This window comes from Oncorhynchus mykiss, chromosome 5 (assembly GCF_057628025.1).
Source record: "Oncorhynchus mykiss isolate SJ-2025 chromosome 5, ASM5762802v1, whole genome shotgun sequence".
In the NCBI taxonomy this organism is placed as follows: domain Eukaryota; kingdom Metazoa; phylum Chordata; class Actinopteri; order Salmoniformes; family Salmonidae; genus Oncorhynchus; species Oncorhynchus mykiss.
In genome coordinates this window covers 76166960-76297789 of record NC_143026.1, presented here as the reverse complement: position 1 = coordinate 76297789, position 130830 = coordinate 76166960, and the positions used below count along the sequence as shown (strand labels likewise).

Here is a 130830-nt window from a genome sequence, read left to right as displayed (position 1 = left end):
GAGATGAATGCAAATCAATCCCAGAACAACAGCAAAGGACCTTGTGAAGAGACTGGAGGAAGCAGGTACAAAAATATCTAATTCCACAGTAAAACAAGTCCAATGTCAACATAACCTGAAAGGCCACTCAGCAAGGAAGAAGCCACTACTCCAAAACCACCATAAAAGCCAGACTACAGTTTACAACTGCACATGGGGACAAAGATCATACTTTTTGGAGAAATGTCCTCTGGTCTGATGAAACAAAAATAGAACTGTTTGGCCATAATGACCATCGTTATGTTTGGAGGGAAAAGGGGGAGTCTTGCAAGCTGAAGAACACGATCCCAACCGTGAAGCACGGGGGTGGTAGTATCATGTCATGGGGGTGCTTTGCTGCAGGAGGGACTCTTGTATTTCACAAAATAGATAACATAATGAGGATGGAAAATTATTATGGATATATTGAAGCAACATCTCAAGACATGAGTCAGGAAGTTAAATCTTGGTCGCAAATGGGTCTTCCAAATGGACAATGACCCCAAGCATACTTCCAAAGTTGTGGTAAAATGGCTGGTATTGGAGTGGCCATCACAAAGCCCTGACCTCAAGCCTATAAATTATTTTGGGCAGAACTGAAAGCGTATGCGTATGCGAGCAAGGAGGCCTACAAACATGACTCAGTTACACCAGCTCTGTCAGGAGGAATGGGCCAAATTTCAACTTATTGTGGGAAGCTTGTGAAATGCTTCCCGAAACATTTGACCCAAGTTAAACAATTTAAAGGAATTGCTACCAAATACTAATACGGAAAAGGACTGTTGCTTCTTCACTGATAAAGTTTTATCATAAAATGATTGGTCCCCCCCCATCAAATACGGATAGGTGGATAGGGATCACCCTAACTGTAATTTTAATAGACCAACTGTAATTTTAATAGACCAATGATAACATGATATTCTCTTACTTCATTTAAGTAATTTAAATAGGTACTGCCTTGTAATCCAAATCGGCGAAGGAGTGTTTGCTCTGTTTGCCAACGTGTCAGCAAATACTATTCATCTATGGCAAAGTAACTGACAGTTTAAAAAAAAAAAAAATACCCCTTTTTCGTGGGATCCAATTGTTGTGGTAGCTACTATCTTGTCTCATCGCTACAACTCCCGTACGGGCTCGGGAGAGACGAAGGTTGAAAGTCATGCGTCCTCCGATACACAACCCAACCAAGCTGCACTGCTTCTTAACACAGCGCTCATCCAACCCGGAAGCCAGCAGCACAAATGTGTCGGAGGAAACACTGTGCACTGCACCCAGCCCACCACAGGAGTCACTGGTGCACAATGAGACAAGGACATCCCTACCAACCAATCCCTCCCTAACCTGGACGACGCTAGGCCAATTGTGCGTCGCCCCACGGACCTCCGGGTCGCGGCCGGTTATGTCAGAGCCTGGGCGCGTACCCAGGGACTCTGATAGCACAGCTGGCGCTGCAGTACAGCGCCCTTAACCACTGCGCCACCCGGGAGGCCGTAACTGACAGCTGAAGTCGGAAGTTTACATACACCTTCGCCAAATACATTTAAACTTAGTTTTCACAATTCCTGACAAAATTCCCTGTCTTAGGTCAGTTAGGATCACCACTTTATTTTAAGAATGTGGCATGTCAGAATAATAGTAGAGAGAATGATTTATTTCATCACATTCCCAGTGGGTCAGAAGTTTACATACACTCAATTAGTATTTGGTAGCATTGTCTTTAAATTGTTTAACTTGGGTTAAACGTTTCGGGTAGCATTCCACAAGTTTCCCACAATAAATCCGGTGAAATTTGGCCCATTCCTCCTGACAGAGCTGGTGTAACTGAGTCAGGTTTGTAGGCCTCCTTGCTCGCACATGCTTTTTCAGTTCTGCCCATAAATTTTATATAGGATTGAGATCAGGGATTGTCCTTACGCCATTTTGCCACAACTTTGGAAGTATGCCTGGGGTCATTGTCCATTTGGAAGACCCATTTGCGACCAAGCTTTAACTTCCTGACTGATGCCTTGAGATGTTGCTTCAATATATCCACATAGTTTCATCCACATCATGCCATCTATTTTGTGAAGTGCACCAGTCCCTCCTGCAGCAAAGCACCCCCACAACATTATGCTGCCACCCCCGTGCTTCATGGTTGGGATGGTGTTCTTTGGCTTGCAAGACTCCCCCTTTGTCCTTCAAACATACAGTGAGGCAAAAAAGTATTTAGTCAGCCACCAATTGTGCAAGTTCTCCCACTTAAAAAGATGAGAGAGGCCTGTAATGTTCATCATAGGTACACTTCAACTATGACAGACAAAATGAGAAAAAAAATCCAGAAAATCACATTGTAGGATTTTTAATGCATTTATTTGCAAATTATGGTGGAAAATAAGTATTCTTAGATCTTGGATTATTTATTTTGATTTTCCTATGATGTCAAGCAAAAAAAGGCACTGAGTTTAAAGGTAGACCTTGAAATACATCCACAGGTAAACCTCCAATTGACTCAAATGATGTCAATTAGCCTATCAGAAGCTTCTAAAGCCATGACCTAATTTTCTGGAATTTTCTAAGCTGTTTAAAAGGCACAGTCAACTTAGTGTATGTAAACTTCTAACCCACTGGAATTGTAATACAATGAATTATAAGTGAAATAATCTGTCTGTAAACAGTTGTTGGAAAAATTACTTGTGTCATGCACAAAGTAGATGTCCTAACCAACTTGCCTGTATCCAAATTTCTTGACATAGGCGTTTCAGAGAGCTGTCAATCAAGGCAAGCTTAATAATATAAGCTCCCCACCATTCAGCCTGTCTTTTCAAACTTCCTAGTGTTTTTTCCCCCCAAAATTGAGTTTCCATTCCCAAACAATGTTATGGGTGATATTTTAGTCACTCAAAAGTTTATTTTACATGGGAATCAAAATGACTGTTCGGGACCTTTTATGGGGTGGTTAATATAGTATGTCAGGTAAATGCAGAGGGGAAGGGAGGGATGTTTTATCAGTGTCATTGGCTGGAGGTCTATCTGGTTGGTTGGTCAGGATCCCTCCTCTCGAATTCAGATGACATAAAAAGAGAACTGTACAAAAGGAGGGGACCATGTGTGAGAGGTAGTAGATGGATTCATCCAGCCCAAGGTGATGGAGGTTCAGAGAATCACCACTGACAGACAGAGAGAAAGTGGATATCGCTGTGACAAAAAAAGAGGACTGAACCATGGGCACCACTATCCCAGTATGAACCATTCAGAGGGTAGAGCAGAGCCCAGTCTCATTAGTTCTATGTTCCATTTCCAGCCACAAGCTAACTATGGTAACAGCATCCCTTGAGACTCTATATCATCTACTGCATCTTTAAGTAATACATGTATCACTAGCCACTTTAAACTATGCCACTTTTGTTTACATACCCTATATCATATGTATATACTGCACTCGATACCATATACTGCATCTTGCCTATGCCGTTCTGTACCATCACTCATTCATATATCTTTATGTACATATTCTTTATCCATTTACACTTGTGTGTATAAGGTAGTAGTTTTGGAATTGTTAGGTTAGATTACTCGTTTGTTATTACTGCATTGTCGGAACTAGAAGCACAAGCATTTCGCTACACTCACATTAACATCCGCTAACCATGTGTATGTGACAAATCAATTGGATTTGATTTGATTTGACCTTATAACTGCAAAATGAGGGACTATTACGATTTCTGTTTACAAGGTGCCACTGCAACAGGGAGGATTGTGTGCCGGCATTTCCTCTGGTTTTATAGACCCCACATGACCCCGTCCACATCTTTACACAACAGAATGAAGTGTTTGTGATCTGTCGTAAACCTGTCAGCATGGGCCTGATGAGCAGTAATTAACACGTCTGACTGCCATGAGAGAGGGGAAGTAAGTAGGAGTGAGGTCTGCCTCTATAGAACTGTACTCTGGACCATGGTGAACTTCTGATGGATTATATCATACAGGGGTCATAGCTTGAGTTTCCCAGGCAGGTCCTTTTTAGCTGGGATGAAAAGGTGTTTATGGTGATGTGATTGAAAAAGGTTGACATTGAAAGGGGAAGAAGTTTTATGTTGTTGGTGCTTTCACACTACTCAGCACTAACTGGAAGTTGGTGGTGATGTCATGAGAAGGATGAGCTGGTTAAAAGTTTAAATCCTAGTCATTGTTGTAAGTAAGAACCTATCCTAGTCATTGTTGTAAATAAGAATATGTAAGCAAAAATAAACTAAGAAAGCATGAAATCTGCCCTGAAGGAACCCCCACAGGCACCCTCCCTCTGGCCATACCTTTGTTGATACACAAATGTATGTTTTTGTTACCTAAATCCTAGTCATTGTGGAGATGGTCAGAAGCTTCAGGTTGCATGGTGTGCACAGAGGACCTGACATTGACAAATCACACAGACACCATGGTGAAGAAGATGCAACAGGTGCCTCTTCAACATCAGGCAACTGAAAACATTTGTCATGGGCCCTCAGATCCTCAAAAAGTTATACAGCTGAACCATCGAGAGCATCGTGACTGGATACATCACTGCCTGGTACGGCAACTGCACTGCCCTCAACCACAAGGCTCTACTGAGGGTGGTGCGTGCGGCCCAATACATCATTGAGGGGAGCTCCCAGGTGGTGTTTGAGGAAGGCCTGGAAAATCGTGAAGGACTCCAGTCACTCGAGCCACGGACTGTTCACTCGGTTACCATCTGGCATGCGGCATTGGACCACCAGGTCTCGGACCAACAGGCTCCAAGACAGCTTCTACCACCAGGCCATCAGTGCTGAACTGCTAACCCTAGCTGTCTCTCTCCACAGACCTGCACCTTAGTAACTATTTGCACATTAGAGATTATCTGGACCTTAGAGATTATTTGCTCTGACTACTCATCCAACCCTTACACACAAGCACACACACAACCACCCATAAACAAACACACACAAGCACACAGTCTGCCCTGCTATTCTATTATATACTATTTATTCAACTGCGCGACCAAGACACTACTCACTTTATATTTGTAAATACAGTTATACTTGACATAGCACATTAATTATCTATATTGTATATCCCACACTCTTAGAAAAAAATGTGCTATCTAGAACTTGAAAGGGTTCTTCGGCTGTCCCCACAGAAGAACCCTTTGAAGAAACCTTTTTGGTTCAAGGTAGAACCCTTTAGGTACTAGGTAGAACCCGTTTGAGATCCATGTAGAACCCCTTTCCACAGAGGGTTCTACATGGAACCCAAAAGAGTTCTACCTGGAACGAAAAAGGGTTCTACCTCAAACCAGAAAGGGTTCTACTATGTGGACAGCCGAAGAAACCCTTTGGGACCCATTTTTACAAGAGTGTACTGTGTACATATCAGACTATTACTAGGCATACTGCCTCCTCTCCTCTCTCTTTGACTCTATTATTAATATTGATTATTGAACTGCAATGTTGAGGGAGCTAGCACACAAGCATTTCACTGTACATTTTATACCTGCTGTAAACTGTGTATATGACAAATATGATTAGATTTGATGTAAATGAGAATGTGTAAGCAAAAATAAATCTGACCTGGAGGGTTATTTTTGCTTCAGCAATCTCTTGGGTCATACCTTTGTTGACACCAGACCTGGGTTCAAATGCTATCTCAAATACCTCAATTACTTTCACATACCTTTTCATGTAAGAATTTCAATATGTTTTATTTGGAAATACATTTGTATTGTCATGTACTTGAAAATACTCCAATACACTGACTCAAATACACACCCATGCATTTAATCCAGGTATTTCAAAATAGTATTTGAAATAAGTATTTGAAAATACTTTAAAATAGTAGGCTATTTATAGGAAATTATTTTAAAATACTTTCAAGTACTTCCAATAGAAGTAGTCTATTCGGGCCACATTTTCTGAAAATACTCAAATACACAGAAAATAAGTATTTCAATAATAAATAATCAAATACACATGTATTTGAACCCAGGTCTGGTTGACACATTGTAGTTTAAACTTGGATCAAATTACAGTACGAAAATAAAAACACACTAAATCGTGTGGCTTGACTGAAATAAATCTGAAACAGCGATAAACCAAGAGATTTGTTCTCAGAATCAAATGATGAACACACAATCTGTGGACATGGTGAATCTTTCATGGCAACAGTTTCACTGTAACTGATACCAACATCAGCCTAACATCTGAAACAGAAGGGGAATCTATTAGTCTCTGCTCAGTAGGATCCTCTGCTTTATCACGGTATCAAATCATTATCCACACAAATACACTTCTATAAAAGTCTACATTATACAACTCAACGTCCTACATTTATACAGACTATAAATTACTGAACCATCTAACATTACTGTATAATAACAGTCAGATCATGTCACAGAATACAATTAAAACTACATAAGCTTTAGGTAACTCCCTTGGGATATATCATATTGGTTTATTGGTTGTGCAGAGAAGGTGTTTGGCAAGATCAGTACAGTATAGTGACTTGGTGCTTGGAGAACAGCAAGCGGAGCAGGGCCGAACTACAGCATTTGGACGATTGTGTTTGCCTATGGTAATCAACATGTGGAGCACAAAGAGATCAAGACCTGCTTGGTTGGTTGCAGGGATCCATGCTGAAAAGCTGCCTACTCACGGATCCAATAGTCAGCCAAACCGGATGAACGCCAGAAAAACACCAACACACAGGCTCATACACAATCCCAACACACACCCTCTCTCGCTCTCCTTCTATCAATACCTCTCTCTCACTGCAATTATCTCTAACTCTTTATCTTCCTCTCTCACTACACTTATCTCCCTCTCTTCCAAATTAAAACTCTCAAACTTTGACTTTGGAGAAAGAATAGGTGTTATCTTACCCTAGAACCATATGTTAGCCTGTTGACAGCCGCAGAGTCTGTGTTAGTGTTCACTTATTGCCTGGATTTCCCTCAAACTGATGCATTTCATCCATTTATTCACAATGTGAATCATTGTCTGTGATTGTGACTAACCTCACGTGACAGAAAAGTACATTTTCACATTATTTCACCAGCCTTTCAAATGTCAATACAATATGTGATTGTACTTTAGAGCAGTATTAAAATGGAAGATAGAGTGAAAGTATGCATGAAGTTTAAATAGCAAGTGCCATTTCCCTGCATTGTATATGCCCCTGCACAATAACATGTCTCATTTCACAGTTATACCTCTCTGTATAGTGGTACCACAGTTCTCACAGTAAAACAAAAACAGACAGCAGGTTTGTAGTAGTAAAACTGTCATTGTGCTCTGTAAAGAGAATGGACACAATCCATTACAGCTTACAATGGCTCATATTCCATCCTTCATTTAATTGTACATTGTGTATATTTAAGCTCTGGTCTATTGGTAAAAAGTTTAAAAGCAGCACCAACTATTTCCTCCTTAATGTATGAGAATAATTCATCTTTGAATAATTCCCATTCATCACATACAATGACTTGCCTAGTTTTGGTATTTGCTAGCAAACAAGTCTAGACTAGGTTTAGTAACATTTTCTTTTGTTAAGCATGACAGGAGGGAAGAACAGGTTGATGTGTTTGTCTGAATGTTTTCTGTACTGTGACTACACAGTCACAGTGTTTGATACACACACACTACTGTTCTGCTCCACGGTGTCAGAGAGAAGAGAAATTGTCAGGCCTGAAAGGACTACCAGGACCAATGGGTTTTACTGTCAGGTAATGGTAGCCATGTTGTTTCTCTGAGGGTTGAGAAGAAGGCAGTGGACCTGGAAGGAACTGAAAAGAGAGATAGTTTGACATTTGTATCCTCGGGGGATGAGAAGAAAGGATGTGGATGAGAGGAGCACCTGGCCCAAGCACAGCTTATTCTCAGCCTGTGGCTGGCCCAGAGCTAGATCACTAAGCTGCTGCATGGCTGGCACTGCTGCCCAGATCAAGGTGCCAGATCAGGGCAAAGGATTAAACCTCATCTTCAGAACCAAGTTTGGTTTGTGTGAACAATCCCTTTTCCCTTTAACCAAACCCTGTGCTAGAAGGACACAGAATGCATGGGTTTTGGGTTTCAATGGCTTTCCATACACATCAATACATTTCCTAGAAATAAAAATCGATTCCCTAGAAATAAATATTTAGAATATGTTTGAGCAGGCATCTAAGTTTGCACGGTATAGAAAGCTTCTTTCAGCGCATCTGAGTTGCAAGAGGAGCAAGCATCCACCCTCAACCTTCAACCCTCAGGCTTTCCTCACCCTCGCTAATCACATGAGCAAAGGAGTGGCATCTACGGGCTACAGCTCAACTCAGAGAGAGCACATGACTATGGCGTGCGAGCACACGCACCCACCCTGGGAAAAAATCTGTCACGCTCCCAGCAAACATGGGGGAATAGTATGCAACGATGAGATATACTACTGTTCCTTAACAAACTGCAACATGCGCAGCAGTGACACAGATGAAAGGAACAGTCCAGACTCCGTTGAGAAGCTCCCAGGATGCCTACACCCCTTCTGGGGTGAGCAGTTTGCCAGTTATGCCCTCAGGGGTCCCATCCCCCCAGTTAAACTAGAGAATGGTTTCAGTGCAAATCTTTTAAAAATAGAGCTCTGCATGGCCAAGCATGTGTGTCAGTGACTGATGAGTGACCATCTGCCTGTATTTGTCATTTTATGTCAGTAAGAAACTCACTGACTGTTATCTGTGCAGTTTAGCATCAGCGGTGAACTAGACTGGAAGACCTGGGGGAAAGAGGGAAACATGGAGGCAATTCCACGCCAAAAAGACCGGAAATATTTTTGGTATCTCAGATTGTTTTGGCAATTCTCAGATACAAACTTCATTGGGAGGAATGGTGTTTGACATGCTTTTTCCATTTGTTTTATTTTTACATCATGATGAAAGTGGCAATTTTAGATCCTTTTTAGACCTATACAAGACACTATGATACTTGAACCATACCTGATACAGATAACATATTGGTGTCATTATACTCTGTATAGTGTGCTCTAAAATATGGAGTATGTCTAGATTCAGAAATGTTTAAAAAAAACATGTTAATTTATTCAACATAAAAAATATGAATATCTCAAAAGCATATTTTTTCTTTAGCTTATTTTTAGACATATTGTTTGAATCAATATACTCATCAAACATGTCAAATTTGGGCTCTGTAGTACTTTTGAAGATATGACCCAATTTATACATAGAAATGTACATTATAGGATGGTTATTAACCAATCATAGCCCTCCTTTAGGATTGCGCATTCAGCAAATCACCAGCAAAGGGAGTTACCTATGAATCCATTTTCCCATTCACTGTGTTGGTGGTGCTCATCAAATGTATTATAACTTCAAAATGAGCAGAGAGCCTACTCTGGAAATTGGATGTACTTGTAGAGTACATTGTTTCAAACAATATGTCCTTGTTCGAAACAACATATCTTTGTTCCAACAGTTTAATGTTCTAAACAATATGTATTTTAGGGCTATCCTGGCATGGAATCGCCCATGGATAGCAGTATGCCATCTGCATAGAGGCTTAGTTTGACCATCTCTTTATCAATCTTAATTCCTTGTATCCTTTTATCATCTCTAAGTAAGCAGGCTAAGGGTTCTAAAGACAGAATGAAGCACAAAGGTGAGAGAACGCACCCTCTGCGTGTTCCTCTGTGGAGGGTGAAGGCATCTGACATCAGACCATTAGCGCAGATTTTGGCTGTTGGTGACTTGTATAAAAGTTATATATTCTTAATAAAGTTTGCCCCTAAACCAAACTCGTTTTATTTAACTAGGCAAGTCAGTTAAGAACAAATTCTTATTTACAATAACGGACTACCCTGGCCAAACCCGGACAAGGCTGGGCCAATTGTGCACCGCCCTATGGGCGTGGATTAGAATCGGGGACTGTAGTGACACCTCTTGCACTGAGTTGCAGTTCCTTAGACCACTGCGACACTCGGGAGCCCAAACTCTGAGAGTGTTCGAAACAAATATGACCATTCTATGCAGTTGAATGCCTTCTCCACATCCAAGGAAACTGCCTCTGGCGTAAAAAAAGACTGTGCATGAGTTTCCTCATGTTGTCTGCTACTTGTCTATTTTTTTACAAAGACAGTTTGGTGTTTGTGGATTGGTTTGTGTAACATTTTATCATCTATTATCTTCCAGCTAATATCTTCCCAAATATTTGATTATTCACATTTAAAAGTTGAATTGGTCCTGGTTTTGGTCTCTCTTTCGCCTCAAGGTATACCTTGAGTAGTTGATCTGGAAGTATCTCAATAAGAATTTTATTAAAGTCTTTATAAAACATAGAAGACTTCATCACATGGGGATTTATTACTAGTAAGTGATTGAATTGCTTCGGTAATCCCCTCAATGCATATATCTCCCTATAATGTGTCTGTCATCTAATGTCAGTTTGGACAAAATAATCCACATTTATAGGTGGTGGACTGTATTCAGCTTGAGTTGCACTTTATTTTGCGCTCAGAACAGCCTCAATTCGTCGGGGCATGGACTTCAAGGTGTTGAAAGCGCTCCACAGGGTGCTGGCCCAAGATTATTCCAATGGTTCCAACAGTTGTGTCAAGTTGGCTGGATGTCCTTTGGGTGGTGGACCATTCTTGATACACACGGGAAACTGTTGAGCATGAAAAACCCAGCAGTGCTGGAATTCTTGATACACTCAAACCGTTGTCATGTCCGTTCACCCTCTGAATGGCACACATACATAATCCATGTCTCAACTGTCACAAGGCTTAAATATCATTCTTAAATATCAACAAGTGACATCAATAAGGGATCATAGCTTTCCCCTGGATTCACCTAGCCAGTCTATGTCATGGAAAGAGCAGGTGTTCCTAATGTTTTATATACTGTGTAGGTGTGCATAGTAGTCCTTAAATCTACTGTTGATCCCACTTGGATCTGTGAATATATTCTTATTAGTGGATGAAATAGCAGCGATGAGATGTGAGGTTGCTTGTTTTTTTTTATATCTATGAGCTAGTATTTTAACAGCTTTGTCTCCTAAATCATAGTTCCAGGAGTATACATTTTTTTTAAACGTTTTTTTGTTCAGTAAGTCCCCCAGTTCCATTTAAGCTTTAATGAGATTAGAATAGATTTCTCTATTATTAGGATTGGCTTGATGTTGCCTTTCAATAACAGTCAAAAGCTCTGTTAATTATTCAATTATTTTTAACCTTAGTTTTTTCTGTTGAGTGGCATGACTGATGATCCAGCCCCTGACAGGTTGCTTTATAGGCCTCCCAGACAGTAGGACATGAGTTAATATTTGCTGCATTTGTTTTGAAAAATGATTCAGTCTTATCATTGAGTTCAATGAATTTAGATTTAATCTCAATCAATTTAGCTTCAATCTACTACTTCTGGGAAGGTTGTTAGAGTAGGTAAAAGAGAGCGATGAGAGCATGATCAGAGAGTAAGACGTATCTTAGCCTCGGAGGTGTTACTTAAAATATCTTGAGGACCAAAAGGAATCAATTCGAGAGTAGCTCTGATGGGGGTTGGAATAAAATGTATAATCCCTCTCCCCAGTGTGTCAGTCTCCACACATCAGATAGATCCCACTGACCCGTAGCACATCTGTTAAAACTTTTGATATTCATATCTGTGGGAGAGGATCCATTTGACATGTAATAGGGGTTGGGGACAGCATTCAAGTCTTCTCCTAATAATATAGGAAGACCCGAAAATGTGTCAATGCACAGATCTCGGGAATGGTACCAACAAATGTATGCAGCATTGAAGGTCCCCAAGAACACAGTGGACTCCACCATTCTTAACATGCAAGAAACCAAGGCTTTTACAGTTACAGAAGTCAACAAATGAGAGCACCTGGGGAGTGGGAGTGGAGCTAGGCACTGCAGGACCTGGATTAACCTCCACATCACCAGAGGAACATAGGAGAAGTAGGATAAGGGTACGGCTAAAGGCTATACGAACTGGCCGTCTAGCACGTTTCTGAACAATGAGTAAAATTAGTAGGTTTCTGGGCACAATAGCACAGATTCAAGGCATAGTGTACAGACAAAGGTAAGGTAGGATGTGAGTACAATGGAGGTAAACCTAGGCATTGAGTAATGAAGAGAGAGATATAGTCTCTAGAGATGTTTAAATCAGGTGATGTCATCGCATATGTAGGAGGCGGAACAACATGGTTGGTTAAGGCATATTGAGCAGGGCTAGAGGCCCTAGCAGTTAGCTAGAGGCCCTAGCAGTTAGCAGAACGGGCAGGCAAGCTAGCAGTTAGCAGACCGGGTTAGCAAGCAAGCAGTTAGCAGGGGCTAGCAAGTTAGCCTTTGGGGGATGGGGGTAAGTCTGTTTTTGCCTCTTCGTGCAGTGACGTTGATAGACCAGTCGTGGAGTTAGTAGGGTTCCAAGTAGCTCTAGGTAGCTAGCAGGCCTAGCAGGTTAGAAGAATGGGCCTTCAGCGGGCGTCGAGCCTGAGGGGCCTGTTGGAATCCCCGGGCAAATTATGTCGGTATTCCAGTCGTAGAGGATCGGCGGGGTTCCGTGCCCCATACCGGCAGTAGAAGGGGTCCGGATATTGTAGCCCAGGAGTAGGCTTCGGTGGTAGCACAGGAGCCCTGGCCGGGCTAGCTTCAGGCTAATTGGTGCTTGCTCCGGGATGGAAACGCTATCCAGAAGTAGTCACCCGGGATTGCGGTTAGCTAGTTGCAAAGATCCAGATGAAAATGTGCAGTTTGTGGTAGGAATCCGGGGATATGGGGGGGGAAATCCAATAAATAAATAAATAAATAATAGGTCCGTTATGCTCTGGTTAGAGTCCTGTTGTTCGAACTGGTGAGAGCTTTCCGAGCTAAAGGTTCGCTGATGACCGCTAGCAATGGTTTGCTGACTGATAGCTGGGAGCTAGTTAGGTAGCTAGCTTCAGTTGAGGTATTCCAGATCCGAAGTAAATATAAATACTTTTGAGGAAAAAACAGATCCACGCCACATTGGGTGAGGCGGGATGCAGGAGAGTATTTAGAAGTTGAGGTTTAGCAAAATATTTTTACAAGATATGCAAAGAAAAAGTTGTAAAACGATATATACAACGGACACGACAGGACAAAGACGTCTGACTGCTACGCCATTATGGATTGGAAGGGGGGTGAGTGTAACCGGTGTGAAATGGTTAGCTAGTTAGCGGGGTGCTCGCTAATAGCATTTTAATCGGTGACGTCACTCGCTCTGAGACCTTGAAGTAGTTGTTTCCCTTGCTCTGCAAGGGCCGTGGATTTTGGGGAGCGTTTTGGGTAACGTTGCTTCGTGGGAGGCACAGAAGCAACACTGTTACACAAGCCTGGTAGACTATACTCCAGTTGTAAAGAGAAGCAATGTGCTTAATATTAGTGAAGTTGTAAAATGAAAATAGTAGGCCTAACTTATAGAAAGTGTTGGGATCCTTCTCTTTTAGATAGAGGCCATCACTCTGTTTCTCACACAATTGCATATCGTCTAGAAATGTTGCACAACATGAGCTTATGGGTTCTCATTAAATGTTTGATTAGATTTTTGATTTCATTTGCTTTGATGTCAAAGTGATTAGAGGGACAATAGAGTATGACGTACCAGGCAGTTAGCAAGTTTGGTAGGCTACTAATGACCATCAGCAGCATCAGAGCATGGAGAGGCCTAAAAACGGTGACTAAACGGTCAAATGGAATTTGACTGCCTTCATGACTCGCAACCGATGGTGTGGCGGTAGTACGGTCACCGTAAAAGCCCTAGTTGTACAAAACAAATTTATCAGCGATTGGATCGTCTCTCTTTAGCAAATCTAAACAATCAGGGTATCAAAATTGGAAACGTCATCAGATAGGCCAGCTCTGGCCCAACCCACCCAACCCATCGGTTTCTGGGGCCAATCAGAACGGTACAAATGTGTTAGAATTCTAGAAATCGAAAGGGAGGGAGGCAAATCCAGACTCATCATGAAGAAGAAACGTCAGTTTGGCCGGAGCGATGCAAAAGATATTAGGCTATTTGTTATGGTAAAGATGAGGGTCTTGTATTTAGTTTCAAACTTTAGGCCATGCAAATGCATTGTGGGAGATGATTTTCAGGTCTCTCCAGACATGTTAGATCGAGTTCAAGTCCGTGCTCTGGCTGGACCACTCAAGGAAATTCAGAGGCTTGTCCTGAAGCCACTCCTGCTCTGTTTTGGCTGAGAGCATAGGGTCGTTGTCCTGTTGGAAGGTGAACCTTTGCCCCAGTCTAATGTCCTGATCGCTCTGGAGCAGGTTTACATCAAGTATCTCTCTGTATTTTGCTTCGTTCATCTTTCCCTTGATCCTGACTAGTCTCCCATTCCCTGCCGTTGAAAACCTTCCCCACTGCATGATGCTGCCACCACCATGCTTTACCATATGGATGGTGCCAGGTTTCCTCTAGACGTGACGCTTGGCCTTCAGGCCAAAGAGTTCAAACTTGGTTTCATCAGATCAGAGAGTCCTTTAGGTGCCTTTTGGCAAACTCCAAGCAGGCTGTCATGTGCCTTATACTGAAGAGTGGCTTCCATCTAGCAACTCTACCATAAAGGCCTGATTGGTGGAGTGCTGCAGAGATGGTTGTCCCTCTGCAAAGTTCTCCCATCTCCACAAAGGCACTCTGGAGCTATGTCAGAGTGACCATTGGGTTCTTGGTGACCTCACTGACCAAGGCCCTTCTCCCGTGATTGTTCAATTTTGCTGGGTGACTAGCTCTAGAAGGAGTCTTGGTGGTTCCAAACGTCTTCCATTTAACATTAGAATCCTACTCCCTAAGTTTGTTTTACTAACTGCTTTGGCACGCTCTGCCAACTCAGATGTCTTAGCCGTGTCTGAATCCTGGCTTAGGAAAACCACCAAAAACCCTGAAATCTCCATCGCTAACTATAACATTTCCCGCCAAGATAGAACTGCCAAAGGGGGCAATCTACTGCAAAGATAGCCTGCAGAGTTCTGTATTACTATCCAAGTCTGTACCCAAACAATTCGAGCTTCTACTTCTAAAAATTCACCTTTCCAGAAACAAGTCTCTCACTGGTGCCGCTTGCTATAGACCTACAGTACCTCTGCCCCCAGCTGTGCCCTCGATACCATATGTGAATTGATTTCCCCCATCTATCTTCTGAGCTCGTGCTACTAGGTGACCTAAACTGGGACATGCTTAACACCCCGGCCATCCTACAATCTAAGCTTGATGCCCTCAATCTCACACAAATTATAAATGAACCTACCAGGTACAACCCCAAATCAGTAAACACGGGCACCCTCATAGATGTCATCCTAACTAACTCGCCCTCCAAATACACCACTGCTGATCTCAGCGATCACTGCCTCATTGCCTGCATTCGTAATGGGTCTGCGACCAAACGACCACCCCTCATCACTGTCGAACGCTCCCTAAAACACTTCTGCGAGCAGGCCTTTCTCATCGACCTGGCCGGGGTATCCTGGAATGACATTGACCTCATCCCGTCAGTAGATGATGCCTGGCTATTCTTTAAAAAGTACCTTCCTTACCATCTTAAATAAGTTTGCCCCACTCAAAAAATGTAGAACTAGGAATAGATATAGTCCTTGGTTCACTCCAGACCTGTCTGCCCTTGACCAGCACAAAAACATCCTGTGGCGTTCTGCATTAGCATCGAATAGCCCTTGTGATATGCAACTTTTCAGGGAAGTTAGGAACAAATATACACAGGCAGTTAGAAAAGCTAAGGCTAGCTTTTTCAAACAGAAATTGGCATCCTGTAGTACTAACTCCAAAAAGTTCTGGGACACTGTAAAATCCATGGAGAATAAGAGCACCTCTTCCCAGCTGCCCACTGCTCTGAGGCTATGAAACACTGTTACCACCAATAAATCCACTATAATTGAGAATGTCAATAAGCATTTCTCTACGGCTGGCCATGCTTTCCACCTGGCTACCCCTACACTGGTCAAGTACCCGTCACCCTCCACAGCAACCCGCCAAAGCCCCCACCATTTCTTCTTCACCCAAATCCAGACAGCTGATGTTCTGAAAGAGCTGCATAATCTGGACCCATACAAATCAGCTGGGCTAGACAATCTGGACCCTCTTTTTCTAAAATTATCTGCCAAAATTGTTGCAACCCCTATTACTAGCCTGTTCAACCTTATCTTGCTCCTTTGCACACCAGTATTTCTACTTGCACATTCATCTTCTGCCGATCTACCATTCCAGTGTTTAATTGCTATATTGGAATTACTTCGCCACCATGGCCTATTTATTTCCTTAATTTACCTCATTTGCACTCACTGTATATAGACTTTTTATTTTCTTTTGTTCTACTGTATTATTGATTGTATGTTTTGTTTATTCCATGTGTAACTCTGTGTTGTTGTTTGTGTCGAATTGCTATGCTTTATCTTGGCCAGGTTGCAGTTGTAAATGAGAACTTGTTCTCAACTAGCCTACCTGGTTAATATAAAGGTGAAATAAAAAATAAATAAAAAATAAAAAAACGTATCCTTTTCCGCAGCAACCAGTGATCCGGGTCAACATCAGCAATGTAACAGTGTTGCTTCCGTCCCTCTGTTCGCCCCAACCTGGGTTCAAACCTCTGCACCTCTGCACACATCAACAATTGTCTCCCACGAGGCATTGTTACCTATTGCTCCACAAAAGCTGCGGACCTTGCAGAGCAAGGGAAACAACTACCTCAAGGTCTCAGAGCGAGTGACGTCACCGATTGAAACGCTATTAGCGCGCACCCTGCTAACTAGCTAGCCATTTAACACCAGTTACACTGCCATGAAAATTAACCACGGGAAATGTGTCCTCCATTCGCTATTTAAGTGCATAGATGACATGCAATGGTGCATGATAATGGTCCAATCTAAATCAAAACAAATTTCACACATACATGTATATTATTTAGTATATGTAAAGACAAGATTATATCAAGAATAGTGTGATGGGGGAATGATATATTATCACTTTTGAATGATTCCCAGCTTAAGGCAAACAGCGCATTTAGTTTTTTTGCAGACTTTTGCAAATCATAGACACACACTTCCTGTAGCCTAGCTCATAGGCCTGTACATTGGTGACCTGTCAGTCAGGGCATAGCCTCACCTGTGTAGCTAAAAAAAATCACAATAATTGAATACTATGACTTAGAAATGCCCTTGTTTTTGAAAGAAAAGCTTTTTTTATCCATTAAAATAACTTTGTTAATGTTGTAAATGACTACTGTAGCTGGAAACAGTGTCACGGTCATCATGGGAAGTAGACCAAAGTGGTGAGCATACATTTCTTTTTATTTAAGATAAATGTTGCCAACAAATAACAAAATGACCATGAAGCTTAATAGGGCATTAGTGCCACTAACAAAGATAACTTCCCACAAAACCAACAGGGAAAAAGGCTGCCTATGTATGATTCCCAATCAGGGACAACGATAGACAGCTGTCCCTGATTGAGAACTCGGCCAAACACAAAGAAATAGAAAACATAGAAAATCAGAACATAGAATACCCACCCAAATCACACCCTGACCAAACCAAAATAGAGACATAAAAAGGCTCTCTCAGGTCAGGGCGTGACAAACGTCTGATTTTTTATGGAATATCTACATAGGCGTACAGAGGCCCATTATCAGCAACCATCACTCCTGTGTTCCAATGGCACGTCGTGTTAGCTATTCCAAGTTTATCGTTTTTAAAGGCTCATTGATCATTAGAAAACCCTTTTGCAATGATGTTAGCACAGCTGAAAACTGTTGTTCTGATTAAAGAAGCAATATAATAAAGCAATAATTAAAGAAGCAATTGGAGCGGCAGGTAGCCTAGTGGTTAGAGCATTGGGTCAGTAACGGAAAGGTTGCTAGATCGAATCCCTGAGCTGACAAGGTAAAAATATGTTGTTCTGCCCCTGAACAAGGCAATTAACCCACTGTTACTAGGCCATCATTGTAACTAAGAATTTGTTCTTAACTTACTTGCCAAGATAAATAAAGGTTACAAAATATATATAACTGTAACGGACATCATCAGCGGAAGAAGGTGAGGACCAAAGCGCAGCGTGGTAAATGTTCATGTTTTTAATAAAATAAGTGAACACTGAACAAAACGACAAACGAACAGTCCCGTAAGGTGAATGAAAAAACACTAAACAGGAAATAAACACCCACGAAACACAGGTGGAAAAAGGCTACCTAAGTATGATTCTCAAACAGAGACAAGTAACGACACCTGCCTCTGATTGAGAACCATACCAGGCCAAACTAAAATACCAACATAGAAAAACAAAACAGACTGCCCACCCCAACTCACGCCCTGACCATACTAAAACAAAGACAAAACAAAGGAACTAAGGTCAGAACGTGATGACAATAAAACTGGCCTTCTTGAGACTAGTTGGGTATCTGGAGCATCAGCATTTGTGGGTTTGATTACAGGCTCAAAATGTCCAGAAACAAAGTACTTTCTTCTGATTCTTGTCAGTCTATTCTTGTTCTGAGAAATGAAGGCTATTCCATGTGAGAAATTGCCAACAAACTGAAGATCTCGAACAACGCTGTGTCTCTTACCAGAATAGAAAGAGTTTGAGGCCCCAGTGCACAACTGAGCAAGAGGAAAAGTACATTAGAGTGTCTATTTTGAGAAACAGACACATTACAAGTCCTTAACTGGCAGCTTCCTTAAGTAGTGTCAGCAAAAGACAAGTCCCAACGTCAACAGTGAAGAGGCGACTCTGGGATGCTGGCCTATCAAATGTGCTTTTCTTTCAAAAACAAGGACATTTCTAAGTGACCCCAAACTTTTGAACGGTAGTGTGTATATAATATTTATTTATTTGTTTATTTGTTTTGTTTGTTTATTTATTTGTTTTGCAGTCATTTTGGCATTAATACCTGTCACATCAGTTTGCAACCAATGTAAAAAATGTAATCATTGAGTTAAAAAAGCCGCATACAAACATTTTTTTTGCCGAGCCAAAATGCAGGTGTTTCATCCATAGCTCAGTGTTTTCTGTGGTGGTGGGGCAGCCAGTGGAAAATACAGAGTATAGAGGTTGGTAATATTCTCTAGTTGACCTGTGATTGGCTCAGTGTTCTGACACTCATGGGGACACCATCACTGTAAAATCTACAGAGAAGAGCTAGAAAATTCAAGCCCCTTGGGTGCTGCCAGAAGTGCCCATCAAAGAAGGCTCAAGGTCATTGGCCACAGACAAAATGACATCAAATCAAGTTATATCTACCGTAGCTTTGATTGGACTGATCATATCAATATCATACTTTCAAAATCTTAGCTAGCAAGCTAGACAAGCAGTCACCTTCATGAATCATGGCGAAAATCTACTGGCAAATCCTTTTCAATCCTTGTCATATGAAGAGAAATTATAAATAAAATGTGTCGGTGCTCATCGGCCATCAGACATAAACATTATACAACAAGTTGTAAATCGCAAATTCAACAATGAGTGGTTTGGAAGGAATCAGTGGCTAACTGTAAGTGTTGCAAAGCAATCACTAGCCTGCTATTCAGTGATGTGGGTGTGTGGTCCAAGTCTGGGTTTAAGGGTCTCTTTTCCAAGCATAAAAGGACAAACATTCAACACAATAGGCCAGAATGCAGTGGCCATCCTGTCAATCTAACGACTTCTGCCGTGTTCAAAATAACTGAAAACTCGGAACTGGGAAATCTCAGACTTCAGTGAGTTCAAGACAACTGGGAACTTGGGGGAAAATGAGCTCCGACTGGGAAAATACATTTTGAACTCTCATCCAACTTTGAATTCCAAGTCAGTAACTCTTGCCTCTTTCTAGAGCTCCGACCTGAAGATCACTGAAGTCATGATTCGACCTTGTTTTTTCACAGTTCCCAGTTGTCTTGAAAGCACCATAAATCCAGAAAATGCTAGAATTTGATGACAAAACTTGCCCACAAGGAGCACCACACAACCTTCCTGTTCAAGTTAGTACAGCACAACAAGGTGAGTCCAACATTTATGCAGCAGCATACAATACATTTATATAATATGCCAGGGAGATATGTATACTGTATCTAAGAAAGTAATACTAAGTGTATGTTGTGTAGTAAGCTGTCAGAAGCTCATATGCCTCACTCTAATTATTTGGTCCCTTTCCCCCTCATAACTTAACCTACTGTTCTGACTTGGTGGTGCACATGTAGCCTATAGCCTGTTTTAGAGAAATGTAATCACTGAATATTGTAAGAGCTTTCATTGTCTGCTTTATATGCCCCCTTTATTTATTATACGGTTCTGACATGGTGTACAGGGAAAATACTGTAAGAACAGCCCATGTTCTGAATTCTGTTGCTGTACATTTCAAAACTGCTGAACAAATAGTTATATTGACTACATGCTATGGCGCCGGAGAAGAAGGCTGGCAAAGAAGAAGGCAGAGAAGAAGGTTTCTATCCAATTGTGTTTTTTTGTTTGTTTCATTGCATTGTTTGTAACTTATTTTTGAAAACGTATTTTGTTCACAATGTTACTGCTACCGTCTCTTATGACCAAAAATGACGAGTCCGACGAGCCCGACGTGAATGACATTGTCAGCGTTGTTGTGTACAGGTGGCAGGGAAGTCAGGCGCAGGAGAGTCAAAATGGAGTGTAAATGGAGTCTTTTAATAACTGACCACGTAACATGCTCCATAACACTAAAATGTACAGACATAAACAAACATGGGTACGAGGACCCGGCGCGCACCTATACAACATAAAACTACACTGACAATAAAACAATCTCTGACAAAGACATGAGGGGAAACAGAGGGTTAAATACACAACAGGTAATGAGTTGGATTGAAAACAGGTGTGTGGGAAGACAAGACAAAAACCCATGGAAAATGAAAAATGGATCAATGTTGGCTAGAAGACCGGTGACGTCGACCGCCAAGCACCGCCCGAATAAGGAGAGGCAACGACTTCGGCAGAAGTCATGACAGACATACTGCTTTCCTGGGAAGAGGCCCAGATCCCCGTCATTTGCGTGAAGAAAAGGCAGAGAAAAAGGGGCCGGCGGGCGGGCTGCATTCTGAGAATTCGTAGGCGATCGAATAAACCCCGATTGCCATCCATTCTGCTAGCAAACATGCAATCTTTGGAAATAAAATCGATGACCTACGCGGAAGATTAAACTACCAATGGGACATTCAAAATTGTAATATCTTATGCTTCAAGGAATTGTGGCTGAACAATGATATTATCAACATACAGCTGGCTGGTTATACTCTGTATCGGCAGAATAGAATATTGGCGTCTGGTAAGACGAGGGGCGGAGGACTATGTATATTGGTAAATAACAGCTGGTGCACGATATCTAAGGAAATCTCGAGGTTTTGCTCACAAAAAAAAATTTGGGACCACCTTTACTCCACACACTCAGCAACACCATACTGCCATCAAAGCTCATCAATAAGCTATGGACCCTGGGACTAAACGCCTCCCGCTGCAAATGGTTTGTCACCATTATAGTGCAATTAATAATATGATGGAATGTGTTGTGTTGGGTATAAAAAAAAAATTCAAAATCTGTTTGTCCCCACCAAGATTTACATGCTAAAATCGCCACTGGGCCTAAATGTTTCGATAACGTTTGTATCACATCTAAAGTGGCCAAATAACTTATTCTTAAAATGAAGCACATTAATCCACTTTACAATGGGTGTAGAGCCTAACTGACATACATAAGCAGCGCGTGAGTTGGGGAAGATGATATACACCATAAAAATGCACCTTTATAATAAAAGCATTACATGCATAATCACATTTGTGGTCACTTTTGAGAATTATGTTTTCCTGCTAATGGAACATTCACCTAATAGTTTATCCACATTTTAAGCTAAACGTTCTCATCTGTTGCATCAGGCTCATTGCTTAAAACAGGTTTTTTGATGCTAGTGGTTATATTAATTTGGGATCTATCACATCCCACAACTGTCCCAGACTATGTTTGGAATATTTATTTCTCGTACAGAATAGAATAGGTAAGCTGTTTTACTATGGGGGATAGTAGATTGACATAGGCTAGTGCTTTTGCTGTTCATATTGCTGGCTGACGAAAAGTAAATGTGGACAGTTCTTCCAATATCTTCAATATGCGCCTCGGAATTGGATAAGGACGCGCTCAGTTGAGTCCCGATGTGTCTGTCTTCACTTTGAGAAAGACCACGTGACAGAGCCATGTGAGCGAGAGGTGCTTCAGCACACAGTGAAGAAAGAGGGAATTATAATAATTATATTCAGCCCAGGGGCTTACATTGGTTTTGTTAGACTTTTTAAAATGTAGATGTTCCAAAGGTCTGCATCAGTGGCTTCGGAACATAGGCTATGTATGGAAGCCAGGAGATGCTAAATGTGTTTTTATAATTAAAAGTCAATTACCATGAGACCGGCAGTTATTTGCTTGACAATCACCAGCTGACCAAATGTCATGACCGCCACAGCCCTGTGTACAACGGCCCTTATTTTAAAGTCACACAAAAAAACTTATAGGATGGCAGATTCAGACCTAATGTATGTAGCGATCGAAAGAGCAGCGTAATTAAATTCAAGGTGAGTCGTCAGGTAATCAGCCGTTGGCAAGTTCAGACAGAGCCAGGGATGGAGGAGTAGAGATGGTAGTGGCCTGATCCTGCCCATCCTCCTCACTGAGAGGATAGTCAGAGTGGGAATCAGAGAGGGGGGCCTGGGGCCTGGTGTGTTACTGAATTTTAGGGTGTGTTATTGATAACAGTTACTGGGAATGTACTGTCTGTACCTCTGTGATAGGGTGGAATCGCCTAATCCTGTTATGTGTGGGCATGACTGTGTATGTCAGCAATTATTCCTGGATAAACACACCCTGTAGAAATGAGTTGGTTCTTAAGAGGTAAGTTTTGCATTGCCTTGCCTTACCTCAAGCAGAGCACTTTGCAGACTCCATGAGAAAAAAACAGACACCTCATTCTCCTGCTGAACAGTTCATCAAAATGGCTATCGGACTATTGCATTGACTCGCTTACACTGACTATGCACACTCACTGGATTCTACCCACACACATAGAGTACTTACACTGACACTTACACCACAAACACAATACATACGCTCACACAAAAAACAGACACACACACTACATGCGCTCACACACATGAAACACACATGCATATTTACACTACACACACACACACACATATTGTACATACATACACTTTCACACTCTCCAAATACATGGTGCTACTCTGTTTATCTATCCTGATGTTACATTCCCCAGCAAGAAAACCGAAAATGTCGCTCAAACAAAAGGGGAACCAACAAAGAGTCATGAAGACAACCAAAGCCAAACAGGTGGGGTTATAGGAGGGGTTCTACAAGACACTCAAGGGGATGTCCACTGAAAGTTGCATAGTAACAACAACTGGGACCTAAAAGACATCCACCATGAGTGGCTACTACATTTACCCACTACGAGGCAAACAAAAGAAAACCCACACCAAACTTAAATAGGGATAGTCAACGGGACAATTGTAAATCATGCAGCACCTTGTTTCACGATCGCAGATTTTAGAGAAACAACAAATGTCGGTACATATACAGTTGAAGTCGGAAGTTCGCATACACCTGAGCCAAATACATTTAAACTCAGTTTTTTACAATTCCTGAAATTTGATCCTAGTAAAAATTCCCTGTCTTATGTCAGTTAAGATCACCATTTTATTTTGAGAATGTGAAATTTCTGAATAATAATAACTTTAAATTGTTTAACTTGGGTCAAATGTTTTGGGTAGCTTTCCACAAGCTTCCCACAATAAGTTGGGTGAAATTTGGCCCATTCCTCATGACAGAGCTGGTGTAACTGAGTCAGGTTTGTAGGCCTCCTTGCTCGCACACGCTTTTTCAGTTCTGCCCCACAAATGTTATATGGGATTGAGGTCAGGACTTTGTGATGGCCACTCCAATACCATGATGTTGTTGTCCTTGAGCCATTTTGCCACAACTTTGGAAGTATGCCTGGGGTCATTGTCCATTTGGAAGACCCATTTGCGACCAAGCTTTAACTGATGTCTTGAGATGTTGCTTCAATATATCCACATAATTTTCCTACTTCATGATGTCATCTATTTTGTGAAGTGCACCAGTCCCTCCTGCAGCAAAGCACCCCCACACCATGATGATGCCACCCCTGTGCTTCACGGTTGGGATGGTGTTCTTCGGCTTGCAAGCCTCCCCTTTTTTCCTCCAAACATAACAATGGGAATTATGGCCAAACAGTTCTATTTTATTTCATCAGACTAGAGGACATTTCTCCAAAAAAGTTAGATCTTTGTCCACATGTTCAGTTGCAAACTGTAGTTGATATTATGTTAATATAGGACTCGTTTTACTGTGGATTTAGATACCTTTGTACCTGTTTCCTCCAACATCTTCACAAGGTCCTTTGCTGTTGTTCTGGGATTGATTTGTACTTCTCGCACCAAAGTATGTTCATCTCTAGGAGACAGGACACGTCTCCTTCAATAGCGGTATGATGGCTGCGTGGTCCAATGGTGTTTATACTTATGTACTATTATTTGTACAGATGAACGTGGTACCTTCAGTCATTTGGAATGGGATGAAAGGATGAACCAGACTTGTGGAGGTCTACATTTTTTTTCTGAGATCTTGGCTGATTTCTTTTGATTTTCCCATGATGTCAAGTTAAGAGGCACTGAATTTGGAGGTAGGCCTTGAAATACATCTGTAACGGTTATCTTCTTCCTCTTAAGAAGAGGTGTAGCAGGGATCGGACCAAGACGCAGCGTGGTTATAATTCATGGTTCTTTTAATAACGAAACTATACAAGAAATAGACTACAAAACATGAAAACCCGAAACAGTCCCGTGTGGTACAAACACTGACACAGGAGACAACCACCCACAAAACCCAACACAAAACAGGCTACCTAAATATGGTTCCCAATCAGAGACAATGACTAACACCTGCCTCTGATTGAGAACCACATCAGGCCAAACATAGAAATAGACAAACCAGACACCCAGCTCACGTCCTGACCAACACTAAAACAAGGAAAACACACAAGAACGATGGTCAGAACGTGACAGTACCCCCCCCCCCCAAGGTGCGGACTCCGACCGCTCAACCTAAACCTATAGGGGAGGGTCTGGGTGGGCATCTGTCCGCGGTGGCGGCTCTGGCGCTGGACGTGGACCCCACTCCATAATTGTCTTAGTCCACCTCCTTAGCGTCCCTTGAGTGGAGACCCTCGCTGCTGACCTTGGCCTAGGAACCCTAACAACGGGCCCCACTGGACTGAGGGGCAGCTCGGGACTGAGGGGCAGCTCGGGACTGAGGTAGCTCAGGACTGAGGGGTAGCTCGGGACTGAGAGGAAGCTCAGGACTGAGAGGAAGCTCAGGACTGAGAGGAAGCTCAAGCAGTTTGATGGCTCTGGCAGATCCTGGCTGGCTGGTGGTTCTGGCAGATCCTGGCTGACTGGCGGTTCCGGCAGATCCTGGCTGACTGGCGGCTCTGGCAGATCCTGGCTGACTGGCGGATCCTGGCTGAATGGCGGATCCTGGCTGAATGGCGGATCCTGGCTGACTGGCGGATCCTGGCAGACTGACGGCTCTGGCAGATCCTGGCTGACTGGCGGTTCTGGCAGATCCTGGCTGACTGGCAGTTCTGGCAGATCCTGGGTGACTGGCAGTTCTGGCAGATCCTGGCTGACTGGCGGATCCTGGCTGAATGGCGGATCCTGGTTGACTGGCGGATCTGACGGATCCTGGCAGACTGGCGGCTCTGGTGGATCCTGGCTGACTGACGGCGCTGGAGGCTCCTGGCTGACCGGCGGCACTGGCGGCTCCTTGCAGACCGGCGGCACATGCGGCTCCTTGCAGACCGGCGGCACTGGCGGCTCCTTGCAGACTGGCGGCACTGGTGGCTCCTTGCAGACTGGCGGCACTGGCGGCTCCTTGCAGACTGGCGGCACTGGCGGCGCTGGGCAGACTGGCGGCACTGGCGGCGCTGGGCAGATGGGTGGCTCAGGCGGCGCTGGGCAGACTGGCGACTCTGATGGCACTGGGCAGACGGGTAGCTCAGGCGGCGCTGGGCAGACTGGCGACTCTGATTGCGCTGGGCAGACGGGAAGCCCCTGCAACGCTGGAGAGGAAGGCTCTGGCAGCGCTGGACTGAGGAGTTCTGGCGCCTCTGGAATGAGGGGCTCTGGCAACTCTGGACTGAAGGGCGGGAGCTCTGGCAGCGCCGGACAGGCGGGAGACTCCGGCAGCGCTGAAGAGGAGGAAGGCTCTGGCAGCGCTGGACTGAGGAGCTCTGGCGCCTCTGGAATGAGGGGCGGGAGCTCTGGCAGCGCCGGACAGGTGGGAGACTCCGGCTGCGCTGGAGAGGAGGAAGGCTCTAGCAGCGCTGGACAGGCGAGACGCACTATAGGCCTGATACGTGGTGCCGGCACTGGTGGTACTGGGCCGAGGACACGCACCTCAGGGCGAGTGCGGGGAGGAGAAACAGGGAGTACTGGGCTCTGGACACGCATAGGAAGCCTGGTGTGGGGGGCTGCCACCGGAGGGCTGGTGCGTGTAGGTGGCACTGGATAGACCGGACCGTGCAGGTGCACTGGAGCTCTTGAGCATCGAGCCTGCCCAACCTTACCTGGCTCGATGCCCACTCTAGCCCGGCCGATAAGAGGAGCTGGTATGTACCGTACCGGGCTATGCACCCGCACTGGACACACCGTGCGCTCCACAGCATAACACGGTGCCTGCCCGGTCTCTCTCGCTCTCCGGTAAGCACAGGAAGTTTTCGCAGGTCTCCTACCTGACTTCGCCATACTCCCTGTGTGCCCCCCCAATACATTTTTGGGGCTGACTCTCGGGCTTCCTACCGCGCCGCCGTGCTCGCTTCGCCAACCTCATTCTCCTGTAACCTTCCTCGCACTGCTCCATCGAATCCCAGGCGGGCTCCAGCACTCTCCCTGGGTCGACCGCCCACCTGTCTATCTCTTCCCAAGTAGTGTAGTCCAGATTCTGCTCCCATGTCCCGAAATCCTGACATCGCTGCCTCTCCTGCTCCTCGTAATGCCGCCTCTCTGTTTTCGCTGCCTCCAGCTCTGCTTTGGGGAGGCAATATTCCCCAACCTGTGCCCAGGGTCCCTCTCCGTTCAATATCTCCTCCCAAGTCCATGAGTCTTGTGATGCTGGCTGCTTGTCACCATGCTGCTTGGTCCTGTTGTGGTGGGTGGTTCTGTAACGGTTCTCTTCTTCCTCTTCCTCTGAAGAAGAGGTGTAGCAGGGATCGGACCAAGACGCAGCGTGGTTATAATTCATGGTTATTTTAATAACGAAACTATACACGAAATAGACTACAAAACATGAAAACCCGAAACAGTCCTGTGTGGTACAAACACTGACACAGGAGACAACCACCCACAAAACCCAACACAAAACAGGCTACCTAAATATGGTTCCCAATCAGAGACAATAACTAACACCTGCCTCTGATTGAGAACCATATCAGGCCAAACATAGAAATAGACAAACCAGACACACAACATAGAATACCCACCCAACTCACGTCCTGACCAACACTAAAACAAGGAAAACACACAAGAACGATGGTCAGAACGTGACAACATCCACAGGTACACCTCCAATTGACTCAAATTATGTTATCTAGCCTATCAGAAGCTTCCAAAGCCATGACTTAATTTTTGGGAATTTTCCAAGCTGTTTGAAGGCCCAGTCAACTTAGTGTATGTAAACTTCTGACCCACTGGAATTGTGATACAGTGAGTTATAAGTGGAAATAATCTGTTTGAAAACAATTGTTGGAAAAATTACTTGTCTCATGCACAAAGTAGATGTCCTAACGGACTTGTCAAAACTATAGTTTGTTAACGAGAAATTTATGGAGTGGTTGAAAAACGACTTTTAATGATTCCAACCTAAGTGTATGTAAACTTCCGATTTCAACTGTAAGTGTCTTATGTCGGCTGAAAGCTTAAATACTTATTAATATATCTGCACTGTCCAATTTACAGTAGCTATTACTGTGAAAAAATGGCATGCTATTGTTTGAGGAGAGAGAGGTTTGATAAATTCACAGCTGAAGGTGAAATGTGTACCTACATTCTGAATTCTTGCTCTGATTTATAATCCAAAGTGTCCCAGAGATAACACAAAGTGTTGTTTTGTTATATAAAATCCTTTAACATATCCTAAATCGGTCCATATAACATGCACGATCAATTTTGTATTTCCACTCGTTCAAATAGCAAAGGAATCTGTGAAAATCTAACCCTAAACGTTGTTTCAACCTGGTCAAATCACATTCGTATGTATTCCTCAGAGATCCTAGAATGTAACCAGACTTCACTATATCTTTAGGGGTGTAGTATATCCTATAGGATGCCAAATTTGGTCAGAGAGCGAAGCCTTCATGGCACGCTTCATGGCAAGCCGTCTTCACTTGAATGACTCTAACCAATCGGGGTCAAACAAAGCTAGCTAGATAGCCAATGACCTGAGCTTTACTGGAGTATCCGGAAACCCTGTATCTGTCATAAAATGTAGCTACTAACCTTGTGCGACAGCATGCCTTTTCCTTGTGGACAAAGCTAAATAAAAGTCCAAGTACACAGATTGACGATATTCTTGCAGAAAAATGTAACATGAATGCAAATGTCTCCTTTACGATTTGCCCAAATGTACCTAGGTGACTTCACACTAAATGTCATGTAGTTCGCTCATACTTCAAATTATCCGTCTGCAACTTTTCACATACACTGCTGCCATCTGTGGACACCATCGGAATTACAACCAGAGAGATGGCTAGAACTGGGACCTTTCTGTTGCATTTAAAAAATTGTGGTTGAAAAAAAACGGTTGTTTTTTTCTTTGTATTTTCTTCTACCAGATCTATTGTGTTATATTCTCCTACATTCAATTCACATTTCCACAAACGTCAAAGTGTTTCCTTTCAAATGGTACCAAGACCTTGTAGTCCTAGCAGATAATATTCACATTTTTGTTGATTTTAATATTCACATGGAAAAGTCCACAGACCCACTCCAAAAGGCTTTCGGAGCTATCATTTTGTCCAACATGTCTCTGGACCCACTCACTGCCACAGTCATACTCTGGACCTAGTTTTGTCCCATGGAATAAATGTTGTGGATCTTAATGTTTTTCCTCATAATCCTGGACTATCGGACCACCATTTTATTACGTTTGCAATCGCAACAAATAATCTGCTCAGACCCCAACCAAGGAGCATCAAAAGTCGTGCTATAAATTTTCAGACAACCCAAGGACGTCAGAGGACAAAAATCAGTTAACCACCTAACTGAGGAAGTCAATTTAACCTTGCGCAATACCCTAGATGCAGTTGCACCCCTAAAAACTAAAACAAATTATCATAAGAAACTAGCTCCCTGGTATACAGAAAATACCTTGGCTTTCACTTCAGCAGTAATAAATTAATGAACGTCTTTGAGGAAAGGATCATGATCATTAGAAAGCAAATTACCGACTCCTCTTTAAATCTGCGTATTCCTCCAAAGCTCAGTTGTCCTGAGTCTGAACATCTCTGCCAGGACCTAGGATCAAGGAAGACACTCAAGTGTTTTAGTACTATATCTCTGGACACAATGATGAAAATAATCACGGCCTCTAAACTTTCAAGCTGCATACTGGACCCTATTTCAACTAAACTACTGAAAGAGCTGCTTCCTGTGCTTGGCCCTCCTATGTTGAACATAATAAACGGCTCTCCATCCACCGGATGTGTACCAAACTCACTAAAAGTGGCAGTAATGAAGCCTCTCTTGAAAAAGCCAAACCTTCTTTCTTTCTTTCCCTCTTTCTTTCTTTCTTTCTTTCTTTCTTTCTTTCTTTCTTTCTTTCTTTCTTTCTTTCTTTCTTTCTTTCTTTCTTTCTTTCTTTCTTTCTTTCTTTCTTTCTTTCTTTCTCTCGGAGGACCTGAGCCCTAGGACCATGCCTCAGGACTACCTGGCATGATGACTCCTTGCTGTCCCCAGTCCACCTGGCTGTGCTGCTGCTCCAGTTTCAACTGTTCTGCCTGCGGCTATGGAACCCTGACCTGTTCACCAGACGTGCTACCTGTACCAGACCTGCTGTTTTCAACTCTCTAGAGACAGCAGGAGCGGTAGATATACTCTGAATGATCAGCTACGAAAAGACAACTGACATTTACTCCTGAGGTGCTGACTTGTTGCACCCTCGACAACTACTGTGATTATTATTATTATTTGATCATGCTGGTCATTTATGAACAGTTGAACATCTTGGCCATGTTCTGTTATAATCACCACACGGCACAGCCAGAAGAGGACTGGCCACCCCTCAGCCTGGTTCCTCTCTAGGTTTCTTCCTAGGTTATGGCCTTTCTAGGGAGTTTTTCCTAGCCACCGTGCTTCTACACCTGCATTGCTTGCTGTTTGGGGTTTTGGGCTGGGTTTCTGTACAGCACTTTGATATATCAGCTGACGTAAGAAGGGCTATATAAATACATTTGATTTGATTTGAATATGCATATCCTTGCTTCAGGGCCTGAGCTACAGGCAGTTAGATTTGGGTATGTCATTATAGGCGAAACTTGAAAAAAAGGGGCTATCCCTATCCCTTTAAAAAGGGGGCTATCCCTTTCAAGACAGGAAGCAAACCAAAGTGGTGGAGCAAAACGAAAACAGAGAAGATCAGGTAAAGTATTGTTTGTCAAGAAATCAAATAGGGAGAGTCAACTAAAGGTGTTAACCCTCCACATCTCTCCAGTCAACTGGAGCACTGGGCCAGCACAGATGACTAACGAGATGACAAACCAACAAAGGTGTAGCATACTGACTAACGAGGTGACACCAATCGATTTGCCCCACATGCTAATGTCCAACCTCGAAATACAAATGGAAAAGCCTGTAACACTGATTCTTTAGTCACTTTTACCTCTACCTACATGCACATATTAATTTAAATACCCTTGCATATTGACTCAGGAACCGGTACTTCTTATATATAGCCACATTATATATATGCATTGTTGTGAAAGGACTCACAAGTAAGAATGTCATGGTCAAGTCTACGCATGTTGTATTCGGTGCATGTGACAAATACAATTTTGAGAAAATCAAGATATCATTTTTAGGCCATATCGCCGAGCCCTAGAGGTGAGTTTTGCGTTGCTTGGCCTTACCTCGAGCAAAGCACTTTGCAGACTCCATGAGAAAAACACAGACACCTCACTCTCCGGAATCTACCGGCCCAGACAACTTATCAATCAATCAATCAATCAAATTTATTTTATATAGCCCTTCGTACATCAGCTGATATCTCAAAGTGCTGTACAGAAACCCAGCCTAAAACCCCAAACAGCAAGCAATGCAGGTAAAGAAGCACGGTGGCTAGGAAAAACTCCCTAGAAAGGCCAAAACCTAGGAAGAAACCTAGAGAGGAACCAGGCTATGTGGGGTGGCCAGTCCTCTTCTGGCTGTGCCGGGTGGAGATTATAACAAAACATGGTCAAGATGTTCAAATGTTCATAAATGACCAGCATGGTCGAATAATAATAAGGCAGAATAGTTGAAACTGGAGCAGCAGCACAGTCAGGTGGACTGGGGACAGCAAGGAGTCATCATGTCAGGTATTCCTGGGGCATGGTCCTAGGGCTCAGGTCCTCCGAGAGAGAGAAAGAAAGAGAGAATTAGAGAGAGCATATGTGGGATGGCCAGTCCTCTTCTGGCTGTGCCGGGTGGAGATTATAACAAAACATGGTCAAGATGTTCAAATGTTCATAAATGACCAGCATGGTCGAATAATAATAAGGCAGAATAGTTGAAACTGGAGCAGCAGCACAGTCAGGTGGACTGGGGACAGCAAGGAGTCATCATGTCAGGTAGTCCTGGGGCATGGTCCTAGGGCTCAGGTCCTCCGAGAGAGAGAAAGAGAGAAGGAGAGAATTAGAGAACGCACACTTAGATTCACACAGGACACCGAATAGGACAGGAGAAGTACTCCAGATATAACAAACTGACCCTAGCCCCCCGACACATAAACTACTGCAGCATAAATACTGGAGGCTGAGACAACTTATCTCTCTGGACCCATTCCCGGAAACTTAGCATTCAGTCTTTTTCACATTGACCCAGATATTCACTGATAAATGGATGCCTAACAAACTGATAGCTGTGCTTGTGAACAATGGACTATTAGTGAACCTCACAACCAGGGCCAGCACCAGAACTAATCAGGTGGATGGGCCTCCGACGGGATTTTCTACAAGGAATATGCCTCCCGAAAAAAGCTTCTCCCAAGTGGGTGTGACACCTACTCCCGTTGCCTGCTGCACTGCTGCTTGGATTCCACCTTGCGACCTGTTCATCGTCTGTCCTGGCCTTTCTCCCCGTCTGGTATAGGTACCCCCGCCACACTCCCCCTCTCTCCCGAGCTTCGCTCGCCGCCAGTACACATGCACTGTTGAGGCGAGTGACTGAACTTACAATGGCTAGCCCCAGGTTGTTATATTTTTCGCTTGTTCTTTATGCAATTTGCCTCATGACTCCTAAAGTGCTTTGTTGACTATGAACTTGCTTGTTTACCCAATCGTGGGACAGTCTATGTTTGTTAACAAAATCGGGACTCTGGTTACATGGACTCTTGGCCTCCCATCCTATTCTAACCATCTCTTTACCGGTTTGTATTCATGTTACCTGAAAAAATTGCTGTACAATATGATCTTGTTGCCATCTAATGCACATTCAAATGTTGTAAATCAACTCTGCAGAGCTCTCCCTGTCCTCTGCCGTGCCCTGATTGTATTACTGCTGATTATATCTGGAAATGTGTGTGTACACTCTGGCCCATCTACTGTTGCTAGCCCTAATTCTGATTTGTGCTCTGATATCTGCATCACTGATTTCTACTCTTGTAAAAGCCTGGGTTTTCTGCACGTTAACATCAGAAGCTTATTACCTAAAATTGATCAATTGAAAGTGTGGGTTCACAGCTACAATCCATATGTGTTGGTCATTACTGAGGCATGAAGAGTGTTTTGAACACTGATGTTAGCCTTTCTGGTGTCATGACGTTGGCCTAGGTGTAGGTTTATGACAGTCATAAATACCTCTCCCCCCTTTTTCCTCTCTCTACCCTACTGATGTGACATTTGAAAATCCCTTGGTTAATATAGAGATTCTGGGAACATCCGAAGTTGGGGGGAAATGAACCATATTCTGGTAATCCGACCAGTTGAACATATGGGGTGGTACTTAATGAATATGATGTCAGTTCGGTTGTCATCTGAGACATTCTCATCAATGATAGGATGACAAACTCTACAGTGGAAAGTCTGCACATTGTAGTTATTGGATTCACATGGAATTGTTGTTCAATTTAAATGTTTGAATATAAAATTATTGGTGAAAAGATTAAATGTAATTTTAGCTTCCAAATGAGAGATTTGGGTTTTCATAATGTTAGGGCTCTGCACAAACAGTGACCGGCCCCTGTGAAGAGACATGGGCTGTAAACTATATAAACTATATAAAGCCTTGACAAAAATGTAACCTCCTGTTCTGAGGATGTGAGGACGACGGTCCATACATTTAAAGGACTAACATGTCAACTGTTCCGGGTACATTAGGATGACGATCCGATGTCACAATGGTTCAGATAATAACTACAGAACAAAGCCAACCTCAGCGTGAGCTTTGTTTGCGAATGGTATGAACTTTGAACTCTTATTCACTACAGAAGTGATAGCTCCTAGCCGTTGAGTTAGCAACAGCAGCTAAAAACGTGGGCTAGGAAAGGACAGACAGAGTATCCCGTCTACCACACAACGACGACACTACAACGTATCCCGTTCACCACCAGAGACACTTTTCAAAGGACAAAGGACTCTGTTGGGCAACATGGCCTTCCATCTACCACCAACCTATTGAAACGCAGCTCAGAGTAAATATTTATTGCATTTTCCTTTTCCAAATGGGCGGTAATTTAGAATGCATAAGATACTGTATTTACAATAGAGGCATCGCTTCTCCCTTTGTTCTTCAGTCTTCCCACTCTTTCACTCAAGCCCAACCCCCTTTTCTTTGGGTAACCAGCTGTCATATCTGTTCCGTCCGGAAGGGACGATTTCCTTTATGACATAATTTGTCATCAAGGTATGATTCATTCTGTGTATATATAATTCTGTGTGATTAGTTAGGTATCTAGTAAATAAATAATTAAACCCATTTTTGTATTGCTGATTCAACTTGTTAGCCATCGTTCTTGAAGATAACCAATAATTTCAACTTTCAGATGAGACTGAAATAAGGTGACGATTAATATTGATTGCTATTGATGTAAAATATTACTAGGTCTTTAAGAGTTTAGTCGGAAGATAACAGCTCTATAAATATTATTTTGTGGTGCCCCGACTTTCTAGTTAATTACATTTACATGATTAGCTCAATCAGGTGATATTAATTACAGAGAAAGTATTTTATAGAATAGCATGTCATATCACTTAATCCGGCATAGCCAAAGACATGACACTGGTTATAACCTTTTTCGGCAAGCCAGATCTTCCAAAGGTGGTGGAGGGGCAATCTTTACCAAGGAAAACCTTCAGTGCTCGGTTGTCTCCACCAAGTCTGTCCCCAAACAATTTGATTTGCTGGTTTTACGCATAACATTTTCAAATAACTCTTTGTTGACTGTTGTTGGGTGTTATCGGCCACCATCAGCACCAGCCTGTGCCCTAAATGCCCTAAGCTCTCTCCTGGCCCCTTACACTAAGTCTGAATTTGTCCTGCTAGGTAACCCGAAACTGAGACATGATTAAACCACCTGACCAAATCCTAAAGCAATGGGACTCCCCTCCCTATCTTTACAAATAATCCTGATAGGTATCAGTCTGTTGTTTTCTGTAATGACCTTAGTGATCACTGTTTTACAGCCTGTGTTCGTAATGGCTACTCAGTGAAACAACCTTTCCTGACTTGTCATAGACGCTTGCTAAAAAACTTGAATGAGCAAGCCTTCCTTCATGATCTGGCCTCTGTAAATTGGTATAGAATAAGCTTGAGCCCCTCTGTCGAAGACTCTTGGATCTTCTTATTGATATTTTCAGTGGTATCGTTAACAAATACCCGCCCATAAATTAAACGAATATTAACAACAGGTTCAGCCCCTGGTTCGATCATGATCTGGCAGAGGTACTCCACCTCAATAATTCCATCTGGAAAATTGCTCGGCAGACGCATACTCAGACTGACTTGCTCTCGTTCAGGCAAATTAAAAATAAGTGCACTGACAAGGAGCACAAGACTGAGTACTTTAGTCAAGATTCCTATTTGACTCTGCCATGCCTCCTTGCCCGTCCAATATTTCCTCATCTTCCATCCTAATGTGACTATCCCTGATGCTCCCCCCTCTTTTTCCCATGGCCTGCCACAAAGTTTCTCCCTGCAGGTGGTCACTGAGTCCGAGGTGCTAAATGAGCTCCTTAAACTTGACCCCAAAAAAGCATCTGGTTCAGATGGTTTAGACCCTTTCTTCTTTAAGGTTGCTGCCCCTATCATCACCAAGCGTATCTCTGACCTTTTTAACCTGTCTCTCCTCTCTGTGGAGGTTTTCATTGCTTGGAAGGCAGCCATGGTGAGTCCTTTATTTCAAGGGGGAGATCAAGCTGATCCTAACTGTTGTAGGACAATTGCTATTTTGCCCTGTTAATCAAAAGTGTTGGAAAAACGTGTCAATAATCAACTGGTTTCCGCTCAGGTTATGGATGTGTCACCTCAACCTTAATGATGATGATGTCATCATTGCCGTTGATTCAAAGCAATGTTGTGCTGCTATTTTATTGACTTGGCCAAAGCTTTTGATACGTTAGACCATTCCATTCTTGTAGGCCGGCTGAGGAGTATTTGTGTCTCTAAGGGGTCTTTGGCCTGGTTTGCTAATTACCTCTCTCAAAGAGCGCAGTCTATAAAGTCAGAACATCTGCTGTCTCAGCCACTGCCTGTCACCAAGGGAGTACCCCAAGGCTTGATCCTAGGCCCCACGCTCTTCTCAATTTAAATCAATAGCATAGCTCAAGCAGTGGGAATCTCTCTCATCTATTTATATGCAGATGATACAGCCTTATACACAGCTGGCCCCTCCCTGAAACGCTCTACAACAAAGCTTTCTTAGTGTCCAACAAGCTTTCTCTGCCCTTAACCTTGTTCTGAACACCTCCAAAACAAAGGTTGTGGTTTGGTAAGAAGAATGCCCCTCTCCCCACCGGTGTGATTACTACCTCTGAGGGTTTAGAGCTTGAGGTAGTCACCTCATACAAGTACTTGGGAGTATGGCTAGACAGTACACTGTCCTTCTCTCAGCACATATCAAAGCTGCAGGCTAAGGTTAAATCTAGACATGGTTTCCTCTATCGTAATCGCTCCTCTGTAACCACAGCTGCCAAACTAACCCTGATTCAGATGACCATCCTACCCATGCTAAATTACGGAGACGTAATCTATAGATCGGCAGGTAAGGGTGCTCTCGAGCGGCTAGATGGTCTTTTCCATTCGGCCATCAGATTTGCCACTGATGCTCCTTATAGGACACATCACTGCACTCTATACTCTTCTGTAAACTGTACTTAGGTAGCCTGTTCCCACCTGTGTTTGTGGGTAGTTGTTTTCTGTTTTTGTGTGTCTGCACCAGACATAACTGTTTCGGTTGTTCTATTTGTTGATTTTTGTATTCAGTGTTCAGTTCCAAATAAAAAGATGAACATGTACCACGCTGCATCTTGGTCCTCACCTTCTTCCACCAACGGCCGTTACACTTGCCTAGTTAAAGGTTAAATAAAAATATATATTTTCAGGACAGAGAAACCAGACATGCTCATTGCTCACATTGAGCACTCCAAACAAAAGACAATTAAAACATGTACAAAACTTGTAAATGATAGTTATGACTTATTTCTAACAAGTGTAGCAGGTTGTTAACTTTGCAAACAATGTTTCCACTCTGCGAATGAGTATGGTAAATTACTGTAATTAATACATGCATTAAAATAAATTAATGTAACTAAAAAAGGGGAATACTGGTACATTTACTAGGCCTACTGGTGACAAACTATGAAATGGGGAACTGATGAAAATAAACAAAGGTCAAGCAATTCACACAATGAAGTAACAAATGCGTAAGAATGCTGAGCGCATTCTGGAGTTATACTCAAGAGACATTATCTTTCTACATATTTTTTAAGCTTTAAGCAACTCAATAGTCAGCTAGGCCTATTGCCACGCATGCTGCCCAAATTGTGGGCTTCCCAATGAAATAGGCATGGGCCTACACACTTGTAATTTTAAACAATCCACAAATGTTTTCCTCTGCGGCTAAGTCATGTTCTGTGGTGAAGTATTTAGATTTATTTGATTTAGACAGGGGTAATTCTATAATTTTGTCAAAACATCAATTTACTTTAGGGGAAGCCAGCATCAGAACAGTGCACTGTGCACAAGCCAAGATTTTTTTTACAATTCGCATGTGCACTGAAACCAGAGATCTGTATATAATGACGAGATGTTCATGTATCCGCCCTAACAATGGGAGTTGTTGTCCCAAATGCGGGAAGGCAAGCGACAAGTTTAGGTCTGCATATTTTGGTGAGAATGATCCCTCTCAATTCGTCTCTTCCTCTCTTCTGAAACTATTCAATTCAATTCAAGGGCTTTATTGACATGGGAAACATATGTTAACATTGCCAAAGCAAGTAAAGTAGATAATAAACAAAAGTGAAATAAACAATCAAAATGAACAGTAAACATTACACTCACAGAAGTTCCAAAAGAACAAAGACATTTCAAATATCATATTATGTCTATATAGAGGGTTTTAACAATGTGATAGTAGTTAAAATACAAAAGAGAAAATAAATAAACATAAATATGGGTTGAATTTACAATGGTGTTAGTTCTTCACTGGTTGCCCTTTTCTTGTGGCAACAGTTCAAATCGTGCTGCTGTTATGTCGCACTGGTATTTCACCCAGTAGATATGGGAGTTCATCAATTTTGGGTTTGTTTTCGAATTCTTTGTGGATCTGTGTAATCTGATGGAAATATGCGTCTCTAATATGGTCATACATTTGGCAGGAGGTTAGGAAGTGCAGCTCAGTTTCCACCTAATTTTTGGTCACTATTGGTTAGAGCCTGTAAGTAAGCATTTCACTGTAAGGTCTACTACATCTGTTGTATTCGGCGCACGTGAGAAATAAACTTAGGTTTGATTTGATGAAGCATCAGAGCGAGGAAAACAGCGCCCCTCTGTCTTACTATATGTAACCCATGTATCTGATGCTGTCTGGACAGAAATAGTATGACATGCCACACTATTTTTGTCCAGACAGATCAGACACATCGTCTGTCTACCCATACGGAGACAGAGGGGCACTGTTTTCCTCGCTCTGATACTTTATCTGAGATTGATGCGTCTTTCTGTCTTTCTATCACGTCTCGGTCAAACAAATTATCAATATTTCAATATTTTATTTGGACGGGCAAGGAGGTACGCTAGGGGGGGGCCAGACCCCTAACTCCCACAGATAATTCCAGCCATGCTCACAACTATTGCTCCAAAGCTTTAGCACCTGAGACTTCACAACATGTAAACATTATGGAGTAAAGTACATTTGGGCAAAGTATATTTCAGATGTTCAAAAGTTAACCAAAAATACATTTTTTTAACATTTATTTTTTGGGGTAAACAATGTGTACCACACACACATTAAACACACAACAAACATATGTGTGACTTAAAGTCATTTTATGAATTGTAGGTTTAAAAACTGAGCAAATATATAAAAGATCCCCGTTTCTCAAGCATAAAACTGGAAGTGCTTTTTGTATCTAAGAATGACTTATGTAATACCGCCCTCTGGTGGATTTACTTGTTATTCACACATTCTAAAAAAAAACAATTCATGCCGATTGTTGAAAATATCATTTTGGCAGCTAAACAATAATGAAAATTAAAAATGTGCATTTATAATGACAGATACATCATCTGAATGAACTTACCTACTGGATGTTATCCTTGTATGGGGAAACTATCATGCTCCCTAGATGCCTTATCTGAGACTGTATTCAGTGTATTCTGTTTATGAAATTGTGTCATGGCGGTTATATGAAGTGGAGTGACAACACTACATCAATAACCAATGTCAGATACACCAGCATTATGTTCTAAGATTTGAGACTTGGTTGTACAAAGTGAATAGGGGTATTTTTTATTTTGATGTTTTGCGGCAAGGTTCATGTAGTATGGTTTGGTAGGTCGTAGTATGGTTTGGTTGGTCGTCATGTTGTGTAAGCTGGTCTGTAGTTTGTTTTTTTGTAGTCCACTGAATTTGTAAACTATAGGGCACTGTTGTGTCATGAGTCACTGGTCATTTGTACAAGGCAGACAGGTAAGATGGAAGCGAACCACTCTATTTCGTCCCTTTGTTAAATCAGCATCGAGGGGGTGACCTTGACAATGTATTGTTAAAATGAGAGGCTGCCTGGATCTCGAATTTAAAGACCCTTGCTGCCTTCGGTCTAAACATAGCAGTGTTTGTCATTATATCCTGATGAAGACAGCTTGTCTGTCGAAACGTTGGTTATTAGGTTATTCAATAATTACCTCTGAGCTCCTAGAATGTGCGGCTCTCCTTCTTCTTTTTCAAGTGTTCTACTCAGCTAGCCAGCATCTCGCCTAAACATGTGTGTGTTACTTTCGCCTCCAGACAGGTGAGGTGACCAGGAAGTAGCATGCACAGGTATGGAGAGCATCATAGAGATAGATAGAGGACTCATCTTTATATCTGTGCCATTATAGCATCTGTGACAGCATGGGCAGCGTCATTGAGGCTTCAACCCATAGGAATCCCCACCCAGGCGACTATGTTTACTACTTTAAAATGGTGTTGCCCATGCTAAAACAGACTTTAGGCCACTAGAGACATCTATCATTCTCTATTGGAAAGCATACAGTTCTTACTTTTGTAGTCGCTAACCATATACCTCAATGTGGCTAACCTAGTCAAAAGTTTCTGATAGCCATCCTAGCACAGTTGGGATTGCAAATGTTCATAAATGTGTGTAAACGCTTATTAGCAGCAAAGATTAAAACATAGCAATAATTCCATACCGGCAGCTGTAGGCCTAATTACCGCTGCAGGAAAATGGTTCCATCCAATGTCCATGTTCTAATGATCCAATCTCCTCGAGTGGTAAGATCTTACACTACATGTAAGAGTATGTGGACACCTGCTCATCGAACATCTCATTACGAAATCATGGGCATTAATATGGAGTTGGTCCCCCCTTTGTTTTTCTAACAGCCTCCACTCTTCTGGGAAGGCTTTCCACAAGATGTTGGAACATTTGGACTTGCATTAGTGAGGTTGGGCTCTGATGTTGGGCGAGTAGGCCTGGCTCACAGTCGGTGTTCCATTTCATCCTGAAGGTGTTCGATGGCGTTGAGGTCAGGGCTCTGTGCAGGCCAGTCAAGTTCTTCCACACCGATCTTGACAAACAATTTCTTTATGGACCTCACTTTGTGCACGGGGCATTGTCATGCTGAAACAAGAAAGGGCCTTCCCCAAACTGTTGCCATAGAGTTGGAAGTACAAAATCGTCTAGAACGTCATTGTATGTTTTAGCATTAAGATTTCCCTTCAGTGGAACTAAAGGGCCTAGCCCGAACCATGAAAAACAACCCCAGACCATTAATCCTCTTCCACCAAACTTTACAGTTGGTACTATGCATTTGGGAAAGTAGCTTCTCCTGGCACTCGCCAAACCCGCATTCGTCCATCGGACTGCTAGATGGTGAAGCGTGATTCATCACTCCAGAGTCCAATGGCAGAAAGCTTTACACCACTCCAGCGGCTTGTGTGCGGCTGCTCGGCCATTAAAACCCATTTCATGAAAATCCCAGTAAACAATTATTTTGCTGAAGAACAGTTCTTGTGCTGACATTGCTTCCAGAGGCAGTTTGGAACACAGTAGTGAGTGTTGCAAGATCATTTTGTATGCTCTACAGCACTCTACTCTCCTGTTCTGTGAGGTTGTGTGGCCTACCACTTAGCAGGCTGAGCCATTGTTTCTCCTAGACTTTCCACTTCACAATAACAGCACTTATAGTTGACCGGGGCAGCTCTAGCAGGGTAGTAATTTACAAACTGACTTATTGGAAAAGTGGTATCCTAAGACGGTGCCTCGTTGAAAGTCAATGAGATCTTCAGTAAGGCCATTCTACTGCCAATGTTTATTTATTGTTTATGGAGATTGCATGACTGCATGGTCGATTTTATACACTTTTTGCAATGACTGTGGCTGAAATAGCCAAATAGACTAATTTGAAGGGGTTTCCACATATTTTTGTATATATACAGTGCATTAGGAAAGAAGTCAGACCCCTTGACCTTTTCCACATTTTGTTACGTTTTGCCTTATTCTAAAATTGTATAAATAAAAAAGAATCCTCATCAATCTACACACAATACCCCATAATGACAAAGCAAAAACGGGTTTTTGTTTTTATTACTGAAATATCACATTTACATAAGTATTCAGACCCTTTACTCAGTACTTTGTTGAAGCACCTTTGGCAGCGATTACAGCCTTGAGTCTTCTTGGTATGACACTACAAGCGTGGCACACCTGTTTTTGGGGAGTTTCTCCCATTCTTCTCTGCAGATCATCTCAAGCTCTGTCAGGTTGGATGGGGAGCGTTGCTGCACAGCTATTTTCAGGTCTCTCCAGAGATGTTCGATCGGGATCAAGTCCGGGCTCTGGCTGGTCCACTCAAGGACATTCAAAGACTTGTCCCGAAGCCACTCCTGCGTTGTCTTGGCTGTGTGCTTAGTGTCATTGTCTTGTTGGAAGGTGAACCTTTGCCCCAGTCTGATGTCCTGAGCACTCTGGAGCAGGTTTTCATCAAAGATCTCTCTGTATTTTTACTTTGTTCATCTTTCCCTCGATCTTAACTAGTCTCCCAGTCCCTGCAGTTTAAAAACATTCCCACAGCATGATGCTAACACCACCATGCTTCACCGTACAGACGGTGCCAGGTATCCACCAGATGTGACACTTGGCATTCAGGCCAAAGAGTTCAATATTGGTTTCATCAGACCAGAGAATATTGTTTCTCATGGTCCGAGAGTCCTTTAGGTGCCTTTTGGCAAACTCCAAGTGGGAATTGTCATGTACCTTATACTGAGGAGCGGCTTCCGTTTGACCACTGTATCATAAAGGCCTGGTAGGTGGAGTGCTGCATAGATGGTTGTCCTTCTGGAAGGTTCTCCCATTTCCACAGATAAACTTGGGAGCTCTGTCAGAGTGACCATCAGGTTCTTGGTCACCTACCTGACCAAGGCCCTTCTCCCCTGATTGCTCAGTTTGGCTGGGCGATCAGCTCTAGGAAGAGTCTTGGTGGTTCCATTATCAGACATTTTTTGGTACCCTTCCCAAGATCTGTGCCTCGACACAATCCTGTCTCAGAGCTCTACGGACAATCTCCTTCAACCTCATGGCTTTGTTTTTGCTCTGACATGCGCTGTCAACTGTGGGACCTTATATAGACAGGTGTGTGCCTTTCCAAATCATGTCCAGTCAATTGAATTTACCACAGGTGGACTCCAATCAAGTTGTAGAAACAGCTCAAGGATGATCAATGGAAACAGCATGCACCTGAGCTCAATTTCGAGTCTTATCGCATAGGGTCTGAATACTTATGTAAATAAGATATTTCTGTTTTACAGTTTTAATACATTTGAAAATATTTCTAAAAACCTGTTTTCACTTTGTCATTACGGGGAAGTGTGTGTAGATTCATGAGGATTTTTATTTGTTTAATCCGTTTTAGAATAAAGCTGGAAGGGAAGGGGTGTGAATACTTTCCAAATGCACTGTAATGTACTTTGGTAGGCTAAACGCGACAAGTTTACAAACTGACAGTAGATGAAGCGAGGAGTTTCCTGATAAAAACGAAATAAAATTCAAAGTTGAGTTAGAAAACAAAGAATAAGTAGCTGGTAAATGGAAAAGTCTATGTGGGATCCTTGGGATGTCATCCCATTGAAGTAGAAATGTAAAACGGTGATACGTTTTGACCCGTGCACAGTAGGGGCAGCATCGCAACGTGAAACATCGCTTCCCATTTTAGTGTACATTAGCAGGGGACACCTTTAATTTTCAATAGAAGGAAAGCAGTGAGAAGCGGAGTGGGCAGGGACCGTTGGACGGTGCGAACGTGGCGTGGGAGGCTCTGAAAAAGTTCAGCAATTCCAAACTTTATGCAAATCACCAGCGCCGAACGCTGGGCAATGACCAATCATATCGAGTGGATCCTATGACGAATTTGACGCTATGCGACCAAACAAGGGATACTTTCTTCAGCAAAGATGGCTGAGAAAAATACTAGGATGGTAACATATGTAAGTAATTGTAATGTCATAACGAATTATGCAAAAAACTGTAAAGTTGAGAGGAATATGTTAGTTAATGTAGAGACAAACATGCATACATTTAAATTTATGAAAAGCACTATTTAGAAAGCTAGCTGACTAGCTACCATTAGCTAGCTTAATGGGTGTTTAAACATGAGTAGGAAATTGTAATTTGTGTTATTTCATGGTTTGGGACTCCTGAGAAAAGGCTATCATCTTCTGTGGAGTTTGGAGTGTGACTGTTTGAGGTTGTGGACAGGTGTATTTTATACTGATAACAAGTTCAAACAAGTGCCATTAATACAGGTAACGAGTGGAGGACAGAGGAGCCTCTTAAAGAAGAAGTTACAGGTCTGTGAGAGCCAGAAATCTTGCCTGTTTGTAGGTGACCAAATACTTATTTTCCACCATAATTTGCAAATAAATTCATTAAAAAAACCTGCAATGTGATTTCTGGATTTTTTTTTTCTAATTTTGTCTGTCATAGTTGAAGTGCACCTATGATGGAAATTACAGTCCTCTCTCATCTTTTTAAGTGGGAGAACTTGCACAATTGGTGGCTGACTAAATACTTTTTTGCCCCACTATAGATGCATGTGCACGCATATGTGAATGTGTAGGTTGTGACATCACAAGTGAATACATGAATACCACCTGAAGCTTAATGATGTGTATCTGATCACTTGAATCAGATGTGTAGTGCTAAGGCATAAAATAAAATGTACACCCCTTTGAGTCCCCATGACCAGGACTTAAACCCACTGCTCTTCATTGGGACCTCTTCATCTGCAGACAGGCTGTCACATCTCTCTGTATTTGAGGACAGAAAATATCACAAGATACAGGCTTAATTATAATTAAACAGCACTGAATGTGTTGCTATTATCTTTGTCCTCAGTTTTTCTTTCTAGGGACTGGAACACTATATACACTATATATGGCACCAGAGGAAATGGCTGCCATTTTACGGGCTCTTAACCAATTGTGCTATTGTGCGGGGGTTTTCGCGTTATTTGTAACTTATTTTGTACATAATGTTTCTGCCACCGTCTCTTATGACCAAAAAGAGCTTCTGAATATCAGGACAGCGATTACTCACCTCACACTGGACAAAGATTTTTTTCTTTAGTCAGACGCAAAATATTTACTTCAGACACCCGACAATGCCCAAATCGCATGAAAAAGAGACGGAGATATCGGGGATGTAAGTTGTGGTGCTTTGTAAGGATCCGATGGCGAGTGAGTAATCCCCCTCTACCATCAGTCCTATTAGCGAACATGCAATCATTGGATAACAAAATGGATGAGATCTAATCAAGACTATCCTACCAACGGGACATTAAAAACTGTAATGTCTTATGTTTCACCGAGTCGTGGCTGATTGACGACATGGCTAACATACAGCTGGCAGGGTTTTTGGCCCATCTGCAAGATAGAACAGCTGCCTCCGGTAAGACAAGTAGTGGCGGTCTGTGTCTATTGTTAAATAACAGCTGGTGAATGAAATCATATATTAAGGAAGTCTCAAGGTTTTGCTCGCCTGAGGTAGAGTATCTCATGATAAGCTGAAGACAACACTATTTACCAAGAGAGTTTTAATCTATATTTTTCGTAGCTTTCTATTCACCACCACAAACCGACGTGCTCCTGGTGGCAGCGGACTTTATTGCAGGTAAACTTTAATCTGTTTTACCTCATTTCTACTAGCATGTTAAATGTGCAACCAGAAGAAAAAAACTATAGAACACCTTTACTCCACACACAGAGACATGTACAAAGCTCTCCCTCGACCCTCCCTTTGGCAAATCTGACCATAACTCTATTCTCCTGATTCCTGCTTACAAGCAAAAACTAAAGCAGAAAGTACCAGTGATTCGCTCAATAAGAAAGTGGTCTGAGGATGCAGATGTTAAGCTACAGGACTGTTTTACGAGCACAGACTGAAATATGTTCCGGGATTCTTCCGATGGCATTGAGGTGTACACCACATCAGTCACTGACTTCATCAATAAGTGCATCAATGATGTCGTCCCCACAGTGACCGTACATATATGCACCAACCAGAAGCCATGGATTACAGGCAACATCCGCACTGAGCTAAAGCTGTCAAAGAGCGGGACTCTAACCCGGACGTTTATAAGAAATCCCACTATGCCCTCCAACTAACCATCAAACAGGCAAAGCATCAATACAGGACTAAGATTGAATCGTAGTACACCGGCTCCGATGCTGGTCGGATGTGGCAGGGCTTGCAAACTATTAAGGACTACAAAGTGAAACACAGCCGCGAGCTGCCCAGTGACACAAGCCTACCATACGAGCTAAATAACTTGTATGCTTGCTTAGAGGCAAGCAACACTGAAGCATGCCTGAGAGCATCAGCTGTAACGGACAACTGTGTGATCACGCTCTACGTAGCCAATGAGAGTAAGACCTTTAAACAGGTCAACATTCACAAGGCCACAGGGCCAGACGGATCACCAGGACGTGTACTCCGAGCATGCGCTGACCAACTGGCAAGTGTCTTCACTGACATTTCAAGCAGACCACCATCGTCCATGTGCCCAAGAACTCTTAGGTAACCTGCCTAAATGACTACCGACCCCTAACACTCACATCTGTAGCCATGAAGTGCTTGAAAGGCTGGTCATGGCTCACATTAACACCATTATCCCAGAAACCCTAGACCCACTCCAACTTGCTTACCGCCTCAACAGATCCACAGATGATGCAATCTCTATTGCACTCCACACTGCCCTTTCCCACCTGGACAAAAGGAACACCTTTGTGAGAATGCTATTCATTGACTCCATCTCAGCGTTCAACACCAGAGCGCCCTCAAAGTTCATCCCTAAGCTAAGGACCCTCGGACTAGACACCTCCCTCTGCAACTGGATCCTGGACTTCCTGATGGGCTGCCGCAGGGTGGTAAGGGTTGGTAACAACACTTCTGCCACGCTGATCCTCAACACAGGGGCACCTCAGGGGTGCATGCTCAGTCCCCTCCTGTACTCCCTGTTGACCCATTACTACATGGCCAAGCACGACTCCAACACCATCATTAAGTTTGCCGGCGACACACCAGTGGTAGGCATGATCACCGACAATGATGAGTCAGAGAACTGGCAGTGGGGTGCCAGGACAACAACCTCTCCCTCAACGTGATCAAAACAAAGGAGATGATTGTGGACTACAGAAAAAGGAGGACTGTGCATGCCTCCGTTCTCATCGACGAGGCTATTGTCAAGCAGGTTGAGAGCTTCAAGTTCCTTGGTGTCCACATCACCACCAAACTATCATGTCCAAACACACCAAGACAGTCGTGAAGAGGGCATGACAATGCCTAGTCACCCTTAGCAGACAGAAAAGATTTGGCATGGGTCCTCAGATCCTCAAAAAATTATACAGCTGCACCATCGAGAGCATCCTGACTGGTTGCATCACTGCATGGTAAGGCAACTGCTCGGCCTCCAACCGCAAGGCACTACAGAGCGTAGTGCTTACGGCCCAGTACATCACTGGGGCCAATTTTTGTGCCATCCAGGACCTCTATACCAGGCGGTGTCAGAGGAAGGCCCAAAAATTGTCATTGACTTTTCTCCCTGCTACAGCACGGCAAGTGGTACCGGAGCACCAAGTCTAGATCCAAAATGCTTCTTAACAGCTTCTACCCCCAAGCCATAAGACTCCTGAACAGCTAGTCAAATGGTTTCCCAGACTATTTGCATTATCCCCACCCCCCATTCTTACTCTACTGCTGCTCTCCATTTATTAACCATGCATAGTCACTTTACCTCGACCTACATGTACATATTACCTCAATTACCTCGACTAACCGGTGCACATTGACTCTGTACCGGTACCCCCTGTATATAGCCTAGCTATTGTTATTTTATTGCTCCTTAATTATTTGTTATTTTCTATTTTTCTTATTTATTTTTACTTCAGTTATTTAGTAAATACTTTAACACTTTTTTTCTTAAACTGCATTGTTAATTAAGGGCTTGTAAGTAAGCATTTCACTGTAAAGGTCTACACCTGTAGTATCCGGTCATGCGACATATAACACTTATGTTGATTTAATTTGATTTTGAACTACACAAAAGTACCTGCCATATCAGAATAGCCTACTCTCTTCCTTCTTTAACAGCTGGAGCTGCTATCCTTTCACCTGTTTACATGGTTGTTCGCTAGCTACCTACACACGCATTTTGAGTTTGTGTTTAGCTAGTTCATATTTAGTTAGGTAGCTGGTCATATTTAATTAACTTAGCTAACTAGCTATACAGTATGTAAAGTTGGCTAGATAGCTAGCTACAGTTGAAGTCGGAAGTTTACATACACTTAGGTTGGAGTCATTAAAACTTTTCAACTACTCCACACATTTCTTGTTAACAAACTATAGTTTTGGCAAGTCAGTTAGGACATCTACTTTGTGCATGACACAACTGATTTTTACAACAATTGTTTACAGACAGATTATTTCACTTATAATTCACTGTATCACAATTCCAGTGGGTCAGACGTTTACATACACTAAGTTGACTGTGCCTTTAAACAGCTTGGAAAATTCCAGAAAATGATGTCATGGCTTTAGAAGCTTCTGATAGGCTAATTGACATAATTTGAGTCAATTGGAGGTGTACCTGTGGATGTGTTTCAAGGCCAACCTTCAAACTCAGTGCCTCTTTGCTTGACATCATGGGAAAATCAAAAGAAATCAGTCAAGACCTCAGAAAAAAATTGTAAGACCTCCACAAGTCTGGTTCATTCTTGGGAGCAATTTCCAAACGCTTGAAGGTACCACCTTCATATGTACTAACAATAGTACGCACGTATAAACACCTTGGGACCACGCAGCCGTCATACCGCTCAGAAAGGAGACACGTTCTGTCTCCTAGAGATTAACGTACTTTGGTGAGAAAAGTGTAAATCAATCCCAGATCAACAGCAAAGGACCTTGTGAAGATGCTGGAGGAAACAGGTACAAAAGTATCTATATCCACAATAAAACGAGTCCCATATTGACATGACCTGAAAGGCCGTTCAGCAAGGAAGAAGACACTGCTCCAAAACCGTCATTAAAAAAAGCCAGACTACGGTTTGCAACTGCACATTCTGACAAAGATCTAACTTTTTGGAGAAATGTCCTCTGGTCTGATTAAACAAAAACAGAACTGTTTGGCCATAATGACCATCTTTATCTTTGGAGGAAAAAGGGTGAGGCTTGCAAGCCGAAGAACACCATCCGAACCATGAAGCATGGGGGTGGCAAGATCATGTTGTGGGGGTGCTTCGCTGCAGGAGGGACTGGTGCACTTCACAAAATAGATGGCATCATGAAGTAGAAAAACTATGTGGATATATTGAAGCAACATCTCAAGACATCAGTCAGGAAGTTAAAGCTTGGTCGCAAACGGGTATTCCAAACTGACAATGACCCCAAGCATACTTCCAAAGTTGTGGCAAAATGGCTTAAGGACAACCAAGTCAAGGTATTAGAGTAGCCATCGCAAAGCCCTGACCTCAATCCCATAAAACATTTGTGGGCAGAACTGAAAAAGCGTGTGCGAGCAAGGAGGCCTACACACCTGACTCAGTTACACCTGCTCTGTCATGAGGAATTAGCCAAAATTCACCCAACTTACTGTGGGAAGCTTGTGGAAGGCTAACTGTAACATTTGACCCAAGTTAAACTATTTAAAGGCTATGATACCAAATACTAATTGAGTGTACGTAAACTTCTGACACACTGGGAATGTGATGCAAGAAATAAAAGCTGAAATAAATAATTTTCTTTACTATTTTTCTGACATTTCACATTCTTAAAATGAAGTGGTGATCCTAACTGACCTAAAACAGGGAATTTTAATTGGATTAAATGTCAGGAATTGTGAAAAACTGAGTTTAAATGTATTTGGCTAAGGTGTATGTAAACTTCCGACTTCAACTGTAGCTACCTTAGCAGCTCATTTGAGTTAGCCTGCACTAGCTAGCTAGCTAATAATACATTGGTTTTTTTACATTTTCAAAATGTTTTTACTTAGTTGAATGGGTATTCCCAGGCATGTGGACGATTGTAGACAGGGCAACAATACTTGTTTGTCACCAGAGTGGTTTAGAGCATATACCTATTTGCCTGTGAATAAATTAATGAAATGGAGAATGTGTTAAACTATTTACCCATTTAATAACCAGACCTACATACACACTATTGCTATGCTATGCTGAATTCTTGATGCACAACTGAACTTGTTGCTATATACTGCGAGCACACCAACAAGCGAGCCATTTGCTTGTGGTCGCGGGCGTACGTACACGTACTGTGAAGAGTAGGGACGTCCCAAGAATCCCGGATAGCACTAACCCTGGTCAAAGCCTTCGGAAATCAGAAGTGATGTCTTCCAGGGAAACTAACCTCTGACCCCTTCTCCTACCTACCAAACTATAATACCAATCTCTCTATTAAAATGTTTAGTTTAACCACCATTTTTTACCATGGAATGTATTTATTTTTGACATTTATTTCACCTTTATTTAACCAGGTAAGCTAGTTGAGAACAAGTTCTCATTTGCAACTGCGACCTGGCCAAGATAAAGCATAGCAATTCGACACATACAACAACACAGAGTTACACATGGAATAAACAAAACATTCAGTCAATAATACAGTAGAACAAAAGAAAACAAAAAGTCTATATACAGTGAGTGCAAATGAGGAAAGTTAAGGAAATAAATAGGCCATGGTGGCGAAGTAATTACAATATAGCAATTAAACACTGGAATGGTAGATCGGCAGAAGGTGAATGTGCAGGTAGAGATACTGGGGTGCAAAGGAGCAAAATAAATAAATACCAGTATGGGGATGAGGTAGGTAGATAGATGGGCTGTTTACAGATGTGCTATGTACAGGTGCAGTGATCTGTAAGCTGCTCTGACAGCTGGTGCTTAAAGCTAGTGAGGGAGATGTGAGTCTCCAGCTTCAGAGATTTTTGCAATTCGTTCCAGTCATGAGCAGCAGAGAACTGGAAGGAAAGACGACCAAAGGAGGAATTTGCTTTGATGAACTGTGTGTGTGTGTGTGTGTGTGTGTGTGTGTGTGTGTGTGTGTGTGTGTGTGTGTGTGTGTGTGTGTGTGTGTGTGTGTGTGTGTGTGTGTGTGTGTGTGTGTGTGTGTGTGTGTGTGTGTGTGTGTGTGTGACAAACAGATACTAAAGGAAAGAAAGGAAAACAGATTTCCAGACAAGAGACACTATTAAATCATTTATTGAAATATAAATCATCTGACTGTACATAATGCATATTGAAACATGAGGATAACTTCTGAGTATTAGGGCTAACTAACTATATTTACTGTACCATGGATTATACTTCAAGAGCCAAAACAAGCCCTTCCTCTCACATCAAATACAAGGACAATAGAAAAAAGTGCAACAGTTTTAAGGTGATGGCAGAGAAAGTCTAAGTCCAGCCTGGTCTCATAGAGTAGACGTAACATAGTAGATCTAAATTCGGGATACCCAAATTAGTATGATATGTTAAGTTTGGTATGGTTACATATGACAGAAGGTTACGTATGAAAGTAGGGCGGTTGGTCGGGGTGGATGGTCGGGCGTTGCAAATAAATAGCATGTTAGCTAACCTTAACCCTTTAACCTAACTCCTAACCCCTTGCCTAGCTAATGTTAGCCACCTAGTTAATGTTAGCCACCTAGTTAACATTAGCCACAACAATTGGCATTCGCAATACGTACAAACTGCATATTCGTAACATATCGTACGAATACGAATTGTAATTCTTAACATGTCATATGGATTGGATAATGGACATCCACAAATTACCACATACCGTACGAAACGTAACTTATCACACTAATCAAGTGTTTTGTAATAGCATTTACTATGTTACAACCCATGAGTCCAGGTTGCACAGTCAACCATAAAGACAGACAGAGAGGCAGTGAGGACCGCTAGTAGAAGATACTGCAAGATTAAACATTAAACATACACATAATGATGTATGACATCACGTTATATATCTCAACTAGTGTATTTCACATGGATAGAACACCCTACTGTTGTCTCTTTACAGGACGGCAACATGGCTGTAGATATAACATTAGCTAAATCACAATAAAACACATACATAATGTCCTCTCTGATTTGGAAGATGATGTACTTCTTCCAGCTTCTTGGCTTTGAGAAGCACAGGAGCTGTCAAACAACCAAATCAGATGACTATGTGGTTTTTCTCTCTGGTTCTCTTCCATTATCTGCAGCGAATAATGCTCTGTGTTTATTATTAACATAAATGCATTATTATTATTACAATGGCATAATCTCAAAGCTTGAAAAAAAATGTTCTTGCATGCTGTACTAATACACATACATGTATTTTCGCCCAGGTTCAATGTCACTCATACTTAGCTTGAGTTCATTTTACAATTTGAATAAAACATATTCCCATTTCAAAAAGTACATAAATGACAGATTCCAAGATGTAACAGATATTACTATTATTATTTTTGTAATATCCTAATGGTTACAGAAAAGAGTTGAGAGTGTTGAAAGATGGGTTTCACATGTTCAAATGGAGCTGCACATAAGTTGCATATAATACTGGCATGTTACCACCAGTTCTTCTCTCAAATATAAAAACACTCTACCACTATTTACATTACAATCCAACTGGGGCCTTTCCTAAGCATACCTCTGCATGTGAAAGAGAGACAATGGTTTACATGTTGGTGTACAAATGTTGTCTTTTGGAGAGTGGTAAAGTTACAAGCCAGGTGAAGATAGCTGTATTCTTCAATTAAAACCTATATCATCACCTTCCTCAACCCATTATTCACAAATGCATGCGTGCGCATGCGCGCGCACACACACACACACACACACACACACACACACACACACACACACACACACACACACACGACACGACTTCAACACTATCAATAAGTTTGCCGATGACACAACAGTGGTAGGCCTGATCACCAATATTAATGAGACAGCCTATAGCGAGGAGGTCAAAGTGAGCAAGACAAAGGAGATGATTGTGGACTAAAGGAAAACGAGGACCGAGCACTCCCCCATTCTAATCGTCGGGGCTGTAGTGGAGCAGGTTGAGAGCTAGTGTGTACGGCCCAGTACATCACTGGGACCAAGCTTCCTGTCATCCAGGACCTCTATACCAGGTGTCAGATGAAGGCCCTAAAAATTGTCAAAGACTTCCTCGCTCCCAAGTCATAGACTGTCCTCTGCTACCGCACGGCAAGAGGTACCGGAGCGCCAAGTCTAGGTCCAAGACGCTTCTAAACAGCTTCTACCCCGAAGCCATAAGACTCCTGAACATCTACTCAAATGGCTACCCAGACTATTTGGATTGCCACCCCTCTTTTACGCTGCTGCTACTCTGTTACTATCTATGCATAGTCACTTTAATAATTCTACCTACATGTAAACTCAGCAAAAAAATAAACATCCCTTTTTCAGGACCCTGTCTTTCAAAGATAATTTGTAAAATCCAATGTAAACAGTTTAAACACTGTTTCCCATGCTTGTTCAATGAACCATAAACAATTAATGAACATGCACCTGTGGAACGGTCGTTAAGACACTAACAGCTTACAGACGGTAGGCAATTAAGGTCACAGTTATGAAAACTTAGGACACTAAAGAGGCCTTTCTACTGACTCTGAAAAACACAAAAACAAGATGCCCAGGGTCCCTTCTCATCTGCGTGAACGTGCCTTAGGCATGCTGCAAGGAGGCATGAGGACTGCAGATGTGGCCAGTGCAATAAATTGCAATGTCCGTACTGTGAGTCGCCTAAGACAGAGTTACAGGGAGACAGGATAGACCGCTGATCATCCTCGCAGTTGTAGACCACGTGTAACAACACCTGCACAGGATCGGTACATCCAAACATCATACCTGCGGGACAGGTACATGATGGCAACAACAACTGCCTGAGTTACACCAGGAACGCACAATCCCTCCATCAGTGCTCAGTCTGTCCGCAATAGGCTGATAGAGGCTGGACTGATAGAGGTAGGCAGGTCCTCACCAGACATTACTGGCAACAACGTTGCCTATGGGCACAAACCCACCATCGCTGGACCAGACAGGACTGGCAAAAAGTGCTCTTCACTGACGAGTCGCGGTTTTGTCTCACCAGGGGTGATGGTCGGATTCTCATTTATTGTCAAAGGAATGATCGTTACACCAAGGCCTGTACTATGGAGTGGGATCGATTTGGAGGTGGAGGGTCTGTCATGGTCTGGGGCGGTGTGTCACAGCATCATCGGACTGAGCTTGTTGTCATTGCAGGCAATCTCAACGCTGTGAGTTACAGGGAAGAAATCCTCCTCCCTCATGTGGTACCCTTCCTGCAGGCTCATTCTGACATGTCCCTCCGGCATGACAATGCCACCAGCCATACTGCTCGTTCTGAGCGTGATTTCCTGCAAGACAGGAATGTCGGTGTTCTGCCATGGCCAGCAAAGAGCCTGGATCTCAATCCAATTGCACATGTCTGGGACATGTTGGATCGGAGGGTGAGGGCTAGGGCCATTCCCCCAGAAATGTCTGGGAACTTGTAGGTGCCTTGGTGGAAGAGTGGAGTTTCATCTCACAGCAAGAACTGGCAAATCTGGTGCAGTCCATGAGGAGGAGATGCACTGCAGTACTTAATGCAGCAGGTGGCCACACCAGATACTGACTGTTACTTTTGATTTTGACCCTCCCTTTGTTCAGGGACCCATTATTCCATTTCTGTTAGGCACATGTCTGTGGAACTTGTTCAGTTTATGTCTCAGTTGTTGAGTCTTATGTTCATACAAATATTTTACACATTTGCTGAAAATAAACGTCAGGTTTGCTGAAAATAAACGCAGTTGACAGTGAGAGGACGTTTCTTTTTTTGCTGAGTTTACATATTACCTCAATTACATCGACTAACCGGTACCCCCGCACATTGACTCTGTACCCCCTATATATGGCCTCGCTATTGTTATTTTACTGCTGCACTTAAACTAATTATTTGTTACTTTTATTTTTTAACTGCATTGTTGGTTTAGGGCTTGTAAGTAAGCATTTCACTGTAAGGTCTGTAAGGTCTACCAGTTGTATTCGGGCACGTGACAAATCAAATTGTATATATAAATACACACACTACACTACAAAAGTATGTGAATATCTCATTACAAAATAATGGGCATTAATATGGAGTTGGTCCCCCCTTTCCTGCTATAACAGCCTCTACTCTTCTGGGAAGGCTTTCCACTAGATGTTGGAGCATTGCTGCGGGGACTTGCTTCCATCCAGCCACAAGAGTATTAGTGAGGTCGGGCACTGATTTTGGGCGATTAGGCTTGGCTCTCAGTCTGTGTTCCAATTCATCCGAAACCTGTTCGATTGGATTGAGGTCAGGGCTCTGTGCAGGCCACTCAAGTATTTCCACACCGATCTCAACAAACCATTTCTGTATGGACCTCACTTTGTGCATGGGGTGTTGTCATGCTGAAACAGGAAAGGACCTTCCCCAAACCTTTGCCACAAAGTTGGAAGCACAGAATTGTCTAGAATGTCATTGTATGCTGTAGCGTTAAGAGTTCCCTTCACTGGAACTAAGAGCTAAGAGAACCATGAAAAACAGCCCCAGATCATTATTCCTCATCCAACTTTAGTTGGCACTACACATTGGGGCAGGTAGCATTCTCCAGGCATCCACCAAACCCAGATTCACCCGTTGGACTGTCAGATGGTGAAGTGTGATTCATCATTCCAGAGAACGGGTTTCCACTGCTCTGAGTCCAATGGCAACGAGCTTTACACCACTCCAGCCGATACTTGGCATTGCGCATGGTGATCTTAGGCTTTTGTGCGGCTGTTTGGCCATGGAAACCCATTTCATGAAGCTCCCGACGAACAGTTATTGTGCTGACGTTGCTTCCAGAGGCATTTTGGAACTCAGTAGTAAATGTGGCAACCGAGGACAGACTTTACGTGCTATGCGCTTCAGAACTCTGCAGTCCCATTTTGTAAGCTTGTGTAGCTTACCACTTCGCGGCTGAGCCGTTGTTGCTCCTGCACATTTCCACTTCACAATAGCAGCACTTACAGTTACCGGGACAGCTATAACGGTGCCACGTTGAAATTCACTGAGCTCTTCAGTAAGGCCACTCTACTGCCAATGTTTGTCTATGGAGATTACATGGCTGTGTACTAGATTTGATACCTGTCAGCAACTGGTGTGGCCGAAATAGCCGAATCCACTCATTTGAAGGGCTGTCCACATACTTTTGTATATATAGTGTGTACAAAAATATATATGCAACATGTAAAGTGTTGGTCCCATGTTTCATGAGCGTAAATAAAAAATCCCAGAAATGTTCCAAAAATGTTATTTTTTTCAAATGTTTGTGTACAAATTTGTTTACGTCACTGTTAGTGAGCATTTCTCCTTTGCCAAGATAATCCATCCACCTGAAAGGTGTGGCATATCAAGAAGCTGATTAAACAGCTTGACCATTACACAGGTGCACCTTGTGCTGGGGCCAATAAAAGGGCACTTCAAAATGCGCAGTTTTGTCACAACACAATGCCACAGACGTCTCAAGTTTTAAGAGAGCAGGAATGTCCACCAGCGCTGTTGCCAGAGAATTTAATGTTCATTTCTCTACCATAAACTGTCTCCAACGTTTTTTAGAGAATTTGGCAGTACGTTCAACCGGCCTCACAACCGCAGAACATGTGTAGCCACGCCAGCTCAGGACCTCCACATCTGGCTTCTCCACCTGCAGGATAGTCTGAGAGAGGGAGGGGGGGGGGGGGGGGGGGGGTGAGGAGTATTTATGTCTATAATAAAGCCCTTTTGTGGGGAAAGCGTTCTGATTGATTGGGCCTGGCTCCCCAGTGGGTGGGCCAAGCTGCCAAGTGGGTGGGCCTATGCCCTCCAAGGCCCACCCATGTGAAATCCATAGATTAGAGCCTAATCAACTCATTGAAATTTACAGATTTTCTTATATGAACTGTAATTCAGTGAAATCCTTGAAATGTATTTTTTTTTCCCCCAGTGTATGTATATATACGCACACACACTTAGGCTCCCGAGTGGAGCAGCAGTCTAGAGGCGTCCCTACAGTCCCTGGTTTGAATCCAGGCTGAATCACATTCGGCCGTGATTGGGAGTCCCATAGGGCGGCACACAATTGGCCCAGCATCGTCCGGGTTTGGCCGGGTTAGGCCATCATTGTAAATAAGAATTTGTTATTTTAACTGACCAGGCAAGTCAGTTATATATATATATATATATATATATATATATATATATATAGCTGACTTGCCTGGTTATTCAACCAGGCAAAAAAAAAAAATGTTGTACTGCTATTGACAACATATGCCATATGGGCAAGTACAAAAACATGTTTTTTAATCAGTGTATTGCTACTGATTGTGCCAGCATCAGACATACTGTAGTACATATTCTGCAGGTAGGTGGGTTGTGAAGTAAAGCCGTCTGTTGTGTAGCTGGCCTCATACTGGTCTGTTTGCTGGCACTGGTGTGATGTGGTTTAAATAGTGGGTCTGTCTGTAGTGGTTCTGCATGGCTGAGATAAACTGCCCGTCATTCTGGGTCTTTGACTTTCACGCCTGATGCATTCTGATCCCTCCATCCATCCTTGCTTATGATGCTGTTCGGAATGCCCATTACAATAAGGTTTTATACGTTTATATAAAAATCTTCCTCCATGTTCTCCTCATGTGCTCTTATTCCCATCCAACACTACCGTTCCATAGAGACTCTGTAACCACATGGTAGTGATGAGTCATTAGTGTAGCATCCATCCATGCTGCTCGTCCCTCCAGCCCCACAAGGGGTGCTGTCAGTCTGATGAGGAAAACGGCAGGCGTACCATGATCTGGCCACAGACTCGTCCAAGCAGTGAAGTGGTTTTGCTCTGTCCTCCTGAGAGGAATGGAGGTGTATGGGCAGAGGATGAGGAGGGTTCGAGATAGGGGTCTTTGGGTGGTCTGAGAGTCTGTGTTCAGGTGTGTTTCTCCCCCCTCTCTCCCTCTCTTTAGCAGGCTTTTGGCTTCTCCAGGCCTTTCACAGGAAACTGTCTTCCACCAGTTCTGAGTCCAAACACATCTCATCCAACAAGCTGATGTCCTCCAGGGTCTCTCCTTCTCTCTTGGCCAGCGTGAAGCTGGAGCCTGTCTCTATGGCACTCTCTTCAGATGTCTGAGAGCTTCACAGGACAGAGAGGTTCACAGGACAGAGAGGTCAGTGTTACTAAACAGTTAAGTGAGTGATAGGGTATTATAAACAGGAGGAGACCATTAAATAAATATAAAGGATATCTATCTTGTTTGCATTTGGTAAACAGAACTAGCACATGTGAGGTTGTAAAACGGTGTTATCAACCTATACTACATATAAGAATCTGAGATTGAAGATACACATGTCTGAGATTAAAGTGGTAGCCTACCTGTGGCGGTTCCTCTTGACGTACTCATCATCAGACAGAGGGTCCAGGTCGGGGAGGGGGATGATGTAACCGCTGTCAGAGCTGAGGCGCTGCTCGTCGAAGCCACTCTCCCTGTCCTTCAACTTGTCCTGACTCTTATAGGTGATCCCAATGTAGGTGTCATCACTCTCCACCTGGACCCTGGTCACTGCTGGATGGTCGCTCTTCAGGAACTCATGGCTTGCCCTCTCGAAGCACTGCACAACAGAGAGAAAGCCCAATGAACATTAACCTACAGTATCGAGGAGCATTGAATCATGTCTACAGTACCATGCAGAAAGCTATATGTCTAACCGTTTAAAAAAACCAAGAGTGTTGTGCATGTAAATAAAACATGTTTGGCCTGGAGTACTCAATAGTTATTTACTGCTCTGGTACCTCCCATACAGTACCTCCAAAACAGTAGCATCCCCTTCATAATCACAAAACATAAATCACTTCAACTCATAAATCAATCCTAAAACAGATTTATCAGTTGAACCAGTTAAACCAGCTGTCAGTGGTGTGTGTTCTCACTCAGTCAGCCTGGTGGTGATCTCCCATCCCACCCCACCCTAGCCCAGCCAACCCAACCCCAGCCTGAGGTGCTAAAACAGGAGCTAACTCCTCCACTCTCCTGGACCAGCAAAGCAGAATAGTGGGGGAGGAGGAGGTTTGATGTGCCATGTGTGTCGTGCTGTTTAATAGGCTCATTATAGTTAGCCTAGCCAGTGAAGGGGAGGTGGAGGGGAGACCTGGGGCTGCTGCTGCTGACTGCGTCAGTACTGTGGTTGGGGTTGGTCACTGACCGCCAGCTGGAGCATTAGCACTCTAATCATCGCCAGAGCTGGGCTTTAATACAACGGAAATGCACAGTACTCAGCGCCCACATAAACAGCCTCAACTGGCAGAGCCCACAGAAACACACTACACTGGCAGCGTTGGGGGAAGTGGTTGGAGTTTGTGAGCCTGGTTTTAGATGAACTTCACTTTGTTAGTACTGTAGAACTATAACAAGCCCCAAGGCTAGGGGGAGCGCACTGGCTAGGAAAAGTGTGAGAAAGGTATGGAGAAAGAGTATGTTTGAAGCACTTACTCCCTTTCTGTGTAAAAATAGGATAGGTCAGGTAAGGTAAAAGGGGGATGAAACTGATTAGAAAGGACAAGAAACATTAAGAGGGAGGAGTAGGTCCAAACGTTGGAGGTCAGGGTCAGGAATTAAAGAGAGAGGGACATTAGAAAGCAGGGGTGAGGAACCCTGGGAGAGATTGTAAGGTCAGAGCTCATACTGAAGAGACGCTCACCCTCTTGTAGCCGGAGGGCAGCAGTGAAGCCACACTCTCACTCAGGCTGAGGAAGGAAGGCCTCTTCTCAGGCTCACTGTTCCAACACTTTATCATCATCTCATACCTGGAGGAAGGAAAACACCCTAGTTAAACAGAGAGAACGGGACAGACAATACAGGGAGTGAAATGCCATGGTATAACAGTCATATAATTGTATTGTATATCACAGTTTAGTACTGTGCATTCACAGCAGTAGTAGCGTTCCATAGTATTTGCATGACATATGGGACAATGTTATCTGATCCAGTGTTTTAAAAATTGTTTTGGCATAAAAAGTGTACACAACACAATGTAGAATTATATAAAAAATATATGTACATACACATCAGCGGGGGCGTGCTCAGGTTTGGCCATCCTGTAGCCACTCTTGATCTTGTTGTAGAAGCTGGAGTCCACTACCATCCCTGGGTATGGGGTGCCACCTTTAACACAAACACACTGCCATCAGTACACCAGCAAACAGCAGTAACACTGTCAACACTGTATCTACACACGGATCTGGAGTCAGATGTCTCCTTAACATGCTTCTCAAGATGTGTCTTTGTCACAGATTTGGGGTCAGCTTAGCCTCACCTAGAGAGAAAATCTCCCAGAGGAGGATGCCGTAGGACCAGACATCACTGAGGGTGGTGTACATGTTGTCAAAGATACTCTCAGGAGCCATCCACTTCACTGGCAGGAAGGTCTGTGGTCAACACACACAGCAGATGGATCAAACACACAGCACTCATATAACGGATACTACAATAGTGGAACATAATGGAGTGCTAACATGAACAAGCAGGAAACATGTCTATGCTCAGGGGACACAAACAGCCAGTATGGTCATAGAGAAATACTAACGCTGCCTTTGGAGACATAGTTGTTGTCATGCATGATGTCTCTGGCCAGGCCAAAGTCACAGATCTTCACTATCTTCCCCTGAGAGAGCAGGACGTTCCTAGCAGCCAGGTCCCGATGCACACACTGTACAACAAAACAGACACACAGAGAATTAATTTAATCTCAATTCAAAATAAACTATTTGTATGTTCTCCCTTTCCATTTATTCATTCTTTCCTCCTCATGTTTTACAGGGTGGCTTTATATCAACAGGCCAGCCTAAGAAACAGCCTTGACTGACCACTCCTGGCCAGGGGATATTCAGGGATAATAACTAGGAGGCTGTATGAGGAGCTTATAGCTTCTTTGTACCCAGTGTAATTCCAGCCTACTGGGTGTTCTATATAAAGACCTGGCCTGTCTCCTGAGCAGTGAGCTCAGCCTTCACAGGGCCGCTTATCACACAACCCCTGATTTAGCCAACCTCTTGGCTTTCACAGCTGTCATCAAGCACAACAGCAGCCCACAACCTGCCTGCCATCATTACCGTGGTTACCACTGGAACATACAGACGGCAGGGTTGACGTGGCAACCGACCCACTCCCTGTTGTGTACCAACAGAGAGGTCAGAACAAGCTTGCCAGTGACACTAGCTTCTGCTAAGCCAAAGGAATCATGTGACCATCACTTCCTTTGTTGCAAAGTCAGGCCAATAAAAGATGGCTATGGCATCCTAGGCTCACTTCTATATCTCTTGTTGATATATTCTGGAAATTCCCTAGGTCTCTCCTGAGTTAGGTAAATCAGCTTTTAGTTTTATTGCACCTTATTTGTGTAAAAATATAATAAATGTTGTTAAAGTGGATGTTTGTTATGATTCTTTTTACCTATATTTTAATAGGGAAGACATATTGAGACCTAGCTCTCTTTTACACATGTACCCTTTATATACACAACATAAATATACACATTATACCCAACCTACATATATACATTAAAATACAAAAACACAGTCATGGGAAGCACAAATAAAACATCACAAATGACAAAGAAAAAAGTTACATTCCTCCACAAATAAGTCCCCAATCAATACTTTTAAATTGCCCGATCTGCACCAGAACATCAAGACAAAATGTACAGCCTGTTTTGGTGCCTCTGGGGCAATTCACAAAGCTGATTGAGGACCTTATTACTGATGAATGCATTTTGTTTTTTATGACTGTGTTTTTCTTTCTGCTTACATTTTGATGTGTGTAATTTCTGTAATTCAGGGACCTTGGTCTCAGTATAGCTATTGTATTGTATGACATTGGCCTGTTATCCCCAGCCCACTGCACTGACCTAACATCATGTCCCACTGATCTCCAGTCATTCCCAGCCCTTGGTCCCACTCACGTTCTTAGAGGACAGGAACTCCATGCCTCTGGCCACCTGGTAGGTAAAGCTGAGCAGATCTGTGGTGCTGAGGCCCTCGTTGCCGTCTTCTGACAGCAGGCTGTCCATCTCATTATCTGGATCAGAAAAACACACATATACAGACATTTAGCTTCAGTCGGTCTATGAGTGAGTGAATAAAGTGTGTGTTTGTATGTTTACGTGCATGTAAATATAGAACTGGCTGCTGTAACCTGGCTTTTCCTAATGGGAGGGAGAAATACAACTGCTACAATTACCCTCTCTATATAATTACAGGCTGGACCCCTCAACCAACCCAACCAGCGCTGACTAAAACCCTGCGCCGAGAGAGAGAGAGAGAGAGAGAGAGAGAGAGAGAGAGAGAGAGAGAGAGAGAGAGAAAGAGAGAGAGAGAGAGAGAGAGAGACTGTCAGACTGAGATGTACTCACCACCCTTCTGTGATGGTGGGTGGTCATATTCAGACCTCTGGATGTCGGAGTACTTGGAGGCATCACTCATCTCCAGCATGGGCACGTACTGCGTGGTGTCTGCCTGCTTCATTTCCATGTAGTCCCCTTTACCACTTTCAAAGGACAGGATCACATAGCTGCAGGGAAGGAGGGAGGGAGAAGGTTGGTAGAAAGACAACAACCATGGTAGAATCACCATTCTCAAAGAACACCCAATGTATATACTGAGGTTCCCGCTACAAAGGGTGCAGTTGATGGTGTGGTCATTTTGAGATGTGGTCATTGTAAGTAATCTGTCAACACAGATCAGCAGAGCAGACAGGAACAGGCAGGCCTCTCCCACTGTTTCCCCCATGCTCGCCTGGACAGAGACCATTAACAGGTACCAAACAACAGTCATGATTAGGCTGAAGGCCGAGCACCACTTCAGACACAGATTTGATTAGTGGAAGACACCAGATGACCTCCTCAGCCATGTGGAAGACTGGGGTAGGGCTACGTTATGTTACCGAGAGCCTGCAGTAGAGTGCTGTCAATGAGACAGAATGACTGAGTGGGGAGAGTTGGAGCAGGAACTGAGGAGGGGGACACATGACATAGGGGTGTGTGTGCGTGCTAGTGCATGCGAGTGTGCGCGCCTGTGCCTGTGTGCGTCCGTGCCTGTGTGCGTCCATGCCTGTGTGCGTCCGTGTGTGTTTCTGCAGCTGATTCTATGTCTCTTTACCTCCTGCTGCTCTCGTCTGCAGGGTTTATGCCAAATATGTCCAGGTCTTTCTTGGTCTTCTCTGAGTGCAGGCTGAGGAAGTTCTCTCTGTTCTTGTGCAGGTAGTTGACCAGGTCTCCATAGAAGCAGTACTCAGTGATGATGTAGGTAGGGCCTGCATCGGAAGATAGGAGAGAGAAAGAGACACAAGTGTCAGTTTGCTGGCTTAACTTTTCAGAGGCTCATGAAGGCTAAAAGCTACGCCAAGAGGGCAAGCCTTTACACTCATAAAAACACTATTAAAATACCACACCCACCAACGGCCCAGAGAGTAATGGCAACTGCCTTTCTTGACTGTCAAAACCATATGTGTGTGTGTGAGCATATCTGCAGCGGCGGAAAAAGTACCCAATGGTTACACTTGAGTAAAAGTAAAGATACCTTAATAGAAAATGACTCAAGTAAAAGTGAGTCACCCAGTAAAATAAAAGTATCAAAAAGTAAAAGTATAAATCATTTCAAACCCCTTATTTTAAGCAAACCAAATGGCACCATTTAAATAAATAAAAATGACTGATAGCACACTCCAACACTCAGACATAATTTACAAACGAAGCATTTGTGTTTAGTGAGTCTGCCAGAGGCAGTAGGGATGACCAGGGATGTAGGCATTGGACCATTTTGCAGTCCAGCTAAGCATTCAAAATGTAAAGAGTACTTAGTAAAAGTAATAGTAGTCAAAAATATAAATAGTAAAGTACCCAAAATAGTAAAGTAAAGCACCCAAAAAAATTACTTAAGCAGTACTTTAAAGTATTTTCACTTAGGTACTTTACACCACTGCATCTGTAAGTGTGTGTGTGTGTGCATGTGTATGTAGTCACCTGACTTGGTGCAGGCCCCCAGCAGGTTGACGATGTTGAGGTGAGGGCCCAGGTGAGTCATGATCTTCAGCTCTGACATCAGGGCCTGTTTCTCACTGGAGCGGGCCGTGGCTACAACGCCAAACAGACAAACAATAAATCAACCTTCAATCAATCACACAGCACATATCGGCCAATCACACACAATCAATTCATCAACAAGATCCATCAATGACTGCCATTGTTTCATCAATCACAAAGTAAGCTGTCTGTGTTCAACTCTATAGCTGTCTGTATAGCTGTCTGTGGTCAACTCTATAGCTGTCTGTGGTCAACTCTATAGCTGTCTATGGTCAACTCTATAGCTGTTTGTGGTCAACTCTATAGCTGTCTGTGGTCAACTCTATAGTTGTCTGTATAGCTGTTTGTGGTCAACTCTATAGCTGTCTGTGGTCAACTCTATAGCTGTCTGTATAGCTAACTGTGGTCAACTCTATAGCTGTCTGTATAGCTGTCTGTGGTCAACTCTATAGCTTTCTGGGGTCAACTCTATAGCTGTCTATGGTCAACTCCATAGCTGTCTGTGGTCAACTCTATAGCTGTCTGTATAGCTGTCTATGGTCAACTCTATAGCTGTCTGTGGTCAATTCTATAGCTGTCTATGGTCAACTCTATAGCTGTCTATGATTAACTCTATAGCTGTCTATGGTCAACTCTAAAGCTGTCTGTGGTCAACTCTATAGCTGTCTGTGGTCAACTCTATAGCTGTCTATGGTCAACTCTATAGCTGCCTATGATCAACTCTATAGCTGTCTTTGGTCAACTCTTTAGCTGTCTGTGGTCAACTCTATAGCTGTCTGTGGTCAACTCTACAGTTGTCTGTATAGCTGTCTATGGTCAACTCTATAGCTGTCTGTATAGCTGTCTGTGGTCAACTCTATAGTTGTCTGTATAGCTGTGTATGGTCAACTCTATAGCTGTCTGTGGTCAACTCTATAGCTGTCTATGATTAACTCTATAGCTGTCTATGGTCAACTCTATAGCTGTCTGTGGTCAACTCTATAGCTGTCTGTGGTCAACTCTATAGCTGTCTATGGTCAACTCTATAGCTGTCTGTGGTCAACTCTTTAGCTGTCTATGGTCAACTCTATAGCTGTCTATGATCAACTCTATAGCTGTCTGTGGTCAACTCTATAGCTGTCTATGGTCAACTCTATAGCTGTCTGTATAGCTGTCTGTGGTCAACTCTATAGTTGTCTGTATAGCTGTTATTGGTCAACTCTATAGCTGTCTGTGGTCAACTCTATAGCTGTCTGTGGTCAACTCTATAGCTGTCTATGGTCAACTCTATAGCTGTCTATGGTCAACTCTATAGCTGTCTGTGGTCAACTATATAGCTGTCTGTGGTCAACTCTATAGCTGCATATGGTCAACTCTATAGCTGTCTGTGGTCAACTCTATAGCTGTATATGGTCAACTCTATAGTTGTCTGTGGTCAACTCTATAGCTTTATATGGTCAACTCTATAGCTGTCTGTGGTCAACTATATAGCTGTATATGGTCAACTCTATAGCTGTCTGTATAGCTGTCTATGGTCAACTCTATAGCTGTTATTGGCCAACTCTATAGCTGTCTGTATAGCTGTCTATGGTCAACTCTAAAGCTGTCTGTGGTCAACTATATAGCTGTCTATGGTCAACTCTATAGCTGTCTGTGGTCAACTCTATAGCTGTCTGTGGTCAACTCTATAGCTGTCTGTGGTCAACTCTATAGCTGTCTGTGGTCAACTCTATAGCTGTCTGTGGTCAACTCTATAGCTGTCTTTGGTAAACTCTATAGCTGTCTATGGTCAACTCTATAGCTTGTCTGTGGTCAACTCTATAGCTGTCTGTATAGCTGTCTATGGTAAACTCTAAAGCTGTCTGTGGTCAACTCTATAGCTGTCTATGATTAACTCTATAGCTGTCTATGGTCAACTCTATAGCTGTCTGTGGTCAACTCTATAGCTGTCTGTGGTCAACTCTATAGCTGTCTATGGTCAACTCTATAGCTGTCTATGGTCAACTCTATAGCTGTCTATGGTCAACTCTATAGCTGTCTATGGTCAACTCTATAGCAGTCTGTGGTCAACTCTATAGCTGACTGTGGTCAACTCTATAGCTGTCTTTATAGCTGTCTATAGTCAACTCTATAGCTGTCTGTGGTCAACTCTATAGCTGTCTATGATTAACTCTATAGCTGTCTATGGTCAACTCTATAGCTGCCTGTGGTCAACTCTATAGCTGTCTGTGGTCAACTATATAGCTGTATATGGTCAACTCTATAGCTGTCTGTATAGCTGTCTATGGTCAACTCTATAACTGTCTGTGGTCAACTCTATAGCTGTCTGTATAGCTGTTTGTGGTCAACTCTATAGCTGTCTGTGGTCAACTCTATAGCTGTCTATGATTAACTCTATAGCTGTCTATGGTCAACTCTATAGCTGTCTGTGGTCAACTCTATAGCTGTCTGTGGTCAACTCTATAGCTGTATATGGTCAACTCTATAGCTGTCTGTGGTCAACTCTATAGCTGTATATGGTCAACTCTATAGCTGTATATGGTCAACTCTATAGCTTTCTTTATAGCTGTCTATGGTCAACTCTATAGCTGTCTGTGGTCAACTCTATAGCTGTCTGTATAGCTGTCTATGGTCAACTCTATAGCTGTCTGTGGTCAATTCTATAGCTGTCTATGGTCAACTCTATAGCTGTCTATGATTAACTCTATAGCTGTCTATGGTCAACTCTAAAGCTGTCTGTGGTCAACTCTATAGCTGTCTGTGGTCAACTCTATAGCTGTCTATGGTCAACTCTATAGCTGCCTATGATCAACTCTATAGCTGTCTTTGGTCAACTCTTTAGCTGTCTGTGGTCAACTCTATAGCTGTCTATGGTCAACTCTATAGCTGTCTGTATAGCTGTCTGTGGTCAACTCTATAGTTGTCTGTATAGCTGTGTATGGTCAACTCTATAGCTGTCTGTGGTCAACTCTATAGCTGTCTATGATTAACTCTATAGCTGTCTATGGTCAACTCTATAGCTGTCTGTGGTCAACTCTATAGCTGTCTGTGGTCAACTCTATAGCTGTCTATGGTCAACTCTATAGCTGTCTGTGGTCAACTCTTTAGCTGTCTATGGTCAACTCTATAGCTGTCTATGATCAACTCTATAGCTGTCTGTGGTCAACTCTATAGCTGTCTATGGTCAACTCTATAGCTGTCTGTATAGCTGTCTGTGGTCAACTCTATAGTTGTCTGTATAGCTGTTATTGGTCAACTCTATAGCTGTCTGTGGTCAACTCTATAGCTGTCTGTGGTCAACTCTATAGCTGTCTATGGTCAACTCTATAGCTGTCTATGGTCAACTCTATAGCTGTCTGTGGTCAACTATATAGCTGTCTGTGGTCAACTCTATAGCTGCATATGGTCAACTCTATAGCTGTCTGTGGTCAACTCTATAGCTGTATATGGTCAACTCTATAGTTGTCTGTGGTCAACTCTATAGCTTTATATGGTCAACTCTATAGCTGTCTGTGGTCAACTATATAGCTGTATATGGTCAACTCTATAGCTGTCTGTATAGCTGTCTATGGTCAACTCTATAGCTGTTATTGGCCAACTCTATAGCTGTCTGTATAGCTGTCTATGGTCAACTCTAAAGCTGTCTGTGGTCAACTATATAGCTGTCTATGGTCAACTCTATAGCTGTCTGTGGTCAACTCTATAGCTGTCTGTGGTCAACTCTATAGCTGTCTGTGGTCAACTCTATAGCTGTCTGTGGTCAACTCTATAGCTGTCTGTGGTCAACTCTATAGCTGTCTTTGGTAAACTCTATAGCTGTCTATGGTCAACTCTATAGCTTGTCTGTGGTCAACTCTATAGCTGTCTGTATAGCTGTCTATGGTAAACTCTAAAGCTGTCTGTGGTCAACTCTATAGCTGTCTATGATTAACTCTATAGCTGTCTATGGTCAACTCTATAGCTGTCTGTGGTCAACTCTATAGCTGTCTGTGGTCAACTCTATAGCTGTCTATGGTCAACTCTATAGCTGTCTATGGTCAACTCTATAGCTGTCTATGGTCAACTCTATAGCTGTCTATGGTCAACTCTATAGCAGTCTGTGGTCAACTCTATAGCTGACTGTGGTCAACTCTATAGCTGTCTTTATAGCTGTCTATAGGCAACTCTATAGCTGTCTGTGGTCAACTCTATAGCTGTCTATGATTAACTCTATAGCTGTCTGTGGTCAACTATATAGCTGTATATGGTCAACTCTATAGCTGTCTGTATAGCTGTCTATGGTCAACTCTATAACTGTCTGTGGTCAACTCTATAGCTGTCTGTATAGCTGTTTGTGGTCAACTCTATAGCTGTCTGTGGTCAACTCTATAGCTGTCTATGATTAACTCTATAGCTGTCTATGGTCAACTCTATAGCTGTCTGTGGTCAACTCTATAGCTGTCTGTGGTCAACTCTATAGCTGTATATGGTCAACTCTATAGCTGTCTGTGGTCAACTCTATAGCTGTATATGGTCAACTCTATAGCTGTATATGGTCAACTCTATAGCTTTCTTTATAGCTGTCTATGGTCAACTCTATAGCTGTCTGTGGTCAACTCTATAGCTGTCTGTGGTCAACTCTATAGCTGTCTGTGGTCAACTCTATAGCTGTCTGTGGTCAACTCTATAGCTGTCTATGGTCAACTCTATAGCTGTATATGGTCAACTCTATAGCTGTCTGTGGTCAACTCTATAGCTGTCTGTGGTCAACTCTATAGCTGTATATGGTCAACTCTATAGCTGTATATGGTCAACTCTATAGCTTTCTTTATAGCTGTCTATGGTCAACTCTATAGCTGTCTGTGGTCAACTCTATAGCTGTCTGTGGTCAACTCTATAGCTGTCTGTGGTCAACTCTATAGCTGTCTGTGGTCAACTCTATAGCTGTCTATGGTCAACTCTATAGCTGTATATGGTCAACTCTATAGCTGTCTGTGGTCAACTCTATAGCTGTCTGTGGTCAACTCTATAGCTGTATATGGTCAACTCTATAGCTGTCTGTGGTCAACTCTATAGCTGTATATGGTCAACTCTATAGCTGTATATGGTCAACTCTATAGCTTTCTTTATAGCTGTCTATGGTCAACTCTATAGCTGTCTGTGGTCAACTCTATAGCTGTCTGTGGTCAACTCTATAGCTGTATATGGTCAACTCTATAGATGTCTGTGGTCAACTCTATAGCTGTCTATGGTCAACTCTATAGCTGTATATGGTCAACTCTATAGCTTTCTTTATAGCTGTCTATGGTCAACTCTATAGCTGTCTGTGGTCAACTCTATAGCTGTCTGTGGTCAACTCTATAGCTGTCTGTGGTCAACTCTATAGCTGTCTGTGGTCAACTCTATAGCTGTCTATGGTCAACTCTATAGCTGTATATGGTCAACTCTATTGCTGTATATGGTCAACTCTATAGCTGTCTGTGGTCAACTCTATAGCTGTCTGTGGTCAACTCTATAGCTGTATATGGTCAACTCTATAGCTGTCTGTGGTCAACTCTATAGCTGTCTGTGGTCAACTCTATAGCTGTCTATGGTCAACTCTATAGCTGTCTGTGGTCAACTCTATAGCTGTCTTTGGTCAACTAGATAGCTGTCTGTGGTCAACTCTATAGCTGTCTGTGGTCAACTCTATAGCTGTCTGTGGTCAACTCTATAGTTGTCTGTGGTCAACTCTATAGCTGTCTGTGGTCAACTCTATAGCTGTCTGTGGTCAAATCTATAGCTGTCTATGGTCAACTCTATAGCTGTCTATGATTAACTCTATAGCTGTCTATGGTCAACTCTATAGCTGTCTGTGGTCAACTCTATAGCTGTCTGTGGTCAACTCTATAGCTGTCTATGGTCAACTCTATAGCTGTCTATGGTCAACTCTATAGCTGTCTATGGTCAACTCTATAGCTGTCTATGGTCAACTCTATAGCAGTCTGTGGTCAACTCTATAGCTGACTGTGGTCAACTCTATAGCTGTCTTTATAGCTGTCTATAGTCAACTCTATAGCTGTCTGTGGTCAACTCTATAGCTGTCTATGATTAACTCTATAGCTGTCTATGGTCAACTCTATAGCTGTCTATGGTCAACTCTATAGCTGTCTGTGGTCAACTCTATAGCTGTCTATGATTAACTCTATAGCTGTCTATGGTCAACTCTATAGCTGTCTGTGGTCAACTCTATAGCTGTCTGTGGTCAACTCTATAGCTGTCTATGGTCAACTCTATAGCTGTCTATGGTCAACTCTATAGCTGTCTATGGTCAACTCTATAGCTGTCTATGGTCAACTCTATAGCAGTCTGTGGTCAACTCTATAGCTGACTGTGGTCAACTCTATAGCTGTCTTTATAGCTGTCTATAGTCAACTCTATAGCTGTCTGTGGTCAACTCTATAGCTGTCTATGATTAACTCTATAGCTGTCTATGGTCAACTCTATAGCTGCCTGTGGTCAACTCTATAGCTGTCTGTGGTCAACTATATAGCTGTATATGGTCAACTCTATAGCTGTCTGTATAGCTGTCTATGGTCAACTCTATAACTGTCTGTGGTCAACTCTATAGCTGTCTGTATAGCTGTTTGTGGTCAACTCTATAGCTGTCTGTGGTCAACTCTATAGCTGTCTATGATTAACTCTATAGCTGTCTATGGTCAACTCTATAGCTGTCTGTGGTCAACTCTATAGCTGTCTGTGGTCAACTCTATAGCTGTATATGGTCAACTCTATAGCTGTCTGTGGTCAACTCTATAGCTGTATATGGTCAACTCTATAGCTGTATATGGTCAACTCTATAGCTTTCTTTATAGCTGTCTATGGTCAACTCTATAGCTGTCTGTGGTCAACTCTATAGCTGTCTGTGGTCAACTCTATAGCTGTCTGTGGTCAACTCTATAGCTGTCTGTGGTCAACTCTATAGCTGTCTATGGTCAACTCTATAGCTGTATATGGTCAACTCTATAGCTGTCTGTGGTCAACTCTATAGCTGTCTGTGGTCAACTCTATAGCTGTATATGGTCAACTCTATAGCTGTCTGTGGTCAACTCTATAGCTGTATATGGTCAACTCTATAGCTGTATATGGTCAACTCTATAGCTTTCTTTATAGCTGTCTATGGTCAACTCTATAGCTGTATATGGTCAACTCTATTGCTGTATATGGTCAACTCTATAGCTGTCTGTGGTCAACTCTATAGCTGTCTGTGGTCAACTCTATAGCTGTATATGGTCAACTCTATAGCTGTCTGTGGTCAACTCTATAGCTGTCTGTGGTCAACTCTATAGCTGTCTATGGTCAACTCTATAGCTGTCTGTGGTCAACTCTATTGCTGTCTTTGGTCAACTAGATAGCTGTCTGTGGTCAACTCTATAGCTGTCTGTGGTCAACTCTATAGCTGTCTGTGGTCAACTCTATAGTTGGCTGTGGTCAACTCTATAGCTGTCTGTGATCACCTCTATAGCTGTCTGTGGTCAACTCTATAGCTGTCTGTATAGCTGTCTATGGTCAACTCTATAGCTGTCTATGGTCAACTCTATAGCTGTCTGTGGTCAACTCTATAGCTGTCTGTATAGCTGTCTATGGTCAACTCTATAGCTGTCTGTGGTCAACTCTATAGCTGTCTGTGGTCAGCTCTATAGCTGTCTGTGGTCAACTCTATAGCTGTCTATGGTCAACTCTATAGCTGTCTGTGGTCAACTCTATAGCTGTCTGTATAGCTGTCTATGATCAACTCTATAGCTGTCTGTGGTCAACTCTATAGCTGTCTGTGGTCAACTCTATAGCTGTCTATGGTCAACTCTATAGCTGTCTATGGTCAACTCTATAGCTGTCTGTGGTCAACTCTATAGCTGTCTGTATAGCTGTCTATGGTCAACTCTATAGCTGTCTGTATAGCTGTCTATGGTCAACTCTATAGCTGTCTATGGTCAACTCTATAGCTGTCTGTGGTCAACTCTATAGCTGTCTGTATAGCTGTCTATGGTCAACTCTATAGCTGTCTGTGGTCAACTCTATAGCTGTCTGTGGTCAGCTCTATAGCTGTCTGTGGTCAACTCTATAGCTGTCTATGGTCAACTCTATAGCTGTCTGTGGTCAACTCTATAGCTGTCTGTATAGCTGTCTATGATCAACTCTATAGCTGTCTGTGGTCAACTCTATAGCTGTCTGTGGTCAACTCTATAGCTGTATATGGTCAACTCTATAGCTGTCTGTGGTCAACTCTATAGCTGTCTGTGGTCAACTCTATAGCTGTCTATGGTCAACTCTATAGCTGTCTGTGGTCAACTCTATTGCTGTCTTTGGTCAACTAGATAGCTGTCTGTGGTCAACTCTATAGCTGTCTGTGGTCAACTCTATAGTTGTCTGTGGTCAACTCTATAGCTGTCTGTGGTCAACTCTATAGCTGTCTGTGGTCAACTCTATAGCTGTCTATGGTCAACTCTATAGCTGTCTGTGGTCAACTCTATAGCTGTCTGTGATCACCTCTATAGCTGTCTGTGGTCAACTCTATAGCTGTCTGTATAGCTGTCTATGGTCAACTCTATAGCTGTCTATGGTCAACTCTATAGCTGTCTGTGGTCAACTCTATAGCTGTCTGTATAGCTGTCTATGGTCAACTCTATAGCTGTCTGTGGTCAACTCTATAGCTGTCTGTGGTCAGCTCTATAGCTGTCTGTGGTCAACTCTATAGCTGTCTATGGTCAACTCTATAGCTGTCTGTGGTCAACTCTATAGCTGTCTGTATAGCTGTCTATGATCAACTCTATAGCTGTCTGTGGTCAACTCTATAGCTGTCTGTGGTCAACTCTATAGCTGTCTATGGTCAACTCTATAGCTGTCTATGGTCAACTCTATAGCTGTCTGTGGTCAACTCTATAGCTGTCTGTATAGCTGTCTATGGTCAACTCTATAGCTGTCTGTATAGCTGTCTATGGTCAACTCTATAGCTGTCTATGGTCAACTCTATAGCTGTCTGTGGTCAACTCTATAGCTGTCTGTATAGCTGTCTATGGTCAACTCTATAGCTGTCTGTGGTCAACTCTATAGCTGTCTGTGGTCAGCTCTATAGCTGTCTGTGGTCAACTCTATAGCTGTCTATGGTCAACTCTATAGCTGTCTGTGGTCAACTCTATAGCTGTCTGTATAGCTGTCTATGATCAACTCTATAGCTGTCTGTGGTCAACTCTATAGCTGTCTGTGGTCAACTCTATAGCTGTCTATGGTCAACTCTATAGCTGTCTATGGTCAACTCTATAGCTGTCTGTGGTCAACTCTATAGCTGTCTGTATAGCTGTCTATGGTCAACTCTATAGCTGTCTGTGGTCAACTCTATAGCTGTCTGTGGTCAACTCTATAGCTGTCTGTGGTCAACTCTATAGCTGTCTGTGGTCAACTCTATAGCTGTCTGTGGTCAACTCTATAGCTGTCTGTGGTCAACTCTATAGTTGTCTGTGGTCAACTCTATAGCTGTCTGTGGTCAACTCTATAGCTGTCTGTGGTCAACTCTATAGCTGTCTATGGTCAACTCTATAGCTGTCTGTGGTCAACTCTATAGCTGTCTGTGGTCACCTCTATAGCTGTCTGTGGTCAACTCTATAGCTGTCTTTATAGCTGTCTATGGTCAACTCTATAGCTGTCTATGGTCAACTCTATAGCTGTCTGTGGTCAACTCTATAGCTGTCTGTATAGCTGTCTATGGTCAACTCTATAGCTGTCTGTGGTCAACTCTATAGCTGTCTGTGGTCAACTCTATAGCTGTCTGTGGTCAGCTCTATAGCTGTCTGTGGTCAACTCTATAGCTGTCTATGGTCAACTCTATAGCTGTCTGTGGTCAACTCTATAGCTGTCTGTATAGCTGTCTATGATCAACTCTATAGCTGTCTGTGGTCAACTCTATAGCTGTCTGTGGTCAACTCTATAGCTGTCTATGGTCAACTCTATAGCTGTCTATGGTCAACTCTATAGCTGTCTGTGGTCAACTCTATAGCTGTCTGTATAGCTGTCTATGGTCAACTCTATAGCTGTCTGTGGTCAACTCTATAGCTGTCTGTGGTCAACTCTATAGCTGTCTGTGGTCAACTCTATAGCTGTCTGTGGTCAACTCTATAGCTGCCTGTGGTCACCTATAGATTTCTGTGGTCACCTTTAGATGTCTGTGGTCAACTATAGCTGTCTGTGCTCAACTATAGCTGTCTGTGGTCAACTTTATAGCTGTCTGTATAGCTGTCTGTGGTCAACTCTATAGCCGTCTGTGGTCAACTATAGCTGTATGTGGTCAACTCCATAGCTGTATGTGGTCAACTATAGCTGTCTGTGGTCAACTTTATAGCTGTATGTTGTCAACTATAGCTGTCTGTGGTCAACTCACGTTTCAGCATCTTCACAGCAACCTTCATGACGGGCTGGGAGCGGCTGAGTCCATATGCAGTTCCCTCCACCACCTTCCCAAACGCCCCAGAGCCCAGAACACGACCTGCAGACACAGCAGACATGGCGCACGATCAGTTAACATGGAGGGTAAACAAATACACAAACATAGACAGACAGGCAAACACACACACACACTCTCAAGCACTGACTCTATGCACACACACTGGACTCTACCCACAGACTCACACTCTAACACACAGATACCTACACACAGTACATATGCCCACACAAACACATAACATGCGCACACATGCATACTGACGCCACACACACACACTTTCACACTCACCACATACTCTGCTGCTACTGTCTATCTATCCTGTTGCCTAGTCACCTTACTCCTATCTATATCTACAGTACACAGTTACCTCAATTACCTCGTAACCCTGCACATTATCTCAGTACTGGTACTCCCTGTATATGTTTACTTGCTTTTGTTATTCACTGTGTATTTATTCCTTGTGTCACTATTTCTATTTCTATTTTATATTTTGTATCTTTATCTTTTACTCTGTATTGTTGGAAAATGACCCATAAGTAAGCATTTCACTGTTAGTCTACATCTGTTGTTTACGAACCATGTGACAAATAAAATAAAATGTTACTTGACACACACGTCTGCCTCTGCCCTCTCATCTGTGACTTCCCCAGTTACCCAGTGAGTGAGATTCCCTTTGGTCAGTGAGTCACAACCCATACCCAGGCAGCACGCCCCAACCTCCCCTTTCTGCCAGGCCAGATGGCCTTATCACATCCTCACTTCAAAGACCAGAGGGAGACATCCAGACCAAAGCCTGACTAGAACACGACCACCCAACCATGATGATGTGACACTCTGACCGGAACATGACCACAGTAAGACCACAGAGAAAGGAAGCAGTGCAGTCGGCTCTTACCCAGTACGAGCCCATCGCGAGAGAACTCCCATCTGGAGTCATAGGGCAGTTGCATGGGGTCAACGTAGATGTACTCATGGCCATCAGGGCTCACTGACTCTATCACCCTCCAGCGGATCTCATAGCGAGGCTTCTGTAAGATAGAGGACATAGATAAACAGATCCATGCATAGGCTCTAGAGCAGCGTTTCCCAACTCCGGTCCTCTAGTCCCCCAAGAGTACACATTTTGGTTGTATCCCAGGGCAAACATACCTGCTGACTGAACTCATCGAGGGTTTGATGTTGACAAGTTGAATCAGGTGTGCTTGTCCGGGGCTACAATTAAATGTGTACTGTTGGTGGTACTGGAGGAGCAGAGTTGGGAAACACTGCTCTAAGACAAATTGTAGGTGACTGATTTAATGAGTCATTGGGAGAATGAGTCAGTGAGTGAGTGAGCGAGTTTGTGCGTGTGTGAGGGGCAGTGGTGATCTGTTGTACCTGTTTCCAGATAATGACCAGGACAATGAGTGAGATGATGACAATGACCAGCAGCACCAAAACAGCAGCAGTTACAGGCAGCTCAGAGTGGGGGCCTGTTCAGGAGGAGAACCACCACACACACATGAGATGGAGAGCAAATCATGGAGAATGCCACAGAGAGAAAACAACATGGAGAATGCCATAGAGAGAAAACAACATGAAGAATGCCACAGAGAGAAAACAACATGAAGAATGCCACAGAGAGAAAACAACATGGAGAATGCCACAGAGAGAAAACAACATGGAGAATGCCACAGAGAGAAAACCACATGGAGAATGCCACAGAGAGAAAACCACATGGAGAATGCCACAGAGAGAAAACAACATGGAGAATGTCACAGAGAGAAAACCACATGGAGAATGCCACAGAGAGAAAACCACATGGAGAATGCCACAGAGAGAAAACCACATGGAGAATGCCACAGAGAGAAAACAACATGGAGAAGTCAATGTAAGTCAATATGGGAATGTTAGTTTGATTAATTATTTGAAGAACCCAACATGAAGTAAAATATAAAGAACTTCAACATGGCAATCCAAATACCCTATTTAAATGGCATAGTTCAGCATGGTGACTCACACCCAATAAACCAAGCCAGTGGGGTCTCCAGATTATCAGGACCAAAAGGTCTGCTGAAGGGTTTAGGGAGAGGTGCGGGGTAGGGGGGCACAGCTTGAGGGGCCAAATGTACTAAGCTACCTGGGCTTTACTTTTCACAGTAAAAGTATCCCAGGCTAATAAAAGTCTGTGAACATCTGCCCTACCACAGACAATTTACCTGACAGCTACCTCAACACTGACAGCCCAGCCCAGTCTCTTCAATGCCTATCGCACATCAAGTGTCATAAAGGGGCACAACTACAGGAAGAAACTAGCTATTAAAAGAGGAGACTATGGCAGGAAGAAAATATACGGTAGCAGGCAAACTAAGATACTGTGAATCTAGTCACCATACTATACCAACCATGTATGTTGTACAGGGCCTATAGAAAGTCTACACCTCCTTGGATTTCTCCACATGTTATTATGTTACAAAGCGGGATTAAAATGGATTTAATTGTCATTTTTTTGTCAACGATCAACAGAAAATACTCTGTAATGTCAAAGTGGAAAAACATGTCTAATTTTTTTTTAAAGATGAATGAAACATAAAATAATAATATACCTTGATTATATAAGTATTCACCCCCCTGAGTTAATACATGTTAGAAACACAGTTGGCAGCGATTACAGCTGCGAGTTTTCTTGGGTAAGTCTCATGAGCGCTTTGCGCACCTGGATTGTCCATTATTCTTTGCAAAATTCTTCAAGCTCTGTCAAGATGTTGGGGATCATGACTAGACAGCAATTTTCAAGTCTCGCCATAGACTTTCAAGCAGATTTAAGTCAAAACTGATAACTTGGCCACTGATTCACTGTCTTCTTGGTAAGCAACTCCACTGTAGATTTGGCTTTGTGTTGTAGGTTATTGTTCTGCTGAAAAGTGAATTCCTCTCTGTGTCTGGTGGAAAGCAGACTGAACCAGGTTTCCTCTATGATTTTGCCTGTGCTTAGCTCCATCCGGTCACTTTTTATCCTGAAAAACTCCCCAGTCTTTGTCGATGTCAAGCATACCCATACCATGATGCACCCAACACCATGCTTGAAAAGAAGGAGGCAGTTACTCAGTGATGTGTTGTGTTGGATTTGCCCCAAACATAAAGCTTTGCATTTAGGCCAAAAAGTGTATTTCTTTTCAGTGTTTTTTTGCAGTATTACTTCAGTTCAACTTTCTATAGGCCCTGTAACTGAGAGAGGAGGTGTGTAAACTTTCTATAGGCCCTGTAACTGAGAGAGGAGGTATGTAAACTTTCTATAGGCCCTGTAACTGAGAGAGGAGGTGTGTAAACTTTCTATAGGCCCTGTAACGGAGAGAGGAGGTGTGTAAACTTTCTATAGGCCCTGTAACGGAGAGAGGAGGTGTGTAAACTTTCTATAGGCCCTGTAACTGAGAGAGGAGGTGTGTAAACTTTCTATAGGCCCTGTAACGGAGAGAGGAGGTGTGTAAACTTTCTATAGGCCCTGTAACTGAGAGAGGAGGTGTGTAAACTTTCTATAGGCCCTGTAACGGAGAGAGGAGGTATGTAAACTTTCTATAGGCCCTGTAACGGAGAGAGGAGGTGTGTAAACTTTCTATAGGCCCTGTAACGGAGAGAGGAGGTGTATAAACTTTCTATAGGCCCTGTAACTGAGAGAGGAGGTGTGTACACTTTCTATAGGCCCTGTAACGGAGAGAGGAGGTGTGTAAACTTTCTATAGGCCCTGTAACGGAGAGAGGAGGTATGTAAACTTTCTATAGGCCCTGTAACGGAGAGAGGAGGTGTGTAAACTTTCTATAGGCCCTGTAACTGAGAGAGGAGGTGTATAAACTTTCTATAGGCCCTGTAACGGAGAGAGGAGGTGTGTAAACTTTCTATAGGCCCTGTAACGGAGAGAGGAGGTGTGTAAACTTTCTATAGGCCCTGTAACGGAGAGAGGAGGTGTGTAAACTTTCTATAGGCCCTGTAACTGAGAGAGGAGGTGTGTAAACTTTCTATAGGCCCTGTAACTGAGAGAGGAGGTGTGTAAACTTTCTATAGGCCCTGTAACTGAGAGAGGAGGTATGTAAACTTTCTATAGGCCCTGTAACTGAGAGAGGAGGTGTGTAAACTTTCTATAGGCCCTGTAACTGAGAGAGGAGGTGTGTCAACTTTCTATAGGCCCTGTAACTGAGAGAGGAGGTGTGTAAACTTTCTATAGGCCCTGTAACTGAGAGAGGAGGTGTGTAAACTTTCTATAGGCCCTGTAACGGAGAGAGGAGGTGTGTAAACTTTCTATAGGCCCTGTAACTGAGAGAGGAGGTGTGTAAACTTTCTATAGGCCCTGTAACGGAGAGAGGAGGTGTGTAAACTTTCTATAGGCCCTGTAACGGAGAGAGGAGGTATGTAAACTTTCTATAGGCCCTGTAACGGAGAGAGGAGGTGTGTAAACTTTCTATAGGCCCTGTAACTGAGAGAGGAGGTGTATAAACTTTCTATAGGCCCTGTAACGGAGAGAGGAGGTGTGTAAACTTTCTATAGGCCCTGTAACGGAGAGAGGAGGTGTGTAAACTTTCTATAGGCCCTGTAACGGAGAGAGGAGGTGTGTAAACTTTCTATAGGCCCTGTAACTGAGAGAGGAGGTGTGTAAACTTTCTATAGGCCCTGTAACTGAGAGAGGAGGTGTGTAAACTTTCTATAGGCCCTGTAACTGAGAGAGGAGGTATGTAAACTTTCTATAGGCCCTGTAACTGAGAGAGGAGGTGTGTAAACTTTCTATAGGCCCTGTAACTGAGAGAGGAGGTGTGTCAACTTTCTATAGGCCCTGTAACTGAGAGAGGAGGTGTGTAAACTTTCTATAGGCCCTGTAACTGAGAGAGGAGGTGTGTAAACTTTCTATAGGCCCTGTAACGGAGAGAGGAGGTGTGTAAACTTTCTATAGGCCCTGTAACTGAGAGAGGAGGTGTATAAACTTTCTATAGGCCCTGTAACGGAGAGAGGAGGTGTGTAAACTTTATATAGGCCCTGTAACGGAGAGAGGAGGTGTGTAAACTTTATATAGGCCTTGTAACTGAGAGAGGAGGTATGTAAACTTTCTATAGGCCCTGTAACTGAGAGAGGAGGTGTGTAAACTTTCTATAGGCCCTGTAACTGAGAGAGGAGGTGTGTAAACTTTCTATAGGCCCTGTAACTGAGAGAGGAGGTATATAAACTTTCTATAGGCCCTGTAACTGAGAGAGGAGGTGTGTAAACTTTCTATAGGCCCTGTAACTGAGAGAGGAGGTGTGTAAACTTTCTATAGGCCCTGTAACTGAGAGAGGAGGTGTGTAAACTTTCTATAGGCCCTGTAACTGAGAGAGGAGGTGTGTAAACTTTCTATAGGCCCTGTAATTGAGAGAGGAGGTGTGTAAATGTGACTTTGTGCGTGTATGTCTCACCTTGTGACACCAGCTTCACCTCCCTGCTGACTGCGGCCATCTCGTTCCTGGCCAGGCAGCGGACGGCCAGAGTGTTCTCAAGACGCACGAAGATCACCTGGCTCTCCAGCTGGTTGTCCTGATCAAAATGCGCTTCCACAGTGATATCTGTGTCGTTGGTTGGCAGGGGCACCCACTGAGATGAGTCATTGGCGCAGCTGGACAGGGGAGGAAGGAAGAGTAAAGAAACGAGAACTGATAGCGTGACATTATCACATTGGGCATAGTAGCATATGAAGTGGCCAGGGAGGTAAACCATGTACAGTAGGTGTATTTTAATTTTAAGGAAGAAAACTGGCTATTGTTGGAGTGAAAGTGAGAGAACAGGGGGAAAGAGGAAGAACGTGGGGTTGTGAGAGGGTAATCTTACTGTTTTATGTTCTTGCAGATGAACCACTCCACCTCAGGAGTGGGCATGCCTCCAGCGATACACACTACAGACTGGCCTGAGGCTGAGCCATGGTGGAGGTCCATCAGGTCCACAATGACTGCAGGTACTGGACACAGACAGAGAAAGAACAGGGGGTCAGACCACAATACAGACAGTGACAGAAGAAGCGAGGAAGAGAGGGGAAAAAGAGAAATAGAGAAAGGGGGTCAAAGAGAGATGGTTAGGAAGTTATGGGAGTATGGGACCACAGGTGTCAGTGAGATAAAGGTAAATGAAAATTGAGGAGTTGGAGCATTCCTCTGCCTCACCTTTGACCTGCAGGCTGAAGCTGTGGCTGTGGGTCTGGTTCCCGTTCTGCACTCTGATGGTGTAGTTCCCACTGTCCTCCTCCTTGGCCCGGATCAGGGTCAGAACACTCAGGTACCTACAGAGACAAAACACCATGTATGGTTACACTCTAATCTCATGTGATCGCTGTTAAGTCTGTCATGAGAGACTAGTTCCAATCTAACATCTCACCACACCACACCTTAATAATAGACATCTGAACATCCTAGGTGAACTGGGGGACCTGTTATTAGCCAGAGAGTTTAGTGTGCAGGACAGTGGTTTATCATATCTCTTCAGTCAGTGTGGAGTCATGTTAGAGGAAGTTTCACCTGGTCTCGCTGAGCTGCTGGAGGCTGTTGGTTATCTCAGCCGCCACATAGTTGAGGGGGAGGCCATCTTTGAGCCATGTGACCTGGGCGCTGGGGAATGAGTCGATGTCGGCCCGGAACTCTCTGCTCTCATCCAGGTCTGCTGACTCCTGAGAACTGAACACAGGGCGCAGCGACACAAATGGGCTCTCTGTCAGGACAGAAAATGGAGAGAGAACCTTTCATTAAATATGTACAGGTCACAGCTAGTTAAAACAATCTACCAGTTCAAGCAAGATGATAGACCAAGATTATTGCCTTGTTACTAGGTTAATAAACAGTGACAAAAACGTACCATAGACAGTGATGGCCAGCTCCTTGGTCTGGCTCTCATTGCTGATGATGTCAGTAATGGAGCAGGCGTAGATGCCGCTGTCTTTGGCTGAGGCCTGGGGGACAGTCATGATGTACTGGATCTCCTGGTCCCTCTTATTCTCACGCACTGACTTCAAGCCACGGTTCACCTGACACACACACAGGACACACACACAAGTTAGACCCATTTATAATCAAACAAACAAATGTATTTTCAAATGAATCAATTAATATGCACTCCAAGAAGAGAGTAATAACTATGTACAGTATGTGCTGTTGTTTACCAGTTTTCCAGGGTACTTCCAGTGGTCTTCCAGTATCTCAGACCCCCGGGCCACACAGGTGACAGTGATGGTGTCTCCCACCAAGAGAGCAGTCTTCAGGGCCTTCAGCTCCACATGCAGCTCTGACCCCCCTGCCCAGCCGTGGACGATGTACTCCTCACTGAGGTGCTCCTCTCCATTGACGAGGGCCTTGCAGACATAGGTTCCTGCACTGAAGAAGCCCACGGCGCCCCTCTTGCTGTCGTAGACAGTCATGGGCACGGCCTGCTGGGTATCAGTGTTAACCAGGGTCACATTGGCACTGGGGTCTGACACGCGACACTGGATCTCCATCTCATCATGACCATTCAGGACGTGGTTGCCAAAGGGCACCAGAGAGGGGACAAAGGGCACCTCTGGATCTGAGGGGGTGAGAAGAGGGCATGGTAAGTTTCTAATCATTCAAACGTCTTACATAGATTTAACTCCAACACCACAGTGATGTCTTCCCTATACCTGGCACATATATGTAGATGCTGCTGTCCTCTCCCTCCTCAGTGGAGTTCCCTCCGTTGTAGAAGCAGGTGTAGAAACCAGTGTTTGCCGCAGTGGCGTTCTCTACGGTAACCGTGGTGATGAACAGGCCGCTGTTGTCCTCCTCTGTCTGCTCTGATAGGTAGACGGGCGTGTCCCAGGCCAGCTCGGCCTCGCCCCTGCAAGTCAGAGTGAAGGGGGTGTGGAGGGGAACAACCATCTCCTCTCTCTGGGGGATCAGCACCGGAGCTGAGGCTGGCTGGAACAGCACTGGGGCTGAGGCTGGAAGGCACACACACAGGCAGACATATGGTCAGATTTAGGATTATTCTGAGACAATACACGCACACTGACACATTCACAATTCCTAACACATTTGAACACATAAATGCATGTTCACACACATGTAAAAGTGCATTTTCACTTGGCTTGAAGTTATTCTCACCTTTCACTTTGAGGGTGAAGGAGAACTGGGCAGTGTGAGGGATGCTGAGGACCATGATGGTGTAGTTACCACTGTCCTCCTCTAGTGGCTGCCGAAGAGTCAGAGTGCTCTGATGCCTGAGAGATGGGCAGAGAACCACTTAGCTCAGTCCAGCACACACCACACAAAGGTCCACAGACACACAAAAAAACAGCCTTGCTATAAACAGCTGTTGTGATCTTACTTGTTCCCCTCCAGGCGGCTGGTCTTGGTGAGGAAGTAGCTGTTCTCAGTGATGGCGATGCCATCTTTCAGCCAGGTGACTTTAGGAGCAGGGAAGGCTTCAATACTGATGGTGAACTCTGTCTCCTCCATCATACTGACAAACTCCACCACTCCAATCCCACTGTGGTCCAACATCACAAAGGGGTCCGCTTCTACAGAGAGAAGGGGTGGAAAAGCGAGGGGAGCAGAGGGAGAGGTAGTGATGAAGAGTGGGGTAAAGTGAGAGTGAGAGAAAAAAGAAAGAGAGAGTGATAGAGAGGGGACACAGAAGGAAGGATGAGAAACAGAAAAAGATAAATGAAATTCTGGCACACATCTGTTGAAGCCATCCCATAAAGCATTGGGGCTGTTGAAGCCATCCCATAAAGCATCCCTTCCCTCTAGCACGTCAAACTGACACTGATAGGCAGGATGAATTAACTCTATACTTTTATGTGAATTCAAGGGGACTACTTTTAAAGACTTATTCCAAGAAGTATGATGGACCCCAAGTCGTTTCTGTTTAATACATCTACAGCTAAGTGGTATTGGTAGTAAAGAGTAATGCTGTTGAAGGATAAGCAATGTCTTGAGTGATATTGATAGACATTGTGCATATGTTTTCAAAATGAATTTTTGATTGGCCATAAGGAGGTGAGAGTGTACCAAAGACAGTGACAGCCACCCTGTTGGCTCTGATCTCTCCACTGAAGTTGTTGGTGATGGAGCACTCATACACCCCACTGTCCTGAGAGGTGGCTGCTGGGATACTGAGGGTGTAGACCACTCTATCAGGCAGAGTCTGTTTCATCTGGACTGCATCCACAGCCTAGATAGAGGAACAAAAGGAAGGAAGATGAAATACACTATAGACACACTCACACACACATACACCATCTATAACCATCTCTCGGGAATAAAAAATCTTGTCTCTATGCTCTTCTCCACCTTTTTACAGGTTTAGAGATTAATTCTGTATGTCAGAGCAGTATGTCTCTCTATAGGTCTGTGAGCTGATGGGGTAAACATGTGCTGGTCCACAGGAGATAAATCAGGACCCCAGGGCCTTTAAATGCCTGTAATTGCAGCTGAGACCAAAGCCAGGAATCAGGAGTCCGGTGCTCTTCTTACCCTAACTGTCTCTGGAAAAGGGCTTAGGAATCCCACCGCTAAAACAGACGCTCTGTCACAACGTGCTGCAGGGATTACTGAACAGTGCACACAAAGACAGAGGTGCACACACACACCAAGACTATCACTTCAGACAATCCACTATCTACACTACCATCTACACTGACACACAAACTTAAATTTACTACATTTATATTATATCGGTTATATCTGCGGGCGGGCAGGTTTAGGGTCATTAAATATTGTGTGGATGAAGGGCAGGTTTAGGGTCATTAAATGTTGTGTGGATGAACGGCAGGTTTAGGGTAATTAAATATTGTGTGATGAAGGGCAGGTTTAGGGTTATTAAATATTGTGTGATGAAGGGCAGGTGGGTTGAATAAAGAGAAAACAATACCTTTAAAAAATCCTTAAATGTATCATTCTTGTGCACTTTATATCTATAGGCAACATTGAGGTTTTTCTTTCATTATTTTAGGCTATCTGAATTCAGTGCATAAGTCTAAACGTTAGGACCTAACTGCATTCGTGCCAAATAGCCTACATGTCAATCGCCAAATGCTTTTGGGAATGGGCAGAAAAGGTTAATGTCGATCTAAGGAGGCAAATAGGATAATGTCTGAAGTTTATTCAAGAAGAGAAAAGCTGTGAAATGGAGAGTTGAAAATAAAGAGAAGGGAGGGCCAGAAAATGTTTGGGAAAGATTTGGGGAAGTGTTTAAAGAGGATGATAGCGGTGTTGGCAATGTTATGTGTAATGATTGTGAGATGCTATACAAATTCGACAGTCACAAAACGGGACTTCAAATAGGCCTATGGCATGTCAAGGGAGCTGTAGCCTATTGTTCAGATGAGTTAAATGGAAACTGAATTCTGAACACTGACTGTAAGTCTATAACCTCTCACATAGACTTAATATTAACCCCTGCAGAATTAAGCATTTCTCTCTGTAAAATGATACAGTAAATGTAAGCAACATTTTTACTTGGGAACAGGAGTGGAGAAATATGATTTAATTATTTCAGCATCTTGAGAGAATGTGAATATGCAGTTAGATACCGTCTGTAGAGGTGCTTTCTTTATCAGCATCATAGTATGACAACCACATCAAATATTCATCCAAGCCGAACTGAACACTTATCAGAAACATGTTGGGTAATTTTCACAGCTTCTTTAATTTAATTTTGAAATTTTGCACAAAACATCTTTCATTTTATTTATTTTGTATTGCATTTTCTCGTTTTGAGGTATTGCATTTTCTCGTTTTGAGTTCTTGCATTTTTAGTTATTGCATTTTCTCTAATTGAGGCTGTTCTGATGGAAAGGGGGGGGGGGGGGGGGGGGGGTTGGACAAATGTTTTTGCCTGCACTAGACGTTTTTATTCTGATTTTACAGGGGGTGCTGCAGCACCACTACTTCTCACGGCTATGGGGGTGAGGCCTTGCCTGTTTCCTGGGGTGGAGCCACTGCTGCTGGTTGGGCAGTCCTGGAGGTGCCACACAGGTGATGTTGAAGGGTTCCCCCAGTCTCACTGCCTCTTCGCTGGCCTTCACCTCCACATGGACGTTTTCCATCTCTGTACAGATCACCAGGGGAGGGAGGAGCAATACGGTCAACGGGGACAATATGGTAATCTACAGGCCTCTGCATGGTATCACCTTCTCTGAGTTCACTGTAGGCTGATGGCATCACATTCTCTCTGTCTGACTACAACTTTGTGAAGTTATCTCCCCAGTACTAATGACATGATGTCATCTCATCTCTCTCTATCACACACACACACTCTCTCTCTCCCTCACACACACTCTCTCTCTCTCACACACTCTCTCTCTCACTCTCACTCTCTCTCACACACTCTCTCTCTCTCTCACACTCTCTCACACTCTCTCACTCTCTCTATCTCTCACACACACACACACTCTCTCTCTCTCTCTCAGTAGTAAACAAGTCCAGGGTGTTAATAGCTGGCCTCAATATCATCCCCCTTTCTGGGCCTAATGTTTATTCAACCATGTCTCTGCTCTAAGGCATGAAAAAAAGATGACCGCTTTTTTAAACCAATGTGATATTAAAACTAAGCAGCATTTGTCATCAAACAAATCATGCACATCTGGACTCCTTACGTTTGTTGGCCTCCACGGTGTAAGTGTCACTCGTAATTGTCATGCCATTCACGGTGGTCTCACAGATGTACAATCCAGCGTCCAGGTTGCCAATGAAGCCGATCTTGTTCTTATAAACTGCGTCCACCTCTACTCCACTGGGAGCGCTCTTTAGGACCACCTGGGATTGAGGGTCTGACACCCTGCATGGGATGATGGTTCTATTGGGATAGACTGGGACTAGCATGCGATCTGGCTCCTCAGGCACAAATGGAATCTCAGGATCTGAGGAACAAGGCAAGAACATGGTTGTTTGGTCAAAAGCTATCAATATGGGAATTCATATAATAGAATAGAATCACAGAGCATGGATATGACAAACAATTTCACTATATTTACCTGGGACGAAAACGTATATGAACGCATCATTGGCTACGCTATCCACCTCTTCATCGCCCTCTTTGTCTTGGTATTTGCAGGAGTAATATCCGGTGTGTGTCACAGAAGCGTTGTAGATGAAGAGCGTGGAGGTGTAATATCCAGGCAAAACGAATGTGTCGTCCGGTAGGGGCTCGACCCAAGCAACGTTCCTTTTACCAGTGCAGCTGATGTTGAACACCGAGAGCGGCTCGAGAACAAACTCATCTTCAGTTGATACAATGGTCGGTGTGGCCAGCCCGCGGGTAACTAATGGAAAACACAAGTTCACTGAATGTCGATAGTGTTTTCAATACAAAATATTGGACAGGTTTGTTTATTTAACAGTGATAAAAACACATGTCGAAAGGAAAAGGCAAGTTGGGTGCGCTGGCAGAATATTTTCAGGTTATAAGAACCAAGAAACATTTTGACTTACTTAAATGAGTTTCTTACCTGATAACAACCCAAGCAAGAAAACCCCAATGATGAGACATGTCTTCATTTCATCCATGGTCACGGATGGTTAATTCTGCTGGAAGAGTTTAAATACTTGCACGTCAGACATGGTTCCACCAGATGTTGCAAAAACAACACTAGTATCTGTCTAAGCTTAGAGAAAATGTGTTGATTTATGGGAGAAGATACCCCTGTCTCCACTACCTAAGCCTTTTGGAAAACATTGCAATTTAATCAATTAAAATCAATAGAGGGACTTTTACTGCTCCAGCACAGCAGTAAAACTGACTGGCTCTATCCTGTCTCCAACTATAGCCTACTGTGGCACACCAGGTCTTGTAAAGCGCACACTGAGTAATCTTGTTGAGCCGGGGTGATGATTACACTGGTTTGGTCTCAGAAGATGTTTATAAAAACGTTGGACATGGTTGAATCAGTAAAGTGGCGCCAACGTTTATTTTTTTGCCAAGAAGAGCTGGAATTCAATTCAGGCTCTGAAGTCGCTAGGGGGCGACATAGTTCACGTTTCGCCTGCATCAAGCAGTCATCTGTGGGCTGTAACTTCTTTCTCCAGCAGGAAAGTTAGATTATTGTTTGTCATTTCGCCAGAAATGGAATAGCCTATTTCTGTGGCAATGGCCAGGTATAGGCCTAGACTACAAACATGCCAACTGTATTAGGCTACTGTATAAGCCTATAGAGCTATAGGAATTATGCCGTCTAACAGCATCAATTAACACAAATTGTAAGTACTACAAAAGTCGAAACAGAATTTCAGGATTGATTCTGATGTTTCAGTTAACATATATGTTTGCATCTTGACTTATTCACTGCAACATAAAATCTAGACATGGCTACCATAGGCTTGTAAACCAAGTAACTCGACCCAACTAACTTTTAGGTTGTTAAAGAACTCGTCCATCCAGGTTTAATCGTGCTTGCTGTCATGGGTCTGTGGTCAACAGACATTCCCCTGGTACGAGCGTTATCTCTCTGTCTGTTGCGCAGGACCCTGGATTCCATCAACGCACGAGCTGAGAGAGACGCAACTCCAAACACAGGCGCGCTTAACTCTGAAACGTTTATATACCTACCAGTTTTACTCTAATCTATTCAATAGAAACACTTAGTTTAAACCTAATTTGTGACTATAGGATAATTATTTTACATTTTCTTCTAATTGTTATCTCCCATTGGCTCGATTAAAATACATTATTTTAATCTATAATCAAAATCCCCTTTGTCTCAAAACGTTTGCTGCTACTTTTAACAGTGTAGGGCTAAGTGATTAATTTGAGGTAGTCAGCTCTATCTCACCCGGGACTGGCTAATTATCCCTGGCAAACCAAACCCAGGGTTAGAGAGGGACTATAATTAAGAGACCCCTCTCTTGAAGAGAAGTCTGTATGACAAATATTCGCGTGGGAATCCTGATTTATACATTTTGACACGTTTGCGCATTTTTTGAGTCTTCTCCTTTTCTCGCCCGAACAAAACACTACAGTCTCAGCAAATGTGCAGCCTGCCAAACCCCCCTTCTGCTGCGCTTGACACTTTGGAGCAACAGCTGAGAGATGGTTGATCAGCTCTCTGTCCTCCACAGACACTTAAACTGTTAAATTCAAACCCCCATGTGCAGAATTGATTTTCATGGGAATATAGCAGAGACATGTCTAAATATAGCATTTTGAAATGAAGAGGGTGGTAAGGGCATTGGGGCAAGCAATAGCCTACACTCAAAAATGTCTAAGGCAGTGAGTATCACTGATGGAAAACTTAAAGATTTGTATCTAACTTGACTGTTACAGTCGTGCAGCGCGCAACTCTATTCTATTGCAATCTTAACAAATATGCATACATATTTTCTGCATGTTATATTGGCCATCATTAAATTATAGGCTAATTATGAAGAATTATCTTGGGGGCAAATGTAGGCTATTTGCATGTTGTTGTCTGGTGCACTGAAATTACATCCAACCAGGAATTGGTTCCCCTCTATAGGCTACTATACTTTTTTAGTGGGTTAAAAAAAACAACCTTTCTATCTACTTTTGAATTCCGTTCGGCTACAGCTTGCGTCCAATCTCAGAAAGCAAATGGCAAGGTACAATATTCAATTTAATTCCACACATTCCAAGTGCAATAACGAAAACAACTTGAAATCCAATTTCCAATGTGTTTTCCATTAGATGTCAAGGCAGGCAGCAGCATCCCACAATGGACCCTCAGTCCTAGAGGTGACACCTCCAGCTGTGAGGCCGAAATTGAGCGCTTTTATCCAGCCGAGTCAGCGACATCTCTCAGCTTGGCATCCGGAGGTGAGACCATATGTTTCATGGAAAACTGAATCCCGTTCAAAGCATAATTCATTTTGCATAACGCATAGCCTGCAAACTAATGCATTTTCAAAGTTTCAAGAAGTTTACTGGAACGTTTCTTCGTAGCGAAATTAGGCTAATGTAAGCCCCCAAAGTGGGATGGATGGATCAGGTCAGATTAATCATTTCTTCTTGGTAAAGTTTTCACAATATGGTGCTATCCTAATAAGAAGCTAGGCTATTTCTTCAATATTCACTAAGGAGGACAAATCGAACTAGTCTAAAAGTGTCCAGTTGGATAACCTTTTTATTTTAGCAGATTTGAAATTCTCTCAATTGATAGCCTTGTTGAGAAAATAACAGTTAGCAAAAACAAAAAATATTTGCTAATTTCTTTTAAATACAAACCTCTTAAATTCCCTTGGATTATGTGTCTTGATTTTAAATCCCAATAGAATGAAATCAGGAGCATAAAAGCGCTCCGGTCGCCTCAGTGAAGGCTCCTCTACGCAATTGTGTTGCAGTGGTAGTAATCCTATGGCCACGATCCTTCACTGTGAGAGCTAGCATATGTGCGCCCCTCCGTCTGCGTCCACTGCCGCGCTCACAATGTGCTTGAGCTACAGCGTCCAGTAATTGATTCAATGTTACAGCCCGTCCTTCCCAAAAAAACTAATCATCTGGCTCAAAGTAAATAACTCTCAGGAAATGACCCCCCTCTCCTCCCCTACAGGAGGCTCCAGCTCTGGGATTCCTTTCAAAATAAGAGTCCTGTTTTCTCCATGAGACTGGAGCTGGACTCTGCTGGGCAATGATGTAGGAAAGAGGGACGAGAAATAAATATGCACAAAAATCCGGTGTCGAGCTTATTTTCGAAGAAAAGCAAACGATATAACTTATCAAGCGACATTGACGGATGTTTTCAAATAGATAAAGAAATGTCACCATTCCGCAAATACGCAAAGGTAACATTAAAGGAGTTTTGTTCGAACATTAGTGCTCAGTTCATTAGCACTTTTCAAAACTGAAACTTGCTAACATGAACGTCCAAGCCTCCATTGCCCACAGGGGGCGCTCCAACACCAGGCACTACACACAACTCAACTCTCTCTCAAGTCAACCACATATTGACTTCATTATATTCCCCAAGAGGGAGGTATTTCCAGTTATTCTTATTTTTTGGGCAATTTCTTATGAAAAAAGTTTTTTGTTTGTTGCCCGTTTGGCACACTGTTTCCTCTGTTGTTTGCCGACTCTGTGAAGGTGTTTTGTGACCCCAGCCCCTTCTCCCCAGGCCCCGAGGCTGGCCTAATAGCTGGGATAAAGGGTCATTATGAATTACCTATCTCACTGCACTCAGGGATGTGGAGCCAAGTCAGCCGACCAGGCCGTTTTTCATGGAGTGGAGCCCCGGGGCTGACCACCCCCAACCCCTCTCTCAGCGGCACTTCCAGCGGTGCCCGGCCCGTCCCGCAGCGCTCACCTTGCAGAGAAACACATATCTCCAGCCGCTCAGCGCGATGACTTCCACATGTTCCCTCAGCCGAAGCGCGCAAAAGAACACTGTACCTTGTTCTCCAAACAAAAAAAAATCTAATTTTAGTGCCTTACTGAGTTCCTTACTGAAGGCTCTCCTCTTATTTTACCCTCTACAACAACACATTCATAACGCCAGTCCATTAAAATAGTACGCTTATTTACTTAAAGTTATATTTTTTTTTGGAATTGTGATTTGTAGTAAGCCTCGACATACAGAGGGCTATAAAAAAAACTGTTCCAATGCATTGGTGCAAAATCAGTTGTATACCTATTAAGGTTAGTGTGTAGCCAATTTCTTTCAGACATTTTCCAACTCTGTAAAAGGTCATGCAAGCTGGCTTTTGAGGACGTTGTTTGTGATAACTGGCTCATCTAAGGCACTTTCCATGTTTCTCGTGTTAACTCATTTCTATCGCATTGCGCGCTTGTAAAACAAGTACAATGGCGTTTTGTGGATGTGATATGATTACATTTTGACGTTAATTCAGCATTGCACATCTTTAAACAGAATGGAATGTAATCTATGGCTAAACATGCGCAACCACGAGTGACTGTTGAGTATAAATCAAATCAAAGCAAATTGTATTTGTCACGTGCATCGAATACAACAGGTGTAGTAGACCTTACAGTGAAATGCTTACGTAAAAGCCCTTAACCAACAATGCAGTTCAATAAATAGAGTTAAGAAAATATTTACTAAATAAACTAAAGTTTTTTATTTAATTTTAAAAAAGTGACACAAGAAAATTACATAACAATAACGAGGCTATATACAGGGTCAATTTGCGGGGGTAGAGGTTAGTCGAGGTAATTTGTACATGTAGGTAGGGGTAAAGTGACTATGTATAGAAAGTGACTATAGACTATGCATATAGCACACATGTACGCGTGCACAAACAAACACACACACACACATTTCCTAGCATTACTTAATACATCATTAGGCCTATTACAGTCTACAGCAATAATCCAGAAATATAATTCATGAATTGTGATGCCCAGTTACGAACTGTTGATCAGGATGGCCACATTTATTGACTGCCAATAAGAAAAGATGACCTGTGGAAATTACATACTTCTACTTAGAAGCAAACATCCACAAGGGGGCATTGACATGTTTATGGTTTCAACTGGAGGAATTTTGATATATGAGCCTAAACAGTGTTTTTTCCCAGACCGGTTTATTGTTTGAACCCAGCATCATTCAAAATGAAGTAATTTCAGTAGCCTATAATAAACCCATAGAAATGAATTAGAATAGGCTATCTATGGTTATGCCACTGTTCCTGCTTTTCTACTGTAACATTGTTACACTAGTGCACCCATGTGTTATACTAGGGAAATTGTGTTTCCATAGCTATAAGGCTGACAATGAGGACTTGTGAAGAGAAAAATCAACAAACTCTGCATAATCAACAAACTTGCTTTGTGAGAAGGTGTTAAAGTTCACAGACAGTCATTGTTATGTAAATGAGTGTTGAAAAGTACCAGTGACCTGGCTTTGGCCCCGTGAGAGCAGATCCAAGCATGGCCCGACAACGCCTAGATCACACCTACAAAGTCATTGCGTAATGGTACACCAGAAGTACATTCATTTCCAATGGAACTGCATTTGCCTTGCAGAATCGCATTGCAGAGGCAGTTGTTGTGCGGTCTATATGGTGCATACATTGAATAAATCAAATCAAACTGATTTGTCACGTGCGCCGAATACTACAGGTGTAGACCTTACAGTGAAATGCCTACTTACAACTGCATTGTTGGGTTGTAAGAAAAATAAGAGTTAAGAAAATGTTTACTAAATAAACAAACATTGTTTTTTTTAAGTAACACAATAAACTAACAATAACAAGGCTATATATAAAGGGGGGTACCGGTACCGAGTACAGGTTAGTCGAGGTAATTGAGGTAATATGCACATGTTGTAAGGGCTTTCGTCATCGGATGAGGAAGAGTAGTCGGACCAAAGCGCAGCGTGGTAAGTGTTCATGTTTGTTTATTGAACTGAACACTAATACAAAATAACAAGAGAATAAAGAAACCGAAACAGTCCCGTAAGGTGCAAACACTAAACAGAAAATAACTACCTACAAAACCCATGTGGGAAAAAGCTACCTAAGTATGGTTCCCAATCAGAAACAATGATCGACAGCTGTCCCTGATAGAGAACCATACCCGGCCAAAACAAAGAAATACAAAACATAGAAAAAGGACATAGAATGCCCACCCAAATCACACCCTGACCAAACCAAAATAAAGACATAAAAAGCTCTCTACGGTCAGGCCGTGACCCATGTAGGTAGGGGTAACGTGATTATGCATAGATAAAAACATTTTTTTTTTAAACAGCGAGTATGAGCAGCGTTAATAAAGTGTGGGAGGGGGGGGGGGGGTCTATGCAAATATGGCTTTTATGGCTTGTGGGTAGAATCTGTTAAGGAGCCTTTTGGACCTAGACCTGGAGCTCTGGTGCTGCTTCCTGTGCAGTAGCAGAGAAAACCGTCCATGACTAAGGTGGCTGGAGTCTTTGACCATTTTTAGTGCTTTCCTCTGACTCCACCTGGTATAGAGATTCAGGATGGCAGGAAGCTTTGCCCCAGTGATGTACTGGGCCATACACACTACCCTCTGGATGCCCGAGCAGTTGCCATACCAAGCTGTGATGTAACCAGTCAGGATGCTCTCGATGGTGCAGCCATATAACTGTAGTCCATGATCATCTTCTTTGTCTTGATTACATTGAGGGAGAGGTTGTTGTCCTGGCACCACACTGGCAGGTCTCTGACCTCCTCCCTATAAGCTGTCTCATCGTTGTCGGTGATCAGGCCTAGCACCGTTGTGTCATCGGCAAACTTATTATGGTGTTGGAGTCGTGCTTGGCCACGCAGTCGTGGGTGAACAGGGAGAACAGGAGGGGACTAAGCACGCATCATTGAGGGGCCCCTGTGTTAAGGATCAGCGTTGCAGATGTGTTGTTGCCTGCCCTTACTACCTGGGGGCGGCCCGTCAGGAAGTCTAGGATCCAGTTGCAGAGGGAGGTGTTCAGTCCCAGGGTCCTTAGCTTAGTGATGAGCTTCGAGGGCACTATGGTGTTGAACACTGAGCTGTAATTAATTAACAGCATTCTCACGTAGGTTTTCCTTTTGTTCAGGTGGGAAAGGGCAGTGTGGAGTGCAATAGAGATTGTGTGATCTGTTGGGGCAAGCTTGACTGGGTCTAGGGTTTCTGGGATAATGGTGTTGATGTGAGCCATGACCAGCCATTCAAAGACCTTCCTGGCTACAGACGTGAGGGCTACGGGTCAGTAGTCATTTAGGCAGGTTACTTTGGTATTCTTGGGCACAGGGACTATGGTGGTCTGCTTGAAACATGTTGGTATTACAGACTCGATCAGGGACAGGTTAAAAATGTCAGGGAATACACTTGCCAGTTGGTCAGGGCATGCTCCGAGTACACATCCTGGTAATCCATCTGGCCCTGCGGCCTTGTCAATATTTACCTGCTTAAAAAGGTCTTACTCACATCGACTATCTAGAGAGTGATCACATATTCATCCAGAACAGCTGGTGCTCTCATTCATGCTTCAGTGTTGCTTGCCTCGAAGCGCGCATAGAAGTAATTTAGCTCATCTGAAAGGCTTGTCACTGGGCAGCTCGTGTCTGGGGATTCCTTTGTAGTCTGTAATAGTTTGCAAGCCCTGCCACATCTGAAGAGTGTCAGAGCCGGTGTAGTAAGATTAAATCTTAGTCCTGTATTAATGCTTTGCCTGTTTGATGGTTCGTCAAAGAGCATAGCGGGACTTCTTATAAACGCTCCTTGAAAGTGGCAGCTCTACCCTTAAGCTCAGTGCTGATGTTGCCTGTAATCCATGGCTTCTGTTTGGGGTTTGTACGTACAGTCACTGTGGGGACGACGTCATCGATGCACTTATTGATGAAGCCGGTGACTGACCAGATGAATCCTGGAACATTTTCCAGTCTGTGCTAGCAAAAAAGTCTGGTAGCTTAGCATCTGCGTCATCTGACAACTTGCATATTGAGCGAGTCACTGGTACTTCCTGCTTTAGTTTTTGCTTGTTGGAGGGTATCAAATTGTATGCGGAGAATGCTTGACAGAAATCGTAACAGAAATGATAGCGTAAATCCTCGATCACACCTACAGCGTCATTGCACAAAATGGTAAATAGCATCATCTGGATATGTGTGCAACGAAAGTTCAATATTCACCTTCTGCTACCATTTCTGTCAATCCTTCTATGCATACAATTTGATGCATACATTCAATAGCAGCGTTCCATTGAAAATGTATGTACTTTTGGTGTACCAAAACGCAATGACGCTATCGATGTGATAGAGGCGTAAGACTCGGGTGCCTGGCTGTGTAGATGGGTAAAACACCGGAAATGAATCAACCTATAGAAATGCACCATGGTGAGACTTCTAAACAGCAGTTTAGGAGAGCTCTCCAAGTTCCAAACAGACTGCATTACTGACATGCTGACCACACCGCTCGCGTCGCGTGCGCGAGCGTTGCAAAATAAATGTACACATACATGTTATTCAATCATTGCACCCACACTGCTCACTCGTCTCAGCGAGCTTCTGCATGGCTAGGCGCTAAAATAGAAATAGGTTCTATTTGTGACACTCAACGCGCTGCAAGTTTGGCCTCTCCCATCTCCTCATTGGTTTTTAGGAGCATATACCCACGTGCCATCTACTCATTGGTGTTTAGGAGCATATACCCACGTGGGTGATTGAAAGATGAACTGACGTCCACATTCCAGTCGGTTGTAGTAATGCACTGTAAAGTTGGTTGCCAACCACCATATAAAGTCCAAAGAAGTAAAAAAGAAGCCTGAGGAAGGAGGAGAGATGATGAGAAAGGAATTTGGTTTTCCCGTTTCATCTGTGGATTAATTGTCAGAGTAGAGGACCTTGTGGATTTCAGGTAAATAACAACCCAATGTTTATATCCCAGGACAAATTAGCTAGCAACAGCAAGCTAGCTAGCTAAATTGCCATAAATGTTCAATTATTTTCGACCTGTCCTCAAATTAATATAATTGGTTGAGAGTTTGTTTTGATATTTCAACCTGCGTGTCCTGATTGTCTGGTGTGGGGGTTCAAAATCAACATGCGCGTGATGGAGCACGCAGGTGCACGGTTTGGTCAGCATGATAGGCTATACGAAGACAAACATTGGCAGCAGAATGGCCTGTACTGAAGAGCTCAGTGACTTTCAATGTGGCACCCTATAGGATGTCAGTTCGTCAAATTTCTGCCCTGCTAGAGCTGCCCCTGTCAACTGTAAGTGCTGTTATTGTGAAGTGGAAACATCTAGGTCGCACATTATTAACGCTACAGCATATCATGAAATTCTAGACAATGCTGTGCTTCCAACTTTGTGGCACCAGTTTGGGAAAGGCTCTTTATTGTTTCAGCATGACAATGCCCCAGTGCACAAAGCGAAGTCCATACAGAAATGATTTGTTGAGATCTGTGTGGAAGAACTTGACTGCCCTGCACAATGCCCTGACCTCAACCCCCTCAAACACCTTTGGGATGAATTGGAACCCCGACTACGAGCTAGGCCTAATCGCCCAACATCAGTGCCTGACCTCACTATTGCTCTTGTGGCTGAATGGAAGCAAGTCCCCGTAGCAGTGTTCCAACATTTAGTGGAAAGCCTTCCCAGAAGAGTGAAGGCTGTTATAGCACCAAATGGGGGACCAACTCCATATTAATGCCCATGATTTTGTAATGAGATGTTCGATGAGTAGGTGTCCACATACTTTTGGCTTTTACGTAAGGTTTTACAGGGATGGGCAGCTCTGGTCAAGGTGGGGGCCACAAAAAATCTGAACTCATCATGAGGTGCCGCCGTTGCTTGCGAGTCTGTCTACCCACATGTGCATATTGCAATTTTCTAACAAATTTCATACAATTATACCAATTTTTCCATGCGACTGAGAGGAAAATTTGCAGTTTTAAAGCTAATTTCCTGCAACTCTATAAAACACATTTTTGCCATAGGGTGGAGAAAAATGTTTTCAGTTTTTAAAAGGATATCTGAGGGCCTTCAAAAGGAGGGCCGGGGTCCGCATGCAGCCGCAGGCTGTCATTTGCCTATCCCTGCTCTACCCAGTGGTCAATGCATGGTATAGGGCTATCTGTCCAGTGTGCGGAAACGTGGTCTCCCAACTTGGCAAAAACTGATTGAATCGAAGTTGTTGTTGCCACGTCATTTCAACAACATAAATCAATGTTACAACGTTGATTCAACGTGGAAAACTAATTGGATTTGCAAAACATCATCAACATAAGGGAATTTTGTATTTTTTTCATCCAACTTTTAATATAACTCCAATGACGTGAGGACATTTTTTTTATTGATTTAATGTTGAATTGACGTTAGTTGACAACTCAACCAAATGTAAATCAAAACTAGACGTTGAAATTAAGTATATATTTGTTTCGCAGTGAGCAAAGGCTGCAGCCCATGCAAACACAAATGTCCTTATCTTAGTATTCTAACAACATTAAAATATATCGTGTATACATCTTTCTTTGGCTTAAAAGTTTCGCCCAGATGACAGAGAACGCAACCTGTAGAGATCTGAATAACTGATATTAATTTATAGGTTTAACTTCACCTGGCTCAGTTGTGTTGATGTCTGTTGATGAGTGTTGCTGGGCGGGCGACCTGCATTTGCACGACCAGCGGAAATGACACAGTGACTTAATTGTTTGCTCAAACCTGGGGGGCAAAAGTCATTCTAGTTCTGGGTATTTGCCATCATCCCTTTTTCTTATTTTTACTTTCTCTGAGTTAGGTAACCAACTGAAAGAGAACATGTTGCCATTTGCATTGTTCCTCATTTTCAAAAGGTATTTTGTTATCTTTAAGTTTTGTAAACGTTGGCCTGCAATTGTAAAGCGAAATCATATCTTAACCACTCATTAATCATTTGTCCACAAATTACGGGTCGTGACGCCCATAAGATAAACCCTTTGCAGGTGCCTTTTAGACTTATGAGACCAACCATTCTGCTGGCAAAATGCCTCTTGTGTTAGTTATAGCCTATCACACAGGCTATATATGTGGAACAAGGAGGAAAATTATAAGCATTGTTAATTAATCTGCATATTAAGTAGGCTAAAGGTAAGACATGTCTTAATCATATTATTGGCTAGTTCTAGCGTATATTTTCAGTCATTCAACACGGTCATTCATTGATACATAGTCTGCGTGTAGGCCTCCAATTAATGAATGTATGCTCTGTTATCCTAACATGCGTTTAAAACGCAGAGAACAGGTAAATCATTTCCAGTGGGCTGTTAACAATGGCAACTATTGTGTATCTAAAATAAATTAGACAATACATTCTGAAGTAAATGGATACTCTTATCCATTTTAATTAAAATTCCAGATATTTTCAGTCATTTAAAATTGAGCAATTTTTAACAAAATGTTAGCTTATGCACATGACAAATAAATGAATTACTCGCAAATTTAGCAACATTATATATACGCACAAGACAAAGAATTGAATAGCTCTCAAATTGTAAAATGTCCCTATAGCCACATCATAGGCCTAACGTAGGCTATAAAGTTTAAGCACATATAGGCCTATCATTTTATAGACAAGTGCAACAAATAATCTGGATGTCAAACCCAGGGTCATATGCTGCTATCCTAACGTTTTATCAATCCTTATTGGAAGACTCCGGTTCATGGTGGTCAGAGGGGCTTCGTTTTTTCGTTTCTTCTTTTTTCCACTTCATCCGCCGGTTCTGGAACCAGATTTTGATGTGTCTCTCTGTCAGTTTAAGTGTGGTGGCTAGTTCATATCTGCGGGGCCTGGATATATACTTGTTAAAGAGGAACTCCTTCTCCAGCTCCAATAACTGAGCCCGGCTATACGCGGTGCGGCTCCGCTTGTATTCGTCCCCGTTCTGGGAATAACCACCTTAAATTAAAAGATACATACATATAAAAGGTGTGTCGTTGTTCAGTTAATCTATCTAGACTGTGTTTGCATTTTTACGCTAATGCTATAACCTTGTTTATTTCAGGTTAGGCCAAGTTTTGAGGCCTTGTGAAACCTTTTCTTCCATCTAATCATTTTACCTGTCAGACAAAATCGCGTCACAACTATGTATGTTATATAATTGCACCTGTAAAGTATTCTGCTCACCTGGGAGTGATTGGTATGAGTGAACTCTGGAGCTCCTCATCCAGGGGAATGGCACTTGTGCCGGGGACTCTACCTCCACCACTAGGCTGTCTCCTAGATGGTAGTCGTTCGGTACACGACCCTGACCTGTCAGGTACTCCTGTTCCTGGGTCTGTGTCTGAAGAGGCCTCGAGTACTGACAGGGAGGTAGATCGTAGGGCAGTAAAGTTCCCTTGCTCCGGTGCTCGACAGAGGCACAAGGGGGCATGGGGATCCGTACCTGCTCGGTGTCACCGCTGTAGCGGCAGGAGGGCGGGTTATAGTCATACTCTTCCGGTGACTGCTGTTGGAAGCGCTCACCGTCATAGTAAATATCCGAGGTATCCATTATTGAGCAGATTTTCCCAGCGATAATTTTTACAGGATGTCCATGTACGTCCCTGCAATATATCCTTCAAGTGAGGCCACAACTTGGAGTGCACCTATGAGTGAATACCTATCCCTAGTCACGTGACTGACACAACTCATAACTGGCTATGGGCCAGATTGACCAAAGTTTGCACTGGTGCAAAGTTGAACCTGTTATTTCCAGAGGGGAATGAATCACAAACAAAAGAGAACATGAAACATACGTTATCCTCATCTTTAACCTGAAACATGAAAAGTTCCATCTTTTAACCCATTTCTTAGGTAACAGGTGCACACTTTGGAGCACTACAATCGCTTATGGTTACTTAAACCCACCATGTTCCATATTTACTGAATGAAATAATATTTATATTTACATAAATATTATTTCGACAAGGACAGATTCTTGGAGGCACACAACGTTTCTATTGTGTCAGGTGGAATTACACAGAAGCATATTCAAATGCTTGAGTTCAATATGACTTGTGGCATGGCATGTACTTCGGCCACCTTTCGTAATCAAATGGGTGTATAATTTATTTCCTTTGTAAATATGTAAAGCTGTCATTCTGGCTTAGCTGATAAAATAACACTGGCTGCTTTTATGGAACTACTTGAAACATATGTAAGTAGAGCAGTGATTAGTAATGCTGTTACACACACAAACACACACACAGTCACTCAAACACACACACAAACACACACACACAGACACTCAAACACACACACAGACACTCAAGCACACACACACAAACACATGCACACACGTGCCATTATGATAGTGACACAACTGAATCGAATAATTGGCCTATAACATATCTATACTGCGGTGGTATAGTTATTCATAAGTCACTTGGGCTAAGCCTACATTTCTCTCCATAAAAAAAATGTGTTTAAGATATAATTATTACTTTGCATGGGTGTCCAATTTGGGCTTTGTGAAATGTATATTTCAAGGATATATATCGTCATATTCTGTTCGTTGTCCTCTGTTTCGGAGAGCCATATTCATTAATTCAGCGACTAAATGCAGTTGATGATTTAAGAGGCACGCTCTAACCCAACAAAATAATGGATTTTAAAGTGGTTGACATTTTAGAAAAGGCCTATTCTGAAGAGCATGACAAAAGCTCATGGCACATATTGTGTGGTGACCGGGCTCCCACTAGATTAAGTCACCAAAGACTGCATTGATGGGGCACGTGTCCAGAATTCACAGTTTCATCATCATTTGAAACAAGCAACTCACTGGACACTCCTGGACCCCTGCCTTTACCAGGGCGGGATGATTCATCGCCACTCGAAGCACTTGGACTCAGAAGAGAGGGTTGTCACATTTATCGAGGGCCAAAATTGTACTTGCAGATTCATGACCAAAGCAGAGGTCTCCGCAGGCCAAGACAAAACTTTTTCTCTCCTTTTCTCATTGACACTTGAGTTTGCTCTTATATCTCCACACGAGACAGCAGCTGCACACTGGTGAAAAGCAGTCGTATTAATTGTCTTTTGTAATGCGTAATTGCCACATTTTCAATAGTAATTATATCGTCTTTGGAGTGCTGGTTTTGGTGGCTATTGTATTTGAACAGGCCTCATACCTCATCCAAAGTAACAATGTCTCAATTTTACATTCCACAATATTTTGGGCTGAGTTACGGTTTAGACTTTAGACCTATAATTGCATTACTTTTCTATTAAGGCATTTTATAAATCGACCATGCAAATTAAAAGTATGAAAGTCATGCCACACGAATTGGGGCAACTGCTTCATGCTATTGCTTTTCTTCTGATTTTAGCCAAAAACGCGACTGTCCTTACACGCCTACTATGATAGTGTTTTTGAGAGTTTACTTTGTCTCTCCAGCTAGTCTTGCCATGGCCTGAAGGTATAATACACATGAGTTTCAGGCTATTATAGCGTACTGACAGTTCGAGGTCAGGGCCCATCGGTCTGAAAAGGGGGAGACTTTCCCAAAACTGCAGTTAGCTTCATTGTCAATCGGTTTTAATGGGCCGGTGGTCTTTCACTTTCACACCTGCGAGGGGTAAAATCTAATTTGATTAATAGGAACTTCAATATATATTCATTAGGTGGCTTTCGCTCAATAATATATGATCACCAGCGGGATGTGAAAAGAGACCATTTATTCCCGGTCTGAATGGGCCTGCGTGGGACCAAAACTTCACCTGCTTCCCCTCTCAATTAGGAATGTATCCCAAACTCCGACTGAAACGAGTTAAATTAACCGTTAGCTAATTTCCTATCGCCCTTCTTACGCAGTCCTTCTATTTCAGCATGCCCCCTCAATTTACCATAAGTTGAAAGGTTCAACTAGTGCTTAATGAAACAGTGACTAAATCGTTCTCTCGCGCTCAGAGGAACCCTGTAGCTGTCTCTTCAAAGCCCCCAGAGTCTGCAGCCGTCGGGGGTCCACTGCTAAATGCGAGTCCCAAGACAGGACAATCTAACCTGTCAAAGCCTTTGCCCAGTTCTATATATCCTTGTTCTGTGGTTTCGAAGGAATTGCAGCATAATCAGCCAACGTGGGACTGAAACTGCAATTAAACTCATTTTGGACAAGCAAAATCTCTTCAAAAGCGAACATAACATGGATGATCGAGGCTATTACCCCGGTTTAGCCCTGGGCTTAATCCGATAGGGCTTTGTGGGCAGGATACATTATGGGCCTAGTACTTCATATAGCCTCTAAATAAAGTCCAGGTATCAATAATAACGTCAGAATAATGAGGGTGTTAATAAAAAAGAACAATACTACTACTACTAATAATAATAGCATCATCATTATAATAACTAATGTAGGCTACTTAAAACAAATGGACATATAAAACATGATTAGGCTCTATTTCATTTCAGAACACCATTTTTTTTATTCGAGTCTTTTATTCGAGTCTGAGTTTAAATATGGTCAGTATAGGTTAGGCTACATGTTCGTTTTTCTCTAATGCTATAATGTGTTATAACTTTTAATAATTACCCATTTTGGCTATTGTCAGGCTATACGAATATACTAACATGTAAATACTGTTTTTTAAATGCACCAGAGAATAAATTGGCAATAATTCAACTGAAACTCAGCTCTAATATAATAATCTAAAACTGACCCCTAAAGTTATGCTTTTAGCCATTAGGGATACCATAGGAACCATAGGCCACAGCTTTTATATTCGGACTGTTTTTCTTTTCTGCTTATGATTGGGGGGATGGGAGTGTGTTTGTGCGTGTGTGTGTGTGTGTGTGAGAGAGAGAGAGAGAGTCAGAGAGTTGTTAAGTATAGACAACATCAACTTAACTCTTTAATTAAGTGCCAGTATAGTTAATTAACAGGTAATGCACTCCTTGATGATATCTTTTATCAACCTGTTACCTAATCAGAGAGGGACTCAATATAACATGTAACATGGTTAACCCGAGCAGGGCACTGCCAAAACCAGCTCTAAGAACAGACAGAAAATGTCAAGATTTATAAAACTATCAATCTATTCTTGATCATCTTAAAAATAGTACAGTACATGCATTTGGCTGTAAATGACGGTGAACGTGGATGTAAATCTAATACTGTTTATATTAGTGTCTCTGATCACCTGCATATGATGACATTAATGTGTCCCTTGAAATGGTCTCATGATTTGAATTCGTGCAATTATTATAATAAATTGACTATTTACTCAAAATACAGACTCAACGTTGATTTCTTGACAATTATATCATTCAAACACAAAAGCTCTAACAATAGCCTTTAAGGGCCGAATCAAAGATACACCTGCCAACCGGTCAAAAAACATAGCACATCCATTTTTGTCTGAGATACAACTCACCAAAGTTTTATTAAAATAAATACAAATATACATATTATTTACATAATAGTCTACTAAGCACATACAAATTCACGTGGATAAATCAGATGTGAAACAGAGTAGATCAACGGCTGTCATAGCCACATCGGATAAATATGATATTTATCTAATCACATGGAAAAGGAAAGATACCAAGCATTGTATGACAACTACTGAGGATGTACAACTTTGACGTTGGTTGAACCCTGAATGATTTAACATTACATTTATGTTTCTAAATGTTTTAACAAATAAAACATGTATTCACAATTTGTTCATATTTGACAGTTAACATAAAACGAATGACAAATAAGCCTACACGATTTAACCAGAGGGAACCAAATATATTCCCAATAGTTCTTCTCAGACTGGAAGTAGCATATCATGGCCATGAGGTCGTCTGGTATTGCTGAATCCGTGTTGAACAAGGGTAGACTATGCCAGTAGTGTAATGGAAGTATGTATAGTGTGAGATGGCCTCAGATTGGGGAGATCTCTTTCTCCTCTGACGCTGATGCAGGGGATAAAGATTCCTCGTCCTCAGACCTCGGGTAGTCCGTGTGACCACTTGCGCACTTGCAACCGCTGTGCGCGCTCCTCTGTGTGCCCTTGCCCTCCTTCTTGTGTTTCACCCTCCGGTTCTGGAACCAGATTTTCACTTGCTTCTCCGAGAGGTTCAGATACGTCGCAATTTCGATTCTTCTGAGCCGGGATAGATACATGTTGGAGGAGAACTCTCTCTCCAGTTCCAATAGTTGCGTGCTGGTGAAAGCCGTACGCATCCTTTTGCCATTCTGGATGTGATTGCTCTCAGAGGCGGCTGATGGAGACAGCACAACGATTTAGCCACATCATTGTTCTATTCACAGTTCTAACAGTGCACTACATACTTTATGCAATAAATGGCATTGGTTGTACTGTGTGTAATTGCGCGTAATTGGATAGACTAATACGAAATAACAAACATTATAATGTTTGTTATTTCGTATTTGTTATTTCGTACTAGTCTATTCAATTACGCATAATATATGTGGTGCAATTATGATATGTTGCTCTAATTTCAAAGTTTTAATTGACAGGTTGTTACATTGCGTTGAATTGCAGATATGCAGATATGCACAACATATTCTTACCTATGGAGAGACAGTGGTACCTCCTGGGGTCAGTGACGCTGTACGTAGGCGTGCAGACAGGTGCGTGTCCCAGCGCCGGAGACTGTTGGTGGTGTGATATCCTCTGACAATATTGGGGCTCCGCTCCCGGGAACTGACTCTTCAGCATCGAAATGCCGCTGCGGGGAGAGTGGAGATGGGACGTGACGCAAACCGGGCAGACGCAGAAAGTGCCGGTCTTCCTGGATGGGCACACCGGCGCGTTGACCGTCATCATGGTGGGCGAATGCATGCTGATGGGGATGAAGAAGTCTTGTCCGGGATGCTCGTTTAGAGGTGCGGGTCGCACGGTGTCCTTAATAATCAAAGAGTCGACATAAAAGGATCTAGACATGGCTGCAGAACGATAAGCGGTCAGTCAGTATTGGTGCTTGCACAAGATGTTGACCGTTTCTCATCTGAAGCCCTCAGGATCTCGGAAGGTCCTTATGTTTGATGGTTAAACAAAAGGGACCCCGGAGAGGGCTGGCCCTAGCGTCACCCACGTGCGCAGCCGGCTCCCAGGGCTTCAGTATACTGCAAGTGGCTCAAACCACGTGATTTCTCAGAGAACTTCCAATCAAAATCTCCACATTCGCTCGTTTTACCCCCAATATAGTGAAAAGTCGTGTTAATAACAAGTCACTCAAAAAAACATAATATGAGTAGTTATCAAAGTTTATCTATAGCATCATCAGCTACCTGAGACAATAGTGCCCACATCTCAAGCAATATATTGTTTCTGTGCCGTAATGTAATTTGATGAAGAAAATAATATTTCAAATATAAAAATCCATATTTTATCTAAACAACAATCCGATTTTAAATTAATTTAAACGGTTTCATTGATTAAGGAATAGCAACAGAACAAACAGCCTAAATTCGTCGGGCGATGGAGTCTCCAAGGTATCGAAGTGTTCGATAAGGATTCTGGCCCATGTTGACTCCAATGCTTCCCACAGTTGTGTCAAGTTGGCTGGATGTCCTTTGTGTGGTGGACCATTGTTAATACACATGGAAAACTGTTAATAGTGAAAAACTCAGCAGCATTGCCGTTCTTGAGACAAACCAGTGCGCCTGGCACCTACTACCATACTTCCTTAAAAGACACTTGAACCTTTTGTCTTGCCCATTCATCTTCTGAATGTCACACGTACACAATCCATGTCTCAATTGTCTCAAGGCTTAAAAATCCTTCTTTAACCGGTCTTCGCTCCTTCATCTACACTGATTGAAATAGATTTAACAAGTGACACCAATAAGGGATCATATAGCTTTCACCTGGATTCACCTGGTCAGTCTGTGTCGTGGAAAGAGCAGGTGTCCTTAATGTTTTGTACAGTCAGTGTATATGGTCAATTCAGACGTAACATTGAATTGTCCCAAAAATTGTCTGTACACCTGTTCATGATCGATTCAAATGTGAACTTTGACCGATAGGCTACATATATTCATATAACAGTAGGCCTCTATAGCTAAAATTGATCATAAACATCTGCAATAGCCTATTGGAGTTGAAAAGCCCCATGCCCCATACCAACCTCTAATTTCATATCAATTAATCTCCAGCCTCTGAATATACTGTAGCTCTCAGCAAACTCACATACAAAACACATGCATTATCTACAATGTGAGCAGTTGCCTTGGGTAGCCTATGGGTGATGATTCCTGTACTGTTTGTTACCAGACTTGATCGCCCATAACACTGTTGGCCTAAACAATGAGCTCTCTATTAGCAGGGATTCAAACCAGCGTAATGCCTCCAGTTGGTTATTCGTTTTGTTTTAAATCCCAATTATTTTGAAAACTATGCTTAGATAATTACTTTATAATTGACATAATTGTATGGCCCAAGCCTTGTATATTGTGACAATGAGAGTCAATCTACTTTTCTGTGTGAGAGTTTATTTGTGGAAATGCGATTTGAATTGTAAATCTCGTGACTACCTGGACTAAATATAATTGCAGTTTAATCATACCCTAGATGCGTTCCTTTGGTAAAGATTTCAGGTCCAGCAATTAAAGAATTATGAATGCCTCTGTCTGGGTTGTGACTATTTGATAGCGATTAGAATTAAATTAGAAAGTGTTCATTACGCTGGGTTTCTGCCGGGTAAACAGGCAGCTATTTCAGAAATGCATTAATCCCTTATCTTGTGACAATAATTAGCGAGTTTGATCTCCAGGCGGGTCACCAGTGGGTTTACCTTCTACTTTCATCTGCGGACTAACGCCTCGAACCTCCAGACAGAGCGCATGGAAGCGAGCGGCGTGCGCGGTTTCCGAAGTTTAATTGTGCAAATATTACAAGCGTAAACATCCATTTAGTCTCTTGAGCAAAGGACAAGTATGCATACAATAGTTCAGTTTAAGGATTGCAATATTGAGGTAAAACTGGACTATAAACCGCACTACGTTGTCTATACATTTTCCAATGAAACTAGGCCCATATATCCAAGATCATACAATTACATTTTTGTGGGGTTTACAACTGTTTGCTCTACGTGTAAATTAGCCGTACATGGTCAATTCGTTGTCTGCTTAATTTGGGGAAGCAACCAGTGGGTGACCAGTGCTCATACGATTTTAATTGGCATCTTTAAACGAATTAGAATATGACTTAATACAGGTATACATTACAGAAAACAAACACGTCTGTCACGCAGACTGTAATTGCTATAATAAAGTGAACACGGTGTATGACATGAGAAGCGCAATGGGTTGTTGTGGTACGGAGAACAGAGAGAGAGAGAGAGAGAGAGAGAGAGAGAGAGAGAAAGAGAGAGGACAAACCAGGCGGAATGATGTGTGGCGCGCGCCCTCATCACACTATCCTAGCTCCAATATTATTTTTCCATAATTCTGCACGATAAAATTTCATTGTCTATTAAGTAATCCCACAAATGAGATCCTTTATGAGGCTATAATGAGCTCTAATTGCCACGACCAGTCGAGCCACGTGGAAGGGTTTAGCAGGCATTAAGCCGTCGGGTACAGAGCACAGGCTGTTACCTAGCCATTACTTTCATAATTCAAGAAGAAAATTAGTCCATTTAAGGTAAAAATCCTTTGATTCTTTTTATTCTGCTTGGGGTGACAGGACTACAGCTTTGTCCGCTTCAGTTAAAAAGCGGCTGCAGCAAATGGGACCGTTACCAAATTACCCCCTTAAAAACGAAACGTCTGAGTTTGAAAGAATGTCAGAAATCCATAAAGCTCAGAGGGCCCCACTGCAATGAGTTCCCTCTCCCATGTTGTGTGCAAACGATATAATCATTCAGCAGTTACTCCATTCAGCCCTATTCAAGTCATGTTGATGTGGCGATTAATCATGTGCCCATTAATTATAATGAAGATCAAATTAGTAATAAATCACACTTTAGGAATTAATGCACACTGCTTAATCCTCCACATATTAGCTGTTGATATTTTCCTTGTTAGTGGGAAGATAAACCAGGCCTTTGCTTGTTTGTGATCAACAAACTGTTAGGCTGTTAGTTATTAGGGATACCATAAGAACCATATGCCACGGGTTTCTATTCTGACAATAATGTTCTTATCTTATGGTGGGGTGGGGGGGGGGGGGGGGAGTGGACACACTGCTTTGAGTTTCTCAGAAACAAAAACACACAAACGTGTTAATGTGCTTTGCTGAGGCAGCCCCCTCTCATTCACAGTCCATATTATACCGTGAAGAAGTCCATTAATGTTTTGTTGAACAAGCGTCATTAACTTGTTGTATCAACGCCTTTTTACAAAAGTTGCATTGTTGCACAGGGCCGGCTTGCGGCCCATCTTGGCCAATACAGTGGGTGATTTCCTCCTTTATTAGTAACCAGGCAACAGATCCTGAATACCAAAACTGAATAGAAACACTCGGGTTCTCAATATAGTTTTCAATGGTGATGGAAAAATGAACAATGATCCTGCAGACAACATAATGCCACGCAGTGACTTTTCATTTACAATTATCTCGTTCATGTGAATAGCAGCTGCAGTGGCTACTCTCCATCTCATGGGTTTCAGTGAAAAGAGAGAGTGAGAGAAAGAGCCAGTAGGAGAAGTTGAATAGGATTCTGCAGGAGTCATGGTCAGTGTGGAATCTAATTTATATCTCAATTAATAATTTGATCTCTATACAAAAATGAGTTAGAAATAAAAACGTTTTCTTTAAGTGCATCAAACCATCCATCAGTTCATGCTATGAGAGAGAATTTGGGATATTTCTGTGCACAGAACATCAGATAAACATTAAATGTGGAACTAAACCCTGAATAACAATTTTACATCTGCATTTCTTGCTGTTTGGCGTTTTAGGCTGTGTTTCTGTATAGCACTTAGTGACATAGGCTGATGTAAAAAGCGCTTTATAAATACATTTGATTGAATAACAAAATAAGGGTTTTGCTCCTCATTCAGAATTGTTAAACCTGGAACTTAGTAGGCCTACTCTGGCAAACCATTTCTAATAGGTGATATAAGGCTTTATTCACTGTTTTACCCTACGTTTAAATAGAAAACACCATTCCAGGCAATCCTCCTCAGGACAGTGACACCCACAACACTGGGTGAGCCTTGTGAACCAAGCCACTTACAGGCCCTCATTGTCGACCGAAGAGATGCGCTTGGCTCCCACTAATTAAAGCAACGTTTCTAGCTCTCACCAAGCTGCTTAGCCGAGACACTCGAGACTGAAGTGTGTCCGTCAGGCAAGAAGTGTCTGGACGTCCACACAAACAAACACAGAAATATGTCTGCGTTTCAATACCATGCTCAATTAAGGAGAGTCTAGAAAACGAGATAAATACCAACCGATGGTTGCCTCCTCTCTTCCCCTTATTAGGGCCCAGTCCCCCTCTCTGCCTCGTCTCTTCCTTCTAAAAGACTAAGCAAATAGTCATTACTGAGCCAAAACGAACTACAGAAAATAAAATAGCCCTTATAGCAATCTCCTCTTGCTTGAGTTGCCAAAGAAAAGACCTGAATATTCATCCTCCTTTTGATCAGAAGATGTTTCAGACGTTGCCCTGTGATGCTTCTCTGTTCTGTCATCACTGTTGCTGTTAATGGTTATTGTTGTCTGCCTTTGGGAACTTATTATTGGGGACATGCACTCTCTTACTGGTCACTCTGGACATCAAGACCCTGTTTTTTAATGGGTGGTCTTTTACCATAACAGCTACATTGTTGAAGCCTGCCTCTGTACACCATACACCAAACATTTCATTTTAAATCGTGGTCTCCCCTATTTCCCGCCACCAAAACACACAATCACAGAATATGCACAATTTGTGTAATAGAGACAACCTTTATCTTTCCATCCATGGAGAGCAAAAATAATAGTGGAACAATCAATGTATTAATTTATAGCAGTGATGATCAGTTTTAATTTTCTCTATTATTTATAGTCATGACAATTTGTTGGCCTATACAGTGGGATGGTATTATTGATGCTCGGCATGCTCTGAGTATTCTACAGTGGGTTGTTCACAAGTTCAACATAGATGCATGTCTGAATTTTATCCTTACAGGTTCTCAGCCATTCACCCTCTTGTCAAGCACCTGCCCCACAACAAGAGGATGATTCTGACTTCCTGCTTGGCTTTGAACCAGGAAATGTATCCCAGAGTGAGTGAAGGCTCTCCTATCCATCTAGTTACCCCACCCATCTCTCCCAGAACATAAAAGAGGTGATATTGTAACCGTTTTCTGCTTCTGAAAGGGGAAATCCCTAGGATTGAGCTTGTGTGCTGGAGCGGAAGCAGTCTGGAATGTTTGGCCAGGCCATGTCTTTTGTCACCAGGCCTTGGCTGAATAGGCATGGGGTACAATCTGCTCCTGTGGGCTCAGGAAAAGCCTATAGCCAGCTGATTGAAGCCTTCACTCTTACACCTTTTATAGCATCCTACACCTGTCAATCATTTAATCCTGTCATAAACAAAGGTTTCCTTCATTATCAGTCAGTTGTTATGCTGGGGGATTGTACAAATAAAAAGACAAAGGATTAGCACAAAATGATTGATGATAATATGTCAAATGTTCTAGATATTTCAATGTGTGGCCCGTGCACTGTCAGCTAAATACAGGTTTCCATCGCATATCGTAGTGAATAGAACGCCCATTACTGGGATTTAGAGGATGTTTTAAAGGGCAGGCGAATGCTCTGGTGATTCAGGCTCTTGTGATGTTTAGCAAATTGACACAATAGGCTTTGATGAGGAGGAAGTTTTATTTCTTTCTAAATAAATCATTTATCTTTCTGATTTATTTTTCTTTCAGTGCAGTTTCCCATCCTCAGACGAACTATTGATTGGATAACATGTCAGCCTCATCCAGAGAAGTGTTTGTCGTTACGCTGATGTTCATCATTGCCAGTTAGTGTCCGCTACCATGTCCCTTCAACCACATCCCAGGCCTTCACACAGGCAGGCAACACCACTATATCTGAGGCAAATGAGAGGAGAGGCCATACATCCCTAGTCTCCTAATGACCCTTCACCCATCTGGATGGGCAAAGTCACACATCTCTTAATTGAGATTGTGTCTGCATTTTTCCACCTATTATCCACTGTGTTATTCTAATGCGACACTTAGCAAGATGTGCTGAGCAGAATAGGAGGAAGGAGAGGGGGGTTAGCGGTCAAGATCCAGCCCCACACTGGGCCTATGCCATACTGTACTCATTTAAACAATTGAGTGCATCAATTTGTTTTTTTGTCTGTATCTTTCTTAAAGCTGTTGTCACTTCACTGCTCGTTTGTATTCATTTCACAGAGCTGCTAGCACAATCAGACATAATTGAAATGGTCTTTGTTTTATAAAACAAAGCTCAGTTCTTCTGTTACATCTAGAAAGTGCTTTTTCGCCATGTAGAACTTAGAGGGAAATTATTCTCTCTCTATTTGTAAGATATGACTATCAGCCAAGCTCAGCTCCAATGATTCATTTACATCTGTTTGCATATTTAAACATTTTAATTTTATGGCCCAATGTGAGGTCTAAAAGATACAGTACTCTCTGCTTTTAAGATAAAGTGAGATTTAACAGCTGATAGTTGCCAAAAAAATGCTTGATAGAATCCTTCCTATGTCATAATACTTTGCTTATACGAATTAAGCAAACAGTTATTAGAATCAAATTGCTACAGATGTAGGATCTTAATTTGAGCCAGTTTGCTACAGCAACAAGAATTGTAAATTATTATGTGGATTATAATTAATAGGCATTTTTTTTGTAGGAGTTGATACATTTTTCGTTAGGGCAAATCAAGTCTGACGTTTTAAAGTAGGAATTGCAAACTTTAGAAGCGTTTTTAGAAGCTTAGTGTGTACGTCATCAGGTCTTATTGTTCCTAAAGTCATCTGAGGTTTTATATGTTTACATGAATTTCAGCTAATACATGCTCTTTGTGTGTTCCCATGCTCCCCTTTGAATCTTATTTGAGTTCTGTTAAGTAGTCTTTGAGTAAACAGAGTGGTATAGGATAATGTGTGAACACATTGGAAATTTAGTGGATTAGAGTGTTTCAACAGGATATGCTTAATACTGTACATAAAGATTATGTCCAATGATAAGAAGCATACTGCGGTCCAGATTATAATTTAAACTAACAAGTCGTAAGGCCCTGATGTTTCCCCCCACCACCATTCCCTGAAAATAATATTACAGTAGGGGAGGGTATTGTAGAAGCTAGTTGGATTGAGTACATCAAGGTTGATGGCATACAAAGTCATAACGTGTTTCAAACCCAGCAGAGCCTATTATACAACAGGCGCTTAATTGTGCGGTAGGTAGATTGGTACATCACATGAACTGGCTGGGTTTCTTTTGCACAGCTGCATCACACTTCCAGCTCTGTGTGCTCTGGAGCGTTCCATTTGGGAGGTGTAATTCTCCGGGGGGAAGAGCTGCTCTCCTTTAGTGGGCTAGCTGGTTCCGACTAGAGGGCCCGTCTCAGCCACTTTCCTGGCTGTGAGTGAGGACAGTAGGTCTACACTCATCTGAGGGCAAGGACAGTTATTCTTTAGTGTTTTAACCCATCATCTATCGTAGTAATAGGGTGAATTTAGGGCAGACACGCTGAAATTATCTCACACTCTATGATACAATTTTAGTAGTCTAATACAATAAAGATATGTGGAAATATTGTAGCATACTTTGCCTGAATTGAATTGCTTTTAATTCTTTATTTAGTAAGGTTTCCCCCAGTTTATCAGTAACAATCCACTTATATAGTGTTCACCACTAGCTGTATCCAGTCGGTGCCAGTATTGAGTGCTGCTATTGTGGGGTTAGTTTCAGTAGACAGGGGCACAGAGCTGAGGTCAGGGACAGGAGGCTGCATCATCTCCCTGCTCTGTGCCAGGCTGATAAATGGAGAGGGGTTTCTAAGCCGCCTGAGCTTTGTGTTTGCACAGAGTGTCAATACTCCAAGTGTTTGTGTCCATGAAGGAGGTTTGGGGGGGATGATATTTGTATTCAGACTGCATACAGTGCCTATATCCCCCACACCCCTACACCCGCTCTATGTCCTCTCACCTGCCTGTTGCTGTGAATCATAGAGCTGTCAAGTGAAGCGTGTTAATGTGTCTGCACGTGCAAGCGCTTTTCTGCACCTGTCAGTGTGTATGTATATGTGTGTGAGAGATAAATGTATGTATTTTGTTGAGCTGTTGCAATGGATATTTATGTTTCTTTTATTTGTGTCTTTGTGTGTGTGTGTGTGTGTGTGTGTGTGTGCGTTTGTGTGTGTGTGTGTGCATGCATCCGTGAGTGAATGCTTGCGAATGTGTGAGAGAGATTGAGGCTGTAAGTTTGAGTGAGATGGAGATGTGTTGCATGTGTATGTTTCAGGTAGACCTGTATATTCGTATACAGGTAGACTTGTGTGTATTTGTGAAGTGTACAGAGTTAGACCTGTGTGTGAGGTAGCTGGGTGTCAGGCAGATGCCGTCCCGTCGGTCCGGTTGAGAGCTGCAAGGTTCTTCCCTTTGACAGAGTATCCATTCAGAGTCGATGAGCTGGGTCAAAGCCTGCGCGTCAGGCTGCAGCTCGACCTAGCGCTGGGGCGGTCCGAGAGGTCAGGCCCATTCAGACATCGCTGTCATGCAAATGAACCCACCCACGCTTAAACAACTCTTGGAATTTTTATCTCTGCTCCCTGGCCCTTTTTTCCCCTTTTTCCTCTCCCTCCCTCGTTATTTCTCTCTCTATCTCCCTCTCCAAATCTCTCTCCTATGTATTCACAAAGTCATTGACGAGACATTCAAAGCTTTTTAAATTGGCCAGCTTCATTGTGTTTGAAATAAGAGGGGGGAGGGGGGGATAGGAGTGGGCCTAAATTTACTCCGGACTGAAAGCAGTTAGATCATGTTCTTTTCATGGTCCGATTATAATCAAATCGATCCCCCCGCCCCTCCTGACACTCCAGGTCTTTTAGAGGAGCGGGCCAAACAAAGACTTTTGGGGCGAGACGAGGGAAGGAGTGACCGAACCGGAATGTTAAACAGACTCTTAAAGTCTTCTCTTTTAAGCCCAACAATACACAGGAGAGGAAATGTTTTCGGAAAATGATAAATCTATCTAGGCCTACTGTACATCTAGAATAGATACATCTACAATTATGATATAGGGATCTTTGGCTTAGATCTTATCTGCATAGTAATTAGAAAAACAATAAACCCCAGTGGTGGAGCGTTTTAAAAGGGCTTTAACTCTTACATTTACAAAGGGAGGGATTTAAGGACTTCTTCAGAGCCAGTGAGGGTATGTTAAAGAGTACTTTATCAAAGACTAGTATCTAGTGAAGAAAGTATTTTGTGTAATTGATGACGCCTTTTGTTCAGTAGGACATTTGGGTATACAAGTGGCTTTGGCTGTCTATGCTGGAGTTCCATCGAGGTACACTGTTAAATTAGTGTAGTCTGTGGAGTTTAGATTAAGTGGTATGGGGATGATGGTATGGAGCGCTTAGTATTATTGTGGTGAATGAGGGTTATCATGCACTTGGGGTGGGTGACACACTGCTAGCCCACTCTAGAGGGGGTATTAACGGGGGGATGGGGGGGGGGGTCTGGGAGGAGAGTATAAGAGGGGGTTGAGGGGGCTAAACTTGGTGACAACATCTCTGCACCTGCAGTGTATGGATCCTACCATCGCCTCCCTCAGCCTTTGATCGGACTGTCATCACTCTCTCTTTTGCAGACACTTTTTTGTTGTAAACATAGTTATTAGCATTTTTACTTAGATACGATATATACACTGCTCAAAAAAATAAAGGGAACACTTAAACAACACAATGTAACTCCAAGTCAATCACACTTCTGTGAAATCAAACTGTCCACTTAGGAAGCAACACTGATTGACAATACATTTCACATGCTGTTGTGCAAATGGAATAGACAACAGGTGGAAATTATAGGCAATTAGCAAGACACCCCCAATAAAGGAGTGGTTCTGCAGGTGGTGACCACAGACCACTTCTCAGTTCCTATGCTTCCTGGCTGATGTTTTGGTCACTTTTGAATGCTGGCGGGGCTTTCACTCTAGTGGTAGCATGAGATGGAGTCTATAACCCACACAAGTGGCTCAGGTAGTGCAGCTCATCCAGGATGGCACATCAATGCGAGCTGTGGCAAGAAGGTTTGCTGTGTCTGTCAGCGTTGTGTCCAGAGCATGGAGGCGCTACCAGGAGACAGGCCAGTACATCAGGAGACGTGGAGGAGGCCGTAGGAGGGCAACAACCCAGCAGCAGGACCGCTACCTCCGCCTTTGTGCAAGGAGGAGCAGGACGAGCATTGCCAGAGCCCTGCAAAATGACCTCCAGCAGGCCACAAATGTGCATGTGTCTGCTCAAACGGTCAGAAACAGACTCCATGAGGGTGGTATGAGGGCCCGACGTCCACAGGTGGGGGTTGTGCTTACAGCCCAACACCGTGCAGGACGTTTGGCATTTGCCAGAGAACACCAAGATTGGCAAATTCGCCACTGGCGCCCTGTGGTCTTCACAGATGAAAGCAGGTTCACACTGAGCACATGTGACAGACGTGACAGAGTCTGGAGACACCGTGGAGAACGTTCTGCTGCCTGCAACATTCTCCAGCATGACCGGTTTGGCGAGCCCTCCATGTGCTCGCCAGAGGTAGCCTGACTGCCATTAGGTACCGAGATGAGATCCTCAGACCCCTTGTGAGACCATATGCTGGTGCTGTTGGCCCTGGGTTGCTCCTAATGCAAGACAATGCTAGACCTCATGTGGCTGGAGTGTGTCAGCAGTTCCTGCAAGAGGAAGGCATTGATGCTATGGACTGGCCCGCCCGTTCCCCAGACCTGAATCCAATTGAGCATATCTGGGACATCATGTCTCGCTCCTTCCACCAACGCCACGTTGCACGTAAAGAAAAAAGTATTTAATAAGAATATTCCATTCATTCAGATCTAGGATGTGTTATTTTAGTTTTTGAGCAGTGTATTTTCCTGGAATATAAGTAATGGAGTGGCTTCGGATCAGACTTTTTTGGCCTCCTCCTCCCGACAGCTGAAGGTCCTGAATCTTCTGCGCATGTGCAGCTTAATAAAGTTAGATCAAAGCTGAATCAATGTCTGCAATATCACACTATGATAGTATTTGTCACGATTGTTATAAGAAGTGGACCAAGATTCAGCGTGGTATGTTTCCATCCTCTTTATTAGGAAAAGAAACTCAAAGAATAAACAATAAAGCCTGAAACGAAACATGAAGCTCAATGAAGTGCTCGCAGGCAACTATACCTAGGCAAGATCCCACAAAGCACAATGGGGAAATGGCTGCCTAAATATGATCCCCAATCAGAGACAACGATAAACAGCTGCCTCTGATCAGGAACCATACCAGGCCAACCTAGATAATTAATCACCTAGGTAACCCACCCTAGTCACTGTCACTCCCCAACCAACATAGAGAATAAACAGCTCTCTATGGTCAGGGCGTGACAGTATTCTACATAACAGAACTGTATATAATAGCATAGTATAAGATTACTGTAAGACAAATACACCACCTAATGTATTATGAGATTTTATGATGATTCTGCTCATGTGGTCAAAATTCCACAGCTCGCGCCACTAAGCAAAATATGTGCTTTGATTTAAACTAAACAAAGGTAGGTTAACAGCATCTGCTCTACAATTCTCTCACTGTACATCATTCAAAACAATACTGTAGGCTACTTTGAAACAACACTGTATATCTAAGAAGATCTAAATGTACAGTGCCTTGCGAAAGTATTCGGCCCCCTTGAACTTTGCGACCTTTTGCCACATTTCAGGCTTCAAACATAAAGATATAAAACTGTATTTTTTTGTGAAGAATCAACAACAAGTGGGACACAATCATGAAGTGGAACGACATTTATTGGATATTTCAAACTTTTTAACAAATCAAAAACTGAAAAATTGGGCGTGCAAAATTATTCAGCCCCTTTAAGTTAACTTTGTTTAACTTTGCTAAGTTTAACTTTGTAGCGCCACCTTTTTTTTTTCTTCTTCTTCTTTTTCTCCCTATTTTCGTGTGATCCAATTGTTGTAGTAGCTACTATCTTGTCTCATCGCTACAACTCCCGTACGGGCTCGGGAGAGACGAAGGTTGAAAGTCATGCGTCCTCCGATACACAACCCAACCAAGCCGCACTGCTTCTTAACACAGCACGCATCCAACCCGGAACCATTCCATTGTAGATTTTGCTTTATGTTTTGGATCATTGTCTTGTTGGAAGACAAATCTCCGTCCCAGTCTCAGGTCTTTTGCAGACTCCATCAGGTTTTCTTCCAGAATGGTCCTGTATTGGGCTCCATCCATCTTCCCATCAATTTTAACCATCTTCCCTGTCCCTGCTGAAGAAAAGCAGGCCCAAACCATGATGCCAAACATAACGTTTTGCATTGTTGCCAAAAAGTTCAATTTTGGTTTCATCTGACCAGAGCACCTTCTTCCACATGTTTGGTGTGTCTCCCAGGTGGCTTGTGGCAAACTTTAAACAACACTTTTTATGGATGGATTTTAATGGCTTTCTTCTTGCCACTCTTCCATAAAGGCCAGATTTGTGCAATATACGACTGATTGTTGTCCTATGGACAGAGTCTCCCACCTCAGCTGTAGATCTCTGCAGTTCATCCAGAGTGATCATGGGCCTCTTGGCTGCATCTCTGATCAGTCTTTTCCTTGTATGAGCTGAAAGTTTAGAGGGACGGCCAGGTCTTGGTAGATTTGCAGTGGTCTGATACTCCTTCCATTTCAATATTATCGCTTGCACAGTGCTCCTTGGGATGTTTAAAGCTTGGGAAATCTTTTTGTATCCAAATCCGGCTTTAAACTTCTTCACAACAGTATCTCGGACCTGCCTGGTGTGTTCCTTGTTCTTCATGATGCTCTCTGCGCTTTTAACAGACCTCTGAGACTATCACAGTGCAGGTGCATTTATACGGAGACTTGATTACACACAGGTGGATTGTATTTATCATCATTAGTCATTTAGGTCAACATTGGATCATTCAGAGATCCTCACTGAACTTCTGGAGAGAGTTTGCTGCACTGAAAGTAAAAGGGGCTGAATAATTTTGCACGCCCAATTTTTCAGTTTTTGATTTGTTAAAAAAGTTTGAAATATCCAATAAATGTCGTTCAACTTCATGATTGTGTCCCACTTGTTGTTGATTCTTCGCAAAAACATACAGTTTTATATCTTTATGTTTGAAGCCTGAAATGTGGCAAAAGGTCGCAAAGTTCAAGGGGGGCGAATACTTTCGCAAGGCACTGTATATCTCCATGAAACTGACTGATATCAAATGGTTGGAATGCCGATGCTGCTGCATGGACGTTTCACCTGTAAAGCTTGAAGAATTATTATTCACAATTGTGAGAAATGTGAAGGGGGGGTGACCACAAAAATGTGTGTGTAAAGTAGAGGTAAAGAAACACATGCACAGAACGTGATTCGGATCTTCAGCTCTGGGGAAAAGGGATCCGGGGGGGGGTGGGATGGGACGGGACAGGGGGGGTCACGTACGGATCCGCAGCCTCAGCCTATAAATATATATGATAATTGCCTAATACATTTTTACATTCTGTGAGACTTATTATATAAGTACCAGTACATTCCATTTGGTGCTAATTAGTTACCAATTGACATGAATTCTTAAGTACTTATTGTTTTCACATACCGTATATTCTTTGTAAATACCAGGCAAACACCAGCTTTTTACTTCATAGTAAATCTTAACAGTTAAACTGCTTGAAAACAAACAACAAAAAAATGTAAGGAACTATTTGCAGCCAATCAAATTGGTTGATTAGGACAGCACTGTGTTGGGCTGCTGTTTCTCCAGAACAGCGCCTTTATCCCAGTGAAGTCATATTCATATCCATATCCATAACTACAACTATAACCAACTGAGATTTCAGAGACTTCATAACCACTTTAATCCATCTCCTACTCCTAGTTTTTCTCTTTGAGTTTTTCCTTTGAAAATGTTCAGTCGATTATTAGTAGGTTGTTTGTTCATCTGTGCCTTACATTAAATATAATCGTTGAGTCTGGGGACAAGCAGGCTAGAATACTATTTAAGCCTTATTGAGATCTGGCTTTGACACAGATAAGAGTTAAGACAACTCAGTAATGTGCTTTATGTGCTCAACTTATTATAGCGGAACCTTGTTTGTTTGTGTACATACAGTATGTGTGAGACCGCTCTTCTCCTTCTCTCTCTATTTACACATAGTCTTATTCCCTTCATCTCCTCTCTCTATCTTTCACTATTCCATGCATCCACAACTCCACCCCCTCTCTATAGCTCCCCCTCCATCTTTCCTCTGTCTCCTTATGTGTCATAAGGTGGTGTCTGTTCTGTGCCCAGAGTGGGTCAGTCAGCTTGGAAGAGGAGAGAGGAGGAGAGGCCTGGCTGTTTGTGTCCTGGTTAGTGGGCTGGGACTCTGGAGGTGGGGGAGCAGAGGGCAAGACCACCCTGCAGCTGCCCCCCTTCTCTTCTCCCGTCTCTCAATCCCACCTCTCTCATCCCCTCATCATCCCCTCTTCTATTCATTCGGCAGCTGCAGTTCTGTGCCCCTCTCTCTCTCTAACTCTTTCTCTCACACACTTTCTCTCTCATTTGTCCCCCAGACACGAAGATGGATGGAGAAGCTCCTGGAAATGGTAGAACAATGGCCTGTGCCACAAGGTGAGCAGCCGCAGCTGCATAAGGCCCAATGCTGCCTTTTCCCCCGTCCGCTAGCTCTCCGGCCGACCCGGGTGTGTGTGTGTACGGGGGGGTCTGAGCGGGGCAGTATGGCAACAGATGCTTTTGTTCAGCCAAAAGTCTGAAAGGGGCCATGGGTGGGGGGCTTAGCAGTGTCAGTGCGCAGAGTCATTTTTCTCTCCTTTTTCTCTCTCTCTCCCTCTCTTTCTCTCCCTCTCCTTCCACCCAGCTGTGTCTGCCGCGGCGGCTGAGCAAGAGGAAATGTGAGGGCAACAGCATGATGGAATACGTAAGTGGGGCGCGCGGTTTTGGCCTGTTTTGTGGCCGCCTTCATTAAAGGGTCGTTTATCTGGCCTGTGATCCCATTGTCCTGGGCCTTCTTTATCGGCCCCGGTGTGTCAGGGGGGTGTAATTGGCCGATTGGCCACGGTCCGTGCATGCTGAGGTGATTTATAAAGCTGTGAATGGAGCTGACTCCTCTCCAGGCAGCACCCTCTCTCATACAGGAGAGACACTGCCTGTGCTCCAGAATAACGCTGAATAAACGCAGAAGAAACGTGAAAAGGATGAAACGTCCCCAAAGCTCTTTGTGCAAGTGTGAAATCAGAGACTTGAACAAAGAGGGCCCTGGACTCTCTCTTTCTCTCGCTCTCTCCTTCGCCTTGTCATCAATTTTTTCCCCACCTTTATACTTGATTTGACATTGTTGTTTCACCTCTCTCTACCCTCTATCCTGCTCTCTGTTCCTCTCCTCCCTCTCTCCCTCCCCTTTTCACCCTTCTGCACTCTTTTTGCTACTCTTCCCCCCACACTGGCGGTTCCTGGGAGTATTGGCAGTCTACGGCTTCTTACAGCTGACTTATGTCCAACAGTTCTTTTGTTATTCTCTCTCTGAGAAGACAGTCACTTTGGTTTGACCTTCTCGGGATAAAAGTCATAGAAATAATGATAATTTACCTTCACTACTTGCTATTCACAAGCAATCAGGCCTTTTATTGCAGACAGTCTGTGTAGTGAGGTCAAATGTTGGATCTGTGTCCAGGTGAGTGGTTTTGTCCCTACTGGTTGAATGTATGAGTGCAAATGTGTGTAAATAAATAGCTCCAAAAGTGCCTCTGAGTGTGAGTGTATGTATATGTGTCATTCAGTCTATGTGCTGAGATGGCTTTATATGCTCCCATGTGGGGCTGGGGCGTCTCTTTAATGACCTCCTAATTAAAGCAGCCCTGCCCCTCCTCTTAATGGCCTGATCATGTCTGGAGGTCAAGGGTCATTTACAGGGCTTCTGGTGGCCAGTGTTCCAGCTCCATGCTAATTACCCTGTTAGATGCACAGCAGCATAGTAGATCCACCTCTACTCTGTCAGATAGACCAGAGAGCAGAAGCACATAGAAACACAAACACCAATGCATAAACCACAACTCTGAAATACACCAAGATTCAAACGCATATTATAACACCAACACATTCACACACCCACGCGATTATGAGATAGGTCTGTTCTAACCCACAATTAATTTAGTCTACAATATTCCCTCCCCTTCTCCTTCCATCTCCCGCTCCATCACTCTCTTCCTCTCTACAGCCTAAACTAGCCCAACTTGGTGTGTCAGAACCAGTTCTAGGGATGTTCCATTCTGCCATCTCTGATCCCAGGTGCATCTCTCCTCCATTCCCCTACTCTCCCCTCTCTATCTTTCCCAGACAGACTAGGTCCTTAGAGATGCTTCAGACCAGTGCATTGTGCTGTAGGAGACAGACCATGAGCTCATAAAGTAAGGCAGAGTGTTTGGATAAAGGCTAGACAAGAGCCAGAGACAATGAGCACTTCAACTTGAGGAAAGTGTTTGTATAAATACTGGATATGTTCCAGGATCTCACTAATGTAGTTGAAGTATTTACAGGTGTATGTTCCATTTGTGTGTGGTTATTAAGATAATTGGGGATTTTATTGCATGATTTCGTGTCCGGGGAACCACCCCATGAAGCTCCCATGGTTTATGTCTAAGTTCCAGCTGGGCAATTGTATAATGGTATAGATAAACATTTAAATTAATTAACTCTTTGGTCAAGACCAAATTTATACATTCAATAAATCACTTCCAATTTCCCAAAAGTTATTGATAAATAATTTATACATTTATAAAAATAAAATATTTGTCAATCAAACATTTTCAAGCCTGAATTAATGTATTTGTTTTTAGTTTGATATATTTACTTTGCATGCATAACACATAGCTAAATGTGTTTATTCCAGGGATCAGTTACTTTACATTCCCTATAGAGCTCTGTATAGAGTCCAGCACCCCTCTCCTCCCCTCCTGTTCCCTTCTCCGTCTAATGGCTGTTTAAGGGGGGCTGGGATTTAATAGCGTTGATTGTGCTCCTGTGAAAAAGGAACAGTTTCTTCTGTGTTAATTTTCTATTTTGTTGCTGTCTGTGTGCCCAGCTTTTGTGTCCAATTCTTCTTCCCTTCCTAAACGCCACTACCTCCCCCTCTTATTCCTGTCTTTTCATTTCTCTTCTTGTCAGACCATCTAGATTATGTTGCTAAGGAGATTTTTTGCTTTTTTCACTGTTTCCCATTGATTTGGTGTTAATGCGTTTTGAATGCCCCTTGGTGTGTGCCGAGCGCGGGGGGACGAGGGGGGCACAGGGTCTTGCTGAGTGGAGGAATTTCAATCTGAAGCGGTTAGGTGGGGGGGGGGGGGGGGGGGGGGGGGGTTAATGCCCAAAGAGAGGCACTCAAGTGAGAAATGAAGTGGTTTGCAGAGCCCAGGAACCCCTTAGACATCCGCCTCCTACACTGCACCCCTTCTCTCCTCCTTCCCTCCCTCCCTCCCTCCTTCTCTCCTCCCTCCCCCTTTCCTCCGCCCTTCTCTCTTCCCTCCCTGCTTCTTTCCCCCTCCCTCTCTCCGCCCTCCCCAATCTCTCTTCCCTCAGTCGTCTTTACTCCATCTCCCCTTCTCTCCTCACTTCTCCTTAGAGTCTGGTCCACTGACAGCTCACAGGTGCACTGTCCATCTCCCCTCTCTCTCACTGAAAACCAGCTCTAGATAAGTCAAAACAAACGCTGATTTGCTGCCCCATCAGATAGATGTGTGTGGTTATGCTATAAGTGGCTCTACTATATACAGTAATACACTACATGACCAAAAGTATGTGGACACCTGCTCGTCAAACTTCTCATTCCAAAATCATGGGCATTAATATGGAGTTAGTCCCCGTTTTGCTTCTATAACAGCCTCCAGTATTCTGGGAAGGCTTTCACTTGATGTTGGAACATTTCTGCGGGGACTTGCCTCCACTGAGCCACAAGAGTATTAGTGAGGTTGGGCAGTGATGTTGGACAACTAGACCTGGCACACTGTTAGCGTTCCAATTCATCCCAAAGGTGTTCAATGGGGTTGAGGTCAGGGCTCTGTGCAGGCCAGGACTACCTGGCCTTTCTAGGGAGTTTTTCCTAGCCACCATGCTTCTACACCTGCATTGCTTACTGTTTGGGGTTTTAGGCTGGGTTTCTGTACAGCACTTTGAGATATCAGCTGATGTAAGAAGGGTTTTATAAATACATTTGATTTGATTTGTTGCTCCTAGACTTTTCCACTTCTCAATAACAGCACTTACAGTTGACCGGGGCAGCTCTAGCAGAGCAGAAATTTAACAAACTAACTTGTTGGAAAGTTGACATCCTATGACGGTGCCACATTGAGAGTCACTGAGCTCTTCACTAAGGCCATTCTACTGCTGATGTTGGTGTATGGAGATTGCATGGCTGTGTGCTCGATTTTATGCACCTGTCAGCAACGGGTGTGGCTAAAATAGCAGAATCCACTAATTTGAAGGGGTGTCCACATACCTTTGTATATATACTGTATAATATACATTTGAAGTGAGTGGAAGGGAAATTTTGAAGTGAATGAGATCATGTATGGATGTTGGACTAGCCTTTTTATAGGATCTAATGTCTGTGTATGCTCTGAACCCTGTGTAAACTGGAACCTGCTGACTGAGTTACATACCAATACTTATTACATTTTAGTAGTTATGGTATGGTGTCAGTATAATTACAGAAAGGGTGTCCTCTCTTCAGTCCTTGAATGCCGCCTCATCTCCTTCACACACACACACACACACACACACACACACACACACACACACACACACACACACACACACACACACACACACACACACACACACACACACACACACACACACACACACACACACACACACACACGCACGGTTGGCTTCTACCCAACCCTGCAGCTGTGAGCAGATTGCAAATGACCCCCGCACCCATAATGACCTCTTGGGCCAATTTATCCATGCTTGCTCTTAATCAAGGGTTGCCTAATTCTAGAGAGGTTGTTCAGCTCCTGTTCCTTTCAAATAGCTGTGGTTTTCCTGTGAGGCACCTTGGTTTGTCTTGTTTTGACCCCATATATTTTGAGTACATGTTCCTTGCACCTGAAGCCATGTTTTTACCCCCTTCCTGTAGGTTTTTCCTGTACTTTAGAATGGGTGTGTCTTTGTTTTTCTGCTCTCTAGTTAGTCAGGAGGTCTGTTTCGCTGCCTGACTTTGGGGTTACAGGTGATTGCCTGGGGGTGTTTTCCAAATCTCCTCCAGACCCGGCCTGATTTAACCTCTAACATTTGACCCTGATCTATCAGTACGCCAGTGGTCAACCATTTCCAGATTTCCAAATGCTGTAACTGGCTATTAACTAGAAAATATGAACACCTCACCTCAACATGCAATGGCTTTTGGTTTCTCAAACTCTTTTCTCAAAAGATTTGGTTGAGTTACTAGTTTAAGACACAAGTATATTAAGATACTCCAGACACAAATGTTAATTCGGAGTGTCACCAAACAACGTCATTCAAAGGACAGAAATGGCCAAACAGCTGCTGCTTTTGAAATGTGTGACTTAATTTAATTAAGTCTATGCTCTGCTTTGAACATTGTGAGCTAAAGCTCAAATCATTTTACAAGAAATAGTGTGAAATACTATTTATATTCAACCGTAAATATAAACTAAATTTATATTTTTACATTTACTAAGTCATCATTTTTTTGAAACTATACAACATATCTTCCCGTCAGCTTGATATTTACTGAGATTAACAATCGGGATATTTTTATTCAAATATTCCAGCTTGCTGATGTTTGCGTTGCTGGGAAACTTTCAGAGTAAACCATTTTTTTCATGCCTTCCGTCTCATCCTCTCTGAGCGGAGCTTGTGTGTTTGTGTATACAGTGCTGAGAGTGGACGATCCATCTGACACATTTGGGATTTAGTCTTTTATTTTGGTAATGAGAGAGTGTTTGGTCGGAGGACAGACGGAAGGAAAAACGTATTAGTGTCGTTCAGAAAAGCAACAATGCCACCGTTAATTAAGGTTTACTTTAGTTTACATTAGTTTGTTTATTTGTTTGTTTCTGACTATGGATGATGACAGGTGGAGCTTTGAGATACAGTATGGATGAACACACCCTGGTGCTTTAACTATGGCAACATACAGTACATACCAGTTGATGTAGCCTATACTGCCACCTATACCTTAGATATTGAACAATATGAACTATGGGCTTTTGATCCCATTCTGCTCCCTCCAGTGTATAGAGTTCTGTTTATGTCATGGACTGTGCCTACTTGCCATTACTAGACAGCAGAGGTATGGTTTCAAGTTGTCTGACGACCCCGTGGGAAGTCATGCCAAACTTTCCCTCAATGTGACACCATATGGTCGACAGACTGTCATGTAAACTTATAACAGCATATCACACATATACTTACACCATATACTTACACACAGACATCCTTCACCAGACAAAATACTCACAGGCATACTTGGAGACCGACACACTTGTTGCAGCCACCTGTTTTGCACTTCTGCAACAGTAGCTGTGGAACTAACAGCTGATCTCCAGTCAGGACAGGGAGGCGTGGGGGTGCCATCATTCGTCATATCTTCATACGTTTGATCCTTTAGGCCGGGAGCTTTACTGCTGGAGGAGAGAAAATCAGCAAAACTGAGTTAATGTGTCTTTGTCCTCCGTAGGAGGGGAGAGCCTTTCTTCTTGCCCAAGTACAAATCGCACGACTTTGGAAGCATTCTCCAAGGACAGAGGGAGGCAATGGGAGAGAGAAAGATCTCAATCAGACATTGATCTGAACAAAACTAATCCCCCATTGGTGCCAATGTGACCCTAAAAAATCGGCTTAGAGCAGCTCGGTTAAACTGGACACGGTTTTCTGTTTAAATGGCCCCTCTCTACCCCCCTGCCTAATTCTGCCACCCACAGACATGAGTAGAACAGAATTAAGACACATACATTCATAACGCTTTTTATTACAGGCGGGTCGGGATAGGATGGGGTGGAGGGGTGTATCTGGGGTATATTGGACGCCCCCACACAGAGTGACAGCACTACAGGCAAAGACACACGCTGGTACTGATGTGGCGGAACAAGATCTCTGTTCTGTCTGTTCTGTGTGAACGCTGCCAACACTTTATGTTTCAGGGTGTTTTTAAACTGAAACTTAATCAGGTAAATGGTCTTTACTTCAAACAGCTATATTTTTTCTGCAACTCCCATTTTCAGAGAGATACAGTAGCTTTAGAAAAGTGCATGCACTGCAGCCACAGTCACAGAAACCTAGCAAAACCACAGTTAAAGGAGGGTTTGTGTGTAAAATGTAATTGTCCCTAAAGAGAAAGTTTATTACCCATGATGAGTAATAAAATACAGATAAATTAATCCTTGGGTAGCACCAAAAACTAAGTAATGTAGCTCAATTCTCCATGTGTTAAAACATGTTCTCCACACAAACCACTATTATTTTTACACCTTGGCTGTCATTAGACAAAGCAAAGAGTTTCACTGCTTTGCTGTGTGTCTGTGGCTAAATCTCTTATATATGGCAAATAGAGGTTTGAGCTAGTCCTCTTGTACATAAAAATAGTTATGTGATGATTCGATTGTTACTGTGGTGTGGTCTGTTGATAGAGGCTGTAAACACAGAGGATTTTCAGAAGAGGCCTTTTTTAGCGTGTGGAAATACACAAATGCATTTATAGAGCAGCAGACAATAGTAGTCTGGACCACTCTAAACCCACTCCAGAGGTAGAGGAAAAATGCAACCACAATAAAAATGACCATATCCATTGATTTATGTACTTCCAAATGCACCGCTGATCCTCCCGCACCACTTCCAGGGATCAACGGCTAAACCAACAGCAAAGATTTTGGATTACTGGCAGAGTGCAAGGACACAGAGCAGTTCCCATGACAGTGAGACTCCTTTAGTACATCACACACCAGACAGCCACAGAGAGTTACATAGACAGACCACGCAGATAGACCACATAGACAAACCACGCAGATAGACCACGCAGATAGACCACATAGACAGACCACGCAGATAGACCACATAGACAAACCACGCAGATAGACCACATCGACAGACCACGCAGATAGACCACATAGATAGACCACGCAGATAGACCACATAGACAGACCACGCAGATAGACCACATAGACAGACCACGCAGATAGACCACATAGACAGACCACGCAGATAGACCACATAGACAAACCACGCAGATAGACCACATCGACAGACCACGCAGATAGACCACATCAACAGACCACGCAGATAGACCACATAGACAGACCACGCAGATAGACCACATAGACAAACCACGCAGATAGACCACATCGACAGACCACGCAGATAGACCACATCGACAGACCACGCAGATAGACCACATAGACAGACCACGCAGATAGACCACATAGACAGACCACGCAGATAGACCACATAGACAAACCACGCAGATAGACCACATAGACAGACCACGCAGATAGACCACATAGACAAACCATGCAGATAGACCACATAGACAAACCACGCAGATAGACCACATAGACAGACCACGCAGATAGACCACATCGACAGACCACGCAGATAGACCACATAGACAGACCACGCAGATAGACCACATAGACAAACCACGCAGATAGACCACATAGACAAACCACGCAGATAGACCACATCGACAGACCACGCAGATAGACCACATAGACAGACCATGCAGATAGACCACATAGACAGACCACGCAGATACACCACGAACATAGACCACACAGACTGAACACGCAGATAGACCAACTAGGCAACAAAGACATGCTCACTCAGATGAATTCACATACTCTCAAAGACTGAAACACATAGTCACAGATGAAAACTCTTCAAATGGTGAAGCAATTATGCCGATCATGCAAAGGAAACATTGCTCTACCTACATGTATGTGTTTGTGTGTAGGCCTGCAAATATGAATGCATGTAGGTTTGTTTATCTATTAGCGTGATGTGTTGGTGTTTATGTGCAAGGCATATGCACGTGTATATATTTCTTGTACTGTATATGTCTGTCTCTGCCTTGTGCAGTTGTGTAAACACTGTCCCTGTCTGGTGAGGAGTCTGTTTGTTGTTTAGTCTGGACTGGGGCTATCCTGAGAGCACGGCCCCTCCGTGGGTCCTGTCCTTTCTGTCTGTCCTGTCTGCTCCTCTGGATGTTGAAGTGAGGCAGAGTAAGAAAACAGCACACACACGCACGGGGACACTGATACTAAACACACCAGAGAACCAACCCTGTTAAGGTGCAAGCTGTCACAGTCACTCACACATTTGTCTTGTCAGAGTCAGAGGGAGAGGCAAGTTACCAAGAGGAGGGGGATTTGCCTCCTAATCTCTTGGAGTGATGCTGTTTCTCCTGGTTGCCTGTAAAGGTCACAGCTAGGTGAAACCCATTCCTTGTTGGCTGACCTTATCCTGAACTGACCTTTTAGCCTGTGACCTCCCCCTCATACTGGATACCGGACTATAATGATGATGTGGGCCTCGATGGGTCCAGCGGATGGAAACTTTTCAAAGCAAGCTTAGCGTTGTGCAGTGATGTCATCATCATGTCAGTTTTAAGTTTCAACGTTTATTCACCACTTGCACAGGATACAACAAGTGTAAAACATTACAGTGAAATTCTTACCTTGAGAGCTCTTTCCCAACAATGCAGTGATAATAATAATATAGATAATATAAATAGTAATAAAATACAGAATAAAAAATAAATAACACACAAAACTACGATGTGAGTTCAAGAAACACGAGAATTAGGCTAGCGGCCAATCCTCCATTTTGTATAGATAATGTATAGATATTGTGACACCCCCTAAACTCAAAAGGTGCAGAATAATGCCTGGCTGGAGAGGGGGGGGGGGGGGGGGCACATAAGCTCATGTAACACAATATTGCTCTGATATTGCAAAAATGTGTAATACAAGTAGTTGTCTATCATGCATACACAAACAAACAGCATTGTGATATCTTAACGCTCTTGGAAATACAGTGCATTCGGAAAGTATTCAGACCCCTAACTTTTTCCTCATTTTGTTATGTTACAGCCTTATTCTAAAATGGATTAAATAAAATATGTTCTCCATCAATCCACACACAATACCCCATATGACAATGCGAAAACAGGTTTTTAGAAATTTGAGAAAAAAAAAAGAAAAAAGACTGAAATACCTTATTTACGTAAGTAATTCAGACCTTTTGCTATGAGACTCGAAATTGAGCTCAGGTGCATCCTGTTTCCATTGGTCATCCTTATGTTTCTACAACTTGATTGGAGTCCACCTTTGGTAAATTCAATTGATTTGACATGATTTGGAAAGGCACACACCTGTCTATATAAAGTTGACAGTGCATGTCAGAGCAAAAACCAAGCCATGAGGTAGAAGAAATTGTCCTTAGAGCTCCGAGACAGATTTGTGTCGAGGCACAGATCTGGGGAAGGGTACCAAAAATGTCTGCAGCATTGAAAGTCCCCAAGAACTCAGTGGCCTTCATCCTTAAATGGAAGAAGTTTGTAACCACCAAGACTCTTCCAAGAGCTGGCTGCCTAGCCAAACTGGGCAATTGGGGGAGAAGGGCCTTGGTCAGGGAGGTGAATGGGAGAAAATCCCTAAATACAGGTGTGCCAAGCTTGTAGCGTCATACCCAAGAAGACTCGAGACTGTAATCACTGCCAAAGGTGCTTCAACAAAGTACTGAGTAAAGGGTCTGAATACTTCTGTAAATGTCAAATTTCAGTGTTGGTTTTTGCTTTGTCATTATGTGGTATTGTGTGTAGATTGATGAGGGAAAAAAAACAATTGAATCCATTTTAGAATAAGGCTGTAACGTAACAAAATGTGGAAAAAAGTCAACAGGTCGGATTACTTTGCACTGTATAAACCTGTAAACACAGAGATACAATAGGTGGAAATATAAACACTGAACTATTGATGAATGTAAGATTTACCTTTAGGTAGCTTATTAATAGACAACTTTTCAAGTCAAATTTGCTCTCACTCAGTGCTGTATGGTCCTGCCTGACAAAAATACATGCAGTTACACATGTTTTTTGATGTTGTGGCTTTTGTAATCTAATCATCTCTAAGGAAACAAGTGGGCTGAGACAGTGAAAACTGCCATTTCTTTTCAGTCAAAGGTTCCTGTTGATTTTATATTTTCAACCTCTTGCAATTGCTTTACCCCTCTCCCCCAATCCATTATGGTGTCCAAAATCAAATATGGCTGCCAGAATACCGTTAAATGGTGGTTCAATTACCTATACATGTTTTAAATGAGAGATATCTTTCATATTTGTGTACTGTACTTATGACCTCTACTCAATAAAATGTTTGTGTAACTCTTAGAAAAAAGGGTTCCAAAATGGTTCTTCGGCTTTCCCCATAGGAGAACCCCTTTTGGTTACAGGTAAACCTCTTTTGGGTTCCATGTGTGGAGGTTTTTTTCTAAGAATGTATGTTGGAAATCCAATAGGCCTGCCATAATGACACTCAAACACCATTGTCTAGATATAGAAAAGGCAGCAGACTGCGTTGCATGGCAACACCAAGTATTCCAAGTTACAAACCTCTTTGAGGACCATTGAGGCAACTTGGAGGCTCCAACAAAAGGAAAGAGAACCCTGGGCACCCTCGCCCTAGCTCTACAACTTGGAGGCTCCAACAAAAGGAAAGAGAACCCTGGGCACCCTCGCCATAGCTCTACAACTTGGAGGCTCCAACAAAAGGAAAGAGAACCCTGGGCACCCTCGCCATAGCTCTACAACTTGGAGGCTCCAACAAAAGGAAAGAGAACCCTGGGCACCCTCGCCATAGCTCTACAACTTGGAGGCTCCAACAAAAGGAAAGAGAACCCTGGGCACCCTCGCCATAGCTCTACAACTTGGAGGCTCCAACAAAAGGAAAGAGAACCCTGGGCACCCTCGCCATAGCTCTACAACTTGGAGGCTCCAACAAAAGGAAAGAGAACCCTGGGCACCCTCGCCATAGCTCTACAACTTGGAGGCTCCAACAAAAGGAAAGAGAACACTGGGCACCCTCGCCCTAGCTCTGCAACTTGGAGGCTCCAACAAAAGGAAAGAGAACCCTGGGCACCCTCGTCATAGCTCTACAACTTGGAGGCTCCAACAAAAGGAAAGAGAA

The 130830-nt window shown here is 43.0% G+C and overlaps 3 protein-coding genes across 4 annotated transcripts; all 3 read right to left on the bottom strand.

Annotated features, from left to right (window-relative positions):
- Nucleotides 1–50752: 50752 nt before the first annotated feature.
- Nucleotides 50753–89957, bottom strand: LOC110523003 (platelet-derived growth factor receptor alpha). 2 transcript variants are annotated; one of them, XM_036978394.2, is made up of 28 exons: nucleotides 89309–89957; nucleotides 86580–86658; nucleotides 86106–86393; nucleotides 85728–85991; nucleotides 85050–85180; nucleotides 83140–83302; nucleotides 82454–82646; nucleotides 82231–82346; nucleotides 81768–82067; nucleotides 81273–81673; nucleotides 80969–81137; nucleotides 80635–80824; nucleotides 80284–80399; nucleotides 79955–80081; nucleotides 79546–79742; nucleotides 75509–75603; nucleotides 75027–75159; nucleotides 74069–74173; nucleotides 63640–63750; nucleotides 62777–62930; nucleotides 62032–62189; nucleotides 61582–61697; nucleotides 60208–60330; nucleotides 59938–60049; nucleotides 59687–59786; nucleotides 59323–59428; nucleotides 58001–58236; nucleotides 50753–57760 (listed from the first exon to the last, which is right to left on the bottom strand). In XM_036978394.2, exons 2-28 carry the CDS (start codon nucleotides 86635–86637, stop codon nucleotides 57619–57621), a joined length of 4404 nt encoding a protein of 1467 aa, XP_036834289.2. In that variant the 5' UTR covers nucleotides 86638–86658; nucleotides 89309–89957; the 3' UTR covers nucleotides 50753–57618. The 2 variants fall into 2 exon arrangements, with proteins under 2 accessions (XP_036834289.2, XP_036834290.2); XM_036978395.2 differs by having other exon boundaries at nucleotides 86580–86655; nucleotides 89309–89941.
- Nucleotides 89958–97828: 7871 nt separating this feature from the next.
- LOC110522886 (pancreas/duodenum homeobox protein 1-like) lies at nucleotides 97829–99134 on the bottom strand. Its single transcript, XM_021601335.3, has 2 exons — nucleotides 98640–99134; nucleotides 97829–98411 (listed from the first exon to the last, which is right to left on the bottom strand). Exons 1-2 carry the CDS (start codon nucleotides 99004–99006, stop codon nucleotides 98149–98151), a joined length of 630 nt encoding a protein of 209 aa, XP_021457010.2. The 5' UTR covers nucleotides 99007–99134; the 3' UTR covers nucleotides 97829–98148.
- A 3706-nt stretch (nucleotides 99135–102840) lies between these two features.
- Nucleotides 102841–104479, bottom strand: LOC110524557 (GS homeobox 2). Its single transcript, XM_021604333.3, has 2 exons — nucleotides 104015–104479; nucleotides 102841–103701 (listed from the first exon to the last, which is right to left on the bottom strand). Exons 1-2 carry the CDS (start codon nucleotides 104385–104387, stop codon nucleotides 103361–103363), a joined length of 714 nt encoding a protein of 237 aa, XP_021460008.1. The 5' UTR covers nucleotides 104388–104479; the 3' UTR covers nucleotides 102841–103360.
- Nucleotides 104480–130830: the final 26351 nt, after the last annotated feature.

Bases quoted from the DNA above. Each gene is read 5' to 3' on its own strand.
- LOC110524557 (XM_021604333.3), bottom strand. From the start codon at position 104,387: ATGTCTAGATCCTTTTATGTCGACTCTTTGATTATTAAGGACACCGTG. The intron at 103,702-104,014 runs GTAAGAATATGT...TGTCTCCATCAG, and splicing joins GTACCACTGTCTCTCCATAG to CCGCCTCTGAGAGCAATCAC.
- LOC110522886 (XM_021601335.3), bottom strand. From the start codon at position 99,006: ATGGATACCTCGGATATTTACTATGACGGTGAGCGCTTCCAACAGCAG. The intron at 98,412-98,639 runs GTGAGCAGAATA...TTTTAATTTAAG, and splicing joins CTCATACCAATCACTCCCAG to GTGGTTATTCCCAGAACGGG.
- LOC110523003 (XM_036978394.2), bottom strand. From the start codon at position 86,637: ATGGATGAAATGAAGACATGTCTCATCATTGGGGTTTTCTTGCTTGGG. The intron at 81,138-81,272 runs GTAAACAACAGC...TGTGTGTGTCAG, and splicing joins GGAAGTACCCTGGAAAACTG to GTGAACCGTGGCTTGAAGTC. The intron at 60,050-60,207 runs GTTAGTATTTCT...TGTTGACCACAG, and splicing joins ACTATGTCTCCAAAGGCAGC to ACCTTCCTGCCAGTGAAGTG.